General features: G+C 44.4%; 2 protein-coding genes across 2 annotated transcripts; both read right to left on the bottom strand.

Moving 5' to 3' along the window:
* Window positions 1-51,745: 51,745 nt before the first annotated feature.
* Window positions 51,746-133,066, bottom strand: TFCP2L1 (transcription factor CP2 like 1). Its single transcript, XM_075529518.1, has 15 exons — window positions 133,005-133,066; window positions 129,855-130,006; window positions 98,174-98,250; window positions 97,103-97,208; window positions 96,170-96,276; window positions 87,610-87,762; window positions 83,254-83,364; window positions 80,329-80,420; window positions 66,842-66,890; window positions 66,663-66,756; window positions 65,754-65,844; window positions 64,654-64,757; window positions 61,113-61,255; window positions 52,880-52,931; window positions 51,746-51,792 (listed from the first exon to the last, which is right to left on the bottom strand). The coding sequence occupies exons 1-15, from the start codon at window positions 133,064-133,066 to the stop codon at window positions 51,746-51,748; spliced, it is 1,440 nt and encodes a 479-aa protein (XP_075385633.1).
* A 10,661-nt stretch (window positions 133,067-143,727) lies between these two features.
* Window positions 143,728-143,847, bottom strand: LOC142424537 (thymosin beta-4-like). Its single transcript, XM_075529819.1, has one exon. The coding sequence runs from the start codon at window positions 143,845-143,847 to the stop codon at window positions 143,728-143,730; it is 120 nt and encodes a 39-aa protein (XP_075385934.1).
* Between the last annotated feature and the right edge of the window lie 332 nt (window positions 143,848-144,179).

Genomic DNA, 144,179 nt, shown 5'->3' with positions numbered 1-144,179 from the left:
AGGTGAGGGGAGAAGGGAGGAATTGGTCACAAGGTTCAACATATAACCCCCTCCCAGGGGGACAAACAACAGAAAAGTAGGTGAAAGGCAACAGAAGATGATGTAAGATATGAAAATAATAATCTATAATTTATCAAGGGTTCATGAGGGAGGCTGGGTGGGGGAAGGAGGGGAGAAAATGAGGAGCTGATACCAAGGGCCCAAGTAGAAAGAAGATGCTTTGAGAATGATGATGGCAGCATGTGTACAAATGTGCTTGACACAATAGATGATTGTGTGAATTGTGATAAGAAATGTAAAAGCCCCTTAAAAAAGCATTTGATTAAATAAAAAAGAAAGGGAGAAAAACAGGATAAAGGGGAAAATAAAATATTTACGAGAAATAGTTCTTAAAATATTTGAGAGCTATGAATACACTAGTAAGAGATTACATGAGTTTCGTGAGGCAAGAGGAACATGCCTGTGTGTTAGGGGGATCCTGGAGGCAGCAGGGATAGAGATGTGCTGCAGGAGGGACAGAGCCGCAAGGATAACCTCTGACTGTGGGATGTTTGCCGCCTACAGAAGCCCTGTAGCTGCAGACCTGGGCAAGATGGTGGAGCAGACAGAGACACCACCCAAATCTTCTGATAACAGAGACTGGAGATACCTGATCAAACAGATGTGGGTGGTAATCCTGGAAACCTGAGCTCCAGAGGAAAGGATCGAGAAATGGGTAGAAGACAGATTCTTGAACTTTTACAAGCAACTTTCAATCAAGACGTGGCCCCGCACACTGTAGGTTGTCTACAATAGAGGAGGGAAAGCAACACTCACACCTTCTGCAGCCTCACCAACTGGGGCCACGTGATATTGTAAACAATGGCCAGCACCCGCCACATCTTCCTTCAGCTGTGCTGAACTACCAGGGAACCACACACATACTCACATTCTCTGTCGCATCTACTAGGAAACAGGTGATGAGTGCTTACGAATATACCAACATAAGCTTCCTCAATTAAATTCAAATACAACATGATCACAATAACTCTGAGACAAGAGACCATTTCAAATCACATGAGACAAGAGAGTAGCTCAAACAAGTGAACAAAATACAGAGCCATAAAACCTTACTAAAGATCTATTTGATGAAGAGGATGAGAAATTACTTGATAATGAGATTAGACAAATAGAACAATTTCAGGGGGTGGTTAACAGAATTGTAGGAAGAACTGACAAAATAAGATGATATTTAAAAAGCAGCAAGTAGAAATACAGAAAAGTCATACTGTGATTTCAGGGAAGATAAAATAAATAGAATGAGCAAGAGGGTAGAACTGAATTGAAGACAAACTTACTATTAATCTGGTAGAAGAACAGTCAGACAAAAGAACAAAACAAAGCAAGGATCTTCAGAAAGCCTAAGAACCATATGGGATACTATCAACTGTAATAACTCACGTGTGATAGAAATTCCAGAACAGGAAGTCACCAGGAGAGGCACAGAAACGATTGTTAAAGATTTATTGGGAGAAAACATCCCTGATATCATGAAAGATGAGAAGGTATGCACTCAAGAAGCTAGATAGCTGGATAGACCTATGTGGGAAACGAGAACCAGGAAACGAGTGTATGTAGATAAATTCTCTACGCTCATATTTAAGGAGCCTGGAAAGGTAATTCTGATAGATGAAGGCCTTCATGCTCATGAGTTGGAGATGTCTCATAGTCACTTTCTCTTGAGTGAAAGTCATTTCCCACTAAGGTGTTGCTTGCAGGCACATGGTTGCTTACTATACACTGGAAGGTTAACTGCTTGAAGTTTATTTACCTGTAGGTTGTCTGCCATCTAGAGCAATCAAACTCTATTGTCTGTACCTCCCTAAGTAGGACCCACTCCCTTCTGATAAAGACCACACATTGTTCCCCTGGAGAATTGCTCAGGGACTCTTAAGGTGAAGCCAGCTCAGAGACCTATGTCAAGCTCCCACTTAACTCTAATACTTGCCCCCCTCCCACTCTGTTTCCGGTCTTCATGGCAGAGGTGAGTCTTTGCATGCCTTGTCTGATGTTTCCTCAATTTACCCTTGATTACACAGCTGGCCCCTAGGACCCATTTGGTTGTGAAGCCTGGTCCTCCACATAGCTACAAAACAAAAATCACCATGACGTCTCATAATCAAACTTCCCAAAACCAAAGACAAAGAAAGAATCTTGTGAGCAGCATAAGAAATAAAACCAAAAGTTAGCTACAAGGGTTAATTATGTAATAATTACTGAAATCATGCAGGCAAGAAGCTAATGAAATTGTTGGGTAGCTTAGCCTAGGGAAGTGGGAAGTCCATTTACGCATGCCCAGGAGAGCCAGCAAAGGACAAAAGCTGGATTTTCCCACAGGTGGGCCCAGATGGGCGTTACACCTGGAGCAGCCCACCTGGGCCGGGTGATTGCAATTCAGCCAATGGGATCGACCTGGGGTCGTTCACCACACCTCCCCTGGGAACCCTTAAAAGGCAGGGACCTGAAGGGAGAGGGGCTCTTGGTCTGTTGGTCTTGTCTTGCTTGGGCGGTCTGGTCGTCTTCGTGGGAGGGGAGAGATCCTTGCGTGTCCCGGAGCAGTCTCTGCCAGGCCGCATGGTCAAAGGAATCCTATGGGTGCCGCATAAAACCTGATGCTTCTTTGAACTTTCATTAAATTCACTTGGATCACGAGCCCAGCTTCGGCATAAATCTTTCTCGCGTGGAGCCAAGGACTGAGGCTGAGATTTAGGTTGGAGAGAGAAACCTAACAAAATGACATATTAAAAACTCTAAAAAAATTGCAAACTATATACACCCCCCCTCAAATTGTCCCTCAAACTGGATGCCAAAATTGACATTTCTAGGTAAACAGAAATTGATGGAGTTGGTGCAAAACAGACACACTTTACAAGAAATGCTTAAGGGAGTTCTTCAGACAGAGAGCTGGGGATCGAGATTAGCATACATCATAACATGCAGAAGTTAATCTAGATATGGTCTTGTTGTTGGGTACCATCGGGTTGCCTCCCACCCATAGTGACCCTATGCACAGCAGATGAACACTGCATGGCCCTGCTCCACCCCACAATTATTCCCACGCCTGAGCTAATTGAGGCAGCCACTGTATCACTCCATCTCATGGAGGGCCCTCCTCTTTTTCACCGCCACTCCCCTTTACCAAATATGATGTCCTCTCCAGGGACTGGTCTCTCCTGACAAGCTGTCCAAAGTATGCAGGATGAAGTCTTGGCATCCTTGCCTCTAAGGAGCACTCTGACCTTACTTCTTCCAAGACAGATCAGTTTGAGGTTTTAGCAGTCCATGCTCCTGTAAATATTCTTCTCCAGTACCACAATTGAAAATAATCAATTCTTCTATAATTTTCCTTATTCTTAAAACAGACTAAAAACAGACAACAAAAAAAGACTCAGCTCCCCACTTTGGAGGAAGAAGTCACTGAAAAACCTATGTATAGCTAAACCTAGAAATAGAAGTGTTTGAAGTCGAACCTATAAGACTAAATTATAGGGAACCAGAGACCATAATTTGTAACAAAGACAATTGCAACAAGGCAAAAAGAGGTATTAGCATAGTTACAGAGCCTCCAGATGGAGAGAAAATCAAGTAGACATAATTTTGGGAAAAGGAATATACAGCAAAAACAAAAGAATGATGGAGGCAGAAGGAGATTCTAGGAGTAGTGCTAAATTTACAGGTATGAGTTAAATACTGTTATGTCTGCAATCCTGCAGTAATGATGATCTATAAGTAAACGAATGGCTTAGACAGGGTGAATAGGTGTGGGTGGGAAAGTGGAAGTATACCCACATACATGTAGTTTTGACAGGATATTTGTACATGGATAGTTACCTTTGCTATAAACATATGTGAATGTTGTAGAGCATAACAGGAACAAAGTTATGAAAACTAATTAAAGATAAGCAAACACCTTGAAGATATGAGGCACTGGGCCTGGGGGGTTCAGGACCATAGTCTACAGTGAACCAAGGTCAATTGGAATAACTTAGCCTACAAAAACATCCTGCTTTGGTGAGTAGTGTCTCAAAAATTCATAAGCATCCATCTAAGATGCAACTGCTGGTCTCACCTTGTCCAGTGGAAGTAAAAGTGATTAAAGCCAAAGAAATGAAAACAATTAGTCCAAGAGACTAATGGACAAAGTGAATATCAGTCCTCATAACCCTAGAACCAGAAGAACTAAATAGTGTCCAGCTCCCCCCACTACTACTACTAGAGAATCGTTTTAGAAGGTCCTGGTAGAGGGAGATAAAAATGTAGTACTCTACAAAACAGCAGGCTTTCTGGTCAGGTAGATTATGGCCCTTAGTTCCCCTGGGGTTCTGGAACGGACTCATCCTCATAACATGAATTTCAACAAAACTATACACAGGTCTCTAAGCGCAACAATAACCTTGGGGAGGCACTTACACCTTAGAATGATAAACCAGCTGAAGTTAAAGGGGCAGCATTTGCCCAAGGACCCAGATCAGAATGATTGCAGAGGGAGGACTGGTGGCGATGACAATGAACTAAAACTAAGTATGTGCGAGTGTTGGATACAAAGCTGTTGAGCAGCTCTGTAAACCAACCCAATCACAATAAAAAAATTTTTAAAGACTACACCAGAAAAATGAATTTAAATCAAGGAAAAAATGAAATGGGATGATAGTTAATCTAATCGTTTATTTGGTTGATTCATTGAAGCATGGGTTCCATGATGGCCGACACTAAGTCAAGTTGAAGTACCAGTTCTCCCTGGACGTACTGTAGAAGAAAGTATGCAAAGGTTTAGGAAAATTGATATGTTTGAATAGATTTATCAGATCAGATTCAAGATCTGGCTCAAGCAAGACCTGAAGGCAGACGTAGGTTGCATGAGGGAGAAGTTCAAATACCCACAGTCGCTCCATTCCTGTCAAATCCCATTCCTCTCCCAGTCTGCACCTATGGCCTCATGAGAAGAGCCTAAGATCAGTTGACTGAGGAAGAGAAAGCTCATGCTTAGTTTACAGATGGTTCCTCACAATACACAAGCACTTCAGAGTGAACAGCATCCACAATCTAGTTCTTTCCTGGGACATCCCTGAAAACCAAAAGGAAAAGGAAATCCAATGGACAGAACACTGGCTGCTCGCTTTTCTTGGAAGGAGAAATGATTGGATTATATTACTGATTCGTGTGTGTGTGTTCAATGCTTTGACTAGGTGGTCAGAGACTTGGAAGGAACAGGATTGCAAAATTGGTGACATGGAAGTGTGGGGAAGAGGAAGTGTGGGGAAAATTGGTGACAAGGAACTGTGGGGAAATGCTCTGAATTACAAATAAAAAATAAGTGAAGATATTTTCCCTTTTTGGTAAATTTTCACTAAAGAATTAACTCAACAGAGGAGGGTTTTAAAAATCAAGTGACTAGTGTGTTATGTTCTCTGGAAATCAGCCATGCTTCGCCCCACCCCCTACCCCCCACCCCTCACCCCTAGCCATTCCTGTCATTGTCCAATGCACTGGTGAGCAAAATAACAAGGCTAGAGCTTAAGCATGGCTCAAGATGGATTTCCCCTCAGCAAGACCAACTTGGCTCCAGCCACTGCTGAGTGTCTAATCTGTCAACAGCAGAGACCCACACCAAGTCTGGTATATGGAATTATTTCTCCCGGCAATTAGTCAGCCATTTGGTAACAATTGGTTACACTGAATGACTTTCACCAGGGAAAGGACATCATTTTCTTTTCATAATATAATATTATACATATAATTTCATAATATAATATTATACATATATATGTATAATGTTATATATATATAAAACACCTCTGGTTTGGGGAGTACTCCATATAGATTTTGGGGTACCCCCCAAACACCAGTATTTTGTCCCAACCCATGTATTTAGATTTTTTTTTTTTTACAAAACAACCTTATCACCTTCAAAAGTACTCTCCATTATACTGAATACATCCGTCAAATCTGCTATTCCATTCTGGGAAACATTTTTCAAACTCATTACCTCCCTCATTTTTTTCTTCATTTCTTGTACATCATCAAATCACTGCCCTTTCATGTCCCTCTTCATTGGCAGAAACAAAAAGAAGTTGTGTGGAGCGAAGTCAGGTGCATGGGGCAAGAGAGGCATACTGTTTATTGCCAGAAACTGGCTCACTGAGATGACTGCATGAGCAGGTGCATTGTCGTGGTGGTAAAATCAGTCCCCCATCTGCCACAAATCAGGCCTATTTTGTCACACATGGTTACACAATCTTTTCAGAACCTCTTAATAGAAAGCTTTGGTAGAACAAATTCCAAATGCACTACAAGTGGACATTTTTGTCTGTGCAGGAAGTCAATGGACACCCAGAATGAGGTTCGTCATCAATCAACATTTCACCTTTTTTGAAATGAGAAAACCACTCCTACACTGAAGTTTTTCCCATAGCGCTGCCTTGTAAGCTGTGTTCAGCAACAAAGTTTCTGTGGCATTTTTCCTGAGTGGGAAACCAAATTTCACAGCTTCACTCTATTATCTTAAATTCCTCATAACAAAAAATTTACTGTGACCAAAGAGAACCTTCCCAGGCAATGCCACTGAGTGCACTAATTCAGAACGAGTTGCTCAATGCTTGCCTGGTGGGAAAAGCGCGTACTACTAAAGGACCCCGTGGAGCTTTTCCAATTTTGTTTTGTTTTTGCAGGGTAGCACCTGCCAGGCCTTTTCTTTACTTTTTCTTTGTAGGCAGGCTAACCTTCTATTCCCCATCAAATCTTTGTGTGGCTCCTCTCCTTTCACATCTCTGTTTTCAATACTTGAAAAAGCTATAAAATGTGGTGCTATTCATAATTTGTTAATACTCTTCTCCCATCTGTGGTGCATATCTTTATCCCAATCAACTACGTCATCGTCTGTAAACACCAGTATGTAGTATTCTCGTTCACCACTCTGACCACTGGTTATCATGCGAGGAATGATCATTTCTCCCAGAAAACATTTCAAATTGTGTATGGGCACCATAATTTGATAACTCATGCGTTAGAGCACTGAGGTTTCTTTTATTTTTTAGTTCAAGGATCATTTGTTGGTCTTTAGGAGTGTTTTCCAGTCTATTGAGGCACCACACCCTGGCCCCAAAGTCCACTTTCAGCATTCCCTGGGGACCATGTGTTCCATTCCCTTGCTATTCTGCTGCACTCCCCCAGTGCTTTGCCTCAGTGTGGTGGGATCAGGTCAGGTGCAATTCCCACACTGTGTCTCCAGTGCTGTCCCCTGCAGGGCCATGGGTCAGTGAGGGACGTCATGTCTCATAGTGGGGCTGGCCATGTAGTCTTCTCTGTGGACTGGCTGCTCTAATTGGGCCAGGATGTGCTTCTCTCTCTCCAACTCCCCCTTCATCTGCTCCCGTGTGCTCCAATCAGATATGTCCCTCTCCTGGAGCTGCAGATTCAATGTTGTCCTTTGAAACAAATTCTTCTGGGGGTGGGGGCAGGCATCCACTTAGTATTTGGTACTGGGGCCAGCCTCCCAGACCTCTTCACTGGTTCCCTACTCCACGCCGGGATATTGCATTCACATCTTGGAGCACTGGGTTGAAGTCTGGTCCCTCTTTCCTTGTGGAGATATAAACAATATCCTCCCCTTGGGTTGGTTAGCGTCCCCTGTCCCCCTCTCCCTTTTTCTTCCTTTTTTCCCCTTTCTTTCTGTGCACAATACTTCTGCCAAAATGACCATCTATGGACTTATAGAATCTTCTCCACCATCGTAGTGTCCCACACAGCAACACTTCAGGTTAAGGGACTTTATTCATAGCAAATGATGTGTGGCAATGCGTTTGTGTTCATTAAATTCACTGGTTTTACCATTAAGTGTGAATACCTTGCAAGGTTGGGTCAATGTTCTCCAGAAGGTTGTATATGCTTTAAACCAGCACTAAATATACGATACTGCTTCTCCAAGAGCCAGGATTCATAGGTCCAGAAGTCAAAGGGTGGAAATGGGAGTGGTGCCATTTACATTACCCTGAGTTTCCCACCCACTAAATTTTTGCTTCCTGTCCTAGCAACCCTATGTCCACCACATAGGTGAGATACTCCCACCTGGAAACACTTCTTTTGAGCTGGAAGTTAAGAATGTCACCCTGTTCCTCATGTTTCTAGAACAATGGGCAAAGAAAGAAGGTATTCTATTGGATGCTGATAACCAATGGGGAAACTAGATTGATATTACATAATAATGGATAAGAAGATTATGTCTAGAATGCAGGAAATTCCTTAGATTGCTCTTAGTACTATTATCCCTGTGAGTGCAGTGAATGGGAAATTACCACAACCAAGTATTAAGTGAAAATTTAATATAATTCACTGTGATAGGTTAGGTTTATTGTGCCAACCTGGTCAATAAACACATATGGGATTAATAAGGTTTCAGTTTAATTGAAGGGCAAGCAGATAAATGGCTCAGTGAGCCTCACCTTTCTCTTGCTCTCTGATGATCGGACCAGTGTGTGGCTGCCTTCATTAGTTCTCTGCCTCAACCTGCGAGCTACCCTACCTGTGGGACACCCAACCCGGGTACCATGTCACTATAGTTTGAGGTTCCTTTGAGACTTGCTTCACCACATCACTTGAGCTGGGGACTGTTGGATCCTGTCATCTGGCTGACTGTTGGTGACCTGCCTGCTGTTTGCTTCCGGTGGCCAGACTGCCCATATTGTTCTATAGGAGACTCAGCTGTCTCCTTCCTTGACTTGAACCCACTAGCCCTCCTGAGTTGAAGAACTGCCAGTGTATTAACTGTCTCACAGAAGTGAGTTGAACCGAGCCTTCTGTATTAGTCTATGGACTAATTAGCTGTTTATTTCTTTGTGTTGTACATATCTCTATCATTATCTCTCTATATAAAATCAAAAGTGTCCTGGTTTTGTTTCTCTAGAGAACCCTGTCTATCACATTCACGCTGCATAATTCCTGGATCCCAATAGATGCTCAGTAAGTTTCCGTATGACTGCATCAGTCTATCAGCAGGGAGCTGCCAGAAATTCAAAGCAGATTCAGAAGGTGTGAAACAAGGGATATCATTGCATAGAGAAGCTGAATCTTAGCTGAAAGCAGAGAATGTCAGAAAGATGCCTCCCTGTGTTTTATTGAGTATGTGAAAACATTCAACTGTGTGGATTGGAACAAATTATGGACAACTTTGAGGAGAAGGAAAATTCAAAACATTTAAACGTGCTCATGTGGAACCTGTACATTGAACAAGAGGTGCTATTCAAATAGGTCGGAATAGTGAGTGGTTTAAATTCAGGAATATGTGTTGCATCTTTTCACCATATTTATTCAATCTGTATGCTGAGCAAATAATCCTGCGAAGCTGAATGATGTAAAAAACAGAAACATGGCATCAGGATTGGAAGGAGAGTAATTTACCACTGATAGGCAGATGACGCAAACTTACTTGCTGAAAGCAAACAGGGCTTGAAACGCTTATTGATGAAGATCAAAGATCTTCAATATGGATTACATCCAGTCTAGTAGAGAACACAAAAATCCGCACAACTAGACCAAAACCAACATCATGATAAGCAAAAGATTGACGCTTTCACGGATTTCATGTACTTCGATCCACAATCAATACTCATGAAAAAAGCAGTCAGGAAATCAAACTATGTAGTACATTTTGTAAATCTGCTACAAAAAGACCACTTCAAAGTGCTAAAAAGCAAAGATGCCACCTTCCAAACTAAGGTGCATCTGGCCAAGTCAGGCTACTTTCAATCATGTCATCTGCACGTGAAACCTGGACAATGATTAAAGAAGATCAAAGAAAAATGGATGCTTTTATGGCGGTGACAAAGGATGCTGAATACACCATGGACTTCCAGGAGAATGAATAAACCTATCTTGGAAAAAGTCTAGGCAGCATGCTCCTGAGAAGTAAGGAGGCTGAGAGACTGTCTCACACACGGTAAACATGCTATCAGGAGAGACCAGAAGAATGGTGCTTGATAAAGTAAAGGGGGAGTAAAATAAAGGAAGCTCCCTAAGGAAATGGATTGACATGGTAGCTGCAAAAATGGGTCCAAGGGGTAGGATTGTGAGGCTGGAATCAGATCTGGCTTTGTTTGTTACGCTGTTCACTGTGCATGAGACTTGACTGGAGGGCAGCTAACAACAACAGCACTGGGGGATACTGCATGGTTTAAACTCAGGAGAGGTGTGCATGCGAGAAAATCATCCAAGAAGCTGGACTATATTAAGAAGAATGAGGCATTAGGATTGGAAGAAACCTTATTAACAGCCTGTGATGTGCAGATGACACAATTTTGCTTCTGGAAAGTGAGGAGGACTTGGGGCACTTGCAGATGAAGATGAAGGATTCCCACTTTCAGCAGGGATTGCAGCTCAATGTAAAGAAAACAAAATCCTCACAACTGGACCAATGGACCACTTCATGATAAACAGCAGGGGCTGAAATTGTCGAGGATTTCATCTTTCTTGGAGCCACAACTAATGACCATGGAAGCAGTAGTCAAGAAATCAAATGACTCTTTGCATTGGGTCTCTCTGCTGCGCAAGATCTCTTTAAAGTATTCAAGGGCAAGAAGTTATTTTGAGGATTAAGGTACACCTGACCCAAGCCATAGTATTTTGAATGTCCTCATATGCTTAGTAAAGTTGAACATTGACTAAGGAAGCTCGGAGGAGAAGCGATGCATTTAAATCGCGGTGCTGGTGAAGAATATTGAAAATGCCATGGGCCGTCAAAAGCACAAACAGATCTGTTTGGACCAAAGTGCAACCAGAATTCTTAGACGCGAGGATGGCAGCACTTAGGCTCACATATTTGGGACATGTTCTCGGGAGATATAAGGATGGAAAATAAGATCATGCTTGGTAAAGAAGAGAGGCAGTGAAAAGGAGACAGAATCTGGAAGAGGCTTATTGACACAGTGGCTGCAACAATGGGCTCACACATAATAGGAATTGTCAGGATAGTGCAGGACTGAGTAGTACTTTGTTCTGTTGTACATGAGGTTGCTATGGGTTGGAACCAACTCAGTAACACCTAATGACAACAACAATAGAGGGAGGCCAGGAGAAGGTCCTGCAGGTGGGAGCTGGACGAACACCCAGCAGTGTCTATCACAGATGCGCATCATCTTGTTCAGAGTGCAGTAGGCCCTTGCTGGTCTGGAAGCCACTCTGTCCTCACTGAAGAACTACTCTCTCCTCTCTGATCAGTGCGGTTTACCTGGTATTTTAATGTTGAGACTGGGCTGCTCCCCGCATTTTAAGTGTTTGCTGAGGTACCGTCTCAGAAATCCCGGGGCCTAAAGCAACCCCTCTGTCAAGTGAGGGCTGGATCGGTCATATGGGCTCTGTCCTTTCAGAAGTAAGTCTCTCAGCCTCCTTACTTCTAAGAAGCATTCTGCCTAGACTTTTTCCAAGATAGGTTTATTCAGTCTCCTGACAGTCCATGGTGTGTTTAGCATCCTTTGTCACCGCCATAAAAGCATCCATTTTTCTTTGATCTTCTTTAATCATTGTCCAGGTTTCATGTGCAGATGACGTGACTGAAAGTAGAACCTTAGTTTGGAAGGTGGCATCTTTGCTTTTTAGCATTTTGAAGTGGTCTTTTTGTAGCAGATTTACAAAATGTACTACATAGTTTGATTTCCTGTTAGTAATCCTAGCTATTTGTTCTGTTTGCCTGTTGCTGTGGCTTCCTCCCCACCTTTACCCACTCACCCATGTCGTTTCCTCCGTGAAGCCTTCCAAGATAGCCCTGTCCCCTCGCTGACACAAAGGTGCCGGTTGAGAAGGCAGAGCCTGCCCTGAGTAGTTTCTGGGCCCAGTCCCCATTCAGCCTGTGTCACCTCAGATGGTCTTTGAAGCACAGTCTGAGTTTTAACACATTCTTCTCTATATATACCTTCTGGGACCCCTACTCCAAATGCCCACAGCAAAGGACCAACCATCCCTCCTACTGAACACCCTCCACCCCAGTAGTGCCGCTGGCCACCCTGGAGACCAGGAGAGCTGCCCAGGCCTTTTTGCCATCCTTCATCCATGAAGAATACCTACTTCCATGTATGGTAACCACCATAGCATGGGGTCATGGAGAAATAGTTAAAGGATCCTGAGCGATATTGTGAATTCTCAAGAAGGGAGGAAGGCCAGGGTGGTAGTTAGATAGTCTTGTCAAGTTGAAGCTGTATAAAAGTATGTAGGTGCAGCTAACCCGTCACTATAGGTCACAGCCTGATGCTGTCTTCTTGGGAATGTGGCCTTCTTATAAGGAGAACTCTAGGATCTGCTGCCCCCCTCTGCCACTTTGCCTCCTGCCTGCTGGGACCCTGCACTGATCCTGAGAGCAGCCGGAGCCCTGCCATGTTTGCACCACCCTTGGATTCCCACGACTTTCTGCACGCCTGGGCTGTGATCGTCCTACCTTCTGTATTACAGCATGTGGCTACGTGAGGCTGAAGAAGGCTTATGGACTAGTATCAGACTTAGTGACTAGGCTGGGATGCTTTCATGACATATAGTTACTTCTTAATATAAAGTTCTTTCTTCTACATCTATGAGTGTTATTGGATTTGTTTCTCTAGCCAAGCAGCCTCAAGCAGCCAGGATCTGGGTAGAAAGCTCTCCCAGGGAATCTGGCAGAAGGTAATGGAGCCAGAGTGGCCTGAATACAGGGTGGGGTAATGAAGTGCTTCATAAGATTAAGTGGACTGTCTAAGATCTGCCCCCAATGCTCCTCCCGATAGTTGGTCACTCGGGATCCTGCTGGGTACTGTGAGGTTCCTCGGGTGGGAAATACCTCGGTCCTTGGCTCACATATTTGGGACATGTTCTCAGGAGATATAAGGATGGAAAATAAGATCATACTTGGTAAAGAAGAGAGGCAGTGAAAAGGAGACAGAATCTGGAAGAGGCTGATTGACACAGTGGCTGCAACAATGGGCTCAAACATAATAGGATGAATTCGAGGACGAATTCACGCTGAAGCCTGGTTTGTGATCCCAGTGAGTTTTATCAAGGATAGAAGCAGTTTCAGGTTCTACAGTGAACAACACGAGCACCTTCGGGACACCTGACACCCACACGTGAGACCTGAGGCCTGAGAAACTGCAGCCCAGCGGAGGAACTGCTGGACAAACAGGGAGGTGGGCTCTCGACTCTGGCATTTCAGGACCCTCTGCTGGGAGGCGTGGTTGATGGTGCTGGTTGCCCATTGACTGAATTAAGCCCACCTGGTCTACATTGGGGCCCTCCCAGGTGTATTGGCGTCCTGTCTCAAAGACCTGAATTTGCGCATGCTCTCCAGCCTTTAATGACTTCCAACTTCCGGTAAAGAGCAGAGGGAGGCCGCAGCATGTACAGGAACAGCCCAGAGTTCCTGGTCTGCTGCCTAACAGCACTGTAGCACAGAATGTCACCTTTGGTCCAGGGCTGGTCCAGGCTCCCACAGAGTTAGTTGCTCCCATGCACTTCTCTGATGGAGCTGTATCTCCTCTCACCCTGACTGCGGTGCTCTCAACTCGCAGATGAGTTCCGAAATGCTTAGCAGGCTTTCCATGTAACACTGGAATCTGTGAACTGTCAGGGGGAGGGGTGTACTATGGGGAAAAATGGGGAAAATAGACAGTGCTCCGCAAACGTACTTCATCCGTGAAGTGCTCAGGTACATCCAGGAACCACAGTTTGGGAAACTAGAATAAAGCAATCCGTTCCTCCATTCACGCATTAACCCTACAAAAACCTGCCCGACCTAGGATGCTCACAAGACGAGGCAGCATGGCCCTCCCTTCCTACCTACTTGGTGTGGAGGGGGTGGGGGTGGGGAATGGGGGGGTGGGGGGTAGGAGACAACCTCCAACATTTTCTTTTATTCACTCACTCAGCGCAGACCAGTTGTCCAGGTCCCCATTTCAGTGCTAGTCTTTGGAGATAGAAATGGATCAGGTGTGATTCCTGGCCTCCAGGATCTTATAATTAGCCAACCTAAGAGACTCTACCATGGATATAAAATGAGTCCAGGAGGCATTGTTTTTTTGCAAAGAAAGCTCGAGCATTTTTTCCTAATGTGAGAATACCAATATTCTTACCCAATTGTTCCCTCATGTGCTCCTTGAGCCCCTCTACCATGGAGCAGGGAGCCCTCTGGAGACATCCTGGGCCAGCACACCAGAGAGGTGTCCAATCTGGCCTGCTGGGCAGTTGGGACAGTTTTCCTTGCTCCAATAGCCTCCCATCCAATCTTTCTGATCCCCTGGATTCTCTGAACTCCCTAGTCCCTTTAAACCAGTCAAGTGAATGAAAGCGCTTAATTAAAACTTAAGTAAACTGGGCTCTCCCACAGAAGATCATGTCGTGGGAAATGAGCAACCAGGGCATTTTTAGGGAGCACCGCAGAGCCCCTAAGTTATGGCGGGGAGGTGCAACAGAAGTTGGGATTGGTTAGAGGGGAAAGCTGAACCATGGTGCCATCTCAGCAGATCCCAGACGCAGCTCAAGAGCCAAGATGGCCCTGCTGAGGGGAAGGGCCTCGGCTCCATGCAGGTCAAAGGTCCTCTGCATAGGGTAGGTTGCCAGGAGACCCCTCAGCATTGGGGGCCAGGGTGGGCCATTTCAGGGTCTCCCATATACCCTTACTGCAGTGCCATGGTTGGGAGGAGCACAGCTTTGGTGTAACCCCAGATTCCAGCTCTCTGCTCTGCTAGCAGCTCCCCTCACTGAGCCTCAATTTATTCAAGTCTTGTCGCCTTTGGTGGGATGCATCATGTCAGAAGTGTGCGACTAGAGGTCGCCCTGAAGGCGGTGACACCTGAACTGAGTTGTGAAGAGAAACAAAGACAGGGTAGGAAAATCTGTGTGGGAAACTAACACTGACGGAAATATGACTAGGACTGCTGGTATATTCCCTAACGTATCACAGAGGGAATCTGGGAAGCTAGTCTTCCATGGTAGGAAAGCCACCACTTTGGTTAAGTTAGAGATAAAGTCCAAGCACGTTATCCTACCTTAAAAATCATTCTCACAGATTCTCCCCTAACTGCTATGCTGCCTTACAGTGAGCACATGGTTGATTGTACCTCCCTATAGAAGCAGACATCCGCCGTGTCACCCAGCCCCATCATATCTTCCCCCAATGCAGGTATTAGGTGTGAGCTCAGGGATCTTACTGTAGTTACCACTCACCTTGTGACATATGTACTACGGAATATGCATGTCTTGTGGTTACCTATAAATATCCCCAAAGAGTAAAGACACCCTCCTCTCTTCTCCCTCCTCCACGTGGTCCATCAAGAGAGGCTGAGGTGAGCATGCTACCATAGAATGTGTCTGACTCCCTTATTTTACTCTCTCTCTCCTATCTTCTATGACTTTACTATAGTCTATATATTATCGCCGCACAATTGCATCTACAGACCCTTTGGTTGTTAGAGGCTGGTTTCCTCTGACACATCTGGTGCAGTTGAAGCATGATGCTGAGGTGCCAGGGGCCTGAGGAAATCAGGAAGACACGAGGGATTGAGTATGTCCCCAGTGGAGAATGAGGAGAGTTAGAGATGAAACCAGTGGTGGGCAGGGAGTAGATCGAGAAGGTTAGGCTTAGGAAGATTGCCTCATCCCACTCTGGGGAGAGATCAGCAGGTGCATCTTCACCCTGTGAGCAGGGTTCACATTTGTATAGTGCACAGAATGTGTTGGAACACTTTATTGTATTGGCTCATTTCACCTTCACAACAGTGCTAGAGTTCAGAATTGCTACCACCCCCATTATACAGATTAGGCGTAGAGAACATACACCCATTGTCCAAGGGCACACAGTGAGGTATTAGAGTGAGCACTCCCACCACACCATCTGGCTCCCAAGTCCACAGTCCCTATCATCACACCATTCACTACAGACATACCTCTGGGTGGCCCTGGGCAGTGATGTGACCGTTCTGGTTATGTTTGATGCTTTGGCAGGCACCTACCCTCTTGCCAGCCTGACGGAGATTCTGGCCCCCCACCCCCTGAACCCAAACCAGGGTCTCCATCCTCAAAGGCAACTTATCTTCCAGGGAAAGTACAGCTGATGTCAAGGCTCCATGGGGTGTAGGCAAATGGCCAGGGACATGGTTTGACTCCATAACACCACAGAGCAGTTTGCAGCCCTCCAAGTCTCATGGATCAATCAAGGGAGGCAGGAGATGGCTGGCCTGCAGGAGGATCATTAGGTGTCTGGTGACCCCCGCAGCTACAAGTGAGACCCAGACAGGAACAAAGGCTACAGTCAGACCCTTCAACCAGCACACCTGCATTCTTCCCCACATTGTGCATTGCCTCGGGAGCCCCAACTCACAGTATTCACTCTGGCCCATTAGGGCTCCTAAAGTACCCCCAAAACAGTGCCCTGATGCAAGCCCGCCTCTCACCAACTTCACCTCAATGATTCCACATGCATTGGCCATATCCACCCCTGCAGAGCACAACTCCTGAAAGGTGAAGATGGCTAGTCTCCCTTGTCCTGTTTGTCCACTGGCATGGGCAGTTGAGTGATGAGGGCCATCTCCCTTTCAGTAAATGTAACAGGTCATAACTCTTGACAACCAATGTTTGGTTAGGTGTCAAGCATTGTCATGAGCCTCTACGCCTTCTGTAAATATAGACTGAACAGCGATTATGTGCCTGGCACCCTGACAAGAATATGCATGTGAGTAAGACTCAGACAGTGACGACAACCCACACAGTAAAGTGAGAGCCACCTCACAGACAAGGGAGAGAAACACCCTGACGCTAACAGGATGTTCTCCTACATGACTCACGAGCCGGTAAGAGACTGGGTCAGGCTAACACATGGACCCTACTTGGTGCTAAACATGCAATCTCAGTGAATTCTCTCACAGCCCCACAAGGTATGTATAGCCATTCTACTGGAGGACAAATGAAATTCAGGTTGAGATAAGCCAGGTCACCTGCTCAAGTTCATGTAGTGAGCCATGGTGGGATTTTTCACTCATTTCTAAATAGTTAGGAATCCAGGGGCCCTAGTTCAGCCCTGGGAGCATGTTCCAGCAGGCCGAAGACTTGGCCAGAATGGGGTGGCTAGAGCAGAACACAGTGGTGAGAGATGGACATGAGAGGCAACCCTCTGACAAGCAGGGTTGGCTCCTCAGAAATGCTGTGGCTTACAAACCAGGCCGGCCTGTGCCAGACCTCCTCCCTCACTTCATGCTTTCCATTCCTCTCCTACCCTTCCACTCCCTGTTCCTAGGACTGGGTACATTCTATTCTCACTGAATTTCTTACTCAACAAGGCAACTTGATTCTTGTTTTGCCAATGGAAGGCTGGGGTTGACAGGGATCATCAACTCCAGGGCAGGCCCTCAGAAGGAACCCACATGAGACTAGGTGGTGGAAGGGTACATCTGCACCAGGCATGGCCTACCTGGAAAGTCTGCAGAGCTCCCCAGTGCTGACAGGATCTAGTTCCAGCCCTTGATTAATTCCAGGCCGTAAGGGTCAGTGCTGCCTGTACTGCTGTCTTGTGTCTCTTTCCTTTCAACCCACATTCCACACAAAAGAGCTTCATGGCTGTCATGCATACTACATGCTACAAAACAGATCTGCCCAACACTAGCCTGACTCTGTGTATATGTGTATGGGGGGGGGGGGGGGCGGAAGGAGCAGGGGAGGAAGGACAGGAGGTGGTGGCAGCAATAGAGTTCCTTAAAATTAAACTCAAGTTGTCATTGTTAGATGCCATTGAGTTAGTTGTGGTTCGTAGCAACAAAATAAAAGACTACATCTGAGATAGTTAAAGTTTATTGTGTCAACATGGCCAATGAACACATGTAGGATTAATTGAAGGGCAGAGAGATAAATGGCTCGGCAAGCCTTGCCTTTCTTGTCTCTTGCTCTTGTCTCTTGCTCTTTGATCATTGGACCAGTGTGCGGCTGCCTTGCTTGTTCTGTGCCTCAATTGTCAAGCTACGCTACCTGTAGGACACCTAACCCATGGACTGTGTCACTATAATTTGAGGTTCCTTCAAGATCTGTTTCACCACACTATTGGAATTTACATCTCTTGAGCTGGGGAATGTCAGACCCTGTCATCTGGTTGACTGTTGGTGACCTGCTTGCTGTTTGCTGCCTGTGCCCAGATAGGTTGAATTGCTCTACAGAGGACTGCCCGGCGGCCCTCAAGACTTGAAGGACTGCCAGTGTCTCACAGCTGTCTCACAGGAGTGAGTTGCACTGAGCCATTTTTACTGTTTTATAGATTAATTAACTGTTTATTTCTTATGTTATCTATCTATATAAATATATATATAATTATTAGTGTTCTGGTTTTGTTTCTCCAGAGAACCCTGTCTATCATAACATCCCATTGTTGCAACCACTGTGTCATCTTGTCTCATCTTTCTTTTTCTCACTAACCATCTACTTTTCCAAGCATGATGTCCTTTTGCAGGGACCAGTCCTTCTCTTCAAAGTATTCACAAGAAGTCTTGCCACCCTCACTTCCGGGGAGCCTCCTGACTGTACTTCCTCCAATACATTTGTTTGTTCCTCTGGAGCTCGCTAGTATGTCCAATCTTCTTGTCCAACACCACATCTCAAATGAATCCAGTCTTCTTTACTTATTGTCCAGATTTCACAGGTATATGAAGTGGTTAAAAATACCATGGCTTGGGTCAGGTTCACTTTAGTCCTAAAAATGATGAATTTGCTTTTTAACATTTTAAAGAAGTCTTTTAAAGAGCACATTTACCAATACAATGCTTTCATTTTATTTCTTAACAGCTGCTTCCATGGTCAGTGATTGTGATCCAAGTAAAATGAGATCTTCAATATTTTCTGCATTTAATCTAATCTTGCTTGTAGATTGAGTTGCAAGAATTTTTGTTCTGCAGTTATGTTAGAGTGCCCTTAATTACAGGTAAAAGTCTACAACTAACTCTGAAAAGTGCTATGGAAAAAATGGGTAGGTAGATAGATCACTAAATAGATGGGGAAGATAAAGAAAAGGGCAAAGGAGACCTGCTGGTGGGAGATAGACCACACCAGAAGAGGAGGAGGACAACTGAGTAGCACACCTATTATGAGCACTTCCAGGAAGATGTGCCAATGTACGTACGATTGCCCACATGGAGAGCTTGCTGTGTGATCACCAGACTTATGGGGGAGGAGGCCAAGTTAGGTGACTGGGACGTGAGACCGGGTCTCACAGCATTCTAGGGTTTTTTTTTTTTGGTCAGTTCTACAACAGAGAGCACAGCTGTTCATCATGCTTACATTTCTTGTTCACAGCACCTGCCCACACTTTGCCTCCCTTGTCTGTGAACAGCAACTCCCTTCCTCTTCCCCTCCCCTTCCCACCTGCCCCCAGTGCAGTGGCTCACCAGTGTGAGGAGCTGACCCCAGACAGTCTACTCCTCGGGGGTCATCCCAGGGATGGCTGAAAGGACTCCTGGATGCTCTGGACAATGAAACCTGCAGCATCCCTCAGAGTAACATTCACATTGGTGATAATCCCTAGCTGAGGCCCCGCTCCCTCCCCTAGTGGCCGGGCACGATTAGGCTCTGCAGATAGGTAGCCCCATGTAGTTGGAGAGCGATCTGGCACCAGGAAGGCAGAGGTGAGGCTTGAACCCTCCGTGCGCTGGGCTCCAGGAGGTTGTTAGGTTTCTTCCTATTTTCTTTTGACAAAGGAAACTCTTGCCTGGGGCAGCCACTGTAATAGCCCACTTCCACCCTAGGACCACTTGTAAGCAGGGGATAGTTCTGACTTGTGCAGGAATCCACTGTAATAAGCACAATGATGGAAGGACTGCACTCTCCCTACATAATATACAGGGTCGATAAGAGACGCTGGTAGATTCAATATACCTCTCCCTTACCCCAACCACGGTAACCCTCGGAACTTCTTCCTTCCACTTCAGTAACACACACATGCCTTTAACTTACCAAGTAAAGCCACATCTCCTATAGCCCTCTTCTCCAACTATTTAAAAAGTACTTTACTTAACAAGTGGCTTCTTATGATTAATACCACCATTTAAAGCCTATTCCCAAGCACCTATACTCTAATCCTCCTCCTTACCCAACCACCTCCTAATCCTACACACAGCACATTTTCCAGCATCATCTGATCCTCCCCTAACCTAAAGAGCCAGCCCCCCCCTACACATTGCAGAAGAGTGTGCACCACCTTCAGCTCAACCAAGATGCAGTGCAAACAATAGCCAGCACCAACAGCTACTGTTAAAAATCTAAAGAAACAAAAATCAAATTACTGAAGATGACCCAAACTCAACAGTTTACACAGAAGAAGCATCCCTTGAACTGCCAGAGAAAGAATGCATGAGAATATTGTTTAGGGCCATACAATAAATTAGGGGATTCATCCTGAAAATAATGAAAAACTAGAGATAAGAGAATCCTTACATCAAAGGGAAATCCAAGAGTTAAGGAGGGTTGTAGCATAAGTACAGAAAAAGGTGAATGATCTCAACAATAGAATGGAAGAAGTGGAAAACTAAATCTCGATCTCGAAGATAGCCAAGCAGAATGCAGCAAATGAGAAAAACAATCAAACCAAAAAAGCAAAAGAATCTGAGGAAAGCCTGAGGATGATGTGGGGTTCCATAAAGCAACAATATTTGAATTATTGGGGTGCCTGAACAGGAAGAAATAAATAAGCATACAGTTAAAATAGTAAGGGAAATTTTGGAGGAATATTTCTCCAATATTGCAAAGGTGGAGACAGTTAACATTGAACAAGCAAAGAGAACATCATTTAGATTAAACCTCACTCCCCACCCCACCCTCAAAAACCCATCAAGACTTATAGTAGTAAAATTATCCAATTTCAAGAAAAAGGAGAGAATCATAAGAGCAGCCAAAGGGAAAAAATGCATTCACATATAAAGGTAAACAGATAAGAATAAGCTCAGACTTATCTGCAGAAACCAGGAAGGAAAGAAAAACTGGAGCAACATACTCCAAAAGTTGAAAGACATGCAATCCAAGAATCCTGTATCCAGCAACGTTTTTATCACATTTGAAGGAGAAATAAAACTTTTCTCAAATAAGAAAACATTTAGAGAATTCGTGAAAACAAAACCAGTATTACAAAAAATACTTCCAGTTCTTTGTGGGCAGCAAACCAAGAACCACAGCACACAAACATGAGACCACCACAGGGTGTAACACCACCCAGAAAACAACACACTGAAAATAGCACCCAAAACATTACACATCCATTGGAGAAATGAAGACAAGAATAAACCACACACACACACACACCCCACCTTATAAAGAGGAGGAAAGGAAAGCACCAAATACAAATAGCACAAGATGATACTAACTAATCTACATGTATATTTAATAACACTGAATGTTGATGGTTTAAAAGCACCTATTAAAAGACAAAGAGTAGCAGACTGGATTAGACAACAAAATCCATTGATTTGCTGCTTTCAAGAGACACATCTCAAACTCAAAAATGGACTGAGAGTCAAAGATTGACAAAGTTTTTACCAACCTAATGGCAATCAAAATAAAGCAGAGGGGGTAATACTAATCTCTGACAAAATAGACCTCACGGTACATGGTATAATGAGAGATAAGAATGGGCATTGCATAAGGCTCAGGGATCAGTAGACCAGGAACCCATAAACTTAATAAACAAATATGCGCCCAGTGAAAGACCCTCAAAATCGATCAGCCAAATCCTCAAAAAGATGAAAAGAGAAATCACCAGATCAACAAGTATTGCAATACACTGCTACCAAAGACAGATAGAGCAACAGGTAAGAAATTCAATAAAGAAACTAAAGAGCTGAACTACACAATAGAACAACTTGATCTCCTAGGCATTTCCAAAGCACTCCAACCAACAGCAAAAAAAAAAAAAACCAACAAAACTCATTCTTCTCCAATGCACACAGCTGATATTCTAAAATAGACCACATGCTGGCAAGCTTGAGAAAAATCAAACACATAGAGGTCATTAAAACAATCTCTGGCCACAGCAATCAACAATAGGAAGAACAAAAATAAACAAAGACAAACCCTTGGAGATTAGATAACACACTTCTCAAAAAAGAATGGGTCATAGCCCAAATTAGAGAGGAAATTAGGCAGTTCCTAGAAACCAATGAGAATAACTATACAACATACCAAACCTATGGGGTGCAACAAAGGTCACATTATTGCAATAAATGCACACATGCTAAGAAGAGGAGAGAATTATGGTCCCATCTTAATAGTTAGAACAGAATCAACAACATGATCCTTCCAACAGCAAAGAACAGAAACCATAAAGATCAGAGTGGAGAGAAATGAACTGGAAAACAGAACAGTGGAAAAAATTCAACCAAGCAAAAAGCTGATTCTTTGAAGGATCTACACTGTCAAGCAACCACTCGCAAACTTCATGAAGGAAAAGAAGGAGCAGACGTCAATGCCTAGGATTAGGGACGCAATATGGAAAGTCACAACTGACCCTAATGAAATAAACAGATTAATTTGGCAGTTCTACAAAAGGCTGTATCCCAACAAATTCAATAATTTGGAGAATATGGACGAATACCTGGAAAATCACTCTCTCCCCAAAGTAACACATATGGATATTAATAACTTGAACACACCTACAGCAAAAGAAGAAATAGATAAGGGCATCAGGAAACTCCCATATAAAAGAAACCCTGGAGCAGATGGCTTCACAGGAGAAGTCTACCAGTCAGTCACTCAGAGAAAAGCTGACACCAGTCCCACACTCTCTTCCAGACATAGAAAGGGATAGCAAACTCCAAAACTCATTGTATGAGGGCAGCATAACCCTGATGTCAAAATCAGGCAAAGACCCCACAAGTGTACAGAATTACAGACTGTGGGAAACAGAAAGATGTCTTCCAAGTCATCTGCCACACATAGATGTTAGGCTTAGGACACTGCTTGCAGCTAATGGTAAATAATTGTCAAGCTATCTCCCTGAAGGCAGTCAGTTGCCAGACTGCTGTCTGGGCCCACCACAGGTAGGGCCCACTCCCTGCTGTTAAGGACAAAGGGCTACTTCTCCTTAAAGGCTTGAGGCCATCAGTTTGGTCCCTGCCAGGTGGGTTTACACCCTACTGATAATGGTTTCTATGGAGATCCAGAGAACAGGTCAAACCTGCTCAGTGACATCCAAAGTTAGGCTGCCATCCTGAATCTAGGATCTGCTCTTCTTGTCACACGTATACCCCCAATCCCTCCTCTTCCTATTGCGTGTATATCCCTGGGTTTTCCCCCTCTCATTGCTGTATTACCTATAGTACAACCCCTTCCTGTAATGCATGACTTTACCTGTAATTAGGGGCCTTGCATGTGCCCCCCCCCCCACAAAGGGATATAGGCCTGGATTAACAATAAAGATCGCTCTTGGCCTCTCCTCCACTCCCCTTCTCCTCTCCCTTGTCCTCGCTCCCCTGATCCCTTTCCTCTTGTCCTCCTTCCCCTCCCCCTCTCTCCACGTGGACCACCAAGCGGGGCTGAGGTGAGCATGCTACCATGAAATGTGTCTGACTCCATTATTTCAATCTCTCTTTTATTACTCATGCTTTCTAGGACTTTACTATTATCTTTATATATATTAACCATACAATTGCACCTATCAAACCCGTGATTAATTGTGGGGGCCTGGCATTTCCCCTACAACAGACAGATGTATCTCATGAACATAGATGCAAAAATTCTCAACAAAATCTTGTCCAATAGAACCCAACAACATATCAAAAGAATAATACAGCGTGACCAAGTGGGATTCATCCCAGGGAGGCAGGGACGGTTCAACATTTGAAAAACAATTAACACAATCCATCACATCAACAAAAAAGGAAAAGATCATATAAATTGATGCAGAAAAAGCATTTGATAACATCAAACATTGATTCTTAATAAAGACTCTCAAGTAGATAGGATTGGAAGGGAAACTCCTCAATACAATAAAAGCCATGTATGAAAACAAATAGCAAATATTACACTCCATGGAGAAAGGGTGAAAATATTTCCATTAAATAAGGGAATCCAACAAGGATGTCCCTTATTCCCACTTCTATTCAACATTGTGCTGGAAGTCCTAGCCAATACCAAAAGACAAGGGCAAGAGATCAAGGGTGTGCACATGGGTAAAGAAGTGACACTTTTGCTGTTTGATTTTATATATTAAGAATATATATTAAGAATCCCATCTGAAGGGGTCCATAGTAGAATTGATGGAAACAACAGAGGGGTTTAGTAGAGTAGCAGGGTACAAGATTAACAAACAGAAATCAATTGGATTCCTATATACTAGGGATGGGAATGCAGAAAATGGTATTAAGGAATCCGTTCCATTCACAATAGCCACACAAAAGCTGGCATACCTAGAAATAAACCTAATAACAACAAACAGACCCGTATGAAGAGAACTGCAGAACTTTATTACTGGAAACCAAAAGGGGTCTTCACAAATGGAAGCACGGTCCTTTTTTTTGTGAATCAGAAGACCCTACATTGTAAAAATGCCAATACTACCTAAAGCAATCTACAAGTTCAATGCAAACCTGATCCAAATTCCAGCATCATTCTTCAGAAGCTGGAAAAACGGATAACCATCTGCATATGGAAAGTAAGGAATCCCAGGATAGGCCAAGAACTCAAGAAGAAGAAGAACAAAGTTGGTGGGCTTGCACTACCTGACTTCAAAACCTACTGTACTGCCTCAGTACTCAAAACAGCCTGGTAGTGGTATAATGATAGATCCATGGGTCAATGGATCAGAACAGGAAACCCAAAAATGAAAACATCTGCATACAGACAACTGATTTTTGACAAAGACTCAGATAACATTAAGTGGGAAGTAGATACCCTCTCCAATAAATGGTGTTGGAAAAGCTGGACATCCACTTGCAGGAGAATGAAACAAGACCCATATCTCACTTCATGCACAAAATAAACTCAAGATGGATCAAAGACGTAAATGTAACTCCCAAACTAACAGGATCATCAATGAGAAAATCGAGAACTCTAGTGCTAGGGGATGCACAGGCTCTCAGAAATAACAAGCAAAACACACTCCGCGGAAGATAAAATAGATTAGGGGACCTATTAAAAAAAAACCACTTGTGTACATCAAAACACTTAAATTAAAAGAGTACAAAGAGCCCAGGGACTGGGAAAGGGTATTTAGTAATGACATAACCTACAAAGGACAAGTTACTAAAATCTACACAATTTTACAAGTTTACAAGAAAAACCTAATAGCTCCCTGAAAAGGTGGGCAAAGGACATGACAAAGGTCAGTAAAAAGCACGAGAAAATGCTCCCTGACATTAGCCATCCAGTCAGAACAACCATGAGATATCACTGTAGCACAATTTTTTAAAAATGAGAACAAATGTTGGAGAGGGTGTGGTGAGATAGGAATTCTTATCCACTGCTGTGGCCTTGTAAATACCTACAGCCTTCAGTTCCTTCAGTTCCTTCAGCTCTGAAACTCTGACTGCCTCAGGGTAGCTTCATGTGGCTTCTCCTCAGAAATGTCTCACAGGGAGTGAGCCAAGAGAGACGGTGTCTCCTGCCTCCAAGAAGGAGTTTCCAGAATCCTCAGCAGAAGGTCATGCCCACAAAAAGGCCTCATTGGCTATCACCTGATTGACAGGCTAGACTCCACCCCTTCACTCTTAATCCTCTCAAATTGACAAATGATTCTAGAACTACCACAATGTGATTGAAATATGGAATGATGTAGTAAATCCAAACTAATTTTAAAAGAAAAATAAAAGAGGAAAGGAGAGAAAAAGCAAACGTAATAAAACATGAACATTTTGAGAAATCTGAGTGAAGGATAACAAATTCTCTGTGCTCTTTCTGAAACTTTTCTGCAAGTTTGGAATGATTTCCCCCTAAAAGTTGCAGAAAAGAATGGTGGGGAGATAAAAACCAAGCTTGCATCTCTTCGTTAGAAAGGCACACCCCGGGCTCCCCTTTCCTCTCAGGCCCCATCACACTTCATGTTTGGGCAGGGTGGTGTCTAATGAAGGGTGAGCGTCTCCAGTATTGTGCCTGGACCTCGGAAAAACACTGCAACATGATACAGCACCGTCTTCAGGAAGTTCACACTAAATAGGGAACTCAGGACTGTGCACGCATATTAAACGAAGGGGCAAGGCTCGGTGATGGAATTCTCACCATCTATTTAAGGGGCCCGAGTTCAATTCTTAGCCAGTGCAACTCAAGCAGACTCATTATCTGTCTGTGGAGGATTGCTTGCTCTGATGCTGAACATGTTTTTGGCAGGGCTGGATTAAGAAGACATGTCTGCAAATCCGTCCATGAAAATTAGCCAATGGATTACAACACAGCATCATATTTGGCAAAGCAGAAGGCAAACAAGAGCAAGGATGACCTTCAGTGAAAGGCATTGGCACAGTTGCCATAGCAATGGGCATGCTGGTGACTGTAAGGATGATGCAGGCGCAGGCAATATTTTATTCTGTTGTACATAGGTTGCCACAGGTCAGAGTCGACTCAATAGTAGCTCTGCCTCTCTCTCCTCTGTTGTGTTCATTTTCACTTCAATTTTCAAAAGATGGTCGCAGAAGACGCAGAGCAGGATGGTGAGGACAGCCGTACAACTGCAGGAATGAAGCCAGTGTCACCGAATTGTCCATGTAGAATTGCCTATGCGGGATGCACATGATGCGCTGCTGCGCATCATGCAAGTGATGGAGCTTCTGCTGTGCCTAGTCGCAACAACTACGAAAACAGATCCAATAAAATGAATTTTAACAAACAAAACAACAACAACAAAACGTGTGTGTGGACCGCTAAATGTCTTAGAGGCCCTCATCTGGTAGTGCATCCAAGAAGGAGACAGCCTGGTGGCTGTGAGGGAAGCGTGGAGGGAGTTGGAATCAGATGAAAGAGGACCTAAGCTTTGCATGTACCCTTTGTGCTCCAGCTGCGTGGAGCGCAGTGCTACTCTTTGAAATCAAGACAGGAGCACATCCCAGGCAGAAGAAATTCGACCCCAAGGCCTTTCCTCAGGAAAATCCTTGCAAGCCTTCATTGCAGGGAAAAGATTAGGGGGAGCTGAGGTGCATGGAAGGTCCGAACCAGCCCTAGATGCTGAGCAAGCAGATGGAGAAATGGGAGCCTCCAACAAGGAGACAGTTAGACCCCTTTCTCAAGTCATCACCAGGGAATCTGTACGGGGAGGTCCTTCCTTTGTTCTCTTATCTCTTTTCCAAAGAGAAGATTGTGGGCCTTCCGCCTGGTCTAAGTTGATATGCTGCTGCTCAGGAAGGAGAAGTCTTCTTGATTACTGTAAAAAATGACTTCAGTCATCAGACCTCAAATTTGGCATCTATCCTTAGCCCTTCAGGACTGTCTCCTTACTTTCTCTCTCTCTCTCTCTCTCTCTCTCTCTCTCTCTCTCTCTCTCTCTCTCTCTCTCTCTCTCTCTCACTCACTCATGTTTATTTTCCCCAAGGTAATAGTCAAGATCAGCTATAGGAATGGTATTTTGCTCTATGAAATTGGAGCTGGGAGTTGGCATTAGGCAGTCAGATGACCATAATGAAGAATGAGGGTTCCAAGCTGAGGATTAAAGGGAATCACAGTTAGTTTCAATTCTGATTCTCCATGATTGGTGACTTTGGCCAACTTTAAGACTACTTACCTCATATGTAAAGGGACTAAAGACATTGCCCTGCAGGGATGCTGGTGAGCAAGGACAATAAACTTCTGGTAGAGGAAGCTTCTCAGCAAATGACCTCTGTCCTAATAGAGAGAGGACACATCACTGCCTATTTCTTTTTAAACTTTTATTGTGAATTGGGTGGAGGTTTACAGAGCAGATCATCAGTTTTACATTCAACAATTCAGACACATGTTGCCTCAACATATGCACTGCAATTTCCTCAGTCTACCATCACTCATCCTACTTCCCCTCTGTGTTTCCTGTTTCCACTCTTCTTTCTTTTAGAACCTGCTAAACTAAGTCCTTGGGCAAATACTGCCATTTTGATCTTGAATGATTGCTTATTCTAACACAGAATGAGTTCAGCTCCCAGTATGAAGGGTAGCTAAGGACCATGGTCTTGGATCCCAGCAGTCTCTTCCTTCTTCCTTTTTCTTAAACAGGACAAAGGCAGGGCAACTTCAGAGAATTATCATCCGGATAAGGAAGCTCTCTAGCACGAGGTCATCATGGTGTCCAGGGTTTTCCTGTAATACACAGCTGTGTGCCTGGTTGCTGATTGAGCTCAGGGAATAGTACTCTTAAGGTATCATTGTTGATACCTTATTGTTTTTGTTGAACCTATTTTCCACTTACTTGCTGGTTTACTAATGTCAAATGACTTGTTGTTCTTTTATTTATGGTTTTTATTTAAAATAAATATTTAAGTACATTGCCCCACTGATGTCTCAATTTTTAGTAATTTTATTTTCATTTGTTTGATTATTGAAACTCACCAATAGCTTCTGCATTTTCCATCCTAGGCTTATCCTCGAGTCAATCAGTCTTTCTGGTTTCCCAGGTAATAATTAGGTGCCTCAGGTTATACTCGGGTCGGCTTATATTCGAGTGTATACGGTATGTGTGCATGATGCTGTTGTCATTTTGCTGTGGTTATTTGTTTTTATTTTTGTAGTTTTACTGGTTTCGTTGTTGTTCTTCTATTTCTGTGGTGTTTTGAATACTGTTTTCAGTGTGTAGGTTTCTGGGTAGTGTTGTCCTGTATGTTGCTCTCAAAGTTGTTGATTCTCTGTCCGGAGTGTCACCTTAAGTATCTTTTGTCATATTGGTCCTGCTCTTACAAAGTCCTTTCCCTTCTCCTTGTCTGGAAAGGCCTCTGGTGATGTAGTGGTTACGCACTGAGCTGCTAACTCCCAAATCACCCAATCAGTGGCTTGAAACCACAAGCCAGTCTGCTGAAGAAAGATGGCATTTTCTACTCCTTTAAACAATTACAGATTCAGGACCCAGAGGGACAGTTAGTTATGCCTGTCCTACGGGGTGGCTATGAGTGGGAATCCACTCAATGGCAGTGAGCTTTGTTTGTTTTGTCTTCTTGCCTGCATGGTTTCTGCTGAGAAATCTGAGCGTTTTCTCAATGGGTTTCCTTTTTAAGTAACTGTTCTTTGTCCCTATCTGCTGTCAGTATGCTCCCCGTTTCCTTGGGGGGTTTCACTGTGACGTGTCACCTGTTTTTCTTTTGGGGTCTATCCTGTTTGGGTTTCCCTCAGTTTCTTTTAAGTTACTTTCACCTCTTTTAGGGTTTTAGGAAGTTTCCTTCCATAATTTCTTGTACTATTTTCCCTGTAGATTATTTTCCTTCCTGGCTGGGAATCCCAATGAGATGTAGGCTGTTCTGCTTAATAGTGCCCCACATCATTCTTTGACTTTCCTTGGATTTCTTTACATTTTGGTTATTATTTCTCTTTTCAGTTGTAGTTGAGAGCTTGTCTTCAAGTTCACTAATTCAGCTTTCTATTTCTTTTATTCTATTATTCTGCTTTTTTTATAGCATTGTCTAGTTTTGTTCTGTTATCTTATTATATATCTTCTGGAATTATATGTGATGTAGGGTTTCTAGTTTTTCCATTATTTTCTCAAACATTATCTCCATCTATTGAAAGTGCCCAAACATCATTCTTCCGAATTCTACTTGTTAGTTCCTAGACCTTTTCTTCTTCAGAATATTCATTTGTAATTGAGTTGTGCACCAGTTTCTCTCTCTTTCTTTTGTTTTGGGGGGTGGGGTGCGGGTTTAGTTAACTGCAATGATGCACCTTGCTCCCATGGTTGGCTTCAGAGGGGCCTCCTCCCAAATTTCAGCTCCATCCATTAGGATCATGCTGACTGTTGGTTGATGGAACAACATGGGCTCATGGACTGGATTCTTGGATAGTACTGCAGACCAAAGGATAAGTTAGAAAGCCAGATGAGAAAGAGGTGATAAGGATTGCATTTGCTCAATGTGGAGCTAAGAAGCTGTAGCAGAGTAGGGAATGAAGTTCTAGGCACTTCTTTCTGATTCCTTAACATCTGTCACCTCTGTGTGAGCATCTGGGGAATGAATGTACTGACGCACATGAGAGTAGTCTGAAAGAATGGGTCGGAAGCACCCATCGCAGTGCTTTCCACGTGGTAGGCTCTCAAGAAATGCTGTTCTCTTAGTGTTCCTTAAACATTAGCATGCGATGGGTGGCAGACCTTGTGGTGACTGCCTGGATGCTGCTTCGTGGATGAAGGACTTTCTCCTTTCCCAACTGGGGCACTGCAGTCCCTATGAGGATTTCCTCAAAGTCACACCTCTTTCTGAATGGCCCAGGCCCAATGACTGACTCACATCTCAGCCACCCAGTGCCCTGTGGGCTCCATTGTGGCCTCACTTGACAGCCCATCTACTCCCTCTTTCTATGTCTTCTTCCTGCACCTCCAATGGGGTCTCAAAATGTGCTTCCTAGGGAACCCAGCCCCCAACCCAAGTTCAAAGTCTGAACTTTGTTGCACTTCAAGGGCATTTTTACTTTCAAAAAGCTCTAACTCATCCCAGGCGCTCTCTCTCTCTCTCTCTCTGTGTGTGTGTGTGTGTGTGTGTGTGTATGTGTGTGTGTGTGTGTGTGTGTGTGTGTAAATAACACATTGAAGCAAAGATTTTAGAAGAGGCTAGGGGGTGGGCACTGCTCTGGACAGTTGCTCAGCTGCCTTGAATGTGCTAGGGTTTCTGGGTCAGTAGGACGTAGTTTGTACTCGGTCACTGATCCCTCTCCTATCATGTCCAGGGCTTGGGCGGTGCTAGAGGACATGGAATATGCATGAGTGAGACCAGTCCCTGCACTGTGTGGGCTCCTGGGCTAGTGAGAGAACAGAGCAGGTTGTGAGCAATGGCTAGGGAAGATCTGTGGCCGTAGGAGCCAGAGAAGAAGTATTGCACTTTCTGTGTAGGTTGAAGCAAGTGGGACTCCCGTGGCAGGTTGGGGAGCAGCATAGACAGGTTAGGGTTTAGACACTTTCTTGGTTCTGCGAGAAGGAAAGGAAACTGCGCAAGAAGAAATCATGGCTGGGCCCTCTCCAGGTAGACATGGTTCCGTGTATTTTACATGAGCAACAACTCTGGGATCCCACTGTGATTATCCCTTTTCTCTGGGCTGAGAAGCCAAATCTGAGACGTGGGCAGTGGTGGATCTACCAAGTTTTTTTCAAGTTCCAGATGGCCCACATGTGGGCAATTACATCTCTCTAATACAAGAGACTCTTGAGGGGTGGGCTTCCTGACACAGGTGGGAGCAGTTCTAGTCCCTCCCCTGTATATCCAGCAGCAGGTGACATGGAAGGCAGAAGCCCTGTCCCACCCATTGTTCAACAACCTCATTCTTCAGAGTTCTCACATAGGTGACTCAGTGGGCAAGGACAATGGGAACCACCACTTTGCCTGGCATGACTGCCTGGGGTGTGAAGAAGGCTGGGAACACACGGGTGACGTTCCACAGGGACCTCTGCGCATGCAAGCACTAAGCATTGAAAAGTTCTTTGTATGAGTTATACACACACACACACACACCCTAAGTGGGGACTCCAATGAACAGAATTTTGTTTTTCACACAGTTTAGGTGGCTAGAAAGCTACACTCCAGGCACCTCTTTTAACGGAAGGCTTTCTCTGTCAGCTCTGGGGGGAGGGTACTTGTCTTTTTTCAACTCCTGCTCCTCATTTCCTTCGCAATCTTCATGTAGCGTGGTGTCTATCTCCCCCAATCTATTTCTTTGTTTGTTTCCGTACCTAATCTGCTCTTCTTATATCTTGGAAATGACTGGTTTAAGAAACAACAACCTTGGTGTGGCATTACCACAACAAAGAAAGTCCTATTCACAAGTGGGATTACATCCCCAGGTATGTTGTTGTAAGATTCCATCCATTCCAACCCCTAGACACCTTATATAAACAGAACAGCAACAAAAACTATCTAGTCCTGTGCCGCCCTCATAATCATCGCTTTGTTGAAGCCCATTGTGGAATTCACTGTGTCCATCCATCTCATTGATGCCCTTCTCTAGGGTCTAGTCTCTTCTAATAACATGTCCTAAGGATGTGAGACAAAACCTCACTGTCCTCACTTCCAAAGAGTGTTTTCTCCGTGCTTCTCCCAAGACAGATTTGTTTCATCTTCTGTTCTGGCAGTCCACAGTGTGTTCCATATTCCTCACCAATACCATAATTCAAAGGCATTGATTTTCCTTTGTCCTTCATCGTTGTATTAGGCTGTTTTCTAGAGACACAAGACCAGTGACACTCATATATATATAAGCAAGATTTTTATATGAAGAAAACCGCCCAGGTCGATCCATCTCATGTCCATGGGTCTGCTGTCAGCTGGAGCCCTCTTCAGGTTCATGCAGATACCACTAGATGAAGCAGGAATGTGACATGGGAAGCTGTAAGATCCTAAGTAGGGATGCAGATCCAAGGCCCACAATGACATGGCAGGGTTACAGTTTCCAGAGTTGTTAGACTGCGTGGGCTGCCAACCTAGGAGTCAGACACTCAATCTGGAAGCAGACAGTCAGCAGGAAGCTGCAGGTGTAAGCAAGAAGTCCAAAAGGGGAAAGAGAGAGAAGCTCTCAGTGTCTCTCTTATACAAAGACCACATCCCCAAGAAAGCATCACCAGGCTAAGATTTGATATGCGGACTTCACTTTTACCTCCAATAGGGACCATCAAGTTGAAAAAAATTTAACCATCAGATTCATGCTTGTAAATTTCTTCATGAATCTGAAAGAAACTGAAAATACCATGGCTTGGCTCATGTGCTACACTTAGTTGTTAAAATGACAATTGCATTTCAATACTTTAAAAGAAATTGTTGGCAGCAGATTGGCCCAGTGCAATATATCATTTGATTTCTGGACTACTGCTTCCATGGACATAAACTGTGGATCTTAGGAAAATGAAATCTTTGAAAACTTTAATATTTCCTCAATTTATCATGATGTTGTTAATTGGTCCAGTTGTGAAGATATTGTTTTCTTTATTTTGAGGTATGAAACATACTGAAGATTGTAACCTTTGATCTTATCTTCACCACTAAGTGTTTCAAGTCCTCTTCTCTGTCTGCAAAGTTGAGGCACTTGCCTATCTCAGATTGTTAGTAAGTCTTTCTCCAATTATGATACCGTATTCTTCTTCAAATAGTCCTGCTTCTCAGATTATTTGCTCAGCATACAGATTGAATAAGTATAGTGAAATGATGCATGTCTGACATACATCTTTCCTGATTTTAAACTATAAAATATCCCTTAGTCTATTCAAACAATTGCCTCTTGGTCTCTGTACAAGTTCTACGTGAACAGTTGTTTTGAAATTTCCATTGTTTACAGTGGTACCCATAATTTGCTATGACCCACATACTCGCCTTTGCATAGTCAATAAAAAAGTGGTAAACATCTTTTGTATAGTCTCTCCTTTCAGTCAAGAGTCATTTCTTTTAACATTTTATTAGGGACTCATACAACTCTTATCAAAATCCATACATATACATATACATACATCAATTGTATAAAGCACATCTGTACATTCTTTGCCCTAATCACTTTCACAGCATTTTCTCTCCACTTAAGCCCTTTGCATCAAGTCCTCTTTTTTCCCCTCCCTCCCCACACCCCCCTCCCTCATGAACCCTTGATAATTTATAGATTATTATTTTGTCATATCTTTCCCTACCCGGCATCTCCCTTCACTGCCTTTTCTGTTGTCCACTCCCCAGGGAGGAGGTCACATGTAGATCCTTATAATCGGTTCCCTCTTTCCAACCCACTCACCCTCTACCCTCCCAGTATCGCCCCTCACACCCCTGGTCCTGGAGGTATCAACCATCCTGGATTCCCTGTGCCTCCAGCTCCTATCTGCACCAGTGTACAACCTCTGCTCTATCCAGACTTGCAAGGTAGAATTTGGATCATGATAGTAGGGGGATGGGGGGAGGAAGCATTTAGGAACTGGGGGAAAGCTGTATTCTTCATCGGTGCTACATCGCACACTGACTGACTCATCTCCTCCTCTAGACCCCTCTGTGAGGGGATCTTCAGTGGCAGACAAATGGGCTTTGGGTCTCCACTCTGCACTTCCCCCTTCATTCATTATGGTAAGATTTTTTTTTGATGATGCTTTATACCTGATCCCTTCGACACCTCGTGATCGCACAGGCTGGTGTTCTTCCACGTGGGCTTTGTTGCTTCTGAGCTAGATGGCCACTTGTTTATCTTCAAGCCTTTAAGACCCCAGTCACTATCTCTTTTGATAGCCAGGCACCATCAGCTTTCTTCACCACATGTGCTTGTTGACCCGCTTTGGCTTCAGCGGTTGTGTTGGGAGGGTGAGCATCATAGAACGCCAATTTAATAAAAGAAAGTATCATGCATTGAGGGAGTGCTTGAGTAGAGGCCCAAGGTCCTTCCGCCACCTTAATACTAAACCTATAAATATAGGCACATAGATCTATTTCCCCATCCTCATATATATATTTTCATGTACATGTCTTTGTCTAGACTTCTATAAATTCCCTTTGCCTCCTAGCTCTTTCCTCTATTTCCCTTGACTTTCCTCCTGCCCCACTATCATGCTCCATCCCCACCTGGGTTACAGCTATACCTCTTTTTTACCAGTCAAGAGTCATTTGACATCAGCCCTGATGCCCTTTCTTAAGCATCCACTCCTGAATCTGGTTAGAGTTTCTGGAAATTCCCTGTTAGTGTACCACTGGAACCATTTTGAATATCTTCAGGTAAGTTTTACTTGCATGTGATCCTAATGATATCGTACAATGATATCTTGATGGATTATCTTTCTTTGGAATAGGCACAAATATAGACTTCTGAGCTAGCTGGTCAGTGAAGTGTATTTCAAATGTCTTTGCACAGACAAGTTAGTGTTTCCAGCATTGCATCACACCCCTGGCCCAACACCTTGGTCTCTAAGTCTCTCCTCAGGCTGGCCAAGATGCCACTTTGAAGTCGCAGTGTTGGGAATCATGGCAAGAAATTAATGAAAACTAATGAACAGCTTCTAGGGCTCCCTAGGTAACTTTCTCCCATGGAGCAGCTGGCAGCTGGATGTTTAACCGTTGTGCCAACAGAGTTCCTCTTAAAATACAGAACAGACTAGTGGCGTTCACTGTCAAAAAGGACATTGCGAAATCAACCGTGAAGTAAAATGTTGTCTGTAATAGGATTATATCTATCCTACTTCAAGGAAATCCAACTAGTATTCAGATTTATGAGCTAATCCCCAAAGCTAGTAATGAAGAAATCAAAGAATTCTATCAATGACTTTAGTAGGAAATTGAACAAACATGCAAATAAGTTGCATTGATAATTATGGTGATTTGAATGCAAAAGTTGGAAACAATGAAGCGGGAACAGTAGTAGGAGCATGCAAATAAGATGTAGAGGATTCTCACTTGGGGATTGGTCAGTTTTGCCATTTCTCTGGGTGTAAGAGTTAGCCAGCTCAGAAGCAGGAAGAGGAAGAATTCTGTGACCATCATGAAAGAAGAGTCACTGGAAGAGCAGGTACAAGAGGGACCCCTCTGTGAATTGCCAGAGGCAACATAGAGTCCAGAGGCAGGGCGGCGGGCTTCCTAGCCCAGGGAATAAAGCAGAGGCCAATGGACTATGTGGCTGAGAGGTTGAAGATCAGAGAGATACATGCTTGCCAGCATGGCCAAGAAGGCTTTGCAGACCAAAACATTAAAACGATAGTAACCTTAACATTTTTAACCTGTTACCTTCCCTAATAAACCCATTAATGATGATGAAAGAAAGAAAGAAAGAACGAAAGAAAGAAAAAGGTCATTAAGAAGCCTGCTTTTCCGATAATTCCCTGTGCTCTTCCTTTCCAGCCTGGTCTGGCACTATGGCACCCAAAAAGGACCATGAGAAAAAGACGGGCCTATGGGCTATCAACAAAACTGTGAGCAGAGCGTCCACCATCAACATGCACAAGGACATCCATGGTATGGCTTCAAGAAGCATGCCCCTCAGACACTCAAGGAGATGAAAAGGTTTTGCCATGAAAGAGATGGAGACACTAGATGTACCAATCAATGCCAGGCTTAACAAATCTGTCTTGGCCAAAGGACTCAGCAATGTCCTGTCCTGCATCCATATACAGTTGTCTAGGAGACGTAATAAGGATGAGCATTCATCAAACAAGCGCTATACATTGGTTACCTATGTGCTTGTCACCACTTTAAAAAACCTACAGTCATTGTGGATGCAAACTAATGAGTGATTATCTAATAAAAGTTATATAACTCGGAGAGAGAGGGAAAAAAGAGGAGCCAACACCAAGGGCCCAGGCAGCAAGAAAATGTTTTGAAAATGATAATGGCAACATATGTACAAATGTGTTCGATACAATTGATGTGTGGATTTTTGTAGGAGCAGTAAGAGTCCCCAATAAAATGATTTATTAATTGTAAAAAGTTGTGAAACTGCCACATACACGTGCAAAAAAGAGGAAAGAAAAGATCAAAGTGGATGTCGGAAGAGACTCTGAAAAGAAAATATCAAAGTGGAGGTCAGAAGAGACTCTGAAACTTTCTCTTAATCAGAGAATAGCTAAAGCAAATGGAGAAAGGGTGAAATCAACGTGCTGAATAGAAAATTCCAAATGGCAACTTGAGAAGGCAAAGCCAGATATTATAATGAAATGTGTAAGGACCTAGACTTAGAAAACCCAAAGGGAAGAACATGCTCAATATGTCTTAAACTGAAAGAACCAGAACAAAAAACACCCCATCCCACCCCCCAAAAACGTCAAACAAATCAAGCTTCAATTTGCAATATTGTAAGATTCTATGGGAAAAATATTGAATGATGCAGGAAGCATCAAGAGAAGATGGACCAAGAGAGATAAACTAAGTTGTCTTGATACAATTGATTTATAGATTGTGATAATTTCTGTAAGAGCCCCCAATAAAGTGATTTAAAAAAATTTTTTAAGAGAGAGAAGATGGAAAAAATTATACAGAGACACTGTACCAAAAGGAACTATTAGATATTCCACCATTTCAGGAGGTAGTATATGAGCAAGAACCCATGGTCCTACAGGAAGAAGTTCCAAATGAACTGAATGCACTAGCCAAAAACAGCGTTCCAGGAATTGATGGAACACCCATTGAAATGCTTCAGAAAGCCGAAGAAGCATGGAAGCACGCATTCATCTATGCCAGGTGATTTGGAAGACAGCTACTTGACCAGGTGACTGGAAGAGCCAGGTAGTGCCAATTCTAAAGAAAGGTGACCCAACAAATTGTCAAACTAAAGAACAATATCATTGATACCTCATGCAAGGTAAGTTTTATTAAAGATCATCCAACAAAGGTTGCAACAATACATTGACAGGCAAATGCCAGAGGTTCAGACCAAATTCAGACATGGACGTGGAACAAGGGACATCATTGCTGATGTCAAATAGATCTTGGCTCAGAGCAGGGAATACTTGAAAGATATTTACTTGTATTTTATTGACTATGTGAACCATAATAAACGGTGGATAACCTTGAGAATAGTGGGGAACCCAGAACAATTGATTCTGCTCATGTGGAATTTGTACTTGGATCAAGAGAGAGAGAGAGAGAGAGAGAGAGAGTTGTGCAAACAAATCAAGGGACTACTGTATGGTTTAAAATCAGGAAAGGTGTGCAGCAGGGTTGAATCCTCTTGTCATATTCATTCAATTTGCATGTTAAACAAATAATTAGAAAAGCTGGATTATATGAAGAATGTGGCATCAGGATCGGAGGAAGGCTTATAAACAACCTGTGATATGCAGAATACACAACCTTGCTTGCTGAAAGTGAAGAGAACTTTAGGCACTTGCTGACGAAGATCAAGGATTTCAGCCTTCAGTATGGATTGGGACTCAATGTAAAGAAGACCAAAATCCTCACAAATGGACCAATGGGTAATATCATGATAAACAGAGAAAAATTTGAAGTTTTCAAGAATTATTTCTTTCTTGGATCCACAATCAATGCTCATAAAAGCAGTAGTCAAGAAATCAAAGTGCATTTTGCATTAGGTTAATCTGCTGCACAGGACCTCTATAGGCTATTGAAAAGCAAGGACATTACTTTGAGGACTACCGTGTCCCTCTCCCAAGTCACGGTATTTTCTATTTCTTCACATGCATGTGAAAATTTTACATTGTATAAGGAAGACTAAGGAAGAATTGAACTCAAATTGTGGTGCTGGAGAAGAATATTGGAAGTACCATGGACTGCCAAAAGGACAAACCCATCTGTGTTGGAAGAAGTAAGGCCAGAGTGCTCCTTAGAGGCAAGGATGGTAAGACTTCATGTTATACACTCTGAACATATTGTCAGGAGATACCAGTGCCTGGAGAAGGACATCATGCTTGGCGAAGGGGAGGGAACAAGAAAAAGAGGAAGGCCCTCAATGAGATAGATGGACACAGTGGCTGCAACAATGGGCTTGGGTGTGGCAACAAGTGTGAGGATGGTGCAGGACCATGTGAGGTTCCATTCTGTTGTGCATGGGTCGGAACCAAGCTGATGGTATACAACAACTGTAAGAATAAGTAAACCGAGATAAAATATAACACAAAAGTTAATAGATACATGCTTCAATCGTATTGTTGACCCTGGCAATCCACAGATGAAGGTGCTCTACCATGGCATAGAAATGAACCTTGCACCCGGGTTCCCATGTATCCCTTTGGTCTTGTGTTGCTGCTGGACGCTAATGAAGATGGGCCCCAGAGAGCAAGTTTGGATCACCTTCCTTAAACTAGAGATGGGTAAATAGGCCCCAAACCACAAACAATGAGCTCCTATAGCAGCATCTTTTCCCAAATCAGGAAGGATTATCTGGCTAAACAGACCACTAGCCATGAGTGCAAGGTACAGGTGGATAGAGGAGAATCAGAAATCCCACATCTAGGATTTTAGTCTAGTTGTTGGGCTGACTTTCTTACTTCAAGTGATGGTCGTGTGATTCTTGAGGACCAGGATCATAGTTCCTAAGCTACAGGTATTAAGGTAGTTAGTTTATTGGGCCAACCTGGCCGATAAATACATGTGGGGTTAATTAAAGGGCGGAGGGATAAATGACTCCGTGAGCCTCACCTTTCCAGTTCTCAGGTCTCTTGCTTTGTGATGGTCGGACCAGGGTGCAGCTGCCTTAGCAGTTCCCTGCTTCAGCTGGCAAGGCTCACTTCCTGCAAGACATCCCTAAGGAGAAGCCACATGGACCTACCCCAATGCAGCCCTGGGTGCTGGAGCAGCCATGTGGAGACGCCTGCCAGCGCCTAGATGCTTACACGTTCACTGATTCGGCTTTCCTCCTGCAGTCGGCATCATTGCGTCCGTTTTGTGAGCTGGAGGAGGACTTTGTGGATTGGTGTTGGACATATGGGTTAATGGGATAATGTTGGGGTTGTGGGCTTGGGCAGCACTGGGTTGGGATGTTTTCTTGAAGCACACTTACCTTTTTATAGGAAACTCTCTCTTATACATGAGTTGCTGTGGATTTGTTTCTCTAAAGTACCCAGACTAACAAAGGTACTAATAAAAATTGGTCAAACATGACCACTGTCTGTAATGTGCTCAGGTGGTGTCTGGACATGGGACATTCCTCTGAAGCAGAGTCTCCCGAGATCCAATATTCTGACCACCTCTCATTAAGGGGCAGTTATCTCACAGCAGGGGGGAGTTAAAGGTCAGCCCATTCCAAGCCAGATCACCAATATCAACTACTGTCATCCAGCAGGTGTATCTATTCACGATGACCTACCCAGGAGCTTCCACTGCCAGCTTCTACAACCTTGGGGTGCTCCAGTGTCTCCCGGCACCCCTACTTATGGGAGGCAGCCCTCTCCCTGCTTCCTCTGGTCTGGTGCCCCTACATGTGGCTTCAGCCTACCTCACACACAATCCACCATAGAGCCACTCATTCCCGCACATACCTGAAATTTCATGGCGTAGGTTGCTCCTGGCATGTTAAAGACCCATATGTGTGAAGGAGACTCGGCCTAAGGAGATGGGTACCTGGTTCCTTCAAGGCCTAGGGGGACCTATAAGTCACCAGGCAGCTGTTTCCTTTCTCTGGCCTCAATTCTTGAAACAACAATGACCACTACAACCAAAGACGTTGGGCAAGTGCTACATTTGTCTAAGCGTACTCCACCAAGTCCTCTTCCTTCAAGGCTTCGCCTCCCCATCCCCACCCCCACACAGGCCCTCAAAGCAGTTTCAAGTTCTGAATGTGCCGCCACACACTATTTCCTTTCATGAAGGCTGGGGGCAAGTTTGCACCTTGCTGGCCTGTAGCTTTCACAGCTTCCCTATAGTAAGGACTTGCTAGGATTGTGTTTGGCTGGCTGTGGTCCAGCTATGTGCTGCCACTGTGTGCCATATGGGAAAAACCTCGAGCCCCCCCTCCATCCCCTTCTGTGCCAAAGACACTCAGGATTGAAAACAAGTCCCAGAGCCTTCCTGACAGTGGCCCTCTGTGTGCCACCTGCCTACTGGCCACCGTCCAGGTCCAGCCTGTTTTGTACACACAGACTCGTGGTGGGCCATGGCAATCGGTAAGCTAGTTTTGTCTTCCCCAAAACAATGCAGATTTTTTTCTTAAAGGCACCTGTGCACAAACACGGATTTGGGAAGAAACTTGAGGTGATGAGGAGGGTCTGGAAGAGATGAGCACTATGGACAAACTCTCCTTAGTCCCACAGTCCTCCAACCTGCGTCCACTCCGCAGCCCAGGGCATGATTCACCAGAGATCAGATCATGTGCTTTCAACAATGACTGCATGGGAAGACAACTCAGAAATGCAGGAGAGATGGTCACCGCTTGAAGAATGGACTCACGTCACTGTACAGTACCTGTTGAGATTGGTTCATCGGTGTATGTTTTGCCTTGTATGTTCACGGCATCAAAAAATTACAGATCAGAAAAGCAAACACATGACTATGAATGCAGGGTCCTATTGATTGACCAGCTTGTGATTCTTCCCCACACCCTTTCCCCACCAAGTTTGTTTCTCAAGAAGCAGACTCTAGATTGGAGCAGTGTGTGGGTTAGTGCACACATTTCAGGCCGACCACCTGGCTTCCAAACCTATTCTCAGTGAGTTCATTCGCCTCCCATGGCTCTGCTCCTCCTCCTTATAATAGGGAAAAGGCTGATGTCATGGATATGTATCCTATGGTACTTGGGACATATATTCCACACATGTTGACATTTCCCCCACCAGTGCTCTCATATCAAAGAATGATGGACCTATGGTGAGAATGATATTCCTCCAACAACTGAGCCAAGTGGTTGGGTGGAGCCATGTGAGCCCCAATGTGATGTGAGCTGAAGTGATGGCCTGGTCTTTAGAGCCTCTCCCTCCATCCTCCAGGCTTTGTTCCTCCATGGGTAGCAACCTGTAAAATGGTAGAACCACTAAATGAAGGGAGTATGGGTCCCTGGATAACCATACACAGCAGTCAGCCCTGGAAACAAGCCACATTGACCTGAAAAGTGAATCAAAGCAAACGGCTACTGTGTTGAAGTCACTGCTTTTCTGGTATTTTGCTATGGTAGCCATAGGAGACCGAGGCCCTACTCCCCTATAAAAACGTGCCTGCCCTTTGACTTCTATCATCCGTCTTGCTTCCTGTACTCTAAACAGACAAGATCGTCTGAAGATCTGTCAAGACATGCTAGATTGTGCCCTGACCAGGCCTCACTTCGTCACAGTCAACCATGTCTTGGTCACCATTTGCTCACTCAGCATGCCTCTAAGAGAGCTACTGCATGAAGGGTTAAGCAGGACATCAGCGTTGCAGTGGTCAAGCCATCCAGATTCTGCTGTCAATGGGCTCTGCCCAGTGGGAGAAACAGACAGACTGACCGACAACTATAGCCCAGACACAGGAAAAAGTCGGGGAACCTAGAAGAAGGCATTGGTGGAAGAGCGGGGACTGGTGAGCTCCACACCTTTGTTAGTGCTTGAAAATCACGGCCACCACCCCTGATGCTAAACATGTGGAGGAAAATGGAAGGTCCTCCTTCCTACACCTTTCCTCCTCCTGGACACAAATATCAGATGCAGTCCTTTCCAGAAGTGAGAGAGGGAGAAAGGACAAGAGAAATGGAGGGAGGAGGCAAAGGAAGAGAGGAAGAGGCAGAGGAGGGGGCAAGAGAGAAAGAAGGAAAGGAGAAAGGGAAAGAAAAGAGAGAGGAAGAGGTACCCAGGCTTTGCCTGCTCTCCTTCTGTCCATTGTCACGCTCTCTGGACACTCGTTAGGGTCAGTGAATTTCTCAACTCCCTGACAGCCTGTAGGATTTTCAGATATTCCACTTGCTGTCCCTGCTCACTACAAATAACCCATTTCTCTGGTAGTTGAATTTACATTTCGATCCACCCAATCAAGGCAGGTTAATGTTCAACACAGCCAAGTCTCCCTACCCTGTTCCCTGGAGTTGAGTGACAGGAGTGAAGGAAGGAGCTGGCGAGGGGGTGGGGAGGGATGAACAGCCCTTTCTAGAGGCTTGTGCTGGAAACCGTGAGTCCTGGCTGTGCACCTCAGCGAACAGATCCCCCTCAAAGCCCAGCTAGCTTCTGTGTCTGATCACGAGAGTCCCAGCCCTCCCTCCAGTAGAGATTTGAGGACCAAGCTGTTATGGGAAGTGTACCGGGAAGGGCACAGAGGGAAAGCCAGTTCTGAGCAGCAGGTTGCTCAACTGGAGAAAGTGCCTGGCACCTCTCTTCAGAGACTCCGCTAGTATGCCCGGGTGGCGAGGATTCCCCACAGCCCTGTAGGATGATATCCTTCTGTCCACAGGAAAGGTATATTTTAGAGAAAAATTAATTTTAAATACATAAACATTAGAGAACACAGAAACCAAGATTTCACACAGCAAGGGGGCCAGGAGAGAGGCACACAACCACCGCCTTCTCCTCTGCCCCACATAGTTACTCAGTGAGGGAGTCTGGAGTCTGAAGCACATGGTAACTGCACAGCTAGGATTGGAGGGTGGCCAGGTGGAATCCAGAAACAATGCCCAGATTCTCATGTAGGTTCAAGCCTGGGTCCATTTAACTTTTTGTCCTTGATGACTCACTTGGAAAACTCGGTGCAAGGTGCTTCCTCAGATAGCTGGTGTGTTAGTCTGGGTCGACTAGAGAAACAAATTCATAGAGAATCACATGTGTATAAGAAAGAGCTTTATATACAAGAGCAAATGAATATTGAGAAAACATCCCAGCCCAGTCCAGATCAAGTCTATATGTCCAATATTATTAGCCCATATGTCTGATACCAATCTACAAATTCCTCTTCAGACTTATGAAACACATGCAATGACGCTGAATGCAGGACAATAACAGGCCAGTGGGTAGAAAGTCTTGTGGATCCAGTGACGGTGTAAGCATCTCGGCACTGGCAGGAGTCTCCACATGACTTCTCCAGCTCTGAGGCTCTGGCTGCCATCAGCCTGTCTCCATGTGGCTTGGACAACTGCAATGTCTCCCACCTCCTTATCGCCTCCCAGTGAGGTCATCAAGCTACGACCTGATTGATAGGCTAGACTCCACCCCTTCACTCTGAATCCTTAAATTGACCCCAGATTGTGTAGCTACCACACTGGGTGAGGAGGGAAAGACGGTAACGGCACCAGCTGTGGTGGCTGCTACCTATGACAGGTACTAGGAGAGGGCTGGACCACACCCTCCACGGTCCTCACATGGAGGGGGGTAGCGGCCCATCAGGCACTGGGAGGGTAAGACCATCAGCTAGAATTGGGTTCCCAGCACATGGGAGTGGCTGTGCGAGTCCGGGATTTGGGTCCCTTTTAGCTTCTTCCAAGGTACCTCACATTGAAAGGTCAGAACCAGATGTCTGGGCACATGAAGTCCTTTGGAATTACAAAGCTGAAATCAGTACATGCAGTTCCTTTCCTAGGAAGGCCTAATTGGGGACCCCCTAGAAGGGTAGCAGAATGTACGGAAGGGGATGAGTTCGTTTATTGTGCCAACCTGGCCGATAAACACATGTGGGGTTCATTGAAGGACGGAGGGATAAATGGCTCAGTGAGCCTCGCCTTTCTAGTTCTCGGGTCTCTTGCTTTCTGGTCGGACCAGAGTGCAGCTACCTTAGCCAGTTCCCTGCTTCACCTGGCAAGGCTCACTTCCTGCAAGACGTCCCTGAGGAGAAGCCGCATGGACCTACCCTGATGCAGCCCTGGGTGCTGGAGCAACCGTGTGGAGACCCCTGTCAGCGCTGAGATGCTTACACGTTCTCTGATTTGGCTTTCCTCCTGCAGTTGCCATCATTGCGTCTGTCTTGTGAGATGGAGGAGGACTTTGTGGGCTGGTGTTGGTCATATGGGTTAATGGGTTAACATTGGACTTGAGGGCTTGGGCAGCACTGGGATGGGATGTTTCTTGATGCGCACTTACCCTTTATATAAAACTCTCTCTTATACATGAGTTGCTGTGGATTTGTTTCTCTAAAGTACCCAGACTAACACAGGGGATATGGGAGGTCCCAGTCTCAGTGTTCCATGATCCTCATCCTACTAACCGGAGGTTCATGTCAAGCTGCTCCAGGGGGAGGAGGAGGGTTCGGGTAGCTGAAGTCAGGAAGCCGTCGTGCACCACAGATGGCAATAGTGCGCACACAGCGCAAGCCCTTCTTCACACTAGCATTCCAGGAACCAGGTCAGGTCAGCAGTCGGGGAGTTCTCCAGGAGCAGGAGGAGCTGGAGGACAAGGGTCAGGTAGCGGGGGGATGGAGGTTGCTAAAGACTTAAATTCCCTGCAAGAGTCTGGGGCCCGCTGCCAAAGAGCAAGCTGTAGGACCAGAACCTTTTGAGAACTCCCCAGCCGGCACAGCAAATGAGATCCACAACGGATAAAACAAACAAGTGCAAAATCACCTCACCAGAGGGCTGCTTGCTTCAAAGCTGAATACAAAACTCTTTTTTCATATTATTTAAAACCATTCTTTTCTTTATTTTTTTTAGTGGTTTTTCCACAAGTGCTAGGTGAGGGCTGCGGGTGTTGGGAAAGCGAGTGTGATCTAGTACAGATGGGGTTCTCTCAGCTTCTTTTTTGGTGTTTTGTTGTTTCCTATAAAAAGAACCTGGCACTTCTCTGACTGCAGCCTGCCTTGTCTATGGGACCGGCAGGAGGGGCCTTGTCAGTGGTGCAGCTGGCCGATCAAGAGGGACCTGGTTCTGGGGAGGCTGGGGTGCCAGGGGGCTTCCCCATGGAATCCTTTGACAGGCCTGGGAGATCCAGGGTCTTCTGGAGACTCCAACACGGGGCCATGAATGAGCGGCAGCCTTCCCGAAGAAGAAGCTGGCCCACCAATGGCCGGGGTCAACATTGGGGAGCCCCGGGGCAGGGGGTGCGGGATGGCTTCCCCAGGGAACTCAGCATTTCCACAGGAGCTGCCACTGGAAGTGGACTCCGGGCGGTTCCAGTAGTAGTCGTGGGTGGCCACGAGCGAGCCGCTGGAGGGGATGGCCAACATGTTCCCACGGACCAGGGGTTAAGCCATGGAGCCCACTGGCACGGAGGCCACTCCACGACCGCGTCGTGCACATGGGCATACGCTAAACCTGTTATTATCATCTGAGATTTTCTTTCAAATAATTCAATAGACATAAAAGTTATGAGAGGTTTATATCAATGGTCAGCGCATGCTGTCTGTCCCTGGCTAGATAAGAAACATTGTAGGCTTGACGGACAACAGACAAAATAGTTACTGCAAAGGTAGGAGAAACTTTTCTCAAGAAAGCTTTTATTAATAAAATTCAAAATATAAAACTTGAGTACAAATTTTTTTGATTTACTTCTTTTTAGCACAGATTTTTAAAAGAGATCTAATGATAACGGGATTTGTAGGGCGGGGAAAAGAGCATTGAACTTCATTAGGCACAAACATTGTGTTTCCTATAACCACGTCCATTGCAAACCAGGTCGTTGAGTCAGGAGCGGCAGTTTGTCCCAGGAGCTAGTCTGCAACCTGTGCTGACAGTGGCTTTGTGGCAGGAACGTGCTGTGTTTGAGTCTAACCAAGAAGCACACTGCAGAGAAACCTGGTGACTATTTTTGAAAAGTCAGTCACTGAAAACCCTTCAGAGTACACTTCTACTCTGACATACATGAGGTTGCCAGCTGTCAGAGTCATCTCAGTGGCCATGGATTTTTTTTAAATCATTTTATTGGGGGCTCGTACAATTCGGGTATCTTTATCCAAACCAGCTTCATCAAGAGAACACTTGCCAGAAGTGTCACCTGAGATAGGAAACTGAAAGAGTTGGTCTCACACAAATGCAGCAGGGGTACATGCTCAAATAAGAGGAATAATCAGACCTTGCTAGGCTGGGGCTTTTCAGGGAGTGTGGATACCAAATATAAGAGTGAAAGGCCCTTGTGCATACTAAACACACATATTAACTCATGGGAGGGCAGCTATGAACATACCCACAAGCCTGGCTGACAGGGAAGCCAATCCCACGCTGGCAGGAGGCACAGGAGGCCACGCTGCTGCTGCCAACTTAACTTCTGGGCAGTGGTAAGACACGGCTGAGGCTGACTCAAGTCAATGTCCCTCTTGATGGAATGCATCCATTGAGACCCTCGAGGGCCCCACATATAACCCCGTAAGCCTCCCGCTGAAGGATTGTGATGGCAACAATTGGGAAATCAGACCATCCCCAGTATCACAGCACACCTGGGGGCAGGCAGCTCTTATTTTGAAAGATAGGTGACAGTGACCCACTAGATAAGTTGAGCGTAGATCTGGAGGAGCCCTGCCCTGACTTTTGGCCTTTCTCCTCCTGTTGCATCTCTGGCATGGCCAAGACGTGATTCATTCCTCCACCAACCCCATCACCATTCATCTGCTGCTGTCCTGCCTTCGAGCAAGCAAGGGCGTTCTTTCCGCTCCACTGACATGGCAAAAGAGACTTTCCCATTTTTCAGCTTGTTAATGATTCTCAGAACTTAAGTAATTTGGGTCAGCTCCCGAAGCAACACTGAACCTGGAAACTTGGGACATGCTGCTCAGCAGGCTCTACTATGCCCCATGTAAAGCTCTCTCTAGGTTAATGACTCTTAAGGGGCCTCAGGATGCCTGAGTAACAAACAGATCTCTTGGGTAACCTCTGACCTTAGCTTAGGACCCCAAGGTAAGCCTGATATCCATTCCAGTCCCCAAGTGTAGTCAGAAATCCCATATTCTCTCACTCAAAGGTCTTTTGCTTGACTGTAAGGGTGCAATCTGGTAAACAAGGGAAGCTTTACCAGAACTTTGCACACAGACACTTAAGGTCTAATGACAAAGCACTCTTCATAGGCCTGAGCTTGCATATCTTTTCCTCTGAGGTTCATTTTAATGTGCTGCTGACAAGGAGACTACAACCTAGGATATGGGAGTGAGGGGGTAGTGGTAGAAGGAAGATGAACCCACCTAGCAAGTCCAGACCTCTGGACTCAAGAGCTCACAGGAAAAACACTAAACAGGATAGGGAAGGGTTGCATACTGTAGTAAAATGAAAAAGAAAAATTATAGCTTTAGCTCATTCAACCCCTTTGGAGAGGACGAGCTACTGAGATTTGGGGGGTGGGTGGGTGGGTACCAAATTATTCTGCATAGGCTTTTGGGGAAGGAACCCTGGTGGACTAGTGGGCTGTTACGTTAGTCTGCTAACCACAAGGTAAGCAATTCAAAATCACTAGCCATTCATGGGGGGGGGGGGTGTAAAGATGGGGATTTCTATTCTCCTAAAGAATAGAAAAATCAATCATTGTTGAACGCCCGCCTCGCCCCCACCCAAAAAAAAAAGAGTACTAGTCTTGGAAACCCACAGAACTTCTATTCTGTCCTATAGGGTGTTATGAGTCAGAGTGGATTTGATGGCAGTGAACAAACAAGGATTTTTTTAGGCGGGGGGTGGGGGGGAGGGTGGAACTTATTTTCTATTTCTTTGTAACTGGGATAGGAAGCGTGTTTCTGCACAAGGAACCGCACTGCGAGACATAAGCATAGCCATCAGGGCAAGACAAGGAGCACAGAATCCAGGGACCGGCAGCAAAGGATGGAAGAGGCCACTCGCAAAGTTCCCAGATCTTTATTAGACTGCTTTGGAATTAAGACATAAAAAATGGTAGTTCGCCACACTCCTTAGAACGAAGGAAACTTAGCCTGCCATCGTTAGACCGGAATAGTGATATTGTTTAATTATAGTGGCTATCATTTTATTTCTTGAGGGACTGGAAGCTAAGAGACCAGCATTCCAGTCCAGGTGCTGCCCCAATAATGGGCCTTAAGCATATTCGTTCATTTCTCTACAACTCAGCTTTGTTATCATTCATAAAAGCAAATGAGCACAATGTGAAGATGGACCAGGCTAGAAAAGATGGCGGAACAACATTGTTCAGACAGGAGAAAGGAGAAGATAGCAAGAAAGAAAAGGGAAAGTCGGTGTGTGCGTGCTGGAGCTAAGTAGGTACTGAGTAAGAAACCAGTGAGCTCTCCGATGACAGTACCATGTCCCAGAAAGGAAAGGAAGTCTTGGTGAGAAGCAGGAGACTTGATTGAGGGCGCCCAGCACATTCAATGGAGAAACAATCGTCTTTGCAACAAGTGATATTGGGACGGTTGAATCTGCACATGCAGAAGAATGAAATCATACCACTACCACACATCGTGTGCCAAAATAAATTCCAAAGGGAACGAAGACGCAATGCTAAGAGCTTTAACTATCAAACTTTGAAAACGGGGGTAAATCTTGATCCTTGATTAGGCAATAGTTTCTTCGATGTGACACCAAAACACAAGTCATAAAAGAAACAATAAAGAGCATCAACGTCTAAAACGTTCATGCTCTCAAGGCGACATCAAGAAAATGAAAAGAAACCATATAGAATAGAAGATATTTTTGGTGAATTACAGATCTTAGACAAAAAGACTTGTACATAAAACATAGAACTCATGCAACTTAAAAAGGGAAAGGCAAATGATACCATTATAAATGGGCAGAGTATCTGAACAGAATCAATTAGCACAGGAAATCATGCTCAACAGGATGAAGGATTAGGCAAAGGCAAATGAAAACCATTTCATGCTTATTAGAACAATCGAAAGACCCCATAAGTGTCGGTAAGGAGGGGGAGAAATGGAAGCCTTGTAGACTACTGGTGGGAATGGAAAATGGTGCAGTCACCTGGGGAAGCGGTTTGGCAGTGCCTCAAAGGGTCAAACACAGAGTTAACACAGCATTGCCATTCCTCAAGCAAAGAAAGCATATGCCCTCACACACAAAAAAAACTTGTTCACAAATGTTCATAGTACCATTATTTATAACAGCCCCAAAGTGCAAACAACAAATGCCCATTAGCTGATAAATGGGTGAACAAAATGTGGTATATCCATACAGTAGAACATTATTCATCCATAGAAAGTAATAAGATATTGATACATGTTACAACATCAATCTTGAAAATATACTAAGGGAAAGGCTACGTGGTACATGAATCCATTTATCTGAAATGTCCACAATAGGCAAAAATATAGAGCCGGAAAGCAGATTTGTGGCTGCTTACAACTAGGAGCCATGGGGAAGGAAGGCAGAAGGTGATTGCTAAGCGATATCAGGTGTGTTGGAGGTGAAGGACGTGTTCTTAAAATTGTAGGCATGGTTGTGCAATCCTGTGAATATACTCAGGTATAAAAACTTAGACTTGTGTGAAAAGTGGATGAAGGGAGACGTCAGTGTAAGACATGACAAAATAATAATAATTTATCATCTATCAAGAATTTGTGAGGAGTGGGGCGGGGAAGGAGAGAGAAAATGAGGAGCTGATACCAAGAGCTCAAGTAGGGAATGATGATGGCAACAAATATACAAATGTGCTTGACACAATGAATGTATGAACCCCCAATAAGATGATTTTTTAAAAAACAAAACTTAGAATTGAACATTTTAAAAGGGTGAATTTTATGGTATGTAACATAATTACTTTCAATTAAACTGTTACCCCCCTCTACACCTAAAAGAAAAAGAATCAGAGGTCTACTCTTACATACTCTCTGGGACACTACACTTGTTGTCTTGCCATGATTATTAATAAAGACTCCTCTCTCTTTCAGAAGTGTCCTGGGTTGTAGGATATATGTATGAGTCCCCTTATCATCCTATCCTGTCATGTTATCACTGTCGTGTAAGGTAGCTACTCTGTCCCTCTGTATTACAGTCTCCTGAATGCTGGTCACCTTTGAGTCTAGCATTATATAACTCACAGCCTGTCAGAAACTGCTCAGGTAGTCAGAGTCCAGTCCTTTGGATAAACATAAAATGGAAAAGAGAGAAAGCTCTGGGCCAGTATCAATTACTAGATTCTATGAATAAGAGGCGAGACAAAGACTAATTCCCGAATCTACCACACTTCAAACACAAACGCGTTGCCTTGAATTGACTCCAAGTTAGAGCAACCCTCTGGAGCAGGGTAGAGCTGCTCTTTTGGCTTTCTAAGGCTGTGTTTACGGGAGCAGCAAGCCTCATCCTCCTCAATCAGGTCAACTGGTGGCTTTGAACTGCGGCTATACTCAGTGCACAGCCCACTACCACCAGGTCTACCTTCCTCATATCACTAACACTGAGACTGCTCTGTGGCTCGTCCATTCAGAAAGGCAACCCAACCATTTTGCTGCAGGCAAAAATACCTTAAACACACCTCTTACAAATGAAAAAAAAAATCCAAAGAGCTGGAGGGTGGGTATAAAATGTCCCTAAGAAACTTGGCAGACATAGCAGTAACAAATCAACCTCTTCCCCAAGTGGGATTCTGATGGTCTAATCTCGCTTTACATAGGAAAGTGTGTGTGTGTGTGTGTTTGTGTGTGTGTGAGAGAGAGAGAGAGAGAGAGAGAGAGAGAGAGAGAGAGTGTGTAACTCGCAAAGAAGCATTTTGGTCTCATCGTTTTCTATTCATGAGCATTTGCCTGTCTATTCATGAGCATTTGCCTGACAATGGCCCCCTTCCCGCCCTGCCATTAGCATTGTTCTTTCTATGCATCTGTGTAGCGGCTACACACCACTGTATGAATATAGCCCCCATCTGATCGGCACAGTAACAGATCTTGATAAAGAAGGTAAAGGGGAAGAAGGCAAAGGAACAGAAGTAAGTCCATTCCCAACAATCAATCTAAGACCAGAGGCTCTTAGAAGGGAAATAAACAGGAGAACAGGAGAGCAGTAACAGAGGACCCACCACCAGGCCTGCTCACGGTGCCAGAAAGCAGAGGGAAGCCGCAGCTAGAGAGTGAGGCGGCGCTTGCTGTCGAGGCAGAAGAGGGTTGAGAAGGAAGTGCATCCAGACACCAATGATCCAGCCTTCACCTGCAGGCCGAGGGGACCTGGCCTTAGATTGTGAAAAAGAACCAGGCATTGTTCCAAAGCGGAAGGCCAGGAGGAAGGAGAGTGGACATTTTAGCTTTCTCTAGTCCAGAGACTGCAACAGCGAGTTTCTGCCGTTTGAGGAGTTGGAGGGTCTGTACAAGGTGCTTCCTTGCTTCCGCTAGTGAGGCCGGCCGCTGCTGACACAGGTATGTCTTCTACATCCAGGGGGTTCGCGGGGCCGGGAGGTGGAGGCCGGCACGCATCCTGCTTCTGCTCAGAGTCCGCATTTCAGGATGATGTGGTAGGCGTCACTGCTCTCGGCTGCAAGAGAGAAATGCTGGGCATTTGGCAGGCAGAGAGTCGCAAGGTCCTGGCATCAGGGAGTCATGAAAGACAGAGCGGGGCGCTGGCAGGCACCCTTCTATGATATCAGTAGATACCATTAAAATAAGACTGCATCGGAGCTTGCGTTTCCGGCCATGCCTTAGCATCTGTCTTTTACTTTCTATGATGAGTCCTTCCACCATAACCCCAGGCCCAAAGCCTAAAGGGCCAATGTCCACGCACGCTTGGGACGGCACAGCCCCCAGCCCATGAGAACACTTGTCATAACCCACAGAGCAAAAGGGCAAGGGATTTTATTCATGGTTCAGGGTCTAACAACCAGTTAAAAAAATTAGCTGCCACGATGTCCCCCCAGGGGGACCCTATGCGTGTCACAGTAACTGTGGCCCATAGCACTATCAAGGACTGAGTTTGCAAAATTAGATGGCCTGGTCTTTTTCTAAGGCACCTCTGAGTGGACTTAAACCCGCAATCTTTGAGTCAGCACTGAGAACTTTCGCCAGGAGCACCACCCGGGGACTCCTATGGGCCTTAATGCTGACGTGCCCTGTGGGCCTAGGGGAGGCCATCCTGTTCTTTGCTTTCACTGCCTATTTTGAACAACCTTGCTTCTACCATACAAGCTTCCTCTGCTCTCACATGCCTTCTGCAGGTGAGCCCATGCCCCTTCCCCTGGGTGCCCAGCCCTTCCGACTTCAGACTTAGCTGTTAATACCGACCTGTGGTCTCCCAGGGTATCCAGGTCAAAAGCAAAAAGCACACGGAGAGTGCATTTTGTTTCTGGGCCTGAGCGAGCCCACAGAGCATGATGATGGAGGGCTGCCCTGTGGGCACGATTTGGGAGCTGAGATCTCTAGAGCTAGGTTTCCCAAGAAAGGTATTTCCGCTTTCCCAGGGGACGTGTCCACGCCAGCCCTCATGCTGTTGTAGGGCCACCCGTGTACACAAGCCGGCCTCACTCCCTCATCCACATCTGCCCTCCTTCCGCATCTCTGATGGCTACATCCACTGATTTTTATGAAACGAGAAAGAAAAAATAAATAAAAGAGACAGGAGTCTTTACCTTTTAATGTGCTGAGAACAAAACAAGATTCATCTTCAAAATTCTGCACCATCTGAAGGGTAAGAGAGCGAACATGTGTCCTGAGAGATGAGGTCATACTCAACCCCCCCCCTCCACTTGCTTCATATGACCGTCCTCAGCGGCAGCGCTGCCGCCGTGCCCATGGGACATATAATCATGCTCACGCGGCATCCCCCGCTGAGCAAAGGATGGGGCAAATCAAGGAACAACCGCGTAAACATGGACCAAACTCGACACAATGGATGGTCACAGCTAACAGGGGCTGTGGACCGTGGTCCTCCTCTCCGTTGCCTCTTACCCAGCACAACTCATCGTGACTCCACATGTGTATCAGAAAGGACTTGTCTCCGTGGAGTTCTCCTGGGCCAATTTTTTTTTGGACATAGATTGCCAGATCTTTATTACAAAACATCTCTGCACGGGACAGAGAGCTAATGGGCTCACCTGCTAGCCAACAGTAAGAAGATGTGACAATCTTCCACCCACAAAATCAGTCCCAGAAAACCCAACGGAGCAGAGTCGTACCCTGACGCATGTGCAGTCACCGTGGGTCAGGGCCAAGTAGTCAGTACCTGCTTTGTCTTGCTTATTTTGAGTGGATGCCGTGCGCTTCGTTTGCATGTTTCTGTTTTTGCATTTTCTGATTATACTATGTCTCCCGATTTCTATAATGAGCGTTATGGAGTATGTGTACAACAGCAACAATGACAAAGACACATTGGTCATTAGAAGGATCTAGCAACACCGTAGATTGGGCCAGCAGGTTGCTAAGCTCAGCATTTTGAGCCCGTCGACCACCCTCATACAGGTGTAGTCTTGGAAACAGAACCCAGGGTTGTGTTAGACTTGATTCAAGGGCAGTGGGTATTCAAAGCTATCACTGGGAAATTTTTTCAGTCAGCCAATACCACTCAGACCAAAGGTGATGAGGGTGTAAATTTATGAATTCAAATGACCAGGAAAAGCTAGGAATGATTCATAGGAAATTCAAACAAGCAGGTTACCTTGGAGTGGAAGAGTGGGATATAAAATAAACCATGGCTAATTCTATTTCCTAGCCCGATGTAGGTGTTGTTAGATACTGTTAAGATGGTTCTGACTATGCACAGTAAAACAAAACACCATCCTATCCTGAACCAATTCATTCCTATGTTTGAGTCTATTGTTACAGCCTCTGTGTCAGTTTATCTCATTGGGGGTCTGCCTCTATTTTTTTTTCTGAGACCCTTTGATTTACCAGATTTACCAGATACTGGTCCATCCTGTTATCATGTTCATTCAATGCTTCTAAGGAGTATCTACACTTCTTCCAAAACAGGCTTGTTTGTTCTTCTGACATTCCATGGTATATTCAATAATTTCCTCCAACACCATAATTCAAAGGTATTTTTCTTTATTAATTTTTCAGTTTCACGTGTGTATAAAGGCAATTGAAAATACCAGGGTTTGGGTCAGGTGTCCCTTAGTTCTCAGGAGGAGTAACATCTTTGTTTGTTGTTGTTTAACATTTTTAAAGGTCTTTTGCAATAGATGTGTCCAGTGCAATCCGTTGTTTGATTTATTGACGGCTGCTTCCATTGGTATGGATTTTGGATCTAAGTAAAATGAAAGCCTTGCCAACTCAGTCTTTACTCAAGTTGTGACTTCACCGTCCAATGGTGCGAAGTTTTACTTTCTTTGTGTGGAGGAATGCTGGCCCTATTGCACACTGAAGGCTGTAGCTGTTGCTCTTCATCAGGAATTTCTTTAAGTCCTCTGCATCGTCAGCAAGCAAGGTTGTGACATCTGCATATCACAAGTTATTAATGACTCATTTTCCAGTCGTCAGCCACATTCTTCATTGTGCAGTTTGTGTTTCCAGATGATGTGCTCTGCATAAGGAGTGAATAAGTGTAGCGGCAGGATAAAACATACCTTTTCAGATTTTAATCCTCTCAGTATCCTGTATTCTATCCAAAAAAAATTGCCTTTTGGTCTATGAGATAGTTAAGGTTTATTGTGCCAACATGGCCAATGAACACATATGGGATTAATTGAAGGGCAGAGAGATAAATGGCTCGACAAGCTTTGCCTTTCTTGTCTCTTGCTCTTTGGTCATCAGACCAGTGTGCGGCTGCCTTGCTTGTTCTTTGCCTCAATTTACAAGCTACACTACCTGTGGGACACATAACCCATGGACTGTGTCGCTGTAATTTGAAGTTCCTTCAAGACCTGCTTCACCACACCATTGGAATTTACATCTCCTAACCTGCAGACTGTCGGACCCTGTCATCTGGCTGACTGTTGGTGACCTGCCTTGCTGTTTGCTGCCTGTGCCCGGATAGGCTGAATTGCTCTACAGAGGACTTCCCAGAGGCCCTCAAGACTTGAAGGACTGTCAGTGTCTCACAACTGTCTCACGGGAGTGAGTTGTACTGAGCCATTTATACTGCTTTATAATTTAATTAACTGTTTATTTCTTATGTTATCTATTTATCTAAATATATATAAAATAATTGGTATCCTTGTTTTGTTTCTCTAGAAAATCTTGCCTAACATAGTCTATGTACAGGTTCCACAGGAACACAATGAAGGTTTCCAGAATTCCTATTTTCATAGTGATACCCATAATTTGCTATGATCTATACAATCAATGCCCTTTCATACAAGATAAAATACAAGGAAGAATCTTTCTGGTCTTCTCTGCTCTCAGCCAAGATCCATCTGATTTCAGCAGTGATAGTCCACATTCTATGTCCTATCCTGAACCCAGCATACGTTTCTAGCAGCTCTCTGGTGGCTTGCAGCTAAAACCACTTACTTCTCTTCAGAAAAATTATACCTGTGTGGGTTATTAATGATGCTGTAAAATTCTTTCCACCTTTTGTTGGATCACCCTTCTTAGAGATGGTCACAATATGGGCTTCTTTTGGCTGGGTGGCTGTCCTCCACACTTCTGGGCATCGACAAGGGAGGACCTCCAGGGTTGCATGGGTTTGTTCAAACATCTCAAGGGCACTGTCAATTGTTACAGCCTTGTTTATTTTTGCCAATGCCTTCAGTGCAGCTTGAACGTCTTTAAATACCATAAGTTCTTGATCATAGACATCAACCAATTATTTCTGATACAGTGACTCATTCCATTTTCTTTAGTCAATATTCACTTATACAGAATTCTTCAGCCTTGATTTAATTTTTTCGTTCTTTCAGCTCGAAAAATGCCCAACTTGGTTTCCCCTCTTGGATTTCTAGCTCTAGTTCTTTGCATATCTTGTTACTTTGTCCTCTGAAATCTTCTGCTCAGCTACTTTATTTCATCATTTCTTCCGGATGCTTTTGCTACTTACATTCAAAATCAAGTTCAAAGTTTCTTCTCGCATCCACTTTGGTCTTTTCTTTCTTTCTGTCTGTCTTTTTAGAGACCTTTTGGGTTCTTCCCATTCTCTCTCTCTCTCTCTCTCTCTCTCTCTCTCTCTCTCTCTATATATATATATATATATATATATATATATATATATATATATATATATATACATACATATTATTGTCTGGGATATTTGTTATCCCAGACAATATTTTTTATGTCATCTCACAATTTGCCACTAATGTTGACTGCATCCAATCTGTTCCTCAGAAGGTCTCTAACTTCAGGTGGAATATACTCGAGGTCATATTTTGACTCTCATGGACTTTTTTTCATTTCCTTCAGCTTCAACCGGAACTTACATACAAGCAATTGATGGTCCATTCTGTATTTGGCTGCTGGTTATGTTCTGATTATATTGAGCGTCTCTGTCCTTTTCCCTCACAGATGTGGCCAATTTAATTCCTATGTATTCCCTCCTGCAAAGTCCACATGATAATCATCATTTATATTGTCAAAAAATAGCTTGAAAACAACTCAGTTTCTGGTCTTACAAAATTCAAGGGGCTTTATGGAAAGTAAAAAATAAGATGATAAATGTTTCCTCTATCATTTTAAGACCCCAATATATGCCCATATGTACAACTACCAACCGTTTGTTCCACTTTCCCATTCCCATCACCAGAATACCAATGGATCTTAATGGCATACCTGACCAATTTTAGATTACACAAGTTGGTAAAAATCTTCATTTCTTGCATTATCGGTTGATGCAGAAATTTGAATTACCTTCACATGAACTGGTCTCCCTGGTAGGTGTACAGGCATTAGCCTATGACTGAGAGCTTGTACTTCAGGATGGACTGTGAAATGTTACTTTTGACAATGAATTTGAAACTTTTCTTCTTCAAATTGTCCTTCCTGGCATCCAAAGCCAAGCTCGCTGCCATCAAGTTGATACTGACTTGTATCAACACGTTGATACTGACTTGTATCAACACGTTGATACTGACTTGTATCAACACGTTGATACTGACTTGTATCAAGTTGATACTGACTTGTATCCTGTCCCTGCAGGATAGGGTAGAACTGTGTGTTTCCGAGACTGTAGCTCTTTACAGGAGTCGGAAGTCTAAATTTTCTCCAACTGTTGTACAAATAGGCTTTTAAAATACATGTATACATACTTTTTAATATACTTTTTTGCACATGTACACTACATTTCACAATGTGATTTCAAGAATGAATACAACACACACGGAGACCAACTTGAAAGCAAACTCTTTTTGCAAACTAAAAAAAGCAAGAAAATGGTATAGCATGCTCCGGATTACTGCCCGACTTATGGTCCCCTCCCCTCACCACAAGACTAATGATGTGTGCAACATTATCCCATACTGCGGGCCTGCTCCCTCCAGGGCTCCTGGCTTGCAAAGCCCTAAGCAGGGCCCACTCGGGCTTAATCATTTACTCTCTCGTTTAATCAAGTGCCCTTGCAACCTAGGAACTGGCGGTGCAGCTGGCCAGGCTGCAATTAAGTCGCAGAAGTTTCCAATTGATTTGGGGTTAAGAGTCAGAGACTTGAGGGAATGGGAATCACCGACTTAAGCGGAGATGGCCTTTGAGTTCAGCTCTCTGCTTCGCTTGCTTAATTGCCTGCTCTTCAGGGCCCAGGGAAAGCTGAGGAGGACCTTCCTCAGGGATCTGTGGGAATGTGAGTACACTGCCCAGTCTTGGCTTTCACCTTCCCAGAAAGAAAGTTATCTTTAAATGCAAAGTCGTAAGCCTCCTTTGCCACCACAATGGCATGTTGATCAGGCACTTTGACCTTCCCAGATGCTTGCTTGCTTGCTTGCTTTTCTTTCTTAACAAATCATTTTATTGGGGGCCCGTACAACTCTTATCACAATCCATCCATCCATTGTGTCAAGCATATTTGTACATATGATGCCATCATCATTTTCAAAGCATTTTATTTCTACTTGAGCCTTGGTATCAGCTCCTTATTTCCTCCCTCCCTCCACTTCCCTCCCTCCTTCATGAAGCCTTGATAATTTATAAATTATTATTTTTTCATGTCTTGCACTGTCCAATATCTCCCTTTACCCCCTTGTCTGTTGTCCATCCATAGATAGGTCACTGTGATCAGTTTCCCCTTTCTCCCCGCACCTTCCCCCTACCCTCCTGGGATCGCTACTCTCAATATTGGTCCCGAGAAGTTCATCTGTCCTGGATTCCCTGTGTTTACAACTCTTATCTGTACCCATGTACATGCTCTGGTCTAGTCAGATTTGTACGGTAGAATTAGGATTATCTAAAGATAGGTAGTTACATATGTAAATATATTTATATATAATGATGGGGAAATAGATCTATGTATATATACTTATAGGTTTAGTATTAAGGTAGCAGATGAACATTGGGCCTCCACTCAAATACTCCCTCGACACAAGAACACTTTGCTCTAATAATCAGGCATTCTGAGATGCTCACCTTCTCAACACCCAATACGATCGCTGAAGACAAAGCGGGTGCATAAGAAAATGTGATGAATAAAGCTGATGGTACCTGGTTATCAAAAGATATAGCATCTGGGCTCTTAAAGGCTTGAAGATAAACAAGCAGCCATCTAGCTGAAAAGCAATAAAGCCTATATGGAAGTACACCTACCTGTGTGATCATGAGGTATCCATGGGATCAGGTATCAGACATCAAAGACCCAGACCAAAAAAATCATAATGTGAGTGAGGGGGGAGTGTGGAGTAGTAGTCCAAAGCCAATCTGTAGGCAATTGGACATCTCCTTACAGAAGGGTCGTGGGGAGAAGACAGGCTGGTCAAGGTGCAGTGTAGTTTTTTTAATGCTTCTTTCCCCCACTGTCATAACCCTAATTCTACCCAGATGTTTTCTAAGAGAAGGAGTCAGGGCTTCATTTTGCTGATCTGTAAAAAGATCATCATATTTGATTTTAAGCTAATAATATGGAAGGAATTTCAATTTGGTGACAAAAAGAAGTAGCAGATAGACACAGTACTCTTCATTCTGTATTGTAAAAGTTCACCTGCCCACCACCCCACCACACACACACTCCCATACACAGAATGCATATGAGCTGACAGGATACATGTCACACCTCACAGAAACCCTTCTCAAATGACAGGATGAAGGTAACCAACTTTCAACATTTCTTCTCTGCTGCTCTAAATTGCTGGACTTCTTATACTAACAACAAAGGAAGAGGGGGAAATCACTTTGTCAACTTCCAAGATTGAAATGAAACGCTTGTGAAATGTGGGATGTTAATGTACTTGACACAATGGATGGATGGATGGATGGATTGTGATAAGAACTGTATGAGCCCCCAATAAAATGATTTTTTTAAAAAGAAAGAATGTGGGGTGTTGAAGGACTTGATAACAATTATAATTATAAATAGCACAATGTGATTATAAATAGGATTATTACTAATAATGACAATTTAAGAAACATGCAGATCACTAAAAGCCATACACTGTACTCAGAGGGAATCTAAAAATATCTGTGATCGGCCCATCCTGTGCTTCCCAAAAGCAAGGGCTTGCCATGAACAGGTCAATTCCTGGTGACTCCTTGGTAGGAGATTTCCAGATCTTTCTTCTCAGGCACCTCTGAGTGAGTTCAAATCTCTAGTCTTTCAGTGAACAGCCACACACTGTTTGCACCCCCCCCCCCCCCCGAAGAACTCCACCACTTACTTAATGTCCCCTGGTGCCAGAGAAGATTTCCCCTTTACCTTTGCTACAGTCCTGTTTTATGTGAAAACTGGGGCGCAATGAGGTAAGTTTGCTCAAGGTCACTCAACTACCAGAAAGTAGTAGGGGAAACCAGTCCAACTCCAAAGTCCACATTTTCTCTCTTTCCCTGCCACAAGTCTAGTCTCCTCTCTAAGCCTCTCTTAGCAGCTCTCAAGCCAGCCCCACCTCGTGACAGCCTGCTGCATAGCGAGGTGTGGCCTTTGTGTCGCCAAGGACTGTCATGGGCTAATGTCCAGAAGTAGATCACCAGGCCTTCTGTGTCTGGTCTGCCTTAGTTGGGAAGCTCTCTTGAAACCCATTCAATGTCTCTGCAACACAGAGGCCTCCACTGATAGACGGGCAGTGGCTGCACATGAAGTTCATTGTCAATAATTGAACCTGGGTTTCACCAGAGAGAGGGATGACAGCACCCAGCTCCAAGGCACATTCTCGGGGTTCAATGAGTCAGTAAATGTGAGCTGGGAACAGTAGCCAGATGCAGCCAGCACACATTTTTATTAAGAGAGTAGCAGGGTCAAGCAAGCTTATTTTTAAAACAAGCTTATCCAAACATGCAAATCATGTCTACATGTGTCACTTGGTGGGGTACCGTTCACCTCCTTAGCCATGAGTGGCATAAGGTCAATTGCGCCCCGTCCTCCAGGAAAGCTGTGACACTGTGACTTCTCCTGCTAGCCACACCCAGCACACACAGCACCCAAGCCAGATCCTCTTCCTCGGAAAGGCCTGCCTGAGGGCTGCTGCCCATCGGGTGTACAGGCCCCTCCTCCCTTCTAGAGCCGGACTCAATTCCTAGAGCACAGAGAGAGTTGGTGCTCTGGGTTTTCCACAGCACCTTTCCCAGGTGGGAACAGCAGGTTATCACCAACCATCCAGAACCCAGATGTGGCAACAGAACCCACCCACCCCCCCAGAGCCATCCAGGTAGCCACTGCAACCGAGAGCAGAGGGCAGTAGGTGACACCCACTACCGTCTCTGTAAAGCCACCCCAATCCCCACTGGGTGTGTGGCAGATCTAAGCCTCGGCTGCCCCTGCCCCAGCCAGCGAGCGGGGAGCTGGACAACGCCTCTCACCTCATTGTTCACCAGCACGTGGATACCTGTGGGTCCCTGCCGGTAGACTCGGTGGATGTGCTGAGGGGAGATGCTGTACAGATTGGCAATCTTCTCGATCAACTCCAAGGCGGTCAGCTCTTCCAAAAAGATGGCGTGGTACACTGAAGAGGAAGGGAAAGGTCCTTTCTAAAGACCAAGTACCTAGTTCTGAAGGGGATATTTAAATTAGCAGGAGTTTGCCTGCTCCCACTCCACCAGTCCGCTGCGAAATCAGTGCACTGCTTTATAAGGGTGCCATGCCTTGGGTGGGAGGGGGGGCGGGCACAGGGTGGCTGGGAGTGAGGGGGATCTGGCTGCACCAGGTACCTGCCTGGGAGGAGTTCCACAGCTGCAGGCACTGGCACCAGGTCCATAAAGCAGAGAGTTCTGGACCAGCCCAGGCCTAAGGACACCCATATGGGGTGGGGGCTGGAGGGGAAAGGACGGACAGAAATCTGTGTTTGTAACAAGCTTGCAGATTGGCGGCACAGTGCAGGGGAGGAGAATAAGATCCCAGGCCCCTGGACCCTTTTCACTGTTGAAAAGGTTACTGGTGGCACCCGTGGCAGAGAATGAAAGTGAAAGGTGACAATTTGTTGATAGTGAGACCGACCGCACAGTTCGCCCCGTCGACCCTTCTCCCCACACGCAGAGCTCGGCTGTGCGTGTGTGCGGTCAACAGGCAGAAGGTAACGGGACATTCTTTCTCAAAACCCCAACCAGCAAGTTCCCTCGATGGCCTTAATTCCCCAAAGCAATTCAGCTGGACTAAGGAAAGGATTTTCCAACTTCCACCTCAGTTGAAGAGCCCTTGGATTTTTTTTTTAATCTCATCACAGATCCAATATTTCAGAAACAGACAGTGCTCCCTTTGAAGGGATGGGAGATGGCTAGAGGTCCCATGGTTAGAGTCACAAACAGATCTGGTTTTCTTGGATTTCAAATCGGCTGACCACAGATGTTTTTTTATCAAAGAATAAGGTAGTTGCCTACTTCCTTCCAATACCAGATAAGGACCCCAAGCATCGCTAATAAGATTCCTTTTTCTAACCGAATTTTAACTGTACTCCTGTTTTTTACTTTTCCACTTTTCGGAGTTAGTTCCACTTCATCTGATTTTACTCTAAAGCAAATTGGACTGCTAGCAAAAGAAATCCAAAGAGTTATCAGCTGACACAGGAACAGTCTCTTATCATTGGTTCTTCTGCCTCTCGCTGAACTCGACCACAGCACAAAGGTATTCAAACCAAACCAAACAAGCCACGCCACTGCCATCAAGGCAATTTCCACGTATAGCAAGCCAAACGACAAAATAGAACTGCTTCCTAGGGTTTACAAGACGAAATCTTTATGGGGAAAGATAGCCTCAGTTTTCTCCCTCAGAGCGGCTGCTGGGTTTGAACTGCTAACCACACAGTTAGTAGTCCAATGCTTATTCCACTGTGCCACCAGCACGCCTTCAGAGGACTCACTCACTGTCATCAACTTGATTCTAACTCATAGTGATCCCATAGGGCAGAGCCCCTTTGGGTTCCAAAGCTGTCATTCTTAATGAGAACATAAAACTTCATCTTTCTCCTGTAGAGCCGCTGGTGGGTTTGAGCCCCTGGCCTTGTGGTTAGCAAGCAGCCCGCTAATCACCATGGCTTCTTCGGGTGTGCTTAGAGCACTCAGAAAACACAAGAGACCCCCAAGCAGACGAGCTTTGATTCAGGCCTAACTCTGCTCCTCATCCATCCCACCCCTCCTTGTACTGGCACCAAAGGCCTGTGCAGTTTCTACAGCCCCGGAAGACGTAGGGTGAGCGCTGAGGGCAGCACCCACTCAGGCACACAGCAAGGTGAAGTCATGTGATGGGCCCGGAGTGCTGCCCATGGCAGGAACTCACACCAGGCTGGTGTCTCCATGGGTGGGAGCACGCAAAACTCAGATTCGCCTTCACCCGCAACAGTCAGAGAGAAGAGGGCCACTAGAGATGGACAGGCCTCTGAAGCCAGGCTCCAAGCTTTGATTGTCTGGACCTTGTTCTTCTAGCACTGGCAACACTGTGACCTTGGGCAGCCAACCACTGTGGGTGTCATTGTTCTCTAGGGGAAACAAAGATAACTGCGTCGTGGGTGTGGGGTGTGGGTGGGTAGGAAAAGCAAATGCGTGCACACATGGAAAACCCATAAGGTAGTGGCGTTTCAAGTAAAGGTGGCTGATCTGGGAGACTGGTGGGCCAGAGAGACAGACAGGCTGGGCTGGTGCTCTGTGCCTCTCTGCAGAAGACATGGTTGTGCTTGCCCACTCAGGTGTTGAGCTGAGTGGCCCCTTAGAGAGAGACTATTATCTTTATTCTGCACATGCAGAAAGTGAGTTAGTGCCCTTGAGAGTTAGCCCAAAGTCACATGACCAGCAGGCCATAAGGCCAGCACTGGTATCCAAGGATAGCTAATCCCAAAGCATGTAGCCTCTCACCTTCATCAAACTGCCTCAACACTGCCAACCCCCCAAAGTCACATGACCTTGAGCTTCTCTGGGACCCTTCACGTGGGTAGCCACCCAGAGCCAAAGGGGCTTCACAGGAAACACCCTCTGCTAAATCCAATGGGGTAGTTTATTGTGCCAACCTGGCCAATGAACACATCTGGGATTAATTGAAGGGTGGAGCAGTAAATGGCCAAGAAAGTCTTGGTTTTTTTTTTTTTTGTCTCTTGCTCTTTGATCATCGGATCAGTGTGTGGCTTCCTTGTTTGTTCTGTGCCTCAATGTGCAAGCTGCACTACCTGTGGGACACCTAACCCATGGACCGTCACTGTCATTTGAAGTTCCTTCAAGACCTGCTTTGCCAAACCATTGGAATTTACCTCTCTTGAGCTGGGGACTGTCGGACCCTGTCATCTGGCTGACTGTTGGTGACCTGTCTTGCTGTTTGCTACCTGTGCCCAGAGAGCCTGAATTGCACTACAGAGGACGACCCGGTGGACCTCAAGACTTGAAGAACTGCCAGTGTCTCACAACTGTCTCACAGGAGTGAGTTGTACTGAGCCATTTGTACTGCTTTATAATTTAACTGTTCATTTCTTATGTTATATATCTATCTGTATAAATATATACATAATTATTAGTATTGTGGTTTTGATTCTCTAGAGAACCCTGTCTCACACATCCAGTATCCAACACAGCAGCTGCTCACCCACTCTCTGTGTTTTGAACTGCATGGAAAGCCCAACTCCTCATTCTGCCAATGAGTACGAGCTGCCCTGAGTGGGGTGGGGAGAGGTGGAATACATATCTCTGGCCTCAGGTTCCTCAGGTGGAAATTAGGTGGCTAAACTGATATTCCAGGAGAAACTTCCCATTCCAACAGGTAAATTCCATGATCAGGCTTAAAAAAAAAAATCTCTTCTTGCATAAAACCAGAGTGGACCCGTCAGGGAGACAGTATCAGCAAGGGGGCTGCACTGCTGCTGCCGTGTCCTCTTACTCTGCACCCTCTACCTGGCCCTGAGGCAGAGGGTCTTCTCCAGTAACTCACCACAGAGGCTGCTGTCCCCACCATCATCCTGCTTCTGCTGCAGGGGGACCCGGTTCTGCTCTAGCTCCTGGCAGACGTAGATAGTCATCTTGGGCCTCACGTTCCTGGCGAAAGAGGAGAGGAATCGAAGGGAGCAGGCTCCGTTGTCCCAGCAAAGAAACTGAACCAGCGTGAGGCAGGCCTCAGGGGGGAGTCAAGAAGGCTGTTCCCGGGCTGAGGGGACCGAGAGCACCTCTCCTGGAGGGGGCTTTACTTTGTCTGAGTAGCACAGTAGTTAAAGCCAGCTGCGGGGTTCAAACCTCTGCTTTCTCACGGAACCTGCCAGGTCCACGCTTTGCTATTAAAATGGTATACATAAGTGGAGAGCAAATGCCTTGAGAATGATTGGGGCAGGGAATGTATGGATGTGCTTTATACAATTGATGTATGTATATGTATGGATTGTGGTAAGAGTTGTTTGAGTCCCTAATAAAATGTAAAAGAAGAAAAGAGAAAAAAATGATTAGGGCAAAGACTGTACAGATGTGCTTTATACAATTGATGTATGTATATGTATGAACTGTGAAAAGAATTGTATCAGCCCCAATAAATTGTTAAAATTAAAAATAATAAAAAAGATTTTAAAAAATGGTATACAAAATCAAGTCACATTGGAAACTCAGTTTGGCAGGCACTTTGTCCTCAGTTCAAGCATGCACTTTGGGGGAGTGGAGGTGGGTCAGGGCCTATCACGCTGGTCTCACTCTCGGTGGTCTCAGGACACTTCCACCATCTCAGAAGTAGTCTTGGCTCATAGGATGTGAGTAACTCTGGATTCCCTCTGGGAAGAGGCAGTTCAGGGGCAAGTATCTGGGGGCCTGCGGAAAGGACTGAGGGTCCAAGATCCAATTCAAATGGGAAGATTCCAGTCAGGTTGAGAGAGAGCCTTCAGATGCTTGGAAATGACCCTCGCCGCAGCCCCCGCCCCTCGACCTGCATTTGTTACCTCATGCCAATCCCGCTCAGTGTGGTCAGTTTCCTCAAACCCAGGAGACTGCAGCCTGGGCTTCCTGGGGTGGGGAGGCTGCCCCTAGCAGCTTCCCCAGGAAGCCAGCACCCACCTGCCCTTAATGGCATTGAAGAGCCGGATCCCATCCGCAGTGCCGCAGACCTGAACCAGATCGTCCCGGGACATCTTCAGCAAGTCAGCACCTAGGCAGGGAAGTGAGCCTCATGAACGGGCCATGGAGAAATGGCTCCAGTCCTGCAAGCGGCATGAGGAATGGAATAAGCAAGAGGGAAACTGAGAGCCTCTCTCTCCCAGCAGGCACAGCAGATAGTCTATGGGAAGAGAAAGGGCACAACGCACAATGGCATCAGAAGGTCACACCCCAAGAGGTGTCAGAGCCTCGTGTCAGGTGGAGAAACTAACCATAGGTCCCTGTTGCTAGTCTCCCCCACTTTAATGGACATGCACAGTTTTCTACGCTGCGTGTCCAGTCCAAGTGCACCTGTATGACCAGCAAACAGACCACGGGGCGGAGCATCACCAGTTCCACAAAGGCCTCTCATTCTCGCCTTGCCACACGTCCTGTCTACAGTACCCGTTATCCTGCCTGCCCACAACACAGAGAAGTGTTGCTTTTGGCTTTGAAATTCATAGAGCTGTGTGTTACCACTTGGCTGGGGGTGGGGTGGGGTGGGGTGGGGTGAGGTGGGGTGAGGTGGGGTGGGGTGGGGTAAGGTGGGGTGAGGTGGGGAGAATCCTACCCAAGTAGACCAAAGCCCACGTCCTGGTAAAGGGATCGCAACTGGGTTACTTAGACGGACTTTTCAAACATGCCCCTGGACTCGGGACATCTAGGGCAGGATCTTGTGTGTCCAGCCCTTGACCGAAGGAGGCCCTCTTCTGCATTTTTCTAAAACCACAGCCTTGCAGGGCAGGGTGGGGAGGCAGCCTGGGAAGGTACTTGCTTTCTGAAGTGCTTCTAAGACCCGTGTGGTTCTCGGCCCACCTGACAGGCACTCACCGGAGAAGCTGGCGAAGAGCCGGCAGAACTGGGAGAAGCGGTTACGGTGCAGCCACTGCTGGGCGTCCTGGATGGAGGCTGAGGGGAGGAGGTGCTGCGGGCAGAGAGAAGGGGCCCTGAAGAGGCTGCACAGGGACTCAACAGGACAGCCAGCCCAGACCCCTGCTGCAAACACTTACATCGCTGCCCAGGGGCAGGGCCTCCGCTGGGTGCGTCGGAGAACTGTTGCTGAAAAAGAGGAAGAACCTGAGTAAGATGAGGGAGAGGAGGCGCCAGGACAGTGTCTGCTCGCCTCGTCTGCCCTCATCACCGGACAGTATATTCCATGCCCGGCCCTGAGTCCTGGGTTATTCTGTAGAACTTGTTTAAATGAAATGGGGCCTCTAGAATTTCCGGGGTTAGAGAAACAGCTGGAAAGGAGCACAGGTGTCAGTATTAAATACTTCCCTGCCCCCAACTAGCCCTTCTTAATAGATTGAAGGTGCTCTGGCTAGTCACAGGGTGGGCAGTACAAACCTAGCTGCTGCTTGACAAGACAAAGAGAAGGCTTGCTATACCCATAAAGATTTACTGCCTTGAAAACCCACAAGGTCCGTTCAGTTCTGGCCTTAAAGGTGGCTAAAGGGCAGAATGGACTCAATGGCAGTGAGTTTGGTTTTGAGAGAGTGGCTGGGGAGCTCTGAAAGGAGACAGTGCTCCAGGCAATAATACCCCCTCCCACCACCACCCCACTCTGTCTTGGAAGAAGCACAGCAAGGGGTTCAATAGAGGCAAGGAATAACACAGCAGATTCTGACAGACTTTGGACATATTGTCAGGGGAGACCAGTCCCTGGAGAAGGACATCATGCTTGGTAAAGTGAAGGGGCAGTGAAAAACAGAGGCCCTCAAGAAGATGGATCGACACAGTGACTGCAACAAGGAATTCAGGCATAGGAACAATTGTGAGCATGGCACAGGGCCATGCTGTGTTTCGTTCTGTTGTGCACAGGGTCGCTCTTGGTTGGAACCAACTCAATGGCACCTAACAACCACAACCCTGAGTAATCAGCAGCGACCATCAAGACCTTGCGAGTCTGGGTTTGTTTGGATCAGAACTACCATGGAAGATGGTATCTATTTCTACAAGGAGTATAGCCAAAACTACACATGTGAAAACTGCTGAGCAGAAGTATGCTGCGTTGTGTTTATTTTCATAAATAAAAGGAGTTAAAGCCAAGAAACCCACGTGAAGAAGATCTCTGGAATATAAGAATTTGCTGTGAGTCAGCCAGGCACTGACTCGAGGCTACTAATAAGCACTTCCTGTTCAGAGTTTCCACTCCAAGCCTCCACACAGTGAAGGGCAAGCTGACCAAAAGGACTTGACCTCAATCCTCGCAGTAATGCAGCGCCTGGAGAACTGCAGCCAAACCAAGTATCCCAGCTGGAACATGTCTCTAGCTGGCATTGGACACAGCATGAAAATCCAATGGGCATTATTCTGTAATGAAGAAGCACTTGCAATTTGGCCCCCATTGTTGGACCAGCATTCTCAGTTTTCCCCCTAAAGATTTATCTGTGGATGTTGGGACAGAATCCCACCCCAGTGTCACACAGCTGGCTGAGAGGCAGTGGGCTGGTCAAGAAGACCCTCCCCGACCCTGTAACTGACAAGAGGTTGAATCTCAAAGTGGGATTCTCAGGATAGTTCTAAGAGCAAACACTTGCTCCCGCTCATTCTGTCCTGCGCGGCCCTTAAGGACTCGATGTATATAACTTCACACAGCCTGTGAGGGAGCTAGGGCTATCCCCACTTCACAGAGGAGGCCCCCGAGACTCATTTATGAAGGGTAGCCGCTCATACGAATGACTCTTCTGAGGAACGTACTTAGAAATGTCATTTTTAAGTATACATTTCTCCCAACTCCCCAACCCTGTCTTTATAAGTCAGCCCATGAGGCGAAATGTACATGAACAATAGGCTGTGTTCCAAAGGCAGAGTGAATGAAAAACATGATCCAAAGTTATTCTTTTTACAAAAGACACCACTTAGATCCAAGGATACAAAGAGGTTGAAAGTAAAAGAATGAAGAAAAATATATGCTATGAAAATAATAACCAAAATACAGCTGAGAGGACAATCTCAATGTCAAAGTGAACTTTAAGGCAAAATCTGTCCGAAGACATAAAGATAGACATCGATTTATTATTTAATAATAAAGGGTTGAATTTATCAAACAGATATTATAATCATAAGGGTATATGCAGCCAAACTCGGGTACCTAAAATATATAAAGCAAACATGGATAGAATTGAAGGGAGACACAGTGCTGCAATAATACTTGGAGACTTCAATACACTACTTTCCAAAATGGACACAACATTGGGAAAGAAGATAAACATGCAAACAGAGGACCTGAATGACACTATCAAACAATTAGACTTCACAAGCATAGGCCGACCACTGCACAACTTCTCTCCTTGCTCCCAAGACACACGGCAATGCACATTCAGCTACAGGGCAGATGGCTCATTCTCCAAGAGGAACCACATGCTAGGTCACAGAGAGCGTCTTGAAACTTGAAAAGACTACATTCTTACAGGGTTTTGTCTGACTACAGCAGAGCGGAGCTAGAGATCAAAGACAGACAGCAACCTGGAGAATACAGAAACATAGAAATGAATGAAATGATACACTATTAAACTACAAATGACCCAAGGAAGAAATTTTTTTTAAATCACAAATTCCATCTGGTCAAAGGAAACGGAAAGCCCAGCATACCAAAACCGATGGGAAAGAGAGAAAGCAGTAAACTGAGGGAAACATGGCAATAAATGCCTATAAAATAAAGAGTAAAGACCTCAAACACTCCAGAAACTAGAAAGAGAAGAACAAGCCAAGCATAAACTTGCCAGGAGGGAAAAAAAAGGGCAGGGCAGGGGATGATAAAGATCAGAACAGAAACAAATAAAACAGAAATACAGAGACTCAATACGGCCAGATGTTAGAACCTGTGAACACCCTGCACGCACACCACCGCCACCACCAAAGGGGACAAACAACAGAAATGTGGGTGAAGAGGGACAACGGATGGGGTAAGATATGGAAACAACAATAATTTATAATTTTTAATCATTTTATTAGGGGCTCATACAACTCTTATCACAATCCATACACACATCAATTGTGTCAAGCACATCTGTATATTCATTGCCCTCATGATTCTCAAAACATTTGCTCTCCACTTAAGTCCCTGGCATCAGGTCCTCATTTTTCCCCTCCCTCCCCGCTTCCCCCTCCCTCATGAGCCCTTGATAATTTATAAATTATTATTTTGTCATATCTTGCCCTGTCCGAAGTCTCCCTTCACCCACTTTTCTGTTGTCCGCCCCCCAGGGAGGAGGTCACATGTAGAACCTTGTAATTGGTTAATAATTTATCAAGGGTTCACGAGAGTGGGAGGTTGGGAGGGAGGGGAAGAGGAGTTGATACCAAGGTCTCAAGTAAAAAGAAAATGTTTTAATAATGATGATGGCAGCATATGTGCAAATGTGCTTGATACAATCAATGTATGGATTGTTGTAAGAGCTGTAAGAGCCCCCAATAAAATGATTTATACTGAATAAACAAACAAACTCAGATTTCTTTTTAAAGATCAATAAAATTGACAAAGCTTTAGCTAGATGGACAAGGCAAAAGACTCCAAAACTGCAAATAACTAAAGTAAAATATGAAATGAAGACATGGCAATTGACCTATCAGGAATAAAGAGAATTGTAAAAATGAGATGAGTTACAAAATAACAAACTTGATAAACTAGAGGAAATGGGCAAATTCTTAGAGGCACATAACCTACCCACACTGAGGAGGAACTGGACAGTGTCAGTAAACCCAATGTTCAAAACCACCCGTACCTATAAACAATCCTCACTCAAAGGGCTTTGCTTGGGTATTCTACCAAATATTTAGACAAGAATTGACAACAATATGAAGAGACTTCAAAAGTTCATTTTTTTAAAATCCATTATCTTTTGATTATATTTTTCATAAAATATCTAAAGCTCCCTCGAAATGTGTAAGCTGTTCCCAAAGAAAGAAGATGAAAGAACATTCTATGCACCTAACACAGCCTTTACACCAAATCCAGCCAAAGACACTACAAGGGAAAAAATAGAAAAAAAGAAATCATAGGTGAAAAGAAAGAATGAAAGAAACTGCAGGCTAACAAATTTTATGCATATGGATGCAAAAATCCTCAAAAAAATACTAGTGAACAAAATTCAACAGTATAATAAAAGAGTCATCAATCATGAGCAAATCGGATTTATTCCAGGAATAAAGATACTGGTTCAACATTATAAAATCAAAGTAACACATCCCATCAATACAACAAAGGAAAAGAAGTACATATGACCAGGGATGCAGAAGAAGAATTTGATCAAATCTAACACCCTCTCTTGTTTATATTAATTTAATCATTTTATTGACATATAATTTGCATATCCCACAATTCAATAGTTTAAATATATAGAAAGAGTTGTGCAAACACAGCCACAATCAAATTTACAACTTTTCTTCTTTCTTGTACTCATTTCCCTCCCAACCTTCCCTGCCATAATGCCAAGAAACTCAATCCAGTTACTATCTCTATAGATTTACCTACCTTGGGTTTTGTATAAATAAAAAAACGTAAAATCAACAACAAAACAATAATAAAATAGAGAAAAACATTAATTAAAAGAAAGCAGAAAATAGAACAAATTTTAAATGGGTCAAAAGGGAGAACAAATGTCCAAGTGTTGAACTTTACCCTAACCACGTCTGCACTAGTTCACTTTCCAATGCGCTCTGCCTGAGAGCAAGGCTGGTCAATGGTCAGAAGGACTTCACTGGAGGCCGAAGCCATGTGCCAACACCTTTGCTTGATGAAAGCCCCCGAGACTGGCATAGAAGGAAAATACCCTAGTACAAGCCAGGGCATATATGAAAAGCCAACAGCTTCAGTGGACAAAAGACTACAGCCTTCAATATGGATTATATCTAACATGAAGGAATAAAACAATTCTCACAATATTAACACTAGACAACATTAAGAGGTCATACTGAAGTCGTTAAGAATTTGACCTTACTTGCATCTATAGTCAATGCCCATGGAAGCAGTAATCAAGAAATCACAGGGGAGATATTGTACTAAGTAAATCTGCTGCAAAAGAGCTCTTTAGTGTGTTATAAAGCAGAGGTGACACTTTAAGAACAAGGGATGTCTAATCCATGCCATGGTATTTCCAATTGCCTCATCTACACGGGAAAGATGGAGATTAACAAAGAACGCCAAAGAAGAATTGTTGCCTTTGAGTTATGATGTTGGCAAGTAGTATTGCACATAAGAACAACAACAACAAAATCTGTCAATATAAATATATTTATATAGGATGGTGGGGAAATACATCTACACATATATATTTATAAGTTTAGTATTAAGGCAGCAGATGAACATTGGACCTCCACTCAAGTACTTACTCAATGCAAGAACACTTTGTTCTATCAAATTGGCCTTCCATGATGTACACCTTCCCGACACGATCACTGAAGACAAATGTGTGCATAAGCAAATGTGGTGAAGAAAGCTGATGGTGCCCAGCTCTCCAAAGATATAGCATCTGGGGTCTTAAAAGGCTTGAAGATAAACAAGCGGCCATCTAGCTGAGAAGCAACAAAGCCCACATGGAATAACCGTACCAGCCTGTGTGCCCACGAAGTGTCAAAGGGATCAGGTATCAGTCATCAAAGAACAAAAAAAATCATATCATTGTAAATGAGGAGGAGTGCAAAATGGAGACCCAAAGCCCATGTGTAGGCAACTGGACACCCCCTTACAGAAGGGTCGTGGGGAGGAGACAAGCCAGTCATGGTGCAGTGTAACAATGATGAAACACACAACTTTCCTCTAGTTCTTAAATGCTTCCTCCCCCCACTATCATGATCCCAATTCTACCTACAAATCTGGCTAGACCAGAGAATGTACACTGGTACAGATAGGAACTGGAAACACAGGGAATCCAGGGCAGATGATCCCTTTAGGACCAGTGGTGAGAGTGGAGATACTGGGAGGGTGGAGGGAAGGTTGGGTAGAAAGGGGGAGCCAATTACAAAGGTCTACATATAACCTCCTCCCTGGGAGACAGATAACAGAAAAATGGGTGAAGGGAGACATCAGACAGTGTAAGATATGACAAACTAATAATAATTTATGAATTATGGAGGGTTAATGAGGGAGGGGGGAAAAAGGAGGGAGAGGGAAAATGAGGAACTGATATCAAGGGTTCAAGTAGAAAGCAAATGTTTTGAGAATGATGATGGCAACACATGTACAAATGTGCTTGACACAACTGATGTATATATGGATTGTGATAAGAGTTGTATGAGCCCCCAGTAAAATGATTTTTTTTAAATCTATCTCAGAAGAAATGGAGCAGAATGCCCCCTAGAAGGAAAAAAGGACAGGTTTCATCTCACACACTCTGAACACGTTATCCAGAGGGACTGTGGTAGTTAAATAATCTCCTGTCAACTCACAAAGGGGTGGAGTCTAGCCTGTTAACCATTGATGACCTCATTTGGAGGCACAATGGAGATTAATAGCTCACTGGAGGGCAGACCCGTTCTCGGTTTCGACACTCTCTGCTTCAATTCCCTGCAAGCCATTCATGTTGACTAGCTGCATGGAGCTATGCTGATAGAGCCAGAGCCCTAGAGCTGGAGAAGCCACATGGAGACCCACGCCAGTGCTGAGATGCTTCCACTACTTCTGGATCCAGAAGACTTTCCACACACAGGCCTGTGATCTTCCTGCGTTCGGCATCATTGCATGGCTGCATGCATCTGGAGAGGAATTTATGGACTAGTATCAACATATGAAGTAACATTGGACTGATGGACTTGATCTGGATTGGGCTGGGATGTTTTCTTAACGTACAATTGCTCTTTGACATAACGTTCTCTCTTATACGCATGTGAGTGTCTATGAATTTTTTTCTCTAGTCAGCCCAGACTAATACAAGGACCAATACCTAAAGAAGCTCATGGTTAGTAAAACAGTGAGTCACTAGAAAAGCTAGCTGAAATGATGCTCTCAGTCCTAATAGCAATTGTGAGAATGGCAAAGGACTGGGCGGAATGTTGTTCTGTTTTGCATAGGGTCATTATGAGTCACCTATCAAAAATAACAACATACAACTGCAGTAATGAAAATATCTCAGCACGGACATTATGCTGAGTGAAATAAACCAGCAACAAACAACCAAATACTGTATGAGACCACTCATATAAAAAGTAAAAAAACATAATAAGGACACAGAAAGGAATATTCTTGGAAAGTTATCAGAGTGAGAAGGAAAGGGAAAGTAAAACCCTAACTAGACTAGACAGGGGTTCTCCACCTTCCTCATGCTGCAGCCCTTTCACACAGTTCCTCATGCTGTGGTGACCCCCAACCATAACATTATTTTCCTTGCTACTTCATCACTGTAATTTTGCTACTGTTTTGAATCGGACGACCCCTGTGAAAGGGTCATTCGACCCCCCCAAAGGGGTCGCGACCCACAGGTGGAGAACCGCTAAAGTAGAGTGTAAACACACATAAACTTGGCTAAGAGGAAGGCAACCTACAAGTCAGCAAAATATGATGAAGGCAAAGGAAGACACTGGGAGGAACCCCAGAGGTAGAGGCAACAGAGGTAAATACTGTTACATACAAAATCCTGCAGCAGCTATGAGTGGATGTACAGATATGTAGAATGATAGATATACACACAACCTGAACAGGGGTGAGGAGAATGGGATCATACAAAGGATATTTGTACATACGTATTTCCTTGTGCTACAAATATATCCATGAATAGGTGGAACAAACCAGAGGCAATGTTATGAAAACTTCTTAGTCATAAACAAGCACCTTAAAGGAATCAGACACTGGGCCTAGGGGCTTAAGGTCATAGTCTTAGGGAACACCATTACCAATTGGCATTGTCCATGTGGTCAGTGTTGTAAATCGAACTTTGGTGAGTACTGACTGGGCTCTTAAAAGTTTCTGAACAGCCATCTATTGGTCAACTCTCGATCTCTCCTTGTCTGGAGCAAAGTAAAATGAGAAAAATTGAAGATGCAGGGAAATAATTCATCTAATGGGCTAATGGACCGGACAAACCTCAGCTTCCACAACCAGGTGCCCAGAAGAACTAGATGGTGCCTAGGTACCGGTACTGAACACTTTGGGATCATCCTAGAAGGTCCTGGAAAGAGCAGGAGAGAAGTGTGAGACACAGTCCAAAATCCTAAAGGAAACCTGGCTTACTGGTTGGAGACTGGTGGGAATCCCAAGAGTATGGCCAGACATCACCCTTCAAGCCTGGAACGGAAAGCTCAGCCTGCAGCACTCAGTTTTCAGCCAAACAACAACTAGGGTGATAGTATAATATTATGGAGGTACACACTCCTAGAATAGCCAACCATTTGAAAGGGTAGCATTTGCCCAAGGAGAAAATTCAGGAGGCAGAAGGGCTAGAAAGGATGGAGGAATACAAATGAGAACCACAGGGAAGAAATGGAATGAGTAATGTTACATTGAGACAATTGCCATCAGTGACATGAAGCAAAGCGTGTATGGATTGTTGGGTGAAAGGCTGATGTTGTATCCAATATCCAATTCACAATATAAAGTCCAAAAAAGAAAACAAACCCAACCTGGTACTGGTGTAGCAGTGAACACACAGACCAACAGAATAGAATTCTGAATCTAGAAATAAACCTACACATCTGAATTTTGAAAAAGTGCTAAATCCTTTCACTGGGAAGAAAATAGGGGGATCTCGTCAATCAATTGATAAGTTAAATTGCTGTGTGTAGAAAAGGGAAGCAGGAAAACAAATCCAGAATGGGTTAACTGTTTAAAGGTGTAAGTCAGATCATAAAATTCTTCGAAGAAAAAGCAGAGCCAATGCTGCGAAATCTAGCTTTCATCAATGGATTGCCTAATATTAAAACCCGTCAATGGAATCTCATGAAAATGTTAAAAAAGAAAACTGGTTTATCAAAAGGTTTTACCAAAAAAAGTAAAATGGCAAGCTACTTAATGGGAGAATATCTTCAGAGACAATATATACATCAAGAATCTAGTGACCAAATATATACCTAAAACTTCAATAATAAGAAGACAACAATACAGTGCAAAAGGACATGAATAGGTATTCCACCAAAGTGGACATTCAACGGGTAACCAAGCAGCTAAGCACCATCAGCTTTTAGAAAGATGCAAATCAAGACCTCATTGAAACCATTTTTTCTCCCACTAAGGCGATCCGGAGAGGAGCCCTGGTGGTGTGCTGGTCACGCTGCTAACTGCAAGGGTAACGGCTCTACTCCTGTAAAGAGTCACAGTCTCGAAATAGCTCTGCCCTGTCCTATAGGGTTACTATGGGTCCACGTGACCTCAATGACAGTGAATTAATGTTAGCGTTTCTGTTTTGGCAAAAGACCCTGAAGCGCTTCCTGGTGGCATAGTGGATTACATGTTGGGGTCAAACTTCAAGGTCAGCAGTCCCAAACCACCAGCAGTTCAGAGGGAGAAAGATGTGAATTTCTACTGCCATCTACTACATCTCTATGGTCTTAGAGGCCCACAGGAGCAGTGCAGATCTGGCCTACAGAGTCACTATGCATTGGCCTCAACGCGATGGCTGTGTGTTTGGTTTGATTCTAGGGAGGAGGAGCCTGGACAAGATGGATGGACACAGTGGCTGCCATGGTGGGTTCCGGGAAAATACCAACTATGAGCGTGATTCAGGGTTTCGTTCTGTTGTGCATCGGGTCGATGTGAGTTGGCGCCTAACCACAGGATGGCTAACCAAACCCAAATTAAAATAAACCCACTACCATCAAGTTATTTCTGACTCTATAAAAGACTACAAGATTAAAAACAACAAAAAAAGGAAATAACAAGTATTAGAGAGTATGTGAGAAAACTGGGACCCTCATCCTTTGTAGCCTGGGCACGGTATGGAGGATCCTCAAAATGCCTCAAAACAGGACACAGCAATTCCATTCTTAGGTACACACTCGAAAGAACATATTTTGAAAGCAGACACAAATAGAGACTTGAACACCAATGTTCCTGGAAGCACTACTCACAACAGCCCCAAGGAGGAAATAACCTAAGTACCTGTCAACTGAGAAATGGACACAGCAAATGTCATGCAAATGTCATGCAAATGTCATGCAAATGTCATGTTGATCTACAGTGGAAAACTACTCCGCCAGGAGGAGAAGCAGTCGGGCTAAGTGCTACGCGCGCTATCCATACAGCGTTTGAAGAGACTGTGTTGGCAATCAGAAACAGACAAATACTGTACAATCTCACTTGCCAAAAAGTATTGCTACAAAAATCATAGGCATTTCGTAAATAAAAATATCTACACACTTCTGAAGGCAGGGGGTTTTCCATCTCTCCAACACTTTCCCCAAGAATTTTGTGCTCTTCAACTTATATCATATCAAGATGACTATTCTGGAATTATATCATATTCAAGATGGCATCTTCGGGAACTCAAAGTGTGTCCCTTTTCAATGTTCTTTCGGTTTGGGGAACTAGAAGATGTCTGAAAGAGCAAGATAAATGCTGTAGGGTGGAGAAAGTAAGATCTCCCAACTCTCACTGCCCTTGAACAATGAGCACGTGCGTTACGTGATGAAAACATTTCCTCAGTGTTTTCCTTGCCCTTTTCTCACCAATATGGCTGTGTCAGTCTGGGTAGACTAGAGAACCAAATTCATGGACACTCATATGTGTATAAGAAAGAGCTTTGTATACAAGAACACTTGAATATTGAGAAAACATCCCAGGCCAGGCCAAATCAAGTCCATAAGCCCAATAATAGCCCATATATCTGATACTAAGCTATAAAATCCTCTTCAGACTCATAAAATGCATGTAATAATGTTGAATATAGGAAGATCACAGGGCAGTGGGTGGAAAGTCTTGTGGATCCAGTGGTAGTGTAAGCATCTCAGCACTGTCAGGGGTCTCCACGTGGCTCCTCCAGCTCCAGAACTCTAGCAGCATCCATCAGGCTCATCATCAGTAATGTCTCGCAGGGAGTGAGCATGTGTCCCACCTCCAGCGAGCTATTTTTCTCCTTAGCACCTCCAAATGAGGTCATCAAGCTGCAGCCTGACTGACAGACGAAACTCCACCCCTTCACTCTTAAGTCTCAAATTGACAACAGATAATGTAACTACCACAATGGGGGTTTTGTTTGTTCTTAAAATATCATAATAAGCCCCCATCTCTTGATAAAATCTTTAATAACTGATCCTTTAGAGTCACCAGAATCAGTTATCAGAATCTTTGGTCTTGAATTTACTTGGCCAACAAGTTCCCTTGAAAGTCACTGTTTTGGCTTTTGGCTATACCTTTTTTGAGGATACCCCAACAGAACAAAGACAAATATCTCACGGAGAGAGCTTGCCCACAGCCATCCGCTAATTGCAGACATGTTTAAATAGTTTGTTTGGAACATACCTATGCATGTGTGTACTGGAATCTTAGTAACAATATTTTTTACTTAATGTCATATACAGAAAAAAGTTTATTGGTGGTGACCATGGGCAGGAGGGAGAGGAAAAATTGCAGGGGGCATTAATAGTAATTTTTAAAATCACATTGATTAAGGATAGGGCTGCAGAGTCAATTACTATAAGTGTTGTGTGAAAATATATGAGGGGGTCCCCCCAAAACCATATTTTTTCAAAGCTGTTTATTTAATTTTTTTTTTTTACAAAACAACCGTATCACCTTCAAGGTACTCTCCATTACACTTAATACATTTGTCAAATCTGCGATTCCGGTTCTTGGAAACATTTTTCAAACACATCTGCTTGGATGGCTGATAGCATCTCCTTCGTTTTTTCTTCTTCTTCACCTTTTCTACATCATTAAATCGCTGTCCTTTCATGTCCCTCTTCAATTGTGGAAACAAAAAGTAGTCACACAGAGTGAGGTCAGGTGAGTAAGGGGCATGGAGCAAGAGAGGTATGCTGTTTTTAGCCAAAAACTGGCACCCTGAGATGGCTATATGAGCAGGTGCATTGTCGTGGTGGCAAAACCAGTCCCCCATATGCAACAGATCAGGGTTTTTGTCATGCACTGTTATGCTATCTTTTCAGAACCTCAAACTAGGAAGCTTGATTAACAGTCTGACCTGGTGGAACGAACTCCAAATGCACTACGAGTCAACATTTTTGTCCATTAGGGCGGTTGATGGATGTTCAGAACAAGGTTTGTCATCAATCAACATTTTACCTTTCATGAAATGAGAAAACCATTCATACACTTGAGTTTTTCCCATAGCGCTGTAAGCTGTGTTCAACATCACAACAGTTTCTGTGGCATTTTTCCCAAGCAGGAGACAAAAATCCCATAGCCGCACACTGTTCTCTGGTTTGGGTGAAAATGCTTTTATGAAAAAATTCATTGTGACAAGAGAGGACCTTCCCAGTGCCACTGAGTGCACTAACTCAGAGTGAGTTACTCCATGCTCCCCTAGCAGGAAAAGTGTGTGCTATGGAAGTTCTGCTCCACTCAAGGCAATTCCAATTTTGGAGGGTACCACCTCATCTGACAATGACCAAAAAAATAAAAAATGAGTAGCAACTCAGATTGCTTATATATATTTAACTAATCAACTTAAGACTGTTGGTCCTTTGGTTTGGTGGTTTAAGGTCAGCATTTCATAGGACATCCCAGTTATGTGGCCTAATGACATGTTTAATGTTTCGGTTCTACCACCTAGTTCACTGAATAGGGCCTGAGGTCTTAAAAGCTTGCATCCAAGGCACAAATGGTCTCTGGATCCACAAAGGAGGAGAGAGAGTCAGGGAGAAGATGTGGATTTGGAATGTGTGGCAACTGCCTCCGTAAACAACTGCCTCCTTTTCATGAGACTAAAAGCTACCATTAGTAAGCATTTGGACCAAAGATCCCACCGAAGAATCATGATCACAGGAGGCAAAATGAAGACCAGAATGTCAAAATCGCTAGGACTCTAGATTTTCTTGACTCATGATGATTGGGTGAACCCTCGAAACTACTGCCCAGAGATCATCTTTAAACTTTAAACCAAAAATATCTCTGAACTTCTCTTAAAAATCCAAAAATACTTTAGCTTACCTAGTAAAAAAAAAGGTCTGCCTTGAGCATGATACTCTTACGAACTGTCTGTGTGGAATCAAATTAACATTGCCAACTTGAAAGATGAGATAGGCCACTCAGAGGGCAGTACATTTATGGTAAAGGAGGAGAAAGAACCCACAGACAAGGTGAGAATGGGTGTACAACTCAAAGGATGCAACCAACTGCATTAAAAGGGACATGTAGAAACTGCTGAATCGGTATGTGTGTTTTGCTGTGTAATATTATTCTCAACAACAGTAACAACAGCACAATACATGAAATTTAACAGGGAGAAAGGCTAGGAAGGGTTATTAATGCAATATCAGTTAGCACCCCTCAAAACTTAAATCAACGCCAAGCTATCGAGGAGAAGAAAGATACAGAGGAGAAGGTCAGGACAGGAACTTGCCACCACCACCATCCCTCCAGGAGATGCAAAGGGAGAGAGCTTGGACATACCCTTCGCCAAGGCCGAAGCTGTTTGGAGAGCCATTGTAACTTGGGGATGGGGCACTGTTCACTTGGTAGGCCATGTCAGGCCATGGCGAACACTGAGGAGAGAGGAAAACAGCAGTGACTCGAGGGCATGGGGGCTTGGAGAGGCTGGGGTCAGGGAGAGAGCTGACTCTTTTTCTGGTCCTCCTACGCAAGCACCCATTGCAGTCAGAACAAGAAGCCACAGACTTTTCATCACGCAACCAACGCACAGTCAGTCCCACAGTGAGTTAGGGATGGGGACAAAGAGGAGGCAGGCCATCCAGATAAAACCCACTCGAGTAGAAAAGAGACCTTCCCAGAATAATGTGAGATGCCTTTCTCCCTGTCTCCTGGTAGTCAAACCAACCCAGTCAGTCACATGATTCCTAGGGCCACAGGAAAATAGAGGGCTCGCTCCAGAAAACAAGCCAGTTACTCAGAAAGAGTGTGTCATACATATTACAGAGAACACAGATCGCAAAACTTCCCAACAAAAAATAGTCAGTAACTTGGACTCTTTTTTGCAAGGAGAACTCTCTAAAGTGCTAACCAGCAGCCTCAGCAGCTTCTCCTCAGCAGCATCCCACACTTAATTTTCCATTTAGAGCACGCTGCTGGAACCTAAGGGAGACCTCAAAGATTAAGATGTGAGACTTGTCCTCTAGGAGCTTCTTATGCAAGGTCAAAACATGAGCACATGTGGGAATCTCCCGAAGAAGGAAAAGGCGCACAAGCGTTGCCTGTTGGGAAAGTCTAAGAATGAAGACTTAATCTCTCCCCTTCCTTCCAGTGGCATTTCCTTACAGAGCATCGAGTTGAAACATTCCTGAAGATTTACTATCATCCACTCAGCCACGGGGCTGGTAAATATTTAACTACGCTGCTAGCATGGGCTGGAATTTGTTGGTACTGATGAGCTGATAGAGGTAGGCGTTCCATGCGCCATCACTTCACACTTGCTTCCAGACAAGGTCACTAGTCAGGTGGAGATTTCCACCAACTGCACTGAAGTGACCAGAACACGGTATAAGGAATACCAGGGTCTCACCTCTACTAGCAATATCAGAGATGAGTCTCAAGATAGGAGCAGGGAACGTGAGGAAAATCTCTAAGTGGAAAGGTGGTCATGGTGGAAGGCAGTGGGAGTATGGAACACTCCAAGCATATTCCCCAGAACAGGTCAGGGCACAGGGAGGGGAAACAAAAGGGGGACAGGCATGGGGAGAAGCTGGTGTGGTGCCTAACTTAGAAGATGCAGGCCTTGATCCTGGTGCCAAGGCTGGGACAAGGCTCCTCCCACATCTGGTCCCTCTGGCCATGGTCAGCTCAGAACCAGTACAATGAGAGACATATCTGTCTGCTTTGACAAAATACGGGTAGTTTTTATAGTTTTGCCTCTTCCGCATGTGGATCATGACACACACACACACACACACACACACACTCACATATATAAGGTAAAGTAGAAAGTACTACTATTAGGGTTCCATATCACACAGAATGTATGATTTACTTCGAACAGAATGTTTTTCAACACATCTCTGCAATCAGTAGATGGATGCAGACAACTTCTCCTGGTGTAATACTGAAAGAACAACTCTGCATCCATCTACTGATTGCCGTCTATTAGTGATTGCCATCTATGACTGATTACGCTTGTCTCAGTTTCCTTAGGGTGCCTTCAAACACAGCTGGGAGGAGTAGCGAAAGAGTAGTTTCCCTCCTAGGCTGGTAAAATTCAAGACGGAGACTGATCAGCTCAGAAGATTATAGCCACTCTTATTTGGGATTCTGAACGGATAATCTTGAAAACATTTTCTTGAGGGACATGGGATAATCACAGGGACTTATTAGGAAGATGTTTGAACAAAATTGAAACTTCAATGGGAAGTGAAAAGGTCAGGAAAGATATACCAAGGAATTTTTCCCATCATAAAAAATGTACCTGCTCATTCCAAAAGTAGAGCAGGGCTGTTTGCAAAGAATAAGAAAACCTTAGCCTATCTACCCTACAACCCTGATCTTCCCCCTGACCTTTTTTTAAAAGTAACATGCTTTGAGCCCCTCCAGGATGCCCAATCTGTCATTTTGACATGGGATAGATGAGCGGTTCTCAACCCGTGGGTCGCGACCCCTTGGGGGAAATCGAACGACCCTTTCACAGGGGTTGCCTGATTCATAACCGTAGCAAAATTACCGTTATGAAGTAGCAACAAAACTAATTTTATAGTTGAGGGTGTCACCACAACGTGAGGAACTGTATGAAAGCGTCTCAGCATTCGGAAGGTTGGTCTAGATCAGAGAGCACAGAATTATTTTAGGAAGGCCTACAAGGAAGGTGTCAACAAACAAGCTTCTGATAGTTTGTTTAATAAGGCAGCTATGATTTTGAAGCCATAATTTTTACTTACATATATATATATATATATATATATATGCAAACACATAATACTCTCACACATACGCACATATGCATACAGACACTCACAGTGCCTCATCACCAAAGACTATGTTCTTGACTACTGTCTCAAGTTGAACACATCCTTAACTCATGAAGGGCCTTGTGATTACAGAGTAATTTGGGAGGGGCAGGGAGTAGAGTCTAACAGAAGAGGAGGCACTGGTTGTGACGCATGACAGGCAGAAGCGAAGCCTGCGACCATCTCAACAGGAAGTACTGCTCTACAGGTGGCTGGAATAGGCTGGTGGAGGTGCCAAGGTTAAGAGGAAGTCCACATAGCCTTTGACCCAGTGATTCTAGAACCAAATCCTGCACCTATTGTGGGAACACATCACGATTTAATTGTGTGCGTCCCAATTCAAAAGAGAAGCATTGGCAATGTTATGACACTGTCTTTCTTTTCATAGAAAGCCAGTGGTACCGAGCCCAACAGTTCGGCCATTCACCTCTGTGAGGATGGTGGTTTCATAAGATGGCTGGTATTTCTCCTTCTCTTGGGCAGTTCTTTTCTCCATCTTCTCCCGGTCAGTTTTCTGTTTCCGGTCAGCTCCCTTTGGCTGTCATTGGAGAGCACAGAAATCCAGTTAGTGCAGAGCAGACACAGATACGCTGCTAGAGGAAGACCCAAGGTCAAATGGTAACTCCTAGGCCTGCAGACTCTCTACTTGCCCCAGAGACCCTGCAGCCCTGGAAGGAGCTCACAGATTGTCTTTCTCACCTCTCAACCTCAAACACATGTTCTTGGAACACTCTCACTACCACGCCGAGGGAACGCAGAAGCTGCTATTGAGTCCTGTTCACTCGGCTGCTCTTGTGATGTACTTGGAAGGGATCTTTCCCAATGACTACTTGCTTAAAGAGAGAAACCTTGAAGATCCATAAATGCATTGCCATTGAGTCAATTCAGATGCATAGCTCTCCTATAGGACAGCATTTAACTGCTCCACAAAGTTCACAAGGATGTAGTCTTCATTGGGAACATACTGTCACATCTTTCATTCTATGAAGCAGCTTCAAAAGGTTGAGCTGCCATCTTTTCAGTTAGCAGTCGGGTGCTTGATTAAGACACCACCAAGACTTACTGAACCTTCAGGAACCATGGAAAATCCCAGTGCATCCTGAGTGACTCATGGGGGGAGTAAAGGGAATGAAGGATTACTGTGGCCAGCAGGTCTGGCTTCACTGGTTAGAAAACCTGGAAATATGATGAAGGCTGCCATCCTCCAGCTCCTGAAACTCTGCCATGCTTCAGCTTACACTGCACATGTAGGGTAGCATCTTCATCTGTCACCGTGCAAATGGGCCCACTGAGGCTACCTCAGGAATGGCCAAGGCTGCCATTCCTGGGCAGCCAGCACACCTAGGGTACTTATAAAGGGTGTCTGTGCCTCATAGGTACTACTATTCCTCTAACCTAGAGATTAGCACAGCAAGGCTGAAGTGCATCCTCAAGATTAAACACCACGTACCCCATTATTCACTGCAGACTCTCTATTGCCAAAGGGTAGACACAACCCAAGTGTACACCATATGAACAGATCAGCAAAATGCATGCTGAATGAGCTGTCGGGCACAAAAGGACAAATATTATAAGACCTTGCTTATGTGAAAGGTCTCGACTTGGCAAACGCATAGAGGACACCCATCATCCGTGCTGACCAGGAGCTGGAGGGAAGCCCATGGGGGTTACTGCATAAAGAGCACTAAGTGCCAATTCAGGACGATGGGAGACTTTGGCAAATGAATAAAGGCAATGGGAGAAACTGTGGTGAATATAGCGAACGTCGCTAAGTTGTATATTTTAAAGGAGTCAAAGTGGCAAGCTTGAGTATATCTATTTCACAATTTCTTGAAGGAAAGAAAAAAAAAGAGGACCTGATACAAAGGGTTTAAGTGGAGAGCAAATGCTTTGAAAATGATTGGGGCAAAGAATGTATGGATGTGCTTTATACAATTGATGTATGTATATATATGGATTGTGATAAGAGTTGTATGAGCCCCTAATAAAATGTAAAAAAGAAAGAAAGAATTCGCTCAGAGGGTAAGGAAGTGCTCCTTCTCCATATGCCTGAGAAAGCTGGCCATTCTAAGAGGGGACACTGTCTTTCCTTCCTAACCTCTCACCCCTCAGAGACCTGATGCCATACACAGACAGAGCCTTAGAGTGCTTTCACTAATGGGATACCCCAAGGGGAGAGGAGTTAATGAGTTGCGCTCACCTCTTCCAGGTACTTGTTCACGCCCATCTCAACTGCTTCTGTGAATGGGGACTACGGTTGAAGTGGACATACCCTCTCAGACAGCCTATGACGCCCCTTTCAGGTGATATGAGGCTCATACTTTGCTGCCAGAGAAGCTAAGGCTAGCCCCATGGAACTCAGACCAGGAGGCTTCCAGGCAAGTTCCCAGATGTGTGGCTGAGCAGTCTGGTGGGCAGAGGCCTCAGTGCGCTCCCACTTGTGAATTCTGAATTGGGCATCGAAAGGAGAGCTTTCGAAGGCAGAGAGCTCCCACCTCGCCCCTCTCTCCCACTGCCCAGCATGGTATCTCACCCTCAGAGTATATCTAGATTAGGAAGTGAGCCATGGTCTGAGAGTAGAATACAGCGGTCTGTTCCCCAGGTGTGACCTGTAATTGGTTTAGCTGGGTAGCCAGGACTGGCAAGGAAGGGGAGGCTCTGGAAATAATGTATCTCTGCCAATGCCTGGATTTTAGCTCCATGAACCAATTTTGGATTTCTGACCTCCAGGTGTAAATAATAATAGATGTGTTATTGTAAACCACTAAATTTGCTGTAGGCAGTAATAGCAGCCATAGGAAGCAATATGGGGGAGATCTGCAACTTCCAACAAAGATTGATTTCAGTGCCTCATAATCTCAAAGCGGGCTTCTGAAGGTACTCATGACTCTGGTAGGAAAGACCAAAATACACTCTGACCACAACTTCAGGGATTTAGAGAGTCAGAGGTAAGATTCTTGTTTTCCATGTAGCAATGCCCAGACATCTTGCCTCATGTGTAGCTACCACCCGTCCATGGAGCCTGAGGTGTTATATGATGTCACAAGGTTACAGCAGAGTTTCCAGACTAGGCTAGGAAGAAAGGCCTGGTAATCTAATTCTAAAAACTCAGTCCAAAAGATCCATCAGGAGCTAGATGCCAATTCTACAGCAACTGACAACCACCAATGATTCTTCCCCCCACATCTGAGCCGGCAACCCTGATTGGTCATGAGTTCTAATCCATGGAGCCGGATGTGACCTCAGAGTCCTAGCCCACAGTTTTCACGCAGCTGATTCCTTATCTGTTGGGACAAGTGTTGCCAGTCTGGTCTCCTGACTGAGGCCATGGACTCATCCTTGGTTTGTCCTACTTCTGCTGCCATTGGCACATTTCACAATCACTGCGGAGTTCCTTCTGTCTACTAGGCTCTGACAGATGCTATAAGAAGGCAGATGCCACTGTTTACCTTTGAGAGCGTCCGGTGTTGTTAAGCCAACAACAAACTATAGAGTCAATGCCGACTCATATCGACCCTATAGAACAAAGTAGAACTTCCCCTGTGAGTCTCTCAGGCTGTCACTCTTTCTCAGAGTAGAAAATCCCATCTTTGTCCCGTGGAGTGGCTGGTAATTCCAAATTGCTTTGACCTTAAAGTTAGCTGACTAATTTGTAACCCCTACACCACCTGGACTCTTGTCCCATATGGGTAGGAGCTATCAAACCATTCAATTGCTAGGATGATAGTCTTCCTGTGGATGTTTCACATCCTCTCCCTTCCAGGTGGTTCATCCTGACTGACCCAGTTTTCTATTAAGCCCTATCTGAAAAAGACTTGCTCTCAGAATCCAAGATGTCTTGTTCAGATGCTCTAAATTCATCTTAGTGTGAGCAAAGTTGGGAAGATACTGGCAGCTACGTATTCAGGCAACTCCTGAGATCAAGCAGGTCCATACCCTCTCCCTCTCCACCACACAAGGGGTAGAGGCCTCAGAGCAGAGCCACAGGCCTGCTCAGGTCTCCTCCCCTCACGCCTCAACACTTCCTCTCCTTGAAGCCACATGGCGCCAGGAACTAGATCAAGGCTAGCATCTCCAGGAGGCAGTCTGTCCCCTAATGAGATGGAGGGCAGCACTGGGTAACTGCAGCAGTGAGGCAGGACGGGGAGAATGGAGAAGATGCTGTGTCCCAGTAGGAATACATTGCAGAGAGAAATGGCATCGGGCCTCTGTGGGAAATGTGCCAGGCCTCCAGTAGATCCCGATTTGATTCTTTTTTTTTTCCATAAAATTAGCTTTTCCCTTTAAATAAACAATCTGCTAGCATAAGATATTTGTATGATTTAGTAACTATTCAAAATACTTTTTATATACCTATTTATAAATAGTTTCCCTAATGTGAAGCATCTGCTTATGTCTTATTGCAATCAAATATATATAAGTCCAATATATACATTTGATTACAATAAGACATAAACCCAATTTGATTCTTAATGGACAATAATGTGAGCACCTGTGGACAATTACAAATTCATTGGAAGGGGGAAAAAAATCTAAGAATCTGCAAATCCTCAAAAGTTGAGCCAAGCACTGATGTCCAGGGACCTCAACGTTTCTGTTGATGGCTGAGCAAACGACACACTTAAAAGGACACCTACCAAGGGGTGAGGCCATCACCCTATCCAGGAGCACAGGTAGAACCTGGGCTAAGAACCTCCAAGATCTGAGCTGCAGGGTAAACACAGGCAGGCCCACTGACGGCTGCATCCACAGCCTGGAGGAGGATGTGGCAAGGCTGCCCTACCTTGAACACTTTGATCTGGCAGCTGGCGGAGTGCAGGTGTTCAGTGTACTCCCCATTCTCGTTCTGCTTGAAGGTGTCTATCTGCACTCGGAAGGGCACACCCTTCTCTCCTCCATGCTTCCTTGGCGTAAATTCTGTGCTGATACAATGTACCTGGAAGGGAAGACATGGAGGTGGTAGCAAAATGGGGTGGCGGTTTGGATTCTGGGTATTCCTCTCCAAATGAAAGCCTCCATCTTTACCTATCATGGGCAGACCTGCCTCAGCCCCCCTACTCTATCCCCCCCATCCAACCCCTCAAGCTGGTGGCCCATCCCTCTACCTGCAAAAAAAATTCTCAGGGCCCCACCCTACTTACAAGAAAGCAGCCCCAGAGCAGATCTCCCACCTCCATCTACAGCGATTGCCAGCCCTGATGCCAGTGGCAGTCCAGCAATAAACTGCCGCGTGTGCCAATCTCTCATCAATTTGGATGGCAAGCTTCAGCAGCAGGGGGTTAAGTGTACAGTGTGCAATGAAGCGATGCCAATCAAAACCCCCCCACAGGAAAGAAATACGTTAGATGCCCTTGTAATTGTCGCCTCATTTGTAAGGACACATCTCGTTGAATTGGGTGTCCAAGGCCTGACTTTAGACGCATCATTCACCTTGGTCTGGTCACGCTTCTTTCTGAAGAACAGCCAGCTCAACCTGCATTGCCGATCCAACCAGAGGTACAAGAGTTGCGTGGGGCCACTGTGGAGTTCATGTTACCTTCATAGCATTCACGCTCTACTAGGTATTGTTTGCAATATAGAGATGTTTAAAGTATATGAGTTGGGGGAGTGTGTAGGTAATATGCAAATATTATGCATTTTATAAGTTTGAGGATTCTGGAAGCAATCAATATCCCCATCCTCCACCCTGCAGATACTGACACATGACTGAGTTCCCAGGATGTATTTCTATAATAGCTTTACATGTACACTTACCTTTTAATTAGATGACATCAAAATTGCTTGCTTTAAAATCTAAGCATTATGCACTTTGCTTGAACTGCTTACTGTAATTTTAACAAAGATCATAATGATTTTATTCAGGAAGAAATTTTGAGTGTCCCTTCAAAGACTTGACACTGTTGTTAGAGAAAAAACATTTCTAGACAATGTATGTTTATGGGGCTTTTTTTGTTGTTTGTAGAAAGATACAATATTTTGCTAGTAACTTAAAATACAAAAATGAAAATATTTATTTGTCCACAGTTGGAGATAATGTTGGATCAATGTCTTTTTTCAAGTGTCACAGGACTTTTTGACTTTCATTTTTGTCTGTTTTCTTTGCCAATTATAAAAATTTTTGTCTGGATGTGTGGAATTCAAGTTGATCAACTATATGTGTTCCTTTATAGAGCCTGGTGGAGGTATTTCATATAGCAGGTTTTTACAATAGTTGGCCATTTAAACAAAGGTATGTTTATATTGCCTTCTTTTCATTAGATCATGAAACAATTTCTTATGGGAGAATTATGTATCACTTGTATGTGAAGGAAGCCTGTGACATTTCACACTAGCTACAAGGTTGAGATTGTCGTTTATTGTAACCATTCTTCTCAAATATGGGGGTGTCAGATAGTTACCCAATTTATTAAAACACAAAATAAAACAGATCAGAAACAAAAAGAAACTTAGTGTTCTAAGAATTCACTAGGACTTAAGGAATCAGCTCTCACATTGCCTCTTTCTGCAGTTAAGAAGAAATGGCTTCATTGAGAAAAACTATTGTAAAGTTGAATTAGATCATGAGATGATCTGAGTAAATTAATTGATTATTCCAGAGATAAGAATAATAATGAAAATTCTTTTATGTTCCTGATTTACAGTTAAAACGTACTTATCAGAGAGTTTGGAGCAAAATAAATGTACACATCAAAGAATAAATAATAAATGTAAAAAATACAGTAGCTCAGGATTATATGTACCTTTGAAAATACACTAATAAAGATAATGGTTATATTTAAAAAGACACCTCTCTCCCCCCATTCATAGCTTTACTTCAGAGGCCCAGAATGATCCCTAAGCATCACCCTCACCGCTCACCCTGAGACCTCTCCCCCTCAGCGATTCACGCAGACTTCAGAGTTAGGACACGGCTTATGTTTTGAGAATGATGAGGTCAATGAATGTACAAATGTGCTTTACACAATTGATGCATGTATGGATTGTGATGAGTTATATGAACCCCTAATAAAACGATTATTTTTAAAAATCTCTCTCTCCGTGTCTGCGTCCAGGTTGCTTTGCCAAGTTAGACTCATGGCCAAAAGGCTAAGACCACGTCCAGAAGGCGAGACTCATTTCTGTATTTCTGGTTTAGTGCCTGTTGCACAAAATGCACTTGAGCTACATGTTTTATAACAGTGATGATTGTGGGGAGGTCAGATGTTTACAGACATCCTGGAAGGCAATCGCTGCCAGACTGCTGTCTGGCCACACCACAGGGGTGGGTCTGCTCCCTGCTGCTGGAGACAATGGATTACTTCTCCTTGAAGCTTGAAACCATTAGCTTGGTTCCTGTAGGTTGGGTTTACACCCTACTGATAATGGTTCTTATGGAGATCCAGTTGCCATCCTAACTCTAGGATCCACTCATCTTGCCACATGTGCACCCCCAATCCCTCCTCTTCCTACTTTGTGGATACCTCTAGATCACCCTCTTCCATTACTGTATTACCTATAACACAACCCCTTTCTGTGACGTATGTCTTCACCTTTAATTAGGGGGCTTGCATGTTCCCAGAAAATATAAAAGCCTTGGTTAACATTAAAGACTCTCTCTCTCCCTCCAGGTGGGCTACCAAGCGGGGCTGAGGTGAGCATGCTACCATGAATTGTGTCTCACTCCATTTATTTCAATATTTCTCTTCTCTCTCTCATGCTCTCCATGACTTTACTATAATCTTTACTTATTATCGCTGTACAATTGTGCCTACCGGACCCATGATGATGTGTTAGGGGCTGGCTTCCCCTGGCATACACTGGCCATTACGTGGGGACCCGTAGGAAAAGAGCTCTTTTGAGTCATATCCCATGTAACAATTGTACAGCCTCATTGGACAGAGGGGGTGAATCAGGAAAGGTTTTTATGAGTTTATTTTTTAAGTGAATTTTTTAGTCCTAGTGAGATATGAGTCAGGCAAAGAGCAAAGATACAGAGTACAGTATCACCCTTTGCCGCCTCTTGAAGAAACAAAATGTACTGGTAAGGAATAAGAAAAATGAAAGAGTTTCTTCATGTGGTAAAGAAATTTAATCTTTCCTTTCTGGAGTCGGGAACCTTTGATATGGAGATCGGGGGTAAGATAGCCATTAACTTAAGAAAAGCTCACCAGGAGCATACCCCTGGAGACCTGGGGGCTGTGGATGCAGATTAAAACAGCGTTGGAGCAGCAGAGCAGAGAGAAACCTCTAAGCTACGCAGACTTGGGTCAGGTGACAAGCAGGCAGAATGAGTGTAAGGCAGATGAGAAGAATTGAATCAGGAGATAGCAGAGTTTGAATCAGGAGATAGCAGAGTAGAAGCATCTGCCCCGCCAGCATACAGCACAGGGAATCACAATATTATCAAGCAAGCCAGTGCTGGAGAAGAGATTAGATCCAAAGAAATGTAAGGAGAGATTTAACCTTGAAAGTGAGGCTAGGAAAGTGAGAAGCAAAGAGTCAGGGACTAGGAAGACACCTTTGCTCTTGTGGGTGGAGAAGAGCATACCTCGAGAAGCAGATTTAGAATTCAGAACGGCTTATCCTGTTAGAATTATAGACAGGGAACCTGATGAGCAGCACCCAGAAGGGAATCAAGAAAGGCGATATACTACTGCCTTTCCCTTTCAGCTACTGAAAGATCTCAAGCAAGCAGTATCAGTTATGGTACAGATTCATCAGACTATGGCAAATATGGAACATTGGATCTCAGCAGACTGGAAAGCTTTGACGAAAGTGTGATTTTCCCCTTCAGAATCCTTGAAATATCAGATGCTGTGGAACAAGGCAGCCCTTGCACGAGCACGCAAAAATGCAGAAGAGGGCATAGATATAGGGATTCACCAGCTGTTTGGAGATGAAAAGTATATCACAATTGAGGCACAATTAAACTTCAATGAGCAGACTTTCACACAGGTATGGGAAGTCTGTCTAAAAGCCTGGGAGAAATTAATACCATCAGGAAGCAGACAGCCTAGTTACACGACAGTAAAGCAAAGGCATGATGAGCTTTATATAGATTTTATATCCAGGTTGCAGGATGCTGTCCACAAGAATGTGGCAGACAAAGGGGGAGCAGATAATCTTATTCTTACATTAGCATTTGAGAACTCAAATACATCGTGCCAGGCTGCCATACGCCCTTTCAAGAACAGAGAATGCTGTTAGATTATATCAGGCTATGCAGGGATGTAGGGATAGATGAGCACAGAGCCAACCTCCTGGCTGCTACTTTGGCAAGTTACACCAGACGTAAAAGGAGATGCTTTACATGTGGAGCAGAGGGACATTACCAGAGAGACTGCAGGCAGATATTACAAAAGAACAGGACAATTCACAGCAGAAAAGACCCAGGGAAAGAGTCCGAGGAAACTGGATTTTGGGAAGAGCATTGTCATGCAAAGTTTAGCAATAGAGGACATTTACCTGGAAGTAATGCCCAGCAAAAAAAACCAAAAAAAAACAAAAAAACAAAAACGTGTAGAGGGGCGTGCTCCAAGCCCCTCTAAATGGAGCACAGGTAATAAAGGAAGAAACTTGATACAGACCCTTCCCAGCAGAGCATGGGAGGCTAGGTGTCTGCCTGCTGGAGCAAAGAAGATCTTAGAGAGAAACTGCAGGTATCTCCCAATATCACAGCAGGAGACCAAACCTAGCCAAACAGGCAAAAGCCCAGCCCCAGTTCTGGCTGCAATAACGTTGGTTAACCAAGAGAAAGCTCACAAACTCTCACAGCAGTTTGCTGATTCTAAAAAGCAGGAGCCTCTTATTGGAAGAGTAATACAGTTTTTAATCAGGAAGTTTTAAGCTAAGTACTCAAGAAATTAAAATTAATACTGGAGTTAATCAGAGTTGTGAGGAAAAGCCAAAAGCTGTGAGTAAATCAGAAATTATTAAGAGCGGTAATTGGGGTCTGCTACCTGTGGGGTGTTAATTAGGAAAGTCTAATCTAAATTCTCAAGGTGTTCTGAGTGTTGCTGGGACAGGATTATGAAAAAGTTAAGGCAGTGATGAATTCTGATATGCCATGGTTTTTAAAAAAGGAAGATCGCCTAAGCCAATTTTTGCTTCCTTGCATTCCTAGAGTAAAAATGTATGTCTATCAGGAAAGAGTACAAGAGAAATCTGATCACCCTTTAAATCAAGGGGTCTTCTGGAATGCTGTTATGGGGAAACAATAGCGCCCCCACATGGAATTAGAAATTGAAGGGAAGAGGTTTTTAAACTTTAGATGAGGGGTCATTTCCTTAGGGAAATCAGGAGGGCCTAAGACCCACCCACTAGCTTCCTCTAAATCCAGTTTGGTAGGAATAAGTGAAGTTAACCAATAGAGATGATTGCAAGATTGTAAAATCATAGAGTGTATGAAGCCTGAAGGGCAAAGCAGCTTAATTGAGCCTGTAATCTTATTGGTAAACTTAGAGAAAAAAATGTCTGTTTGGTAAGTTACTTCAAGAACAGCTGAACAAATTTATTAAGAATTTGTTCAGTCTTTCAAAGTATGGTAAAAAGTTCTCACAATTTAGCTCTCTTAATTCTCTGAGCGCTGGGAGCAAAAATTTACATAACAATGAAGGCTATCTAACTAGTCCTTATACTGGTTCAAAGCCTAGCAAGTTAACTGAGACTGCTAGCAATGCTTTAAAGTCTGCATTGTTAAAACAGAAGGGGGAGAAAAAAAGGAATCTTATGTATGACGAATTTCATTTGGTCAATTTAATTAAAAACGTATAACAAACTTGGGGCAGATAAACACGTTTTCACTTCTACAGAGCAAATTGATCCTAAGAAATCCGAAGATGATGGAAACCGCGTTTGGGATCCAGGTCCATTTGTCACCTGGTGAAAGGGCTGTGCATTTATGTTTTTACAGAATGCAACTGATGGACTCCCTTTAAAATGATGCAACCACGTTTGGAGAAAGATGGACAAGGAAGAGATGGAGAAGCCACCCAATATTAATCATAATTCCTTTTTCAGGATAATGACACCCCAAAGAGAGGGACTATTTGTTTATGTTTTCCCAGGTAAAGGAGTTAGGTGGATTTCTCTTCAGCCAGCAAGCCCAGAAGAAAGGAGGGAAGCTGATGTGTGACCTGACCCCCCTGTCCTGTTACTGAAGTTATTCAAAACATCAAGAAGACCTGGCAGATTCCTGAGAATGGCGACTGCTGACTGCTGAGATATTTCTTCCATGGCTGACGCTGTCTAAAGGACACTCTGAGACTCTATCAAAGCTGAACATTTTATACAATAGTGACTGGAGTATTACTACAGACTGTTTTGCTGAAAGATTAAGATTTTGAACTTGTCAATTAATGCTATAATGTGATTGGAATGTAACTGATTTCTGTGTAACTCCTTACCTATATAATGTAACATTGCATGATTGGGATTTGTTTAAGAAACATTTGCAAGGGTTTGAGGGAAACATTTCATTAGATGTTGATCAGCTTAATAAGGATATTTTCTATACATTCAAGGGTAGATTTAAGGTATTCCACTAGCTGAGTATTTAAGCAATTGGTGAATGGCATGGAAGGACTGGATCCTTGTGCTTGGGTTCAAAGTATTTCTCATAGCCTGAGTTACAATTTTTGTCCTGGCTATCACTTGTTGCTTCTATAGAAATCTAAGACATATGAAAGAGACTCATGCAGCCTCTATGGCACTTTTGAAGTTCATGCATAAGGCAAACATGGTGAGGAACAGAGAACAGGAAGAGAGTGTTTAAGGATGAATCCTTCATTCTCTCAAAAAGGAGCTTGGAAGACTAGGTTTCTAGTGGTAGAGGGGGACCTCCACCGTTGTGTAAATCTTAATCACATTCTCATGGCATTGTTCCTCAATTTACCTTCCTACATGGTGCTGATCTGAGGTTGTCCCTTACAAGCACATAGCTGGTTGTTGTGTGACCAGCAGCTTTAACTATAGAAGCAGACAGTCCTATTTGGCTCTATTTCTTCCCGCCGCGGTATCCAGTCTCTCTCATACCCTCCTCCAATAGCAGACGGGCATAGGGAGACTTTATCCCCAGTGCCTGGATTCTAAATGTTTCTATTAAGCCTGAATTTTGGGGCTATATTAATTGGATCATGAAGTTTTGCCTTGACAGCCTCTAATGTACAGAAAATAACCATGTTGCCCACGTGGCTTTTGAATTTTATATATAAAACGAAAGGGGGACTTGTGGGGGGAGGTCAGATGTTTACAGACATCCCTGAAGGCAATCGCTGCCAGACTGCGATCTTGCCCCACCACAGGGGTGGGCCTGCTCCCTGCTGCTGGGGACAATGGATTACTTCTCCCTGAAACTTGCAACCATTAGCTTGGTTTCTGTAGGGGGAGTTCACACTCTACTGATAATGGTTCTTATGGAGATCCAGTTGCCATCCTGACTAGGATTCACCCATCTTGCCCCATGTGTACCCCCAATCCCTCCTCTTCCTATTTCGTGGATACCCCTAAATCACCCCCCTTCCATTACTGTATTACCTATAGCACAACCCCTTCCTGTATGTCTTCACCTGTAATTAGGGGGCTTACATGTTCCCAGAGAATATAAAAGCCTTGGTTAGCATTAAAGATTCTCTCTCTCTCCACATGGACCACCAAGAGGGGCTGAGGTGAGCATGCTACTATGAATTGTGTCTGACTCCATTCTCTTCCATCTCTCATGCTCTCTGTAACTTTACTATGATCTTTACTTATTATCACTGTACAATTGCACTGACCAGACCCATGATGATGTGTTAGGGGCTGGCTTTCCCTGGCAAATGATAGCTTTTTATTGAGGAATGACTATGGATCAGAGACGGCACCAATGGCTGATATTCGCTATTAGATTTAGTCTCCAAAAGAAGTCTCTATGATGGGTTCTGTAGAAATAGCGCCATGTGCTGAGAAGAAAAGCTCCAACACGCGAAGAAGCCGGGGAAAGGGCACATAACAAATGAGGGAAGTGAAGTTGAACTAGACCCAGAATGCCAGTCTTACCTTTGGCCAGTTCTGTCTTATCCAGTATTCGACACGAGGCTAGAGGCACACCTAGTGCTCAAGCTGGTGCTGCTAATTACAGACCAGAAAGTACTCTGATGTTTCTCCTTCCTTTTACTTTCTAGTCATTTGTGGTGGCAAACATCTGATTTTAGATCATACTTTGCCCTGCTCTACTGTGGCTCTCCGCAACACTGGCTCTCCTTCAGTTTCCTCCCGCAACAGGGAGCCCACCAAGACCTTGCCCAGAGAGGCTGGTTTTGAGGAGATTTCGAACAAATCCAGAAAGCCCTGGTTTCCTCATAGAGGATACCGTGCCTGGCACTCACCTGAATGAAAGCAGAGGCTCTCTTCGAAGGATCCCACAAAAACTCCACCGCATTCAGCTGTGTTGGATTGGCCCTGGGGTCCAAGATACCAACTGACAGTGGGATGTCTGCACACACATACACACACACACAAAGAACAATTGTCAGGCACTCCCAAGCAGGGCCCTCGTTCCAGGTGCAAATTCCTTAACCTCAATGTGAAATGCCAAAATTCTGAAAACTAAAGATGGGCAGACCTTTATTTGGCAGATACCCTGATTTGAGTTGACACGAACCCGTTTGTGGCCTTTATCCCATTTGGGGTAAACAGTCATCTCATCTTGCTGTAGAAATATGGTTCTGTTTGATTCCCTGATGAATATATGAGGTTATGGGTATGTTGTTATGTGCAACTTTGACTCCTACTAATCCTGCAGGATGGAGGATAGCTTCCCCAGAAGATTTCCTATATAATTGAACATCTTCAGGTCCTTCCTCCCATGGATCCACTGGTGGCTTGAAACCACTGCCCTTTTAGAAGCAGTCAAGTGCTTCACTAGCTATTATGTCACCAGAGTTCCTGCTGTAGGTATCTGTACCTCCCAACCCCCATTACCAGTTCTAACTGCTGAATTCCAACACCTATCTGATCCCCAGGGTTTACACAAAGGACAATGGGGAACTGACCCTAAAGTTCCATTTTCATTGCCCATCTCTGTTATTTAATTTCCTATTCTCCCCTTCACCTTTTTCCAAATCCGTTAAGGCATGCTATTTAAGGCAGGTCTTGGAACTCCACTTTTCCAGCAAAGGTATACTCTGTCTGTAAGCTCCCACTATCTATGCACTAGACAGGTGGACAGTAAAGGGTCCAGTCAGGCCTGGGTATAAATGATGTCCAAGAAGCCCTGCATGCCTTGAGCACCTCAGGCTGTGCCTGGCTAGGAGACTCACCGATGTCCAGGATCCGATCCCCTGGGCGACTCCAGCGCCAACCCTCCAACTGCTGGTGCTCCGTGTACTGCAGCCGGCGATCATGAAAGACCACACGGATAATGCTCTGGGGAAGAGGTGGCAGGCAGACAAATGAAGAGGGCCACGAAGAGCCTCATCTCCTCCCAGCGCCAGGGCAAAGGCTCCCTACCTAATAGGACTCTCCTCACCAAGTCCTCCCAATCCTCAAACTCCATGCACCATATCTTCCTCAGAATTCATATAACACTCACAATGGCAGCACCGTAATAAATAATTCATGGTTGTCATGATGTCTATAATTGTTATTATAAGTTAGACTGTGTCTCCCCAAAATATGTGTTGGAATTTTAACCCCCTAAACTGGGGGATAGAGTCCTCTTTAGATATAGGGGTGTTTTGTTATGTTAATGAGTCATTAAAGGGTGTGTATAGGGTGTGTCCTAAACCCAATCACTTCTGCGTTATGAAGATATCAGACACACAGGGACAAGAGAGCACAAGGAGAATATGGATGTCATGTGAAGGTCAAAGGACTGAGGACCATCAGGGCCATATAAGCTTAAACCAAGACTATCCCCAGAGCCACAAGAGACAGAGCCTTCCCTGGGACTGGTGCCCTGAATCAGGACTTCTAGCCTTCTGAGAATCCAGAAGATGTCTTGTTTAAAGCCACTCCGTGTGCTATTTCTGCTACAGCTACCCTAAATATCTAAGACAATTGCCAACTGCTTTAATCGATGTCGTGTAAATCCCTTGGTGAAGCTGAGGAAACTAAAGCTCAGGGGAATTTGGTAAGTGCCAAAGCCAGTATTGGAATCTGAGTCCTTCGAATCCAGAACCCATCAGCACAAGGCTGGCGTTCAAGCCCTCTGGCTTGCCTTGGTCCTTGTTCAAACAAGCCACCCCCAGAGTTCAGGGCCGCATCTCATGCATCAAGTCCAAGTTGAACTCCACTTTGTCCTCAGAAGCCTTCCAGATCTCCCACAATAAGCCCAGATGCTCAGAACCCAACCGAGACCAAAAGGGAGAGAGCAACGCTCCCAGCCTTACCTTGACATATTTTGTGTTCAGATCTTGAAAATCTCCCAGTTTCCGGTTCTCCAGAAGTCGGATTTCATAAGATTGACCTAGAGGGCGTTAAGGGTACACTATCCATTTCTGAATATTCTTAAGTTTGGGGATCACCCATCTAGGGACCTTCTCAATGTGTTCAACGCCTGCCCAGGCCTCTTGGTCCCGGAGGAGCAACGCAGAGAAGGAAGTCCTCAGCCAGCTCAGACCCTCTTGGAGTTGAATACCCCTCATTTGTGCATTCAGCCTGGCCAGGCTATGACACCCCAGGGAATGCACCACCGTGACAAATACAGATGGAGAGAAAAGGAAAAGTCACTATAATTTTGAGGAGAAAAATAGAATCCAACAAAATATAGTGTGACATTTATAAGAGCACAACTTCATATTTTTTATATATAATGAAACACCACCCCTACCCACTACAGTTGGATAGCTAAGTTCTTGACGTTCACATTGAAGAAGTAAATAACTGGACATGCCTTTCTTGAGAGTAGGTTTAAGGGAATGATTAAAAGCCTGTTAAACATTGCCTCTAATGGCAGAATGAAAAACATTTTCCAGTTAAAAGAATTTCATGTATTCAAAGGGGTGTGGATATTCCATTTGGTGACATCTAACCAGCACAAGCTAGTTAAAGAATATAAACAGGAAAAAAAATCCATCTCAAGAAAAATGAAAAAAAAAAAAAGATCCATCTCTAACAATAAGAAACTTCAAAGTACCTAAGAATAACCTTATGAAACTAGTTTTTTGAAAGATAAAAATATAGTCTATATAAATAGGACACACCATGATCCTAAATGGAAGACTGTATATTGAATGGTGTTGATGTCAATTTCCCTCAAAATAAATAGGTTTAAAACCAATTCTGAAACAAGAGAATCCCTTTTTAAATAATCCCTTTTCAAATAATTTTTAAATAATTAATCCCTTTAAAAATTATTTAAATCCCATGTTTAAGTAATTAGTATTGGAAGATTTTATAAACTTTAGAAAATGTTAAATAATTATAGACTCACAAGAAGCTATAGAAATAACAAAGACGTCTTGAGCATCCTTCCCTCAATGACGAGGTCTTCTGCAACTCTATTCCACTCCCCAAGCCAGGAACGTCACCATGGTACAATCACTGAACTACAGACCTTGCTCAGCTTCACCTAGATTTTGCATGTATTCATTAGTTAGTTTGGGGGAGGGTTCTGTATATTCCAGATATCAAGTTTGCAGTGGAGTGCTTAACCACTGCACCACCAGAGTTTCTGTGGAAGTATATAGGTGTATGAATTTCTAACACATGATCACATCAGTTTTTTTTTATTTGTTTGTTTCTGTTTGAGTCTAGATTCACACCTCATAGCCAATATCAATACAAGTGGTCCCTAAATTTAAAATGAACTTCCTAAGGGTTTATTTTATCGTAACATGAAGCAACTGTTTAATTACACAATAGGGAAGACCTTTGTGAGGCTAAAAATAATGGGAGGGGGGAGGGAACAAATCTAGCTATGTAAAATAGGTACCTGTGTGTGTGTTGTGTAACTAAAACTTAAGTGTACACAACTAGGACATTCAGTAAACAGCTAGCTAACTACCTTAATATAGCTAAAAATGCCATTGCTTTCTTTTAAATAGTCCCTGAATGATAGCCTACACACACACACACACACACACAACCCAGCAAGCAAACAAACAAACAAAACCCCACATCTCAGTCCCCCCAAACCTGTGAATGCAACTTTACCTGGAAAAAGATCGTTGCAGGTATCATTAAGTTAAGGATCTTGAGGTAAGGAGATCATGCTAGAATATCCCAGTGGGTCTTAAATCCTATGATAAGAGTCCTTTCAAGAGACACACAAAGGACACAGAGAGGACAAGAAACAGTGAGGATGGAGGCAGGGGTGCAGCCAAAAGCCACAGGAAGTTGGAAGAGACAACACAGGGAGCTCTTGGAGGGAGGTCAACCCTGTCAGATTTCAGATTCCCAGATGTCAGAACTGTGAGGGAATACATCGGTTGTAAACCAGAAGGTTGTGGCAACTTGTTCTAACAGTCCCCGGGAAATGAATAGTCTCCCAGTGAACAATGGAGTGGGCAAATAATATGCAATTAAATTATTCTTTTCAAGTAGTTGGTGAGCAGCAGCTCTGTGTCTAGCACTGTGGCTGAGATTCGTTTCGCAAACTTATCCTAATTTGGCCTAAAACAGTGAGTAAGCACCAGCACCCCAACATCACCCCCCCCCCCCGGCACTGCCCAGGGTGCTGTCTTCCCCGGTAGATGACAGCGGCCCAGCCCACACTCTTATCTTGACCATTTGCCTGTTTAAAAAGACGGACGTCACAAGACTCTTTGTTGACCTACTTGACCCTTCTAAGCTTTCTGAGAAAGCTAGATTTTAAAGATACATTTCTAGTTTCCTGAACCAAAAATCCAACCCTCCCTTGACACCAAAATAAAATGGTGTCACACACCCTAACTGGTTTTTCAAGTGCCCACTACCTGCCTCAATGAAGAATGTAAACTGCTCTGGTATGAGGCTCAAGGTTTAAAAGGTGATCCCAGAGTCCCGTTAGCACTGACCCTAGTCTCTGCAGGGCAACCCCCTACTCCACTGCAAAGCCATTTACAAACTCAAACATAAGGAGCATCCACTGGAGGACCAGAGGGTAGTGTTCAGCCTGTTATCACAGCTTCTTCTGGACCAGGAATTTTGACCGCAGGAAATATTCTTCCATCTGAATCTTCTTACTCAATCCTTTCACACACATACACTCTAGAGTTCCTCTCCCGCCACATTGCACCTCTCCAAGTTCAAGTGTCCACATTGGACTTGCACCTTCCTCCCTGTGTCTTCCGCAACATCAACAGCAGTGTGGACAGATTCACCTCATGATCCCAAACCTCATATAGCTCTGATCCCCACCCTCATCAGCCACCTGCTAAATTTGCACGGGGGCATTTATTTGCTTGAAGCAAACCATTTCAAGGTCTGGATGGTACCATGGAAGTCGGCTCTCTGAAGGGAGAGGGTGTTGAATATTATTCTTAACAACAATGACAGAATCTGCTAAAGTAAGACACTCTCCTACCTGAAAAGAGCTGACAATCTTCTTGGGTACACGACACAGTACAGGAAAAATGAATATGTAGTAAAATATATCGTAAGATATTAAAACTTCCTTAGTAATTCTCAAGAATAAGGGATGAATAAAAGGTTTGAACATACATGTAAGATGGACACAATTTCTGTAGTTGATGATGAGGTATTTAGTTATTGTGCCAACCTGGCCGATAAACATGTGGGGAAATTGAAGGGCGGAGGCATAAATGGCTCAGTGAGCCTCTCCTTTCTAGTTCTCGGGCCTCTTGCTTTCTGGTGGTCAGACCAGGGTGCAGCTCCCTTATCCAGTTCCCTGTTTAGCTAGCAAGGCTCACTTCCTGTGAGACAAGGCTCACTTCCCCAAGGAGAAGCCACATGGACCTATCCTGATGCAGCCCTGGGCGCTGGAGCAGCCGTGTGGAGACCCCTGCCAGCACTGAGATGCTTGCAAGCTTACTGACTCAGCTTTTCTCCTGAAGTCGGCATCATTGCGTCTGTTTTGTGAGATGGAGGAGGACTTTGTGGACTGGTGTTGGACATATGGGTTAATGTTGGACTTGTGGGCTTGGGCAGCACTGGGGTGGGATGTTTTCTTGATGCACATTTAACCTTTATATAAAACTCTCTCTTATACATGAGTTTCTGTGGATTTGTTTCTTTAAAGTCCCCAGACTAACACAACGGAGATAATGAATTAAACAGAAATCCCGAGCAAAGAAACAAGCCATGTGGATAGGTAGGAAAAGAGAGGCAAGATTCTTGGGCTAGATCCTTAAGTATTTAAAAATACTATTTTTTTAAAGTCGTCGAGTTGTTCCCAACTCACGGTCACCCCACATGCATCAGAAAACTGTGCTCCATAAGGTTTTCAATGGCTAATTTGGGGGTGGGGGGGAGCAGATAATCAGACTTTTCTTCCAAGGTGCCTCCTTAAATAGATTCAAACCTTTGGTGTTGGTTTGACCACTTGCACTTATTCCTCAGCAAATTCTGCCATGTACTAATTCACCTGCATCTCAGAACAATTCCATAGCCTGCCACCCCACCACCCAGGTAACAAAAGGAACCAGAGGCTGAGAGGCTGCCTGGCTCTAGACAAGCTCACAGAGGCAGCAAGTGGCAGGCTCGGGTCGTTGCGATGAGGTGCCATATGGAGTGGGTCCGGATTCATCACAACTCTAGACAAGACGACGGAATGAAGCAGGGCCTGGGCCTGCCCCGTCTTCACAAGTGTCCTTAGGCTGGGGAGCACATGACTGCAACAACTATGCAGAGTCTAAATCTGTTTCCAAAACCCACCACACCAGTTGCCATTTCCTACTCTGCATAGAATTGGCGGACAGAAGACATCTGGCCCACAGTCCCTCCACCGATCCTTCCTGGAGGACTTCTTTCCTCCACCACTCAGTTTCTCTACAGTATCCTTCGACATGTAAGCATATCATGCTCCCTCCACCCCACCGCCCACCACCACCACCCTCCCCCTTAGTTAAAATGGTCCTGGTCCTCTCCTCCTTCTCTTCGGGACTTCAATGAAAGCCATGCCTAGAATGACCGACTGTCCTCACCCAGCATCCGTGGAGGAAGCGAGTGGCCTTTATAGATGTGTCTTCTTGTCTGTAAAGTGCTCTGCTTGCTACAGTCTAAGCAACGATCTGAGAGGGAACACAAGTTACTGCATGATAGAGTCTGTCTCGAGTTCAGATGCGTGAAGTGTGGAAAAAGAAAAAGGTAGTCTTTAGAATAAAGGAGATAAAGTTATAAATAGCCCAAATGGTATTGCTAACGCTCTTGGGTGCATTATTTCATTTAATCTCTCAATAATCCAGAAAAGAAGGCCCACAATTGACCTCATGTTACAGATGTGCAAATTCTGTTTCCAGAGACATTAACCAATTTGTGGAAGATAAACCAAGATCTGTCTATCACCAATACTGGAGCCCTGGCCACTAGACCATTCGTTTCACATTTGCTAAACTAGTGTCTGATGTCTAGTTCCTTCAAAGGTCCCTTCTAGCTCTGAGAATCAAGAAGCCTGTCCAGTATAGTTAGGACCCCTGGTGGTGCGATGGGTTTCTCATTGGGGCGTTAACTGAAAGATCAGAAGATTGAAACCATCCGCCACTCCACAGTAGAGAGCTTTCTACTCCCATAAGGATTCACAGTCACCTAGAGGGTCACACTAGTCAGAGACACTTCGAAGGCAGTGAGGTGAGCTTGGTACAGAGCATCATTTCTTGATACTCAATTTATTTCACAACCCTCTTCTACACACCTGAACTTTCCTGGTCCTTTAATGCCTCAGTTCTCTGAGTCAAGATTATGAATAGCTAGATCAATAAAATTCACTGCCATTTGATAATGTAGTATATACATACAATGGAATATAATTCAATCATTTACAAAGTAATGTTCTGGTACACGCGATAACATAGATGAACCTTGGAAATATTATGACCATTGAAACCAACAAAACACAAAAAGATAAATAGTGTACGACCCCAATTATATGGCATTCTTCCAAAACTTAAACCAAACTCGCCGCTACCCCTGGTTGTGTACTAGTTTATACTAAGCAGGAGATCTTAACTTGTAAGATTTACAGTCTCAGAAACTCTTACAAGCAATTCTATTCTTATAGGGTCACTATGAAAATGAAATACCTATACTAGGCAAATTCAGAGAGATAAAAAGTAATTTATCAGGTACCAGGAGAGGGGGAAATGGGGAATTATTCCTAAATAGGTATAGAATTTCTGTTTGGAGTAATTAAAGGTTTTTGAGAATAGAGATGATGGCTACACAACATTGTGAATATACTTCATGTCACTGAATTTGCTGCATCTAAAACTTATTTTTTAATGACAAGTTGTACATTATATATTTAAAACTTATTTTAATGACAAAATTTATATTATTTATTTTTAAAAATATATATATATTAGAAATTAAAACGCTAACCAATTTATAACCATACTAACAGAAAAAGAGATGAAATAATGAATATGTTTATACATTGTAAAAAATGTAACCAAAGTCACTGAACAATTTGTACAGATATTGTTGAATGGGAAACTAAATTACCATGTAAATTTTCACCAAAAAGCAACAACAAAAATCATCTAAATTAAAAACACACACACACTTAGGAGGGGGTTCAAAACTTCACTGGAATTGGATAATTTTCCATCAATTTTTTAAAGTCTCATCATCTCCACAATGTGGTTTAAGCTTTGCTATCGTTTTCTCATGATGACTAGTCTCACTGAGACACATGTCCTTATCCTATTTAAAATCATCTGAACATATTCTATGTTCTCATTATTGAACAAGGTGACTCTGCCATGATTCTCAGCATTTGGGCCCTTGTGTAGTCGTCCTCTGTTTTCTAGTCTGTGGTAGCTGGTCTGCATTTTCACATGTTGCCAGTTTTCCTAACCAAGTTGATAGCTGAGGAGTAAGTATAAAAAGCAGGGCTTCCCTGGCCCACGAGGCCGTGAGGATGATGTTCCTGAGTAGAGCAGCCAGTCCACAGAGAGAACAACATGGCTGGCCTTACTATGAGATATGATGCCCCTCAGTGATGAAGGGCGATACAGAGGCCAGCACTGGAGACACAGTGTGGGAATTGCACCTGACTGACACCACCACACTGAGGCAAATCACTGGGGGAGTGCGGCGGAACAGCAAGGGAATGGAGTGGCAAGGTCCCCAGGGAATGCTGAAAGTGGACTTTGGGGCCAGGGCATGGTGCCCCGACAGACTGGACTGGAAAACACTCCTAAGGGCCAGCAAACGATCCTTGAACGAACTACAAGCTTTTCTTTTGTAAAGTGTTTTGTTTTGTTGTTGTCAGTGGTTTGTTTTTGTTGTTTTGTTGTCTGGTTGTATACTGTTGCTTTGTTTTCCTCTGTCTTGTTTTCATGCATGTTAGTGTTAGTGTCTCCACAGGTCTGTCTGAATAGGACAGGCTGGATGAACTATCTGGAGGAAAAACAATGGGACCAACAGTTCCGAGGGGACTTGGGGTGGGGGAGGGGGAGGGGGGTAAGGAAGTGGTGTTAACAAACACAGGGACAAGGGAACAACATGGGACCCAAAATGGTAGTGAGGGGGGAGTGGCAGGCCTGGTGGGGAATGATCAAGGGTAAGGTTGTGTAGAGAAGAGGTATAGCTGTAGCCCAGGTGGGGACAGAACATGGTAGTGGGGCAGGAGGAAAGTCAAGGGAGATAGAGGAAGGAGCTGGGAGTCAAGGGGCATTTATGGAGGTCTAGACAAAGACATGTACATGCAAACATATATATGAGGATGGGGAAATAGATCTAAGTGTCTACATTTATAGGTTTAGTATTAAGGTGGTGGAAGGACCTTGGGCCTCTACTCAAGCACTCCCTCAATGCATGAATACTTTCTTTTATTATATTGGCACTCTATGATGCTCACTATCCCGACACAACTGCTAAAGCCAAAGCGGGTGAACAAGTAAATGTGGTGAAGAAAGTTGATGGTGCCCGGCTATCAAAAGAGATAGTGATTGGGGTCTTAAAGGCTTGAAGATAAACAAGCGGCCATCTAGCTCAGAAGCAACAAAGCCCACATGGAAGAACACACCAGCCTGTGTGATCGCGTGGTCCCGAAGGGATCAGTTATCAGGCATCAAAGAACAAAAAATCATATCATTGGGTGCACACCTCCATGATAGGATCGCTGAAGACAAATGCGTGTATAAGCAAATGTGGTGAAGAAAGCTGATGGTGCCCGGCTATCAAAAAAGATAGTGTCTGGGTTCTTAAAGGCTTGAAGGTGAACAAGCGGCCGTCTAGCTCAGAAGCAAAAAAGCCCACGTGGGAGAAGCACACCAGCCAGTGCGATGACGAGGTGCCAAAGGGACCAGGTATAAGGCATCATGCAAAAAAAAAAAGATATATATATGTATATGTGTATATATATAAATGTGTGTGTGTGTATATATATATATATACCATATTGAATGAAGGGGGAAGAGCAGAGTGGAGACCCAAGGCTCAAGTGTCGGCCAATGGAGATCCCCTCATAGAGGGGTTTAGGAGAGGAGATGGGTCAGTCAGGGTGCGAGGTAGTTCCGATGAAGAACACAGCTTTCCCCCAGATCCTGGATGCTTCCTCCCCCCAACTACCATGATCCGAATTCTACCTTGCAGGACTGGATAGGGCAGAGGTTGTACACTGGTGCATATGGGGGCTGGAGGCACAGGGAATCCAGAGTGGATGATATCTTCAGGACCAAGGGTGTGAGGGGCGATGCTGGGAGAGTGGAGGGTGAGTGGGTTGGAAATGGGGGACTGATAACAAGGATCCACATGTGACCTCCTCCCTGGGAGATGGACGGCAGAGAAGGGGGGGGGGGAGGGAGACTCTGGATAGGGCAAGATATGACAAAATAACAATGTATAAATTACCAAGGGCACGTGAGGGAGGGGGGAGGGGGGAGCGGGGAGGGAGGGGAAAAAAAGAGGACCTGATGCAAAGGGCTTAAGTGGAGAGCAAATGCTTTGAGAATGATTGGGGCAGGGAATGTGCAGATGTGCTTTATGCAATTGATGTATGTATATGTATGGATTGTGATAAGAGTTGTATGAGCCCCTAATAAAATGTTAAAAGAAAAAAAAAAGCAGGGCTTCCAACTAGCTCAAAGCAAAGGTAGTGCATGCATTGCTTAGCAACCAAATCTCTTGTGCCTCAAGGAAGAAAAGAGGCAGTGGCACCCACTCCAAGGTGGTGGCCAACCACGCCTCTGTGAAGGTGTTTGGACACCATCTTTGAGCAGGGTTCCATTGCCTGTTTCCTACTCAAGTCAAGTCCGGCACAACCTGCATGCTGTTCTTGTTTCTCTCAACCATGGCTCACGCACTTCAAGCTTGTTAGAGGCCCTGGAAAATTAACACTCATTACGCTGTATTGTTTGGGCCATAGGAGCAAATAACCCACCCATCTTTGTAGTGAAGGGATGCTAACTGTCTGCTAAATCTTTACCAATCCAGTATGCGATACTGGCATTGCATGATGGCTGTTTGGCAATTCTTTAATTACTAGGGAGATTGAACATTGGTTCATGTGCTTCTTGGTTTGGCTGACCAGGTCCAGCTCTGCTCTTTGCATGGAGGGATTGATTTATTTAATTTATTGTTGAAATAGAAATCAATTCAGTAAGTTCCCCACGTGCAATTTAGTGACATTGATTTCACCCTTCTGTTTCAAACTGTTTCCCACTAGAACTGCTTTGGGAAATTTAAAACCAAATTCTGCCTCATGAAATGAAAATCTGTCAAAATAAATAAATAAATAAAAATAAGAAAAAAATAATAAAAAAATTTTTAAAAGAAAAGAAAGAAAATCTGTCACATATGACTACTATTGAAGTGTGTGTGTGTGTGTGTGTGTGTGTGTGCGTGCGTGCGTGTGTGTGTGTGTGTGTGTGTAAACCTGGTACAGGGACCGGTGGCAGGTCTGTCCTCAGCTTCCTATCTAGTGTAGGAGTTATGAAAATTAGTAAGAATGCGGAGGGTCAAATTCATCAAAATACTATTGGGAGGATGGAAGAGGTCAGCTGGAGTTAGAGGCTTGGAGACAGAACCTCCTAGAGAAAACCCTGAGCTAGGAGAATTTGGAGAGTCCCTGGGTCATGAAGGAAGTACAGTGGGGTCCACATTCCAGCTGCCTAGGGCCACAATCCGCCTGCCTCCTGTTTTGCTTTTAAAATTTATTTTTTAATTATAGCAAATCTATGTATATGACAAATTATTTTCCTTTTCAATATTGTTCACTTGGACAAAGCCACTTCAGTGGCATTTTTAATATTTACTGGTTTGTTTAAGTACTATCAGGATCCAATTTCAAGTTTCCCCATCATCCTTAATGGCAGCTCAGGCGGGGGCAGTGAGTTATTTAATGTGAGTCTTCTAGCCAAAGTCTCTAACCCCACCAAAGGCCTTTCCCTGTTGGGGTCTGGTCAGGAGGTGGGAAAAGATACTGGTAGGACTTGCCCGTGAGTGACTGTGAACAGGATTCCCTGTTATGCTATCCTGCTGTGCATAAAATGAGCCCTCTGAGAAACAGGAGAAAGAGTCTCATTACCAACAAGAGCCAGGAAAGGATGTGGGATCCCTGAGCAGGGAAACTCCTGGAGTCCGAAGACAGCTACAACATAGAAGGAGCAGAGTAGAATTCATAGAGAGTGACGGGCTTCCCAACCCAGGGAGCAAGTAACGCTAATGGGTTTTGTGCATGCCCCTTTGGGAGTTTATTAGCAGACCTGAAATAACTTTGTGACATGTCCTGATAAACAATTCGACTCTGCACGTTTCTCATTAGCATTACAACTTGTCAACCCTTTAATCGTGAATATTGTCTGACAGTTCTATGTAGCCAATGAAGTGGATATTAGAACCCAGAAAGGTAAAATAGGGAATATTAATTAAGACATCAGGGTCCCCTAAGCAATGAATATTCCCTGACCTCTTCTTTCCACCCATCCTTAGTGATCACTAAAAGAAAAAAATGGGTGTCTATACATTTCATTATCCCGGATATTTCTTATAAGTTTATTGTCTATTGTAAAATCTTTATTGCTCTGATTGCCTGTTTGTAAGACTTACTTGCTAAGTATGGTTTTGATATTAGATGGTCAGGGGAGAAATTAAAAGAATATCTTATGACACATAAAATGGTGTGGAAATCTAATATCAGTGTCCATAAGTAAAGATTTATTAAAACATTGCCACGCCTCCTCATTCACTATTATCTGATTGCTTTCTTCCCACAGAGCAGAGAAGTGGCCACAGAGATCTTATGGCTCACAAAATCAAATATGCTTACTCTCTGACTCTTCCCAGAAAGTTGAATGATCCTTAGGCTAGAAAGAGTGCTGGTGGCATAGTGGTTAAGTACTCAACCACTAACAGAAGAGTTGGTGGTTTGAATCCACTGACCACTCCGTGAGAAAATGACATTGCAATCTGCTTCTGCAATGAGAACTTCGGAAGCCCTATGGGGCCGTTCTACTCTACCCTACAGGGTTTGTCATGGATTTGGTTTTAAAGTTGGGGGGGGGAGCTATTGGGCTGTGGCTTGAATGAGGGAGGGGAAAGAAGCAGGGTTTGGGTTGGGCAAAGAGCAGAATATCTTACATGAATGTTCTACTCTATCTTCTTTGGAAAGAAGTTTCCTCTTTCCTTTGCCCCTCCTCTCCCTTCCCCGTCAACCTATGTAGAGTAGGGGTGAGGAAAAGCAAAGAACAAGGTTCGGACAGTTATAGGTGTCAGTAGAGACAATTGGGAGCACCTGTGCCTGTCCATGCTGGTGGGAGCCCTCCACCCTGCAGCTAATAGTGCTGAGCCAGCCAGTCTGGGGGTGGAGTGAGAGGTGGAGGGGGACACCCCTGCAGGGTGGAGTGGGCGGAGGATCTGTGTCAGGCCCTGGATCACAATCCTTTTGGCTCCTCTGGACTTGGCAGTGTCCACCTGTCAAAGGCCAGTTGACATCACAAAGTGCCACCCTGGAGCTCCTCCCCTGCTAGCCTGCCTGAAGGAATGCTCCTTTAAAGGTCTTTAGCAGTCTGACCTTGACTTTGAGGTGTATTATTTTCTGGGTGGGAACTTTCTTTGGAAGCCTTTCTGCAAGCTTTATTCTGGTTCCACCTCACTGGACTGGGAGGTTTTCAAGAACCTGGCGGGAGACCTTCTGTGGCCCCGGTTCTCTGTTGGGTGTGATTTCAGTACTCTCAGCTCTATGAGCTAAGTACTAATATTGTACATTTTTATTGATACCGAGTCTCCCAAATAGATCGAGTTTCCCGATACTACTCGGGGGTCACACATGTTGGAATTTCCTCCATGGCAGCTAACAACAGCACCATCAATACGCTTAGTGGGGGTCCCTGCTGACCAAAAGGTTGGAGATTTGAAATCACCCAGAAATGCCCCAGAAGAAAGGCCTGGCAAAATGCTCCTGAAACCCCAGCCATCTCAAATCCTACGGAGCACAGTTCTACAACATCATGAGGGCTCGCAAGTCAACTCTGCGCGCCACTGCTGAGTTGAGTCTGACCCATAGAGACCCCGTAGGATGCAGTAAAACCGCCCCCTTTGGGTTTCCAAGGCTGCCCATTCTTATGGGTGCAGAAAGCCTCGTTTTTCTGAGTTGAACTGCTGATCTTGCAGTTAGCAGCCCAGCATGTACCCCATTCTGCCACCAAGGGTCTTCTTGTCCACAGCACCTGTTCATAACCCCATCCATTAGGGGTGCAGTCCAGGCGTGACCCCAGACTCAAACCCTGGGTGCTTAGTCAGGCAGCCAAGTTAGTTTTAGGGGATGCAGAAGAATTTTGATATACTTTTTTATGATAGGCATTTATTTGTGGTATATTATTATGATATTTTAATACACAGGAGTGATCTATACTTTTTCAAAACAGCTTAATTTTTAACAGTGGGTTGGTTTAAAGAAAACAAATTCATCACAAGGCAGCTGGTTTTTGATGTGACAAAATCATGGGTGCTGCATGAATGAGTACAGTGACTACTGTCCCTGCCAGTGCCTCTGGGTGTTCTGTAGCCACCAAGTAGCCCGTGTGGTGTAGGTAAGGGGATGTACAGTGAACGCCGAGCAATGGAGTCAAGGCCCTAAGGCAGGGCTGGGAAGTCAGAAACCCATAACCATTCTGCTAGGCAGAGTAGAAGCGTGTTCCAGGTATCCCCCCCTTTATTTGCTTATGTTTTTATTAAAAGATTATTTTATTGGGGGCTCTTACAACTCTTATTACAAGCCATACATCAACTGTACCGGGCATATTTGTACCTATGTTACCGTCCTTCTTATCTGCGCATTTACTTTTTATCGAGCCCCTGGTATCAGCTCCTCTTTTTTCCCTCCTCCCCCATCCCCCTTGTGGCCCCTTGATAGATTATAATTATTATTATTTTCATATCGCACACAGACTACTGTCTCCCTTCCCCCATGGTGTCTGTTGTTCTTCCCCCCTGGAGGGGTGTGTGTGGTTATGTGTCGATCATTGCGATCGGTAACCCCTTCCTCCCCTGTGCTCCCCAACTTCCCCCTCCTCTTCTGGTATTGCTACTCTCATTCCTGTTCCTGGATTCCATGTGCCATGAGCTCTTATCTGCGTACGTGCTTCGGTCTAGTCGTGGGGGATGAGGAAGCCTCAAGGAACCAGAGGAATATTGTGTGTTTCATTGGTGTTTCACTGCTCCTTGGTTGACTCACCTCTCCCTGTGACCCCTCTGTTGGGAGGATGTTCCATTGTCTACAGGTGGGCTTGGGGTCTCCGCTCTGACCCCCCTCGTTCTTAACAATATGTTTTTATTTGCATGTTTCTCCCACTTTATTTTGAGTTGGTGAAATATTTTTTAAATTTCACATCTCCGAAAATACTGCAGCGATGGATAGAACAATAGAGTAGCAGTGGACCCAAAACACAGGTTTCTCAACCTTGCCACATCTGCTTCTGGCTTAACCTTTGGTAAGAGTCTCTGGGTGGCACAAAGGGTTACTCGGTGGCTAACTCCGAGGTGGGTGGTTATAGTTCATGGAATGCAGAGTTTGTGGATGTGTATCCATCACCTGAAATTGTCTCAATGGATGCAAATGGAAAGACAGCGTGATAAGGAAAGGCCAAGGCATGACATCAATCCTGTGATCCATAGTAGCTGCAATGGCAAAGAAAACAAATGTAGGAATGAACTGTAACACTGGATCAAGTCCACAAGCAGCTGCGTCTGAGCGGCAGCAACTTAGAAAATTGGGTTAGAACAACAGGAAATACCCTGATGACCACTTGTCACCCAGAAAGTAGTCCAGGAGGGGAACAGAGAAAACCAAGAAACCAGGTGGAAAGGAGTTTCTTCAGTTTGTAGACTTGTAATGTCAGCTTTCTGAGCAAACGGCACTTAAATGAAGTGTGAGAGTAGCTAATTTGCAGTGTCTCTGGTGTTGAATACTACTGAACACAAGAGTAAGTTTGGGTCGATGCTACACCCACACACAGTTTATTATGGGACAGAAATGAATGGTAATCTTAGATTCACTCACAGGTAAAGTTAACCCTGATGGGACAGCCAGTCTGATGAACCAGATAAAATTTGCAGTGAGATCTGTCTACTTTGAAAAGGGAGGTGAACCGCCTCTCTCCCTCCCGGAACACAGCTTAGGAAATACATTAATATCTGGCTTGTCGAAGCAATATTAGGATGGCTTTATTGTGATAAGGAGGACAGTCTCACTGAGTAGGTTCTTTACCCACATCATTACAAATTACCGAAATGGTAGTCAAGGGAGCACCTTCTCATGGACACCCCATGTAACTTTACTGCTGTGAATCAAATCAACATCCCAAGAAGAGGTGTCCGATCTGTGGGCACCGCTTCTCTGAATGGGTTTACAGATGCACAAAACATACGGGTAATTAATAGGAGAATGGGAAGGGGTGATTGAGAAAGAACTTATCCCAGGAGGAAAGAGATTTTTAGGTGGCTCCTAAGAAAGGATGGAGTTGACACAATGGTTCTAATACAGAGCTGCGGGAGGTTGGGTAGAACCAGCGAAACTTCTACTTGTCCCCAAAGGTTAAGGAGTGCTATACAAATCCATTCTATTCACGAAGTATTTAATGGTGGGAATTCCTCACTGGGATCATTGGAAGCAGAGACATACCTAGTAACAAACATAAGATTGACAAGGGGTCAGGGTCTGGTTCTCAGCAGGGGACACAAGGCTTTAGGCAGATGTGTGAGTAAAATGGCCTGGGAGGTGGGCAAGAGACATTCTTGGGGCTGCTTAGACACAGGAGCTCAATGCACTGTAATACCCAAACCTATCGATAAAATATTGAAGGAGTCTAAGGTTAAGACTAAGGGGATATGGAGATGCAAGGGTTGATGGGAGTAAGGTGAGAGTTTGGATGAAAATTGGAAGATTTAACAAGATCTTACATAAAGTAGTTGCCTCTCCCTTGCCTGAAAGTATCATTGGCTTGGATAATAATACGTCTAACTGGGAACCCTCCCTCTACCTAATGCTGTAAAACTGAAAGCATGTAATCTGTAGATCTGTCGTGTAGATCTGTAATGATTGGACATGCTAAATGTGTTCCTTTACAATTGCTTAAACCCACTCAGATGGTTACTCTGAAATAGTATGGGATAGCTAGGGCCAAAGGCGATCGCTGTTCTGATTAAGGACCTACTAGAGGCTGGAGTGTTGGTGCCAACAAATACTCTGTGTAACAGCCCCTCTGACCTGCAAAAAAGAGATCGACATGGAGATTATCATGCTCATGGAAGACATGCTCATGGAGATCGACAGTAGATTATCAAGATCTAAATGAAATCGTGCCCCCAGACTGTGGCGACACTACCTATCGTTCTCAAATCATGAAGTGACCCATTTCTCGACTGAAATGTACTTCACTTATTAAACCTTTGCTCTGCTTAAAAAAAAAAAAAAGACTAAGCAGGAGATCCTGAATTAGGTTGCTCTATTTGGATTTGGGATGACTCGAACTCTGCACCTGGAAATGTTGCTAGCGCACAGCCATGAGACCAGTTGGAAGAGACCTGCATTTGAATGAGGCCTGAGCAACAGAGAGCATTGTCACTCGGCTTGCCTTTACGCCCTCACATCCACATTCAAGCATGACTGCAGAAGTCTCTACTGCACACGCTTATGCAGAATGGCGTTTATGGCAAACGCCTGAGAACACTGCCCTGTGAGACGACCCCAGGGATTCTGTACTAAGAAGTTTCCAGAAACTGCAACACCCTTTGAAAGGCAATGAATTGCCTGCTTCTGGGCACTGACTGAGATTGCCTGCGTGACAGAAGGACATAAAATCAATATAAGACCTGAGATAGCCACACCATAATGTCTTGGAGCTATGTCAGGGAGGATGCCGCCCAAAGTTGGCCAATGGAAATGGTTCCTACAGGAACGAGCTTCTGAGGGAACGCACGGTGGCCTCCACCGTCTTCACAAGCAGGTAGCCTCCTTCCCCACAGGTCCTACCCTGGAACCACCTGAGAAGCGTCCAGAGGCAGCTTCATAAAGAGTGCCCTATTACCAACCCTCTGCCGACTAGTGGACAAAGGCTTCTTGGTTCACTGGTGGCAGTTTGGAGGATGTGGCTGCAGAGAAGTTGCTGCGTAAAGACCAGCAGATGGAAACCAGACTTACTTGAAGAGGGCAAGAACAGGTCAGCTCAATGGACTACGCTGCATGCTGTTTCCTTGTCATGGTGAAAGACCTGGACAACGCGAAGAGCCCATGTGTTTGGAATTGTACAGATAAAAGGGCGGTTGCCAATGCCTTGGCTCGATGGTCAGGCAAATGGGCTATGGAAAACTGGTCTATTCAAGGGTCACCTGTGCGGGCAAGGACAAGTTGGCACCCACCAGGAGAACCCCTTCCTGGGTCAGAACGTGAATGGAAGCAGCATGTGGACACGTTTGTACTCTCCCTTGAGGTGACTAATTGGGTGCATGAAATGAGTAGCCATAGGCATGCTTCAGCCACACAGAGCCAGACTGGATCTAGACACATCCCTCTCATAGCCTCAGAGACTCAAAATGCCAGTAAGGATTGCTCTGTCTGCCAACAGGAAAGACGAGCTTGCAAATGGCTACGGGACAGGTTCCCCAGGATGAAGGCCCTAAACATAGCTGACAAGGCAATTCCATCAGAACAAGGAGACCAGTGGCGCCAGGTGGCCACAAGTGGATCTTCACAAGAATAGACACGCCGTACTCCATTATGGGTTTCGTAGATTCAGGAATGCATGCAGATGCTAAGAACATTATCAGTGGGTTTGAACAAAAGATACTGTTCAAGATTGGACCACCAAGTTCTACACACTCAGACCAAAGAGCACACTTTACAGCCCACAGAGTGCACTGACAGACCAAGAAACATCACCTCAGATGGACATACCATGTTGCGTACCACCTCAGAGTAATAGTTTGATAGATGATTGGAATGGGCAATTGAAACATTTGTTGTCCAAAAAGGGGGAGATAAGGCATGAGGGATTGGCTTTCATGCCTTTGTGAGTGTGTGCTCACACTCACCATGAGTGTGACATAGGGAGGACCACCACTAGATAGATCCCTACACTTCTCAGGAGGCTATGGAAAGGAGGTGGTGGGTGGAGATGCTGGTGCCACTTTCTAGTTCTTCCCCCCAATCACTTGAAATTGCTTTTTTTCTTCCAGATGCTGTGAACCTAAGAACAGGGATGCAGCTTCCAGTACCAGAAGCTGGGTGATCACACAGCAAGAGACGCTCCCCATATGCCTGAATCCATATATAAGTTTCTCAAGGGCCTGATTGGATGCAGCGTAGCTTCTCTGAATCTGGCAAAAGTGGGGTTGACTGTGAATAGTGTCATATTGCCTAGTGGCCGAGCAAGTCCACGAGTCTTGTACCCATGCAAACCCATCCAACATGAATGAGAATGGACTGAGGGAGAAGCACTTCCTGACTGGGCTTGCTACCAGCGATCTGGATTAGCACAGCAGCTGAGATTAATGCCCACTGCCAAGGTGGAAACTTGAAGGTGAAAATAAATGGCAAGAGGGAGGAAGGAGATCCAATAGCCGGTAGTAAAGCAATGAATAAACTTAGAGCAACAGAGGATGAATGTTTTAATGGCTAGAGGAGACAGGTGCTGAGTTGGCCTGAGTTATAGTCCATGAATATGGCCCTTCTAGACATAATCTCTTATGTGATATATTATAATTCTGGACTTCATACACCTGTGGCTATAGTCCCATTTTGAAAGGCATTATCGGCTAATAACCAGAAATAGGATGAGATTAGGACCTGACCTTAGCAGAGGGTGTGATTATGGCCCTACTCTTTAATGGTTACCTTGGTTACTATTCCTTGTAATGGATGTAAGGAATGATATGCTACATCTGAGAGGAGAAAAAGTGCTTCTGGAGCGCGTGGGGTAAAACATGGATGAATAACATTAATAGGAGGCCAAAGCCTACTGGAAACACCCTGCCTAAGGTCTCAGGTCATCTGTGCGCCGATCCAATACTGTCTAGGGCTGGAGAATATAATATTATATTTCAGTATCATTTAAAAGGTGAAAGGTTATATGTTCATTTGACTGCACTATTGATACTCATTGGAACGCCTACCAAAGGACCTTGCCTGCATGGGTCGGATAGAAGATTGAGGGAGATATTGATAGGATTAGCTTGTGAGTACTTATGAACAGGATTGCTTGCAATGTCATCCTGCTGCATATAAAATGAGCCCTCTGAGAAGCAGGGCATGCGATCTCATCACCGGCAAGAGCCAGGAGTGGAGTGTGTCCTCGGGGTGCATCTGGCTTACCCCTGCCTGACCTTGGGGTTTGGGACTGAACAGCCCCCACCGCAACATGAGACATTTCTTCACACTTCCGTGAGTTTCTGTGGGACTGTGCAGTGATTAAAGAACCAACAACTGTGAGGGAAGAGACTCAAGGGAGGAGCTGGGTGGAAATGGATCTGAATAACATCATGGAAGGGTTGGCCATTTGGGACATCACTAGTCCCCAACTCCTTGAGACTAGTCTGTGATGCGTCTGTTCTCAGCATCATCTGCTGTTCAGACAGATCTTGAACATGCTCGGCCTGTCACCAAGTCAATGTTGGCTACTGCACCCTTGACCTTCTTTGAAGAAGCAGCAGAATGGGAAACCCTGAGGACCTTGGAAGAGCATGGTAGGCCTTTCATTGCTACTTTTAACAAAGTGCACAAGTAAGGTAAGGACTTGGAATAACTCCATGCAGTGCGTGATCCTGGACTAGATCCCGTATCAGGGTGAAAATTTGCTACAAGGGACATGTTCAGAGGAGTTGACCAGATTTGAATAAGGCATACATGGTGAGAAATAGTGCTGTAATCAATTTGAATAAAGGATGTACAGAAGGGAATACAGTTACATTTTGTCAATATTAAATTTTTTGAAATTGGTAAAAAGAAAGGTTGTGTAAGAGTCTTCTTAGGAAATACAAGCAAAAGTATCTAGAAATACAGGATCATGTAGTCTAAAAGTATCAAATAATTCAGGATTATACATATACATACATATATATACACTCACATAATGAAAAAGAGATAAAGAAAATATGACAAAACATTAAAAACTGATGGTGCACATACAGTCGATTGTCATCCTAACTTTTCAATTCTTCTGTTTGAAATGTAAAATTACTTCAAAATAAAAGGTAAAAATCAAATTTTAAATTAACATTACAAAAAAGGTTCAGAAGAACTAGCTCTATCAGAATAAGTATCCCTGCCTCTTCCCTAACACACACACACACACCAAGTGGAGAAAAGCAAGACGCAGCATAGTATGGGCCCAGTACAATTACACTTTCAGCAGGTTCAAGCTGCCAATCTTTCAATTAGCAGCCAAATTTTATTTAATCATTGCACCATTATGGGCATTGTTGAAAACTAGGAATATATGGGGTGGGGGGTGGGGGGCTCTGAAAATGGAATAAAAAGGAAAATGGAACTTTCCCATGAATATTTTGAAGGCCCAGCATCACAGCAGTGACACATCAGCACAGCTCTGCCCACTAGGCAGCATCCACGCAGAGCCTCCTGCCTCGATCATAGTGTTCCCAAGAAGAAGAGGGGGCATGCACTACCCTGTCTTCTTGCATTCTCCATCAGCTCTCCCCATTTGTGGTATTCCCACTTGCCTTATGACCTATTGAGGCCTTTGGAAGACTGGTGAAGGGTGGCAATACAAAGACCAGTCACTTTTCTGAACAGAGGGTTGATCCTGAAATTCCACATGAGCCAAGCTCTGAATTCAATTATGGGAAAACATCCAGTCTGCTGCTACAGGGACCTGGCTTTTTTTCTACCTGGAAGCTTTCAGATCCTCTCCATCCCTCTTTTATTCCTATAAAAAATAAGCTATCTCATTTGCTTTCTAGTTTCTTTATCCTTAAAAAAAACAAACAACAAGCCTAGCCAAATGCTAACCCCTGCTCCCAGACACGTGGCCTGGCTTCGCACAAGGCAAGTGCCCCAAATGTGTGAACACTAAACCCTCAGTATAGGACCAAAGGAACCTGCGAAAATGTGGTACCCCAATCCCAAATTCCCTTGAACGCTTAAAAGTTGGAGGATCTACTGTGGGAAATACACAGAGATATGGATACTGCAGGTGACCTGGTTACTGTCTGTTCCTACAGAGCCAGCCTATAGGTTGTCTTAAGCACATCTCCTCATTTCCCCAAGGCTAGCTTTTCTTTACTTTGAGAAAACAAGACCCTTCTGGGGTACCCCTGGCTGACAGCCACCAGGTCTCACAGGTCCCATTTGGAAACAGCAGATCAGAATTAAGTGATGGACCGAAGTTACACAAGTAGTAACAGGCTGTTAATAAAAGAGGGGGCATGAAACCCACTGGACAGACAGTGGTGCTGTTAGGTGCTACTGAGTCCATTCAGACTCATCGTGACCCTGTGTGTAACAGGAGGAAGCTTTGCCCAGTCTTGCATCATCCTCACAATTGTCTTTAAACTTGAAACTTTGCCCAGTCCTGCCTCATCCTCACAATTGCCTTTAAGCTTGAGCCCATCAGCGTGGCCACTGTGTCGATCCACCTTGTCAAAGGCGCATGAGATGCAGTCTCACCATCCTTGCCTCTAAGGAGAGTTCTGGCCATACTTCTTCCAAGACAGATCTATTTGTTCTTTCGGCAGCTCGCAGTACTTTCAATCTTCTTTGCCAGCACAGGTGCGTCCATTCTTCTTCAGTCTTCCCTTTCCACCATCCAAGTTTCACTTCAATTTGAAGCCATTGAAAATCTTATGGCCTGGAGGAGGAGCCAAGATGGGGTCCAGGTAGAGTCACCCACCCAGTGTAGAGGGTTACATGTTGGTCTGATAACCACAAGATCAGTTTTTTGAACCAACCAGCCACTCATCAGGAAAAGATGAGGGAATCTACTCCATACAAGGGTTACACCACCATATTGCTTATACACATATGAGTGTCCATGAATTTGTTTCTCTAGTCAACTTGAGTCAGAAGTATGACTTCAAGTTTTCTTGCTTAAACACAAGGATATGTGTTGATGGATGCTCACTGAAGAAGTGTTACCTAATAATAATAAAAGTAGAAACAACCCTAACATTATTCTAGAGGGAAAAGTGTACAACATTCATAGACCATAATGCATCTAGTAAAGATCAATTATGTTATGTTCCCACATGAAAGACATTGAGGATATTTTGTTAATAAACAAATGAAAATTGTTGAACAGTTTTTATATGATCCCATTTCACTGAAAAAGATAAAAGGCATGCATGTATGTGTTTCTATATATCTAAATACATCTGGGTTAATATAGATCTGAATGGTAGGATCATAGAAAGTTTCCAGTAGAATACATACCATATATATGTGAGTATATAAGCTGACCCGAATATCAGCCAAAGCACCTAATTTTACCGCAAAAGGACTGCATTAAAAATGTGCTGAAAAACTTGGCTTATACATGACTATATACAGTATTTGGCTATTTAAATACTTTTGTACTAAAAAATATAAAAGGAAAATATTTTAAGTGTATATATCTAAGGCCATTTGTTTTACTCAGTTTAACTCAAACTTCAAGTTAAAAATTAACCTGGAAGGAAACTTTCTGATAAGGCAAATGGATAAATTAACAAAGTAAGTGATCTTTTGCCTCATTCCATAAACTCAAAGTCACTTATACAATTGGAAATAGACAAAAAATGAAATAGTGTAGTTACCATTTCCCAGCTATTTGTTATTCACTTAATTCTATGAGAAACTCACAAAGTGACCAATTTTACAGGTTAAGAAAACAGAAACTACAAAAATGATTAAATGACTTTCCTGGAGCAAAAGTTGGTTTAAAAAAGGCAGAATTGCAACTTTGTCCATATTATAAAACAGAGGAAAAAGGACAACACATCCAGCCTTGAACTTTTATCTGAGTGGCTATTCCATTAGGTCACAAGGTAGAGAATGGGGGTTGGGGAAGGGCAGGAAGATTCCGGTTTTTTGTTTTGCTTCCTTCAAAATTTTCTCCATCTACCTGTTTCTTCAGCGAATCCCTGATGAGAATAGTGGGTTACACATTAGTGGGCTACCAACCACAAGGTCAGCAGTTCTAAACCAGCAGCTGCTCCTAGGGAGAAAGATGAGGTTTTCTAGTCTCATAAAGATTTTATCCCAGAAATCCATACAGGGTCTCCCTGTCCTATAGGGTCACTATGAGTCAGAATTGACTCTATGGCAGTGAGTTTGGCTTTTTTTGTTTATTCATTTCTTCAATGTCCCCTTCTCCATCAAGCCTCATAAACATCCTCCTTCAGAGCTATAGCTTCAGAGGTCCTTCATGAAGTGCCTAACCTATGGTTTTAATAATGAACTCCCAGAGAATGCCCTCTGGGAAATGGATTACCCTCCCACTCCCTCCAATCCATCCAGGGTTATTACAACCTAACAGCTCCCTCATTCCTAGGCTAGCCTGATTTCTTGGGGTGGGGAAAGAAGGTTTCAAAGAGGATTAGAAGGTCCATGAAAATTCTATGGGGAGCCTTGTTGGAATAGTGGGTACTCATTGGGCTCCATATCAGCATGGTTACCGGTTTGTAAATGCCAGCAGCTCCGCAGGAGAAAGACTGGGCTTTTCACTCGTGTAAACAGATACAGTTTATGGGAAACCCACAGTGGGTCGCTTTGAGACAGCATTGACTCAATGGGAGTGAGCTTTTTTGTTTAATATCCTGCGTACCAGGCATTATTTTAACGCTGAGTACTTGCTGCTTTTGTTAGGTAGCTAGTTTAGGGCCAGGGGTTGTCCCTCCCATGCCTGCAAAGGCCCCCTTAAGGAAGGTTGGCAAGATACCAGGCAACCGTTAGACACCCATGAAGACCCCAAACTGAGCATGCTCATACTCAAGACCCTGAGCCAGCTGGGATATACACCTGGGCGGTCCAAACTAGGCCCAAGTGGGCTTAACCCAGCCAATGGGATCAACCAATACCTTCAATCATGCCTTCCCCCCGCCAGGGGGTGGGCTAGAATAAAGGCAGGGACTCTCTCTTACTCTCTTACCCTGCTCCTGGTCGGTGGCAGGTCGGAGGGTGAGGGCACATGTACCACTTGGGTGTGCCCTCTCAGTACCCACTCTGGGTCTGCTTGGGGCCCACAGCCTCTCTGGTCTCCACACCCTCTTGCCCCTTGCTCCCTTGACCACTCAGTCCCTGGGAAACACGACCCCCCCCCCAGCCCCCACAGAGATCCACACACGGGAGCTCCTTACCACATGGTTGTTTAGGCCCAATTATGAACACCTTTGAGACTGCAAAACCTGAAATTTATCCTGTCCTTCATAAAAACCACTTGAATTACAAAACGGGCTTCAGTGTGAATTCTTTCATCATGCAGAGCAAAGAACCGAGGTATAACCCAATCTAGAAACCCAATACTTAGTAGAGACATTATTTTCTCCATCTTTCCCATGAAAACTCAGAGGCAGAGAGAGATAAAGTGACCTACTTAATTGGCCATAAAAATAACCAGATAATATATGCTCCAGAGAGAAATCTATCTCCCTGTCTGGCCATATCCATATCCTTGTGTTCCAGACTCAGTCATCCTAAGCTACTTAGGACTCCTGAGATAGACCGTGTGCTCAATTGCACACCCCACATTTTGCTCATTCTTGTACTTTGCACCAGACTCTCTCTTCTCACTAAACGATCATGCTCCAACAGACAGGAGATTTTGTCTGTGAATGAAAGGAAGGCATCTATGAAAGTCCATTCTCTATTTCAGAGTGCATTGTTACTCTAGAATGCAAAACGCCAACACTCTCCAGCTAACAGTCCATTCTGGCAAAGGCATTCTTATCGCCAAGCCGTAAGATTTCCTTAGAGATTGCCTGGGGTTCTGCTGCTCCTGATGCACCCTACCCATCACCGCTCATCACCTACCGCCTTCCACTCAGACGCTGGCCTTCAGGACAGATCTGTCCACAGTGACTTTTGGTCATTGACAAAGAGGTCATCTGAAAGTCTGGAAACTTCTTTCCAATAGCTTTCCCACCTTTAGGAGGGAGAAATAAAACTTCCCAAGAAAAATGAAATAAAGATACATGTAAGACATTCTGTTCTGTGCCCGGCACAGAGTATGTGCTGGACAAACCAATGATTCCTTCCCTTCCCTCATGCAATCCACAATGTCTAATACCTTCTAGCCCCAAACTCAAAACCAAACCCATTGATTTCTAGTCATTTCTGACGTAGAGTGACAGAACAGTACTAGGCCCACTGGGTCTCCAGGCTGTGTGGGTGTAAAGGTTATGCACTGGGCTGCCAATGGCAAGGTCCACAACTGGATATTACCACCCGCTTATAGTTAGAAAGACAAAGCTTATTACTCCTATAAAGAGCTATAGTCTTGGGAACCTACAGGACCTCTTATAACCTGTCCTGTAGGATTGCCAGGAGTAGGAATCAACTTGGAGGCAATGAGTTGGGAACTGGAATTTTACAGAAATGGATTACCACATCTTCTTTTCCCAGGGAGTGACTGGTGTTTTCAAATCTCAGTGTGGTTAGCCATCAAGTACTTTAGCCACTGTACCACCACAGCTCATTTGAAGATGCTTATAGCCGCTCGGTGCCAGCCTAACTCTTGGTGACCCTATAGGAAGGCTAGAACTGCACCACAGGGCGTCCCGTGCTAAAACTCTGCACCACAGCAGATAGTCAGAGCTTTCTCCCCAAGAGAGATTCAACCACGGAGCTTCCTGTCCACAGCACACTCAGCCCACTGCACTACTTAACCCAGAACTCCTTACAGAAACTTTAGAGCACTGTAAAACAAAGCTGCTTATGGACATCACAGTCCTAAGGGTACAAAGGTAAAGGGAGATAAACGTGTCCTGTTTCCATCGAACTTATATTCTATTGTGCAAGACAGGGAACTAAAATAATGACACTGCGTGTTTCCCTTCAGCCAACAACAAACCACACGCTTACTGCCGTCAAGGTCATCTCAACGCACAGTGGCCCTATAGGGCAGAGTAGAGGAGCCCCTGTGGGTTTCTGAGACTGTAACTCTTTTTCTCTTTTTCTGGGGGTGGGCGGGGGTTGGGGGTGAGATCAGAACCAAAACTACTTGGCTTTCCCTCCTTTCAGTGTTTGGAGGGGGAGTTCTTACAGATATCATAGCATCCCATAGTTCAATCACATCAACCAGTATCATACAATTGCTACCACAATCCTTTTCAACACATTTACTTTTTTCTTGAACTCCTTGATATCAGCTCCCCTGTGTTTTTTGTTTGTTTTTAGACATTTTATTAGGGGCTCATACAACTCTTATCACAATCCATACATATACATACATCAATTGTATAAAGCACATCCATACATTCCCTGCCCCAATCATTCTCAAAGCATTTGCTCTCCACTTAAGCCCTTTGCAACAGGTCTTCTTTTTTTCCCCCTCCCTCCCCGTTCCCCCCTCCCTCATGTACCCTTGGTAATTTATACATCGTTATTTTGTCATATCTTGCTCCCCTTTGTTTTTATGGCAGTGGAAACCCTTTTCTTCCTTCCCTGGAGCAGCTGGCGGTCCTGCTGGCTGACTTGGGGGTGAGCAGGCCATCGTGTAACCACTACACCACCAGAGTGCCTTTGAACACTTCGCTACATATACTTAATCAGTGAAGTAATAGGCAGATCCTTTAAATGATGTGTGAGATGTTCTAGCATTATGAGGGAAATGTTATTACAAGAATTGTAGTTAGTAAATGCAAGAAACAACTGTATGAGAGTGTGAAATTAAGAAATACTTAAAATCTCAGTGGTTGTAAAATATAGCTATAAAAATAAAAACTGCTAAGATATTGAAAGGAACATATTTGCAACAGAAAACATATTTGCAAATCACTATTCGATAAGGAATTCTGTGAGAATCATCAGACATTGCCCCTGAGCAGTCAACCAACATCTATCCAAGGTTGGTCTCTTCCCAACAAGAAGAAAGAATAGCAGCAACAATTTTAAAATGCATGGGAACCATTACTTCAATGGGCTAATGGACCATAAAACATCAGTCTCCACAGTGTTGAGACCAGAAGAACTAGACTGTGCCTAGCTGTCACTGCCAGTGGCTCTGAAAATGACCATATTTTAAGGTCCTGGACAGAGTAAAAAAAAATGTGAAACAGAACTCAAAATCATAAAAGAGACTAAGCTTACTGGTTGCACAAAGACTGTTAAGATGCCCAAGACTGATCCTTAGCCTCCGGTCTGGAAGCAAAATTATATTTTAGAAATAGGCCACCATTTAAAATCAAAAGAACAGCATTCATCAAGAACAAAGTTCAGAAGATTAGCAAAGGAGAAATTAAAATGGGAAATACAGGGAGGAAGTGGGATAAGAGATGGCATATTGAAGGGATTTCAATGAATGAGTTAGAACAAAGTGTGCAAAAGTCATTGAACATAAAACTAATAATCTGCTGACACAATCACTGAAGACAAAGCGGATGCATGAAGAAATGTGGTGAAGAACGTGGATGGGGCCCAGTTATCCAAAGGTATAGCATCTGGGGTCTTAAAGGCTTGAAGGTAAACAAGTGGCCATCTAGCTGAGAAGAAACAAAGCCCACATGGAAGAAGCACACCAGCCTGTGTTCCCACGAGGTGCCAAAGGGATCAGTTATCAGGCATCAAAGAACAAGAAATCGTATCATTGTGTGCTCACCTCCCTGATACGATCGCTGAAGACAAATAGGTGCATAAGTAAATGTGGTGATCACTGGTGTACACTGGTAAAATTAGGAACTAGGAACACAGGGAACCCAGGGCGGATGATCCTTTCAGGACCAGTAGTGAGATTGGCGATACCGGGAGGGTGGAGAGAGGGTGGGATAGAAAGGGGGAACTGATTACAAGGATCTACATATAACCTCCTCCCTGGGGGACAAACAACAGAAAAGTGGAGACGGGAGATGTTGGACAGTGCAAGATATGACAAATAATAATTTATAAATTATCAAGGGTTCATGAGTGAGGGAGAGCGGGGAATGAGGGGGGGAACTGAGGAGCTGATTCCAGGGACTTATCTGAAGAGCAAATGTTTTGAGAATGAGGAGGGCAATGAATGTACAAATGTGCTTTACACAATTGATGTATGTATGGATTGTGATAAGAGTTGTATGAGCCCCTAATAAAATGACTTTTTTTAAAAAACAGACCCAAATTAAAAAAAAAAAAACAACTAGTAATCTGCTCTGTAAACCTTCACCTAACTCACCAAAAAAAGTTTATGAAGAAAAGATTCAATGGACATCAAGGGTTCAGGAGCTATAGCCATACCAAAAAAAAAAAAAAAATCTGTTTCTGAGCTATCAGCTCAGGGGCGGGGGAATTGTTTTCTTAAATGTTTTAAAAGTCGGCATTTCCTTAAAACACTCAACAAGCTGAGCAAACCATGTTCCCGCTGGTCAAGGAAGCATTGTATTGAGAGGGTTTTGTGTTGTCCTTTCGCTTCCTGAGTTATCTAGAGAATTCCTGTATTCCTCATTGTGTTGGCTGTAGAAATTGGGGTTTGTTTTTTGGCATGACATCATGTTTCATAGAATCTTGTACAGTCTCTTTATAAAACAAAAGGATATGAACTATTGGATAGAAAACATATTTCCTCTGTGAGCCTTTATTTAATTAACAATGAAAGCTTTTTTAAGTTATAAAAAAATTTAAGTGGCATTTTAACCAAGTAAGAAAAACTATGCGATAATAGGTATAAGGCAGGAGGCTACTGATTTAGAAAAAATAAACTTTGACCTTTATGTCCCCTTATAAATTCCAAAAAAATGAATGTTAAAATTAAGATACTGCGAAGCTAATTGGGAGGTGGGCAAATATTTTGCAACATGGAAGGAAAACAACACTTCAGAAGACTGAATATAAAATGATACATGCCGCTGTGGTCACTTGGTCACATGTCAAAAGCCTTGAAAATGTTCAAACTCTTTAATCCAGTCATCCAACTTCTTAAGTGTTTATCTTTTTAAAAAGTCAACATTTCACATAAAGATGTATGTACAAGCACATTCTTCCCCAGCAGTGTTAACTTAACAATTGGAAAGCACATGTCTACAACATAAAACTGGTCAAAGAATTACAAAACTTAGAATCATTCTCAAAGTATTTTTAATGGCAGGACAAAAATGTCGCCAAAGTCGTCGATGAAAACTGCAGGATGCCCGAAGCATGAACGCAATTTAAAAAGATGGACATGCAATTATTCAGAAAGTAGGTTCGCAGTCTTTCTCGGGGAAATGAGAGAATTTTATTTTCTTTTCATTTTATCCTTTATACTTTTGTGACTCCTCCACCTTTTCCAGAATGCATGTACATTGTTTTAATAATTGGGAAATTTTCATATTAAAAATAAATGTGATCACCCCCTCCCCCCCACTATCATGACCCCAGTCCTGCTTCCACTGCAGGCTGTATCAGAGCACGTGCACAGGCACAGATAAGAGCTCATGAAATCCAGGAACAGGAATGTGAGTAGCGAGACCAGGAAGATAGGGAGAAGGTGGGGAAAGGAGGGGAGGTAGAGGGAACAGGTCACAATGGTCAATACATAACCACCACCACCACCACCACCACCACCCCCCCGGGGAATGACAGCAGAAACCACTGGGGGAGGGAGAGCATGGTCGGTGTAAGATGTAAAAATAATAATAATTTATAATTTATCAAGGGTCACGAGCATAGGGGGAGGGAAGGAAAAGAGGAGCTGATACCAAAGGCTCCATAGAAAGTAAATGTTTAGAAAATAATGATGGCAACATATGTGCAAATATGCTTGATGCAATTGATGTATGGGTTGTTATAAGAGCTGTAAGAGCCCCCAAAAAATGATCTTATAATTTTTTAAAAAATGAACTCAAGATGGAATAAAGACTTAAATATAGACTACAACTACAAGCATAATCATTTAGAAAACTGGGACAAATTTAAGGGCCCCAATACAAGGCATAGACAGAGTACCAAACATAATGAAAAACAGTCACTCTAAAGAAGAAAAAAAGAAAACTGGGTCTAAGAATGCATTTATGTACATCAAAGACTTGCTTAAAAAAATAAAAGGAGACCCCATAAAAAAATAAAAGAAAAATAAATGTGAGGGAGCATCAAAAAGTTCGTGGAAATAGCTTTTAAAATTCATTTTCCACAAACTTCTTGAAGCCCTGCTCCCCATTCACAACAAACACAGAATGTAAGATTTGGGGTAGCTCATTTCCCGTGTCTTTTAATGACTCTATATTAGCCACAAAGATAATTCATTTTTTTAAAAAAAAATCTCAATATACTGACTGATGACTGCCACCATCCAAAACTTGACCTTGGGGGGCTGTACCAACAGATGGAAGGAGGGAAAGGTCAATAGGCTCAGCCAGCAGCAAGTCAGAGCACTCACTGCACACCATGAGATACGGCCAAAGAAGCGCCGCACAGTTCAGTAGGCTAAAAATTATGGAATCTTAATTTACGCAAGAAATTGTACCAAGGTACACAGTCAGTGCATAGCATTTGACTTTCCATAAAAGAGAAAGAACAACAACAAAAAAGAAGCCCTTCGACAAACAAACATTCTCAAACTAAAACCAAACTCACCACCATCGAGTTGATACGATCTCATAGGACAGAGTAAAACTGGCCCCTGGGAATTTCCAAGTTTGTAACTCTGTATGGAAGTAGAAAACCTGATCTTTCTCCCAAGTGGTTTCACACTGCTGAACGTGACAATGTGTAACCACAACGCCACCACACCAGGATTTCTTAACAAGCATACACAAGAGCTATTTTGCTGCGCCAGGCACTGTCCAACCATGAGACCAATAGGGCTGCCCAAAGGCATAAGCCATCACTTTCTCCCGGAGGCACACTGAGAGTGGGAGAGAGCTTTCTCTCTGCAGAGGCAGACCTAGACTTAATAGTGCATGAGCTAGTTTCTTGGTATAGAAGCTGATAAGCTCAGCAACGAGGGGGAAACTTGATATCAGGGTGGACTTCCAGCCCTAGCTGGCTCCCTAAATGCAGGAAATACTGCAAAGAGTAGGCCCCACGTGGAGGACAAACTGCTTCCAGCCCACTTCCGTTCTCGTGCCATTTGGCAAAACCCTACAAAAACAGCTTTGGTTTGTTTGCAGGGGGTTTTGCCCCTTGCTCTTCTCCTGAGCAATGAGCCCCTTGTATACCAGGTGTTGATGAAGCGACCCAGGAAGAGAGTGTAGTATTGTTGTAACACTGCAAAAATATCATCCATCGAGGTATTGGTTCATATGCTCTAGTAAAAAGCACAGGAACTTTAAACGAGTATCACATCAAGACTTTTCAAACATTTGCTCTTTTACACTTGAGCTTAGTTAAAAGTCTGAGAAGCAATCAAACATTTATTCTTTCGCATTTTTCCCAATTACAGTTATCATTCTACTCGTGGAAAGACTAATTCACAGAGAAAGAAGAAATCTAACTCACAGTCCTAGAACCAGGAAGTGGCTAGAGTGGGAATTCAAATCCAAAGGCCTTGTCTCTCAGGACCTCGTAAGTGGTCTTGTCCCCATCACCATAAAAAGTGCCTGTGTATTAATTGTGGAATATTGCCCCTATGTTCCTTTAAGACATGAACCAATCTCCATGGCACCAACCAAGGGCAATTCTAGAAAAAACAGCAGGCCTGATATACTAAAGGTGCTATGATCTATATCAAGAAAGGACATCATATTCACACTACATAATAATCGTCATAGTGCCTACGAATTACTGAGCATTTCCTACTGGCAGATCTATCTAAGCAATGCTAGACAGTGACACTTGTGAGAGCCAGCGTTGCCTTGTTTTCCTAGGTCCCACGAGTTTTCCTCCTTTGGCAGTCTCACTACTGACTCTTTCTCTTTATTAAGAATTATTTATGATTCTTTCTTTATTTGCGTTTTCCTTCTCTCACAGGCCTTCAGCTTACCAGGGTTCAAGATTACAGATTTTAATGTATCTATTACCTGCATTTGACTGCCATAACAAGACGGTTGGTATCTTGATTTTTCAGAGGACGACATTGAAACGCAGAGAAGACACAAGTAGGAAATGGAAGATGACCCTAAGTCAGATACGACCACCAAAGCCTATAAAACTAGTTGCTGTCGATGAGGAACTCTGTTTGTGCCACAAAGCAGTGCTTCATAGCTTTCCAATGACTGGTTCTCTTCCAAAACACTCTGATTAGACTTGAAACAGAGTTTGGGTTAGCAGCCAGGAGAATTAACTCTTTGCATTAACCAAAGAGTCCTTCCCAAAATTCACCACGTCCGTTGTGGAAACTTAATGAGGCCAAATGGGTCTTTTAGAGCGACTCCCCATTCCTTGTTGGCAGAAGGAGCCCAGCCCCCACTTTGTGACCCTGGCCCAGTCACTACCTTGATTGAGGTAGGTCAGTGTCTCCTCATGCAGCTTCACAGCTGGGGATGTAGAAGCACACAACACGTACTGCAGGGGCGGCAGGCGAGGCTCATTCTCCGGAGACAGCTGAGGCTCCTCCTGCTTGAATATGGGCAAAGCGAGGACATCGCTGCAACACACAGAGAGGAATGATCAGGTGCAAAGTGAAAAGGAGCTAGTTCACAAAGACGTAACAACATTAATGAAGGGGAGGTAGCCCACCAGCGTCAGCACTCATGCAGCCGGTACCTCAGGGTAGCATCCCTCACACCATAAATACGCTAAGGTGTTTTTAAAACAGAGCAAATCAATCCTTTATCATTCTATTTTAACTGAACTGCTCAAGAGGGTCATAGGATACAGTCATCAAGGAGATGCAAGACCAATTTTATCAAATATAAAAGTTACAAAAATCTCTCTGGAACAAAGACTAGCAGCAGATCATCCTGTATTAAGAGTCGTGCAAATCTCTCCTAAATGCGAAACAAGGAAGTTTTCAATTCCGTTTTCTTATCCAAATGGACAACTTGAGAAGCCTAATGGTTCTTTTCCTCAAACAAAACCCCATCATAATAAAAAAGAAAGAACGAAGAGGAACTAGTTTGTAGAGAACATTTTTAAAATGCTCTCAAAGGGAGTGGGGAGGTGGGAATCCTTGAGCATATGAATGTCCTATGAGCAGAGAGACTTAAGACCTGTAATACATAAGCAGTACAGAAACAGGTGCCAGTCCTTATCTTGACCAACCTCTTCCCTTGGTGTATCCCGGGGAATGGATCAGATTAGCTGACCCCACTTCACTGTATAAACAGCAAAGTCACTGGTACAATCTGTTCCTCATACAACACAGTAAATGAGTCTGGCACACACCCCAATATTGTCCAACCAAGTCTCAGAAGGAAAAGCCTGGCTTCGGGCATATTCTGGGGGGACAGCCTCCAATGTGGGGGCTTCTTTGGCCACTGTCCTTTGACTCAAACCACCGCAGTGCCATACTGTCTGGGGCTTCCCACCACAGTGCCTTCTTCCACCAATGAGGGGCACACTCCCAGCCCATGTGGTTCTCTAGCAAGTTGGGAGAAGTACAAAAACCTGCTTCCCTCAGGATTGTATCATTTCCTATTTGCATAGGCTATGTTAAAATAATGATCTATGGACTATGGCTTTTACATGAAAAAGGAAGGGGGACAGGGACCCTCACTCGACGGTAACTTGTCTCGGGGTTGACATCCTTATGTCAAGGAATAAAAAGTCACAAGAACATCAAACTGAAAAATGGATGGGCGTAAAGGCCCTGGTGGGAGTCACCTGGGACGTCAGACAACTTGCTGAAGGTAGTTGTACAGAGTACAGAGATGAACAAACATAAGACACAAAAATCAAGGGAAGGACCAGACTTTCACTGCCTTTCCTTCACTAAAGTCAGCCTCTCAGACAGTAAAAGCCTCCATTTCCAGGAATGGAAATAAAAATTACTTCTTCATCCATGGTCCCCAAAATGACCCCCGCAATCAGTGTGTCATTAATCGTACCTTTCATTCCAACTCCCACCCCTCCCCTTAATGCAATTCCAAAATCCTAAAAGGTATGTGAAATGTTTCACAGAGAAATGATCATCTCTATAGCAGATGGCGAAACCATTCCTCCCAAGCAAGGGTTGGGTCATGCCCTAGTGAGATGGCATTTTAAAAACACCCCCCGCCCCAAGGGTCACCTTCAAATTCATTTTGAGGTATTGAAACAATGGTCACAAGGTTACATTTTTGTAACACTAAATCTCCAGCATGCAGCTGAGTAGAAGTGAATTCTATCCTGTTTAAGAAAATGGCACCCTCGTGGTGTAATGGTTAGGTGTTGGGTTGCGATGCGCGATCAGTAATGGTTGGCAGTTCAAAACCACCAGCAGCTCCTCAGGAGAAAGACTGGGCTTTCTACTCCCTAGACAGTGTCAGTCACGGAAACCCCTCAGGTGTCACTAAGAGTCAGCATTGACTCAAGGGCAGTGAGTTTTGTTTAAGTGAATGGACACATCTTCTAACAACCCCACACCTCATCTCCGTCGCCACCTTGGACTCATGACTAAAACAATGACACCTCCACTCAGTCCTTTGCATCCTGGAAGGAGGAAGTCTTTAGAATGACTAGCCAAGTCAGGACTGACATTGTGCCAAGGGTTGTGGAGTAGGAAATTCTTGGCAGCCCCTCTCCCCTTCCCAAATCATTGTGAGTGACTCTCACTTTGAGACACTGGGCGCTCTGGGACTCCTCCAGCCTCACCTCACGCTTTCCCAGAGCCTGTATCGATTGGCCTATGGGTTGTTAGGCACATTGAATAAATTGTGACTTGGGTGGAAATACAGACCAACCAGAGCTGGTTCTGGTGAGTTCTGAAGGTGAAACGTCTGCCTGTGAGTACCCAGCAAGCGACACAGCTTGGAAAAACAATCCTACGAGAACTAAATAAAACAAGGACCCTGAGTCCTTAAAGGTTTCAATACTGAGAGTCAGAGAAACGCTTTCATAGCAGGCAGGACTTAGTTTTCCCTCCGAAGAAGAAGGCTAGTCAAATCCCCCAAAGAAAGATTTCCATCAAGGGCAATAAGTGCAGGAGCCCTCGGGAAAATGAATACAGGCCAAGACCTCCTGTGGGCAGAAGCGCCTGCTCCCCGGGTGGGGCGCTTGGTGGGCTGGGAAGAGCTCTGGGACCAGTGCGGGAGGGGGCGCCATGTCTGGTGAGCGACCCAGGACGGAGAGCACGGGCCTGGATTTCCTAGACTGGCACCAAACTGAAGGCAGACGTTTCCAGTAAAGGGAGAAGAACCTAACAGGGGCAGGTTTTCCCCAGCAGGTGAGCGCCCTGCACTCTCCTGGGGTCCCCAGCAAAGTGCCCCCCTCCCTGGCATGTCCAGAACCCGCTGCGGTTCGTCTGTTCTCGGAACCAGCTCAGAAGACTGGGGATTCCAGGGACCTCGCCGTGGCCACTGGGCAGCAGAAAGCCCAGAAGGGGCTCCCCAAACCCGGGTCGGCCAGCGTCCTGCCCCGCGCTGGGACCCGCGAGGGCGCCCGAGCTGTGCGGGGACTGAGGGCGGCTCTTGCGACCCAGCTCGGGCCCCGCGGCTGAGGCTTACCGCAGGTAGGTGCCGGAGCTGTGCTGGTTGTAGTGCTCGGGCTGCGTGTGCCAGAACAGCATGGCAGCCTCCGCGCCCCGAGCTGCGAGGCAGCCACACACGGACGCCTGAGCCGGGCTCTGCACCAACCGCGCCCGCAGCGCAGCGGGCGCATTTATGGGTGGCTCGGGGGGGGCGGGGCCGCGGCAGGGAGGCCGGAGCAATCTCAGAGGGTGGGCGGCTCCCCCGGGGCCGCCACACCTGTGCACACCAGCGTGGCTCCCCTACAGCAGGCAAGCGTGCTCCTAGGTCCCTGGGAATAGAAGTGCCGCGCAGCTACCCACTGAGGCCGGCGCCTCGCTCCCTCTGGAGGGGCACCCAGGTGACGCTCACCAGGAAGAGAAAGTGGGATTGTATTCTGGGTAGAAAGGAACCCCCCTGAAGAATCCCAAGCCCAGTCGTGACATTTCTGATTTGCGTTTTGGAAAGACCCAGCAGGGCCGATGGGGGACAACAGGGCAAAGGGGGCTGGCGAGGAGGGAGTCCATCTCCGTGAAGCTCTCAATGAGAGCCTGAGCTCCCTGGTGGGTTCGTGCACTATGCCTTGGTCAGCAGTTCGAATCCACCAGTCTCTGTGCGAGGGAAAGATGCGACTCTCTGCTCCCGTAAAGCTGTACAGTCTCATAAACACGATGTTGCTGCTGATTGATTTGAATGAGATTTCATGGAGACCCAGAACTTCCAGCTCCCTGGAGGAAGCATGCTTCCTCACCCTGCCATCCCTGGGCCCCTCCTTCTAGCTAGTGGGCTTCTAATGGGCTTCTCTGAGCAGCTTTCAAGGGTTACCACTCCCCACGTCCTTACCAGGCACATGCCAAAGTGCCAATCAGAGTCCCTTTCTTACAAGGTCTGGCTGCCCAATCCAGGGGGTTACTGTCAGCAGATAGGCCTCGGCATCATCAGGGGCTGTTTCCATGGAAAAGGCCCATCTTGGCCAAGGCCACACCCTTCCTCTTGCGGCCCGCGGCCCACTGACATCCACGCAGAATGGTGGTGCTCCGGCAGGAGTAGAAAAGTCTGGCCCAACTGCTCAGGAGGTGGAGGGCTATTTCAGCCTGCAGGCTCCCCATGGGGCAGTCAACGCTAGCTGTAATCCCCCTCAGTACCCTCCAGCTGCAGAAGCAGCATCACTGAGGGGGCGGGGGAGGAGACGGTGTGTGCATGGCACTCCCTGGCACTCCAGAGTCAGTACGGGGAGTACGGAGTACCAGGGGTGCGGGGGTGGGGGGTGGGGGGGGAGTGGCTGCCAAGGTAGAGGAGGCTCTAGGGTTGAGTCATTTGTCCCCTGGTTCTGCCATCCTTAAGTCACTCGCCAGAGCCGCTTGGGGGCAGGGTCTCTGTATTGGCAGATGGAAGAGGGAAAATGGCAAGGGGTGGAGCTAGCGGCAAACCCAATACCCCATAAGGGGAGTGGGGCAGAGAAGAGATGGAACAGGACGGGGATATTCCAGGGAGCCTACTCACTGGGGTGTGACACAAAGTGTTGCCTCACTGGGTGACAGCAACCATGGTGACTGCATTGTTCCTGCTTCCTCTGCCTCCCTTCCACAGGTGTTGACCCAATGGCATCAACATTCTGTTTCCCCTCCCCACCAATCTGACCTTGCCCCGGCTTGCTTTGACCTTAGATGCAATGGAAATTCAGGGCCTATCCCTAAAGAGATGTGGCAGCTTCTGCCTTCGCTCTTCTTGAGCGCCTTACAACATCCCAAGTCCCAAACACCATCTAAAGACTGAGACAATCACGTTGCATAAATGGGAGGCATTCACGGGTCAGGGGTATGCGTGTGTGGATTGGGTCATTTGACAATAGTTCCTGAGCACCATTATCGGCCAGGCAAAGAACTGGGTGCTAGGGATGGATATGTGTGTTCTAAGTGGAGAGGAAGATGGGAAAGCAGCGATGTCTGTGCAGTGTCATCAGAGAAGGGCAGGGGTTGCTTTGGGAACACTAAGGAGGGCGTTGGAGCTCTGGAAAACCTCCAGCTGTCGCTGTGGGATGATGGCATCTGGTCCTGTATGCAGAGTAAGGGGAGGAGGAGGAGAAGGTTGCATGTAGAGCACATAGCACATGCAAAGGTCTGAAAAAGCAGACGGAGCACGGGAAGCACATAGGATTACAAGTGAATTACAAGTGGCTCAGTCTTGGGCTTACAATTGGGTCATTCAGGACATATGACTCTGATGGGATCAATTGATTACTTGAAGCCCAACACAACATGAGATGGTTGTTCATGGCTTGCTTTGACTATGTGATGCTGCAGAAATGAAGTTGTCCCAGTTCAAGGCTGGCCCCTAAGAGATCTGCCAGCTCTACCTTTACTCTCCTGGAGCTCTTTACCACCCCATAAAAGAGTGAGACCACAAGAACATGGTGTCAACAGCAGCAACACTGACACGCTAACAAACAAAAAAGCCATAGACATACAAAATTTAAAAGAAAAAACAAAAAGACAGCAAACAAACAAGCAAAACCTGTTAGTAGTTCGAGGTCTGTTTGTTGACCTTTAGGAGTGTTTTCCGGACGAGTCCGATGGGGTGCCACATCCTGGCCTCAAAGTCCATCCCTTATACTCCTTCGGGACCTCCTTGCTCTGCTTCCCCTGCCACTGCATTGCACGCCCCATTGTTTTGCCTCAGTGTGGTGGGGTCAGCTCAGTCACACATCCCCCACTGTGTCTCAGATGCTGTCCTGTGTAGGGCCATGGGTCAGTGCAGGATGTCGCATCTCGCCTTGGGGCCGGCTATATGGTCCTCTCTGTACATTGGGCCTTCTAGTCAGGCTATAGTCCTCTGAGCTTGGTGGGTCCAGGTGTGTTCTGCTCCGTTCTTCCTCCTTCCTTTGCTTCAGCTTCCTTCTGGGTGTGGTGTGGTAGGTCAGTTCCTTTCCCACACCAGACGATCTATTTTCATTTTCTGTGGTACTCCCTTTGATGGTGGGGGTCGGGTCATCCACATTTTTATGCACATATTACTATATCTGCAGGTCCACCCAGATAAGATAGGCTCGACAAACAATGTGAGAAGAAAATAACGGGACCAATGGTCCCAGAGGGACATGAGAGTGTGTGAAGTAGGGGAAGAGAGAAGGTGTTGGCCAACCCAGGGACAAGGGAACAATGAGTGGTTCAAAACCAGTGGAGGGAGGGGATGAGAGGACTGGTAGGGAGTGACAAATGGCAAGGTAACTGAGAGAAATTACTGAAACCAGAATGATGTCTGAACATGGTAGTGGGACAGGAGGAAAGCGTAAGGAAATAGAGAAAAGGAGTAGGAGGCAAAGGGCACACATAGAAGCCTAAATACAGACATGTACATATGTAAATATATTTATGATTATGGGGGAAATAGACCTATGTGTATATATTTATAGGTTCAGTAGTAGGATAGCAGGTGGATATAGGGCCTCCTCGCACGCACTCCCTCAATACAATAGCACCTTGCTCAGCTAAATGGTCATTCCATGATACCCACCTTCCTGACATGATCGCTGAAGACAGACGTGTAAGCAAACATGGTGAAGAAAGCTGATGGTGCCCGGCTATCAAAAATATATAGCGTCTGGGGTCTTAAAGGCTTGAAGGCAAACAAGTAGCCATCTAGCTCAGAAGCAACAAAGCCCACAGAGAAGAAGCACACAAGTCTAAGTGAACACGAGGTGTTGAAGGGATCAGGTAGCAGACACCAAAGAACAAAAACCATCATTATGTGTTCACCTTCCCCACATAAATGCTGAAGACGAAAGTGTGCATAAATAAGTGTGGTGACGAAGGCTGATGGTGCCCGGCTATTGAGAGATATAGCATCTGGGGACTTAAAGGCTTGAAAGTAAACAAGCAGCCATCTAGCCCAGAAGCAACAAAGCCCACATGGAAGCAGCAGCAGCACATTAACATGTGTGATCATGAAGGGCGGAGGGGACCAGGTTTCCAGCAACAAAGGCAGGGGGGAAAAAATCATATAATCATGAATGAGGGGAGTGCATGATATCCATCTGTAGACAACTGAACATCCCTTGCAGAGGGGTAGTGGGGAGGAGATGAGTCACTCAGGATTCAGTGTAGCAATAATGAAACTCACGACCTTCCTCTAGTTCTTAAACACTTCCTCCCCTCCAACAATCATGATCCCAATTCTACCTTGCAAACTGGTTAGACCAGAGGATGCACAGAGGTACAGTTGGGATCTGGAAACACAGGGAATCTAGGACAGATGAACCCCTCAGGACCAACGATGAGAGTGGAGATACCGGAAGAGAAGGGAGTTAGAAAGGGGGAACTGATCTTGGGGATCTACATAAAAACTGATAACTAACCATTATCAAGGGGGAACTGATCTTAGGGATCTACAGAAAAATGGGTGAAGGGAGATGCTGGGCAGTGTAAGATAAGATAAAATAATAATTTATAAATTATTAAGGGTTCATGGGCAGGAGGGAGTGGGGAGGGATGGGGAGGGGAAAAAAGGAAAATGAGCTGATTGCAGGAACTCAAGTGGAAGTTGAATTTTGAGAATGGTGAGGGCAACAAATGTATAAGGGTGCTTTACTCAATTGATGTATGTATGGATTGTGATAAGAGTTGTATGAGCCCCAATAAAAGGATTTTTTTTTTAAAGAGTGAGACCAATTTGGCCGCCTAGGTATTCAAACTTGGATTCTTCAATGGACCTACCGCAGCAGATAATACAGGAAACAGAAATTAGCGGTCCCCACTGAGCCCTACCCAAAACACAGACATATGAGAAAATGAATGGCTGTGCTTTTAAGCCAGCAAAGTGTGGATGACTTGTTTCATAGCAATAGAGAATTGGTGTAATGGCCAAATCCCTTAACCTCTTGAGCTTCCATTTTGTGATTGGTAAATGTATAACATTAACTTTTACTTTAGGATTGTGATGAAGTAGGGGAGTCAGAGGAGAGTTGAGTTGAGTTGGCCCCCATACAGTGCAATGGTTTCTCTTTAGGTGTGGCCTTTCTGGCCTGGGTTTAGAATTCTACCAAAGTGATTGGCTAGGCAACAGCCATGCTCACTACCTGCAGACACCTGGGAAATGCCTATACTTAACTTTTTCAGTTATTTCCGAGATATCCCATCCTCTTCATGCAAAGTGTGTAAATCTTAAATGTTCAAGCATCCATCTCTTTCCTGTCTGTTAAGGATTGAATTGCATCTTTCTAAAATATACGCTGGGATCCTAACGTCTTCTGAGCACTAGGTTTGGGGAAAGCACTAGGTTTAAGAGAGGGCACCCCCCCAGAAAATGGAATCCACACACGCACACACCTCGCTGCCGGCTCCAAAACGACGTATTTAAATGTTTTAACAAAGCAACCTTATCACTTTCAAATTTGTCTACATTACATTTGTCAAATCTGCCATTCCATTATTGGAAACATTTTGAAACTCATCTGTTTGAATGGCTGACAGCATCTCTGGTGTTTTTTTCTTCACCTCTTCTAAGTCATAAAATCCCTGTCCTTTCATGTCCCTTTCCATTGATGTAAACACAAAGAAGTTGCATGGAGCAAGGTCAGGTGAGTAAGGTGCATGAGGCAAGAGAGGCAGGCTGGTTTTAGCCCCAAACTAGTGTACTTAGATGGTTGGGCGAGCAGCTGTACTGTGTTGGCAAAACTATTCCCCTATTCCCCTGACTGCCACAAATCAGAATATCTGTCACATTCTGTTACACCATCTTTTCAGAACCTATAAATTGAAAGCCTGGTTAATATTCTAACATGGTGGAACAAATTCCAAATCCACCATCCTCTCCCAGAAAAAAAGAAAATGAGCCTTACCTTGATCATTGAGTTCATTTGACAAGCTTTGGGGGGCAAATGTGATTATGTGTCTTCCACTAGCGTCATTGTTGTTTGCTTTTGGATTCATAAGAATAGCACCATGTCTCATCACCAGTAATGACCTTGGGAAAAAGTCTGGGTCGCTTTGGAGCTGTTCTTTCAAATCACAGCATGTTTCCACTTGACGCTCTTTTTCCTGGTCAGTCAGAACCCAATGCACACATTTCAAAGCGACCCTTCTCATTCCCAGATCTTCTGGTACAATTCTCCAAACCAAGTTCCAATATAGTCCCGATAATTTCCCCATCTCTTCAATGGCCCGTTTTTCAACTTTGAGCACAGTACATGAATTTGTCTACCTTTTCATCTGTTCGGGAAGTTGACAGACATCCAGAAGTAGGCTTGTCGTCAAACAATATTTCACCTTTTTAGAAATGAGAAAACCACCTGTACACTTGAATTTTTCCTTACTGTGCTTGTAAGCTGTGCTCAACGTCACAATAATCTCTAGCATTTTCCCCCAGCAGAGAATAACATTTCACAGCCATATGCCATTCTCTTAAATCGGCCATCACAAAAAAACGAGGCCGTCACTCAAAAAACATTTTGAAAATGCTTTTACCAAAAATTTCACTGTGTCCAGAGAGAACCTTCTCGGACGCCACAGGGTGCGCTAACTCAGAGTGAGTAGCTTGATGCTCACCTAGTGGCGAAAAATGTGTACTCTGAAAGCTCCACCCAAAGGAGCTTTTCCCCATTTTTTGTTTTGATTTGTTTGGGGGCGGGGCACCCCCTAGTACAATGGGAGCCATAAATCCATTTTGAGGGTCCAAATAGACTCAGCCTCCACAGTTCTTTCTGCCCATTATCAATGTGAAAGCTCTGCCTTTAGGCAGCGTGTGTTTAAAACAGCTTTCTACCACTCTCCCGGCAAGGCCCAGGTAGAGCAGGTTAGCCCTTAGGGACTTGCCTGGGTGTGCCCATGATTGAATGTGGGACCCTTGGGGGCACAAAGTCTTGAATCATACCTTCACTGCTCATTCAGAGTGCCCTGAATCATATAGGCTTTGCTTATTTGCAATTGTACACGTCCCAATCACAGTCCCTTTCCAACTTCTTTAATCCAGTTTGCAACTGTGATGAAGTGATCTACCACTGATCATGATTTTGTAACAGTTTTCTTGGACATTGAGGTAGGTAGTTTATTGTGCCAACCTGGCCGATAAACATATATGGGGTTAATTAAAGGGCAGAGGGATAAATGGCTCAGTGAGCCTCGCCTTTCCAGTTCCTTGATCTCTTGCTCTCTGGTGGTCAGACCAGGGTGCAGCTGCCTTAGCCAGCTCCATGCTTTAGCTAGCCAGGCTCACTTCCTGCAAGACATCCCTGAGGAGAAGCCACATGGACATACCCCGATGCAACCCTGGGTGTTGGAGCACCTGTGTGGGGACCCCTGTGTGGAGACTCCTGCCAGATGATTACCCTTTCACTGACTCGGCTTTCCTCCTGCGGTCGGCATCATTGCTTCTGTTTTATGAGATGGAGGAGGACTTTGTAGACTGGTGTTGGACATATGGGCTAATGGGTTAATGTTGGACTTGTGGGCTTGGCAGCACTGGGCTGGGATATTTTTGATGCACACTTAACCTTGATATAAAACTCTGTCTTATACATGAGTTTCTCTTAAGTACCCAGACTAGCACAGACATAATTATGGTTTCATGCTAAGAATATCCCTCATCCAGATGTTTGTCTTTGTTTTGTTTAAGACTTAATAAATGAATCTGTCAAAAATACATTTGAATTTGAGTTCTATTTGCTGGGTAAAACAGCCCCATAATATTTTCCAAGCTCAGAGGCACCATTTTCAGGATGAAGGTGATAGTTTCTGACTCTTAGAACTGATCAGAGAACTAAGGCAGATAGTGAGTGAAGGAATTTTCCTTCATTCAAGTTCTCCTAAACAGTTTTAAAGCATGTCAGCCTTTCAGCTTAATGTAGTAACCCCCCACAATTAACCCCAAATGTAACCATGATGTCCGAGTCAATTTAGATGTAGCCATTTTGACATTGTCACTATGCCGTATTAATTAGCCTGAGTGTAGCCATTTTGTACTGACTCAAGTATGGCCATTTTGCAACTACGGCAATTCCTCCCGTTACTGCTATTTTCTGTAACTGCTGAGCCATTGCCATTTATTCTTGAAAGTTCGGATGATGTGTCTAAACCCCCTGCTCTCTTTTTGTGAGGTCTTATATTTCCCAATATCATAACACCACCTGTCTTTCTATCCAAGTTCCCATCTCTCAATACGGTGTGACACTGTCCCCTCTGCCTTGTTTATTCCATAGTATAAAAACTTCCTATTTGGTGAATACATATTTGTTGCTAGAGTTGAGTTTTCAGATATGGTTTGTTGGGTTTTTCATTCTGGTTTTTAGCAGAGTCCTGTAAAAGGTCCTTGTCATTTGAATTCATGAAAAGTGCTACTTTGCATCTTGCCCTAAGCTTTGGTCCTAATGACTGGTTCTTAATCCCTTAGTGACCGTTAACCCACAATGATCATCACCATTTTAGCGCCAATGGATTTAGTTCACAACAGTAATCAAGAAGTTAATTCTAATTTTTTTCTTCTTTTAGAAGACAGACTCTGGAAGTTTATTTGAGAGGCTGTGTTTCAGTGATTTTCATGAACACTTGTACCATGAAAATTGCCCACTGTGCTCAGGCACACAAGATGTATTTGTGTCTCTTCTGTGAAAATCATGCCTGTCACTAGTATATGTTTGACGATTGTAATACTTAAAATAGGACTGGGGATGTGGCATGGTGGTGATGGGAATTAGTCCATATGACCCCTTGTTGATCATTAGAGCTTGGAGAAGGGGCACGGTTGGTATAATTTGCAGAGTCATGACTTGCCCCTTTCAGCTAAACTTACTGATAATTGTATCTTCATAACTTAGGACTGGACCATCCCTCAAAATTTTGGGGGTATAAAACAGGTCTGAGGGATTTTGTTTTTTTTAAGTGTTGTGTTGCTGTGATCCATATAGCATAACCTGAGGTTGGAGAGGACCACGTTGGGAGCCTGTAACCAAAACTGGACGGTAACTTCTGGGACGGGTGAAGGTTCCCTTGAAGCAGTGCCAACCTAAATCTCCCTCAGGTAAGTAATTAGAATAACTCCAGAACCAGACCAAATGAGACACTGGTATTCAGTCCTTGTATTCCTATGCCTTAATGTTTTTCTTTTCTTTTGAAATATACCTTTGTCCTGAAAAACTTCAACAACAACAAAAAAAACTTCCCATTTAAGCACTCAGTCTTGGGAGAATTAGGCTTTAGTCACCCCTTGGCTAATAAAGGCTTACTAACTTTAATTAAAGTATTGGGTGTGTTAATTGATCTCCTTCCAGCACAACATTAGCATCACCAATCTCAGATTATAAAAATTAATACACCAACAATGTAATTTTAGAGTAATTTAGGTTTACAGAAAAATTAACAGAAAGTACAGTGGCCCCAAATACTCTCCCTCCTCAGCCCACTGCTTCCTATATTATTATCTTTCATTGATATAGCATGCATTATAATTGATTACCTAAATTATGATGTAAAGCTCATAATTTGCATCAAGATTACCTCTTTAGGTAGTTACATGGATTTTGACAAATGCATTATGGATGTGGCTAACATTACAGTATCATAAAAATAGTTTTATTACCCTAATAATGCCCTGTGCTCCATCTACCTACTCACTCTTTTCCTCTCTGCCCCTTCTTCCCAAACCCTGGAAACCACTGATCTTTTTACTGTGTTGCAGTGAAGTGAAAATAGCTACACTGAGCTACACTGAGGTAGTTCATTTATTGGGCCAACCTGGCCGATAAACATATGGGGTTAATTAAAGGGTGGAGGGATAAATGGCTCAGTGAGCCTTGCCTTTAGAGTTCTCTGGTCTCTTGTTTTCTGATGGTCGGACCAGAGTGCAGCTGCCTTAGCCAGTTCCCTGCTTTAGCTGGCAAGGCTCACTTCCTGCAAGACATCCCTGAGGAGAAGCCACATGGACCTACCCCGATGCAGCCCTGGGTGCTGGAGCAGCCGTGTGGAGACCCCTGTCAAGGATGAGATGCTTACACATTCACTGACTCAGTTTTCCTCCCGCAGTTCACATCATGGCATGTTTTGTAAGATGGAGGAGGACTTTGTGGATTGGTGTTGGACATATGGGTTAATGCTGAACTTATGGGCTTGGGAAGCACTGGGTTGGGATGTTTTCTTGATGCGCACTTGACCTTCATATAAAACTTAACCTTTATATAAGACTCTCTCTTATACATGAGTTTCTGTGGATTTGTTTCTTTAAAGTCCCCAGACTAACAGTAACACTTGCCTGAGCAGGTCAGTGGCTGAGAAGAAGCACAGCAGACAATGGAACTGTAAACTTAATGTGATTTTTCCCTTCAGGTTTTAAAATTTTATTTGCATATTAGAATTTAGTGCGTTCCAATAATTAAAGTCATTGGAACAAAAAAGTGGCACACTCCAATTAAACTGCATTTTGCACCTGCAGAACGCCTTGGACCAGCTTTGTTTCCACTCCATATATTTATCACTGACACCCCACCCAGGTCCTTCCTTCATCAGCAAGCAAGTTCCTTTCCTTCTCTGGCAGCCAGACAGGCCAGTGTGAGCAGCAGGCAGGCTGCCTTATTTGTCAGTAGTCCTTTGAGATGAAAAGGGACAGCACAGTCATTAAGACTTGACCCAACCTCTTTACATCTTACAAAATTGAACAGATAAAAGAAATAAAATAAAAGGCAATGCTTGTGGAATATGCAGTGCATATTCCTGATGCTGCCTCATTACAATTTGCCTGCTTACTTCCCTTGTTCAGTCATTTCTTTTGAAGGCAGTGGATTTTTCTCTTGAATTTCTGCCTTCTTCAATTTCAACTTATCAAATTTATCAATCTCAGGCATATGGAGTTTGTCAGACATGGTTGCAGAGTATGAAAGAGTAGAGTCCTTGTGTTCTGTGGCCACCACTGAGTCCCTGAATGTTTTGTTTTTTTAATCTTAACTTATAACCTGTTAATTCCTTAATAAACATTTGTGGTAGTTACATAATTTCATGTCAACTTGATAAATAAGTGTAGGGGTGGAGTCCAGCCCGTCAATCATGTCACACACAGCCTGATGATGCCTCCTTGTGGGCAAGGCCTTCTCATGAGGATTCTGGGAACTTCCTCCCTCTCTGCTTTCACTCTTCTGCTGACAAGCCATGTGGAGTCATGTTGAGGAGCAGGACACTCAGCGATCTGGAGGAGACA

Source organism: Tenrec ecaudatus, chromosome 13 (genome assembly GCF_050624435.1).
Source record: "Tenrec ecaudatus isolate mTenEca1 chromosome 13, mTenEca1.hap1, whole genome shotgun sequence".
NCBI lineage: Eukaryota > Metazoa > Chordata > Mammalia > Afrosoricida > Tenrecidae > Tenrec > Tenrec ecaudatus.
This window is presented reverse-complemented; position numbering and strand designations above follow the sequence as displayed.

What these genes read in the sequence shown, in the direction of transcription:
- TFCP2L1 (XM_075529518.1), bottom strand. Translation starts at nt 133,066, where the DNA reads ATGCTGTTCTGGCACACGCAGCCCGAGCACTACAACCAGCACAGCTCC. An exon ending in GGATCGGATCCTGGACATCG is followed by an intron (nt 96,277 to 97,102) that starts GTGAGTCTCCTA and finishes ATGTGTGTGCAG; the next exon opens with ACATCCCACTGTCAGTTGGT. An exon ending in AGCTTCGGCCTTGGCGAAGG is followed by an intron (nt 66,891 to 80,328) that starts GTATGTCCAAGC and finishes CCTCTTTTTCAG; the next exon opens with CAACAGTTCTCCGACGCACC.
- LOC142424537 (XM_075529819.1), bottom strand. Translation starts at nt 143,847, where the DNA reads ATGTCTGACAAACTCCATATGCCTGAGATTGATAAATTTGATAAGTTG.